Source organism: Macaca mulatta, chromosome 2 (assembly GCF_049350105.2).
Source record: "Macaca mulatta isolate MMU2019108-1 chromosome 2, T2T-MMU8v2.0, whole genome shotgun sequence".
In the NCBI taxonomy this organism is placed as follows: domain Eukaryota; kingdom Metazoa; phylum Chordata; class Mammalia; order Primates; family Cercopithecidae; genus Macaca; species Macaca mulatta.
In genome coordinates, this window is record NC_133407.1 from 122,091,165 (window position 1) to 122,218,910 (window position 127,746).

The following is a 127,746-nucleotide window of genomic DNA, read 5'->3' on the forward strand; positions in this document are numbered from 1 at the left end:
GGGGAGAAAAATCATATTCCTTGTCTAAAATATGCATTGTTTATGTCCCATTGTTTACTGCCTATAGCATATTTGTATTTAATTTGAGAGGACACAGTGGGATCTTAGGTTGCAGTTTATAAGAACTGTTGTGTCATTGAAGCAAGGATGGATGGAATTATTTATTTTGACTAAAAGGGTGCATATTTGAACAGTGAACATACAGTTTTTCATATTTTTCAAAAGAATTTATGTTGAAGATTACAGATTTTTCTTTAATTGCCCACGGTTCTATGACCATTATTTCAGTTTTCTGCTAAGCACAGGAACAAAATGACTCTAGCCCTTTATGCTCATGTTTTATGGTGATCCACAAATGTATTTTGTTAACAAAGTTAAGTTTATTTCTTTTTTTTTTTTTTTTTTTGAGACGGAGTCTCGCTCTGCTGCCCAGGCTGGAGTGCAGTGGCCGGATCTCAGCTCACTGCAGGCTCCGCCTCCCGGGTTCACGCAATTCTCCTGCCTCAGCCTCCCCAGTAGCTGGGACTACAGGCGCCCGCCACCTCGCCCGGCTAGTTTTTTGTATTTTTTAGTAGAGACGGGGTTTCACCGTGTCAGCCAGGATGGTCTCGATCTCCTGACCTCGTGATCCGCCCGCCTCGGCCTCCCAAAGTGCTGGGATTACAGGCTTGAGCCACCGTGCCCGGCCAGTTAAGTTTATTTCTGAAGAGAAGAAACAAACTGCAGTGAATGAAGGACCTAGAACAGTTGGAGAAATACATGTACTTTTATTTATTTCCCTGTAGTCTTATTTTGCGTAGTTCATTTGCTTCTATTTCTTGAAAGTAACTCATAGGAAGGATTATTTTAATTATACTGAGACTTCCTACTTTGTTAGACCACCGTATAAAAGGAAGTCATGTAATTTATTCCCTATTTTCTAAGGGAAGAGTGGAACTCTGAGGCTGTGTGCCCTGGGGCAAGCAGGCCCCTCCTTTTCTCTTTCTCTCTGTGAGAATATTCTAAGGTTCTCTCTCTGCAAAGAAGATGACAGCACTTCCTTATGTCTATTTTTGCCCATGTCTCTGAAAATTTATTTTAAAATTTGACAAATGACCAACATCCAGAAACCTATAATTACCCTATTTTCACCGTCTTCAAACTAAGATCCTTTGATGTTATTGACAGGTTGCTGTGGTTTCAGTAAATCGATATACGAGTACAAATTTATCATTTTGGAAAATTATCTTATATTTAAAATTGATTTGATAGTTACCTTAAAAAAAAAAAAGGCCCAACCAGTTAGTAACGTGTTGTTGAGCTAGCTGAGGTCAATATGAAATAAAATGATTTGGGTTGAAAACAGGTGTGGAAATAGGAATAATGCTAGTTCCCAGTTTTTATTTTTATTTTATTTTTAAATGATTTTTATTTATTTATTTTTGAGACAGAGTCTCACTCTTGTCACCCAGGCTGGAGTGCAATGGCGTGATCTTGGCTCACGGCAACCTCTGCCTCCCAGGTTCAAGCGGTTCTCCTGCCTCAGCCTCCTGAGTAGCTGGGATTACAGGTGTGTGCCATCGTACCCGGCTAATTTTTGTATTTTTAGTAGAGTTGGGGGTTTCACCATGTTGACCAGGCTGGTTTTGAACTCCTGACCTCAGGTGATTCACCTGCCCTGGCCTCCCGAAATGCTGGGATTACAGGTGTGAGCCACTGCGCCCGGCCCAAGTTTTTTAAAGTTAAAAACTTATGAGGCCTCTTCTTTGTCCTGTTTACTGGAGATAAGTTTGCTTTTGGCAAATTTTCTCAAATTTACTAATTATTAACAATGAAATGATTGTTTATATGAGTAAATTAGGAAAAGTAGCCAGCTGAATTTTTTTTTGTTGCCATTTTACTTGTGACATTTAGAGTGTTTTGTCTAATTGGGTAATTGAAAGTGATATGAAAAATGTAGCTTCATTATATTTGGGTAACTTGAGACAGTTATGTCTTTTAATGAAATTTTAAATCATTTTCACTGTGGAAGAGCTGATTTTTAAAAAATGATAGTTGCATTCTTTGAGCTGTATTTTATTTAGATTACAGCAAGTATAAGCACTTAGGAGGATTGTGTGTGTGCGTGTATGTGTGTCCTTTTAAACCCAAGGATAAGTGTGTGCTAAAAACACACTAACTAATGAGCCTATTGGCTTTTGCTAGATCTAAAGCAAAATCCTGGTATTTAACCAAATAGATGCTATAAATGGACAGTGGTGCGGTTTTACTGTGGGAAACTTCTTTTCTTTTTTGAGATAGTTCTTACTCTGTTGCTCAGGCTGAAATGCAGTGGTGTGATCACGGCTCACTGCAGCCTCAACCTTCTGGGCTCAGGCAATAAGCCTCTCAATAGCTGGGACCACAGACATGTACCCCTGGCCAATTTTTTATAGTTATTTTCATAGAGATGGCATCTCTCTATGTTGCTCAGGCTGGTCTTGAACTTCTAGGCTCAAGTGATCCTCTTGTCTTGACCTCCTGATGTGTTGGGATTACAGGCATGATCTACCCTTCCACCGGAAATTTGAAACACATTCAGAAGTAGAGAGAATAGTGTAATGAACACCCATGTACCTGCCCATTGACCAGCTTCAACAACTATTCACTTTGGCTTTTTTCTCCTATGGATTATTTTGAAGTAAATCACAGATATTATTTCACATATATCACTTCAGACTGTATTTAAAAGATAATGACTCTGAAACATAAATATCTAATTTAAAATTTTAATGTTGCATATATGCCATAGTACCAGTATCACATGATGGTGCTGGTTGCTTCTTGAATACTGTTGGTTATTTCATAGCTTGGATCTCCAACTTTGTAATAGTGGTCTTATATATTCCTCATAGGCAGGGTTCTCCTGTTTGTAGAAAGAAACGCATTATTAAGACAGTACATTTCTGCCAGGATTAATGACTTTTACTTTCAAATTAAGTCTTCAGCTTCAAAAAGTAACATTACGTAAGATTCTTAATTTTAAAAATTATTTCTAAAACTCATTTTGTGTGAACATATGGAGAAACATTTTTTCCAAAGGGCATCTTTCCTTTTCTCATGCAGATTTTAAATTGTGGATGCAGGTGGCCAATTAAAAACACAGCTTATCACTTGCTTTTGGAATTTAATACAAATAAAAGGCTTGACTCTTTGAGGCTCTCTGAAACTGAATATTAATCACAAAGCAAGGAACCAGATAGGGATCATATAAGCAGTATTCTAGGTCCGACTAGGTTATCTTTATGCTGTAATTCAGCGTCTTGATTCTTTGTTTCTAGTCTCATCTTTTATAATATTTACTTTGTGTGTATGTGCCTGTCTACACTAAAACTGTAAGCTCCTCGAACATTGGGCTTGACTCTTTTGTTGTTGTTGTTGGAGAGGGTATTGCTCTGTTGCCCAGGCTGGAGTGCAGTGGTGTGATCTTGGCTCACTGCAACATCTGCCTCCTGGGTTCAAGCGATTCTCGTGCCTCAGCCTCCTGAGTACCTCGGATTACAGGTGTGCACCACCACACCTGGCTAATTTTTGTATTTTTAATAGAGACGGGGTTTCGCCATGTTGGCCAGGTTGGTCTTAAACTCCTAACCTCAAGTGATCCACCTGCCTCAGCCTCCCAAAGTGCTGGGATTACAAGCTTGAGCCACTGCACTCAGTCTGGGTTTATGACTCTTGTTCTCCAGTATATCTTCAGTATCTGGAATCGTTTTTGGCACAAAGCATGTACTTAGTAAATATTTGTTGAATTATTGAATGAATGAATCAGTAGATGTATTTAATGCATCTAACTCCTACTTGGACAGATTTTTGCAATAGAATAATTGGGGAAAAACAGGATTTTTGTTTTTAAATTATCCCCAACAATTCCTCCCTTAAACCAAGAAAGCACATCATCCTATCCAGGGATAAAGCTCAACACTGCCCCAGACAGAAGAGAGCTTCTCCTATGATTCTAAGATGTTTACCTTAGCATAGCACTTTTCTTTTGGTAGAAAAATGTCAGTGAAATATATTCTTGTTTGTACTTTCATGTCTACAGGGCATGTTTCAACATAGCTGCTCTTTTATTTAAAATATCTGCCAGGCGTGGTGGCTCACACCTATAATCCCAGCACTTTGGGAGGCTGAGACCAGCCTAGCCAACATGGTGAAACCCTGTCTCTACTAATACAAAATACAAAATTAGCTGGGTGTGGTGGTGTGTGCCTGTAATCCCAGCTACTTGGGAGGCACGAGAATTGCTTGAACCTGGGAGGCGGAGGGTTGCAGTGAGCCGCGATTGTGCCACTGCACTTCAGCCAGGGTGACAGAGCGAGACTCTGTCTCAAAAAATAATAATAATAAATAAAAATACATAAAATATCTGCAGTGTGCCTTTTTCTATTAGTGCAAATGAGGAAAATGTCTCTTATTGCAGCTTCAAAATTATAGCATATTTTAAGAGTAGGATTAAAAAATTATCCACAGCAGATTAAAAAATACACTTTAAAAGTGCTATTTTGGTGATCTCTAAAAGGAGCCAGAAATGTAAGATCATGTACGTTAGCAGGCAGCCTCATGTCATTTTAACTGACTGGAAACAGTTCACAAAGGTCATTTGTAACTTCACATTCCCAAATTATCATACGTGAAAGATCCACAGTGCTATACCTGTCACCTTTTTAGGAAGGTAATATCAGCTAGGATGACAAGAGTCTGTGGCACTGTGTATGCAGCAGATTCCTTCATCTCACTATGTAGGTCGTAAAACCATGTTCATTTATTCCATAAATGTGGAGTGTCTACTCCGTGATAGATCCTGGAGCTGGGAAGGTGAAGACTCCTTTGTTGTTCACAGTCAAGTGGAAGGAGATAGAAGTGAATGGGATGAAGTGCATCAATGTTTTCCCAAATGTGTTGAGCCTCTGGGTCAGTCATTCCTCTTGTTTAGATAAACATGTTCTCGTGTAGTATCCAGATTAAAGTCTTTTAAAATAAATATTAAAACCAAACTAAAACACAAGAAAGCCCCCTCCATTCTCTCCAGAGAAACCATAATGTTTCCTGGGTTGCCAGTAAAACAGGTTTGAGCTATATATGTCAGCATTTCTGACAGGTGTTATAGCAGGGCAGGTTTTTCTCTGGAGCCCCAAAGGGCATACATTTATCTTTAGACCATGGGAGCTAGTGTGGAGTGGGAGGACTGCTGTATTTTTATGCCAAGATTTAAATGTTAGAAAGTAGAGAGATCTAATCATTAGAAAAAACACACTGGAAGTAGGTTAACTGTACTAAAGTAGTGAACGTATATTGTTTATGTTTCCTTGAGTTAAAAGGATTATCTTTCTGGGGACAGGGAGTGACCAAGATGGGTTAGTTGTGTTGTAACTTTAGATAGTCATGTTAAATTAAGCCATGTGGTATGACAGGCTGCAAATTGTTAAGAACAAGTCTAACACCATGCTAGGTGTGAATGAAAGCCTGAGAGTTGCCAATTTGATGTGGTGTTAAGACACCTTTTCTGAAATTGGATCAAAGAGGTAAAAAAAGAAAGCTTCACCACCTGAATAATGTATTGGCACTATAAAATTTAAAATAATCTGTTGTGTACCTATCGACTTTTTGTTTTGATCATTTATGTAAAATCTGCTATTAAATATTGGTTCCTCATATTCTAACTACAGGGTTTATTTCCTCACTCCTGTTAACATATTCACTGACATTTACAACTTTTCTCAAACAGGCTCATAAGCAGAGAGCTGTGAGCATACCCTGGCCCTAGAGTGTTGGGACCTTATGAGTCCTCCCCGTCTTCTCACTGTTAATGATGTAGAGTTCTGGTGTGCTCTCCTAGGATGGCTGGGGATTTTTTTTCATGACCCTTGTAATTGTCACTTATATGGCTTTCCTGGGCTACTGATGGCAGTGCAGCAGCTCTCTTTGCTCCTTGGATTGTATTCCTTAGAGTGAAGAGGAGAGGGTATCATCTCTAGCAGGCAATCAGGTCTGAGAGAGACATCCCTCAAGCTTCCTACCACTTCCGAATACCCACTTTTATCTACACAAAACTGAAAGTTAAAAGGCTGAAAATAAGGTGGTTAAATCACTGCAGTGATTTATCTCCTTCTTTTTGTTACTTAAAAGCCAGTTTACCACTCTGTGTGTATGCCCTTGGGTCTGTCAAGCCATGATTTAGAGCTTGGGCCTTCCTCTTAATTCCCTTTACTAAGTTCCAAGCAGTGCATTTTGCTGATTACAATCCAGACTCAGAGTTCCTGCCACGCCATACTGCCACTCCTGGTTTCTTTTGTGTGTTCTCTAAAAATATTTTATTTTATTTTATTTTATTTTATTTTTTGAGACGGAGTCTTGCTGTGTCACCCAGGCTGGAGTGCAATGGCGCGATCTCAGCTTACTGCAAGCCCTGCCTCCCGGGTTCACGCCATTCTCCTGCCTCAGCCTCCCGAGTAGCTGGACTACAGGCGCTCGTCACCACGCCCGGCTCATTTTTTTGTTTTTTGTATTTTTAGTAGAGACAGGGTTTCACCGTGTTAGCCAGGATGGTCTTGATCTCCTGACCTCGTGATCCGCCCGCCTCGGCCTCCTAAAGTGCTGGGATTACAGGCGTAAGCCACCGCGCCCGGCCTCTAAAAATATTTTAAACAGACATGCTACGCCAAGTGATTGCCAACCTAATGGGAATCGGTTAAAATAGGAGAACATGCAGGTGTATTCACTGCCTGTTCTCTGCTTTCTTACATAATTTATAATGTGTTCCACTCAACTACCTGAGTATTGGTTGGTGACTTCTGAGCCCACTGGAACAGGCGTTCATAAACATTTCCATCATAACAGCCAAGTGCTGAATTTAAACACTCATCGGTGAAGTCAAAAGCATCAGTTAACAGGATGGCATCCTTCCTGGGATAGGAAACAAGAGTTTGTAAGTATTTTAGATTGCTCTTATGAATCAAACTAGTCTTGGATGATGAATAACAATACCTAATTAGAGGTTGCATGATTATTTGCTTTTCAAACAATTCAGCTTTTTTTTTTTTTTTTTTTTTTAGTTTTTAGTTTTTAATCAATTATATATGCATAGTATAATGAATGAGTCAAAGAGTTCCTTAAGGCTTGTTTAAAAAAACAGCATATCCGGCAGTGCGCGGTGGCTCACGCCTGTAATCCCAGCACTATGGGAGGCTGAAGCAGGTGGATCATGAGGTCAGGAGATCGAGACCATCCTGGCTAACATGGTGAAACCCCGTCTCTACTAAAAATACAAAAAATTAGCCAGGTGTAGTGGCACGTGCCTGTAGTCCCAGCTACTCAGGAGGCTGAGGCAGGAGAATCACTTGAACCCAGGAGGCGGAGGTTGCAGTGAGTGGAGATCATGCCACTGCACTCCAGCCTGGGCGACAGAGCGAGACTCCTGTCCCAAAATAAATAAATAAATAAATAACCAGCATATTCCTGCCTGATTTCCACTTCTTTCTCCTCAGAAGCAATTTCAATCTTTTTTTTTTTTTTTTGAGATAGTCTCGCTTAGTCGCCCAGGCTGGACTGCAATGGCGCAATCTCGGCTTACTGCAACCTCCACCACCCAGGCTCGAGCCATTCTCCTGCCTTAGCCTCCTGAGTAGTTGGGATTACAGGCGCCCACCACCATGCCCAGCTAATTTTTGTATTTTTAATAGAGATGGGGTTTTACCATGTTGGCCAGGCTGGTCTCGAACTCCTGACCTCAGGTGATCTGCCCACCTCGACCTCCCAAAGTGCTGAGATTACAAGTGTGAGCCACCATGCCCGGCCGACAATTTCAGTCTTTTAGCTGATATTTTTGTATTTATCCAAATGTCAAAATATCTTGTTTATATTGCTGCTTGTTCATGGTTCAGTTTGAGATATTATCTGTTGATTGTTCATTCAAAAGGTAAAGATTTATATTTATCAACCCTCTCTTCACTCCTACCTCCCCCTGTTCCCATTCTTCCTCCTCCTGGCCATCAGGCCTCCCAATATAGTTATAATTTTGGCCAGACCAGACCAGTATTTAGTATTGACATCACGATGACTGTGCATCATTAAAGCATTGGAGGTAACTGGGATACTGTATCCAGTGTAATCCTTTCTTTTTTTTTTTTTTTTTTGAGACGGAGTCTCGCTCTGTCGCCCAGGCTGGAGTGCAGTGGCCAGATCTCAGCTCACTGCAAGCTCCACCTCCCGGGTTCACGCCATTCTCCTGCCTCAGCCTCCCAAGTAGCTGGGACTACAGGCGCCCGCCACCTTGCCTGGCTAGTTTTTTGTACTTTTTAGTAGAGACGGGGTTTCACCGTATTAACCAGGATGGTCTCGATCTCCTGACCTCGTGATCCGCCCGTCTCGGCCTCCCAAAGTGCTGGGATTACAGGCTTGAGCCACCGCGCCCGGCCTAATCCTTTCTTGATGATCCCCAACATCATATGAGCCCTACCACCAATTTAATGTCCCCCTTGCCACCTTGTGGACTCACTTCATTCCTTATCCACCTGAAATTCCATGCCCTATTACTCTCTCAAAAATATATTCAACAGGCCAGGTGTGATGGCTCACGCCTGTAGTCCCACCATTTTGGGAGACTGAGGCAGATGGATTGGCTGAGGTCAGGACTTCGAGACCAGCTGGCCAACATGGCAGAACCCTGTCTGTACTAAAAATACAAAAATTAGCCAGGCGTGGTGGTGTGTGCCTGTAGTCTCAGCTTCCAGGAAGGCTGAGGTGGGAGAACTGCTTGAACCCGGGAGGCAGAGGTTGCAGTGAGCTGAGATCGTGCCACTGCACTCCAGCTTGGGCAACAGAGCAAGACTCTCTCTAAAAAATATATATATATACACACACACACACTCAACAGTTTTTCTTGCTTTGTCATACCTGTTTAGCAAAATGCATATCTCTTTGTCTTTAATTTTCCACCCACTTTGTGCTACCACCTTTGTAGCTATACATGACTGGAAAAAACAATCATAACTGGTGTAATAATGGCTCAAGTGGGCCCTAATTGCAGCTCAGCAATCGTATTACATTGCTGCATTTACTCATTGTTCATTTACTCTTTCCTTTTCTTAGGTAGTTATTTCATACCATCTCTTTGATCCTCAGATTGACACTATCCACCTTTCCCATCTTTCTTGCCTGGATGGCTTTACATCATATCTCACTGATGAAGTGGAAGCAGTAAGAGAATCCTGTATAATTCCCACCCTTGCATTTATACATACAATGCCTTCTCTCTTCAGGCTGTCAGCTCAGGCCTCAGTCCCTCCTTGTCTACTAGAGGTCTTTTCCTCTTGCCTACTGGAGAAACAAAATTCTCCTGCCTTTCCCCTACAACATCAAAATTCCCCTCTCAGGGGTAAAAGGTTAGTGGAAATGCCCTTCTTTCTTTTTGCTGTAGGCCTGGCTGGTTGCTGTCAAACTGGGCAAGTTCATGAAACCTGGGAATGTGGTGCTGGTCCTGGCTGGATGCTACTCTGGACACAAAGCCATCATCATGAAGAACATTGATGATGGCACCTCAGTCCATTCTTACAATCATGCTTTGGTAGCTGGAATTAATTGCTATCCTCACAAAGTGACAGCTGCCATAGGCAAGAAGATCTCCAAGAGGTCAAGGATTAAGTCTTTTGCAAAAGCTTATAACTACAATCACCTCATGCCCACAAGGTACTCTGTGGATATGCTCTCGGACAAACTATCATCAACAAGGATCTCTTCAAAGAACTTGCTCTTAAACACAAGGCCTAATGGGAAGCCAAGATCAAGTTCAAAGAAAGGTACAAGGAAAAAAAAATCCCCTCTGTACTGGATCATGTCCATCAGTATACAAACAGACAGTCATTTCTCCCATCTTAAACACAAGCTTTTGACTCTATTTCCTTCTCCATCATCTTGGCCCCCCTTTAGGACAAAACTCTCTGAAAGCATTACGTGTGTTTATGCTTATGATTTCCAATTTTCACATTCTCTCCTGAACTGGATCTATTCATATTTTTACTCCCACCATTCCACAGAAATAGCTTTTGCCGCGGTTACTTCCTTACTATCTTTCGAGGGTCTCAAGACTCAGTACTTGGGCCTTTTCTCTTCATGCACTCCTTGTGATATTCTTCTCATGGCTTTAAATATCAACCATATGCCAATGACTTCCAAATTTATTCCTCCAGTGTCCCCTGCTTACCAACATCTGTACTTGGATTTCTGACAGGCTCTTCAAAGGTAATGTGTCTGAACCCAAACTCCTGGGCTGCTAGCTCTTTCCTGTCCACCCTGCCTGCCACCTGGCCCTCCTGTAGTCTTCCCCATTTATGGTAAATAGCAGCTCTGTCCTTCTGACCAAAAACCTTGATTCTTCTTTTCTTTTTTACCGTACATCTAATCTGTCAGCAAATCCTGTTCTGCCTTCAAGATACATTCAAACTTCAACCACTTCCCACCACTTCCAGCACTATCACTGCTCCAATCCACTATCATCCCTCACTTGGATGATTGCATGAGCCATCCAGCTGATCTCCCTGCTTTTCGCTCTTAGTTCTTAATATAGCAGCTGGAGTGAGCCTTTAAAAATATACATCAGATTCTTTCAGGTTGTGTCTATCCAATGCTCAAAACCCTCCCATTCTATCCAGTGCTCAAAACCTTCGCATTCTCTTAAGTCTTTGCAATGATCTACCTTACTCTCTCTTCCCACCCCCTGCTGTACTCCCTTAACTCTCTGACCTCTGCCCTCATTTTCCACTGCAGTCATGCCCTTCCTGCCCCTGTGGCCTCTTCTGTGTGGATGGATATGCCAAGCACACTCTGGTCTCCAACATTTGTACCATCATGCACTGCATAATGATGTTTTGGTCAATGATGGACCATGTATATCATGGTGGTCCCATGACATTATGATAAAGCTGAAAAATTCCTATTGCTTCATGACTTACATTAGAATTGCCTACAGTATTCAGTACAGCACCGTGCTTTGCAGTGTGAGCCTACGAGCAATAGGCTATACCATTTAGGCTTGTGTAAGTACACTCTGTGATGTTCACATGATGACAGACTCACCTGAAGACACATTTCTCAGAACGGATCCTCCCGTCATTAAGTGATGCATGACTGTATTTATGTTCTGCCTGTAATGTTCTTTCCCTAGCAGCTACAACAGCTTCTCCCTACCTTCTCCCAGGTCTTTCCTTAAATGTCACCCTCCCAGGGAGGTTTTCTCTGGCCTACTTAAAATTGTAGCTCCCCATCCTCCCTACTGACCCCCGGCATTCTTTCCCCCACTTCCTACTATCGTTTCCTTCATCGTAGCTATTATCATTTCACATGGTATACAGTGTGACTTATTTTGTGCATGTGTGTGCCTGTCTCCTCTCCTCTAGTGTGTAGGCATCTGTGACCCTTTTTCATTGAAACTCGTATCCTTCACTTGAGGAATGTTTTCTTGAATTATTTTATTAATGATTCGCTTCCTTCTGTTTTCTCTGTCTTCTTTCTAGACCTATTCTTCAGATGATGAACAGCTAAGACTGGTCCTCTTACTTTTTAAAAGTCCTCCTTTTTTTTGTCTTTTTGCTTTCTTGCTGTGAGATTTCTGCAACCTTATCTCCCAGTCCTTACATTGAGTTTTCATTTCCACTATCATTTTTTAATTTCAAGGAGGTCTTTTTTAAGGTTCTCTGAATATTAGTTTTAAATAATGGCATTCAGGTTTTTTTTTTTATTTTGTGATTGCAATACTTTCTCTATCACTGTTTTTTTTTTTTTTTTTTTAAGTTTTCTTCTCCCTGTGGATCCTCTTATGTCCTCTGAATTGCCTTGTTCTTGCTTGTTTTAGTCTCCATCTTTTATGTTAGGGGCATTCTTCAGGTGTTTATTGATCCCTGAGTGTCTGATCATAGCTAAGAGCAAGGCATTAACTAGCTGACTACAAACCTGTGGCTATGCTTGCTAATGTGGGGTTCACTATGGAGTGAAGTGGGTGGACCATTGGGGGACTCTGATGTCAGTGTCTTTAGCTCCTTCTCCTTGGGCTGGCCAGATTCTCCAGAGAAGGATCATCTTATTATCTTCTTGCAGGGTACTAGTCTGGCTGCCAGTTTTTTAGGAACCAGTGGGAAAAAAGGTCTGGGGGAGGGAGGTGTCCACATTTGGCCTATAAAGAACCCTGTTTTCTGAAGGGTAGCCTTATTATCAACTATACCTGATGCTCCCTAGTCCACAGACCCTCTATTTACCCTTCTGCCAGGGCAGAGTCAAGGAAAGTCTTAAAATCACTCACAGAGGCTAGGTGTGTTAGCTCATACATGTAATCCCAGCACTTTGGGAGGCTGAGGTAGGAGGATCCCTTGAGCCCAGGAGTTCAAGACCAGTCTGGACAACATAGAGACAACATCTCTTTCTCTTTGTGGGTTTATGCCTTTAAAAAAATTTCAGTCCATTCACTGATGTTTTAGTAGGGTTTCAGGAAAGAACAAAAGTAAATGCATATGTTTAATCTGTCATCTTTACCTAGAAGTACCCCCAACTGAGGTTTTATGACCGCTTAAACAACTAAAGACTGGGTCAGTTAACATTACAGAGAGCTTGTTCTTGGCATCCTTAGCATACTTTGCCGCCCTTCAGTTTTCGTCTCAGAAATCTTAGGGAGATAGTGACTAATCAAGGCAGGGAACTGTGACACCAAACAGTGATATGCATAGAATCTGTTATGTGCCGAATTACCCTGCAGTAGTAAGGCTACTTAGGAACCATCATGGAAGTAAATCAATTTCTGGGTTTGATGCATGAGTAAGTTGGCAGCTTGCATCAGGGCTGTCTGTCTTGTCTTGAATTGTAAGTTGCTGGAGCCAAGGCAAGCACTTAGAAATGCTGTTTGAAAATTTAAAAAACATGCTTACAGGGTGTTAAGGTGATCTTTTGTATTTTATCATCACCGACAACCGGGGCTAGAACAATTATTTTCAAGTGCTTTTAAATTCTGAGGGTTTCAGACAGATAGACACCCTTGGGCTTGAACTGTGCAGTACTTAATTATGCTCTTAATAGTTTTCACCACTGGATTCCCTGTATTAGGGAAAGTTTAATACCTGGGACATAATTGTGTCAAATGTATTTTTGACAGTTTTTGATGATTTAACTGAACTTTTTTTTTTCCTTGAGACGGAGTCTCACTCTTGTCGCCAAGGCTGTAGTGCAGTGGTGCGATCTTGGCTCACTGCAACCTCTGCCTCCCGGGTTCAAGCGATTCTCCTGCTTCAGCCTCCCGAGTCGTTAGGATTACAGGTGCCCGCCACCACACTGAGCTAATTTTTTGCATTTTTAGTAGAGACAGGGTTTTACCATGTTGGCCAGGCTGGCCTCGAACTCCTGACCTCAGGTGATCCACCCACCTTGGCCTCCCAAAGTGCTGGCATTACAGGTGTTAGCCACCATGCCTAATATATATATATTTATATTTATATTAAATAAATACATATATTTAATTTTAGAGACAGGGTCTTACTATGTTGCCCAAGCTAGTCTTAAACTCTGCCTCAAGTAATCCTCCCACCTTGGCCTCCCAAAGTGCCGGGATTACACGTGTGAGCCGCTGCTCCCAGCCTCTTTTTTTCTTTTTGTCAGTCTTGTTGATATGAGAATTGTTGGAGATTCTAGGAGTCACCTCTAACCCTATGCAATAGGCATCATATTTTCTGCCCAGTGAGGTCTCGAAAAGATTATATTCTCAAATTAGTTCATTTTTTTTAACCTTATGGACAATGGTAAATAATTTGGAATGTTTTCTTTTCTTTGCTTTTTTTGAGACAAGGTCTCACTTTCTTGCCTAGGCTGGAGTGCAGTGATGCAATCATAGCTCACTGCAACCTTAACCTCCTGGGATCAATCAAGCTCACTGCAACCTTAACCTCCTGGGATCAATCAATCCTCCTACCTCAGCCTCCCGAGTAGCTGGGACTACAGGTGTGTGCCCAATTCATTTTTTGTATTTTTTGTAGAGGTGGGGTTTTGCCATGTTGCCCAGCCTTTTTTTTCTTTATTGTTTTTATTTCTATTTTTTCTAGGACTCTGATCAGTTTGGGCTTTGGTTTTGATATGTTTTTAAAGCAATTGTTTAGATTATAGAATAACAGTGTGAAAGCACTGCATTAGTATTTCACTGACCCTGCATTAATGCTGCATTTAAAAACTGTGTGTTATTATTTTATAAATGAATATATGAATTACAGAGTTAAAAAAATTTTCCTCTTGAAGCTGAGGGAGGATTAAGGTAAGTTTACTAAACTTGGTAAGAATTTGCTGAAGCACATTTAACAAAGACAAGGATGTGTTTGAAGTAGATAATACCTCAACCTTCACCTTAACATACAGGTGAAGAGCTCATGCCCAAGGGCCAGACCTGAGATTGTACCTGGCCCCTCCTCTGGCTGGTTGACACTGGGCAACTCCCATCAGCCTGAATTTCCTTTCCAATAAAATAAGGAGATTAATAGTACCCATTTCAAAGGGCTGTAAGGATTAAATGAGATGTATGTAAAAGCCTTTGGTGCAGGGCCTGTCACATAAGTGCTCTTTAAAGGTTAGCTATGCCTGGGCACATTGGATCACACCTGTAATCCCAGCACTTTGGGAGGCTGAGGCACGTGGATCACTTGAGGTCAGGAGTTGGAGACCAGCCTGGTCAACATGATGAAACCCCATCTCTACTAAAAATACAAAAAACCTGGGCATGATGGCAGGCACCTGTAATCCCAGCTACTTGGGAGGCTGAAGCGGGAGAATCACTTGAACCCAGAGGCAGAGGTTGCAGTAAGATGAGATTGTACTACTGCACTTTAGCCTGGGCGACACAGCAAGATCCTGTCTCAAAAAAAAAAAAAAAAGAAAAAAAAGTTAGCTGTGGTTGAAACTATTATTAGCACATTAGCAACATATCATTCATGTGTAGCATGCTTCATTTTATTCATTTTCCTTAGATACTATTCCTATTTCCTTGACAATGTGAAGAGTTCAACTGAGGCATCTCATTTATTCTTAAGTGTTTTTCCCATTTTTTTCTTTCATTAATTCATAATGCTTTGTGCTGATGTAATGATAATAGGGTGTAAACCTCTCCAGGGCTGTTGCTGCTCTGTCCATTAGCAAGGTTTTGGAGTTGGAAGTGACCTGTGAACAAGGGGGTAGGGTTATTCTCTGAAGGCTAACATGGTTTGAAGGCTGTGCCACTCACCGGATCAGGCGGAGCAGGTCCAGGTAGGCTGTTCTTGCCATGTCCACTTGGGCACCAGACAGGAAGGCATCATGGAGAAAGTCACCCGAGTTAGTCAAGATTCCGTGTATGGCATGGAGGTCACAGAGGCGCTTGAGCACCTGCTGAATCGCTGATTCATTTTCTAGTTTCTCCAGAGCTTCTGTAAAACCCTTCACAGTGACATAGTAGCAGTGCGCCTACAAAGCCACAAAGATATGTTCTCCTGGTTTCTGGTTTTCTACTCCAGAAGTCATCCTGGAAGCTTGGCAAGATGGCTGGAATAAACTTGAGGCAGGATGTGCTTCCCAGCAGGCTGACTTTTCTTCTAGCTCACTCTGGGTCTGATCAAGGCTTTTTGATGTCGTGTGTGTGTGTGTGTGTGTGTGTGTGTGTGTGTGTGTTGGGGACTGGTGGGCTTTTGAAACATGGCCCTTGTTTTCTTTTGCTTGGAGCAGTTTCAAGTAGGTTGGAAAGTGGAGAGAAAGAATACAGGCACATTGGAGGCTGGCCTGGGGAAGGTAGAGGACAGCACCACTGTTCTTAAGAAAATAGCTATTTTAAGGCTGGGTGCGGTGGCTCACGCCTGTAATCCCAGCACTTTGGGAGGCCAAGGTGGGTGGATCACCTGAGGTCAGGAGTTTGAGACCAGTCTGACCAACATGGCAAAACCCTGTCTCTACTAAAAATGCAAAAATTAGCCAAGCATGGTGGTGCATGCCTGTAATCCCAGCTACTTGGGAGGCTGAGGCAGGACAATCACTTGAACCCAGGAGGCGGAGGTTGCAGTGAACCAAAATCATGCCATTGTACTCTAGTCTGGGCAATAAGAGCGAAACTCCATCTCAAAAAAAAAAAAAAAAAAAGCTATTTGTTGTCTGCAGTGTTCAAGTCAGTGGTGTGTGTGTGTGTGTGTGTGTGCACGCACACGTGTACACCATGGGGTGAGAAAATAATGGTTCAAGATATATATGAAATTTATCCCAGCTAGAGTATAAACTCCTTAAGGTAAGCAGTGCTGTTATTTAGCTCATATGTAATGGTCTGGCTATGGCAGTTGTCAAAAAAATACTTTAATACCAGCTGGCAAGTGTCCACTGCCATCAACCCTGTGAGAGCCCCTCCTGCCAGATGGACTCCGTCCCGAAGACCCCCTCCTTCTCTCCACAGCCCAGCAACTAAAGGATTAATGCTTGACCCAGCAGGAGGCCTTCAGGACCTTGCTTACCCTAGGGCTGAAGTCCATTTTGATTGGTTAGTGCCTTGTCCTACTGGTTGTAACATATTTTGAACAGACCCCATCTCATCAAGACAAGCACACATAATTATTTTGTCAGGTAGGATATATGAGTTCTATTAGGGAGAGTGAGGAAGACAGAACGTATAAAGCAGTGCTTCTCAATTTTTTTTTTTTTTTTTTTGAGATACAATCTCACTCTGTCACCCAGGCTGAAGTGCAGTGTTGCGATCTTGCCTCACTACAACCTGTGTCCCACTGGGCCCAAGTGATCCTCCTGCCTCAGCCTCCCGAGTAGTTGGGACCACAGGTGCACATCACCATGCCTGGTTTTTTTTTTTTTTTTTTTTTTTGGTATTTTTAGTAGAGATGAGGGTTTTTTAGTAGAGATGAGGGTTTTTTAGTATTTGGTATTTTTAGTAGAGATGAGGGTCTTGCTATGTTGCCCAGTCCCGAGCTCAAGTGATCCTCCTTCCTTGGCTTCCCAAAGTGCTGGGATTACAGGCAGAGCCTCTGGGCCTGTTTTTTATGTGCACACAGATCACCTGGGGATCTTGTAAAAATGCAGATTCCAGGGCAAGGCCTGAGACTGCATTTCTAACAAGGTCCCCTGTGATGCCCATGCTGCTGTAGTGATTTTCAGTAGCAAGATTTAGAGTGTCTTGGGGGTTTGGCTGGGTGCGGTGGCTCACACCTGTAATGCTAGCACCTTGGGAAACTGAGGTGGGCGGATCACTTGAGGTCAGGAGTTTGAGACTAGCCTGGTCAACATGGTGAAACCCTGTCTCTACAAAAAATACAAAAATTAGCCAGGTGTGGTGGTGCACACCTGTAATTCTCGCTACTCAGGAGACTGAGGCACGAGAATCGCTTGAACCTGGGAGGTGGAGTTTGCAGTGAGCTGAGACTGTGCCACTGAACTCTAGCCTGGGTGATGGAGTGAGATTCTATCTTAAAAAAAAAGAATGTCGGCCGGGCGTGGTGGCTCAAGCCTGTAATCCCAGCACTTTGGGAGGCTGAGACGGGTGGATCACGAGGTCAGGAGATCGAGACCATCCTGGCTAACACAGTGAAACCCCGTCTCTACTAAAAAATACAAAAAACTAGCCGGGTGAGATGGCGGGCGCCTGTAGTCTCAGCTACTTGGGAGGCTGAGGCAGGAGAATGGCATGAACCTGGGAGGTGGAGCTTGCAGTGAGCTGAGATCCGGCCATTGCACTCCAGCCTGGGGGACAGAGCGAGACTCCGTCTCAAAAAAAAAAAAAAAAAAAAAAGGCCGGGCGCGGTGGCTCAAGCCTGTAATCCCAGCACTTTGGGAGGCCGAGACGGGCGGATCACGAGGCCAGGAGATCGAGAGACGATCCCGGCTAACACGGTGAAACACCGTCTCTACTAAAAAATACAAAAGAACTAGCCGGGCGAGGTGGCGGGCACCTGTAGTCCCAGCTACTCGGGAGGCTGAGGCAGGAGAACGGCGTAAACCCGGGAGGCGGAGCTTGCAGTGAGCTGAGATCCGGCCACTGCACTCCAGCCTGGGTGACAGAGCAAGACTCCGTCTCAAAAAAAAAAAAAAAAAAAAAAAAAAGAATGTCTTGGGGGTTCAAAAGAATTCACCCAGTGGGACATGAGTTGGGGGAAAGGTCATTCCAGGCAGGGAGAACCTTATGTGCAAAAAGTTGTACATTCAGGAAGCTGCAGGCAATTTAATGAGGCTGAAGTGTGGTGGTATAATGAGGTGATGATGGGGAACCATGGAGGTTAGGGTGGACTCATACCTGGGGCTCAGGTCAGTGAAGGGCTGTGAAGAACATGGTCGGAATTTGTTCTGTGGGACCGGGAGTCTTTAGCTGCGCAGTGACCCGATCCATTTTCTCACTTGGAAAGAACCTGTGTTTCCTAGGGGGCCCTCACACAGGTGCTGACAACTCCACTTTGCCATTCAGACATGGTGTGCTCACAGCCATGCTGGACTTGCAGCATTTGGCTGTGGAAGGTCAGCAGATGTGCTGTGTTGCCTCTGGGGCTCCAGTAGCCTTTGTTGCTCAGACTGGGTACAGCTTGGCAGAACTGCAGACCCACACTCCTTTTCCTGTCCTAATCTGAGAGCTGCATCCTCAAATGCTTAAGGCTCTCAGTTGAGGAGTGGAGTGATGGAGAGCTGCCCAACGGCCTGGGCCTCTGCCTTAAAAAGCAGGATGAGGATCAGAGACAGAGGTGACCTCTACGCTTTGGGGAAGGGCTGAGCCGAACTTTGGTCCCACGCTCTGAGCACAGTGAACATTATTTACATTGTGTGTGTTGGTTTAAATCTTGCCTCCTGTCTAATTTGGGGGTGGGGGTGGGATATATGCACTTATGTGCTAGCTGCCTCTCTTTAAGTTTTACTCATTTAATCTTTATCAGAGTCCTACAAAGTAGGTACTGTTATTAGCTCTATCTTGCAGATGAAGAGACTGAGGCTCTGAAATATTAAGTTTCTTCCCCAAGGTCATGGCTAGGAAGTGGTAGCAGTGAGATCCACACCAGGGCTGTATTCCTAACCCTGTGTGGCCAAAGCCACAGGAGACTGAGGCTGGATTATAATGAGGCCAGCATTTGTTCCAGTGGTCCTGGAGACTGACATCTCTTCTGGTCAGAGTCTGCATTATCGGACCACAGCCTGACAGAGCCTAAAGGGCTCTCCCATGCCCCTTTGTCTACAGACAGGGAAGTTAAAGCCCAGAGAAGGAAGGGGCTGCTTGAGGTCACACAGAGCTGGGGCCAGAATTTAGCCCATGGCTCCCCCTTGTCTACTCTTCTGTCAGTATCATCCCCGCTTCCCCCAAGTTGCAGTTATCTCTACCTGCACATTTATGGTTTCCAGATGGGGCCCAGTTGGGTGCTGAAGCTTTCTGTAGACTAAATAACCCCGCAAAGCACAGAGAGTACAGAAAGCCCTATCCATTATGACCCTGGAGACAGCTGGGGCACCACCTCCCCAGGAAGCTGTCAGGGACTTGTTCTTCCCTCACAGGCTGGCTGGCTATCACCCTCCATCCCCCCAGAGTTTGTTGCTCACCTCAGTCACTCATCACACCCTTGGTGGTGTGGGAAGGGAAAGCATCTGGACTCAGCTATTTTCTACCTCTGGGACCTAACTCCTGAGTTCTCTTTCCTTACTCTTGAAGTGGAGATAATGTCAGTCTCCCTCCCAGGGCTGTGTGGATTAAATGAAGTAACCCTGGCAAGCAGCATCTGGTCCATTTGAAGGCAGGCCATAGGTTTGGAAAATGGATGAGTGGATAATGGGCAGCTGTGGTTCCTGTTTTGGTGATCCAGTGAAAGCAGGAAGCCTTGGCTCACCCTCTGTGTTGACAGGACAGTTAGCACAGCAGGGGGTGCCCCTGCTGTAGGCTGAACAGAACTGAGGGCTGCAGAGGTAATCCCAGAACCGGCGGTGTGGTGGAGGTGGTGGGTCACGTGGTGGTACTCAACGTCCAGCCTGCCCCACCAACCCTGTCCCACGAGGGCCTCTGCAGCCCTTCAGGGCTCTCCTGTTCCAAGGCTGCCATTTTCTGGGTCTGAGGCCTGAGCATTGGTGTGATCACTTTAATTTTCCAGTTATTGGCAGTGCCAGAGTCCCAGCTGCCTAAGCTAGAACTCAGGAGTTGTTCTTACCTCTTTCCCACCCCAGCACTCTGAGGCTTGTCGTCGCTGCCTTCTTCCCCCTTAGTATCTCTGATCTCCCCACTTGTCTCCAGGCCTTCTGCCATGCTCATGGTCAGGACCACCCTCAGTCTTGGCCCAGACTTGCTCCTTTCTTTTTTTTTTTTTTTTTTTTTTTGAGAGGGAGTCTCGCGCTGTCGCCCAGGCTGGAGTGCAGTGGCCGGATCTCAGCTCATTGCAAGCTCCGCCTCCCGGGTTTGCGCCATTCTCCTGCCTCCGCCTCCCAAGTCGCTGGGACTACAGGCGCCCGCCACCTCGCCCGGCTATTTTTTTGTATTTTTTAGTAGAGACGGGGTTTCACTGTGTTAGCCAAGATGGTCTCGATCTCCTGACCTCGTGATCCGCCCGTCTCGGCCTCCCAAAGTGCTGGGATTACAGGCTTGAGCCACCGCGCCCGGCCAGACTTGCTCCTTTCTAACTTGCTCCCTTTCATTCCACCCCGGGCAACCTGCATGATTCTTCTAGAATGAAACTGATCACTTTACTCCACCTCCAAACAAACTCAGCAAAGGCATTGCAATGAAAACAAAACCCCAACTTTTCACAGTGGTGCAAAAGGTCAGAGGCCTTGCCTGTCTCCCCTTCTCCCCTTGTCTCAGTCCTCCTCCTTAGGTACTCCTTGAGAGACTTGCACTTCCTCCCAAGCACACCAGGATTCTTCTTGCTGACTCCTTTTGCACGCGCAGCTCCCTTTGCCTGGAAACTTTTCTCTCCAAAGCTGCCACCCCACCCTTTAGCTGGCTAATTTCAGCTTATCCTTGAAGTTGCCGCTTCTTTTGGGAAGCCTTTCTGACTCCTCCAGGTGGGCAGAAATGTGCCTGCTCTGGGATTCCGTAGCAGCCTGTATTGCCATGTCATGGTGCTTCCTTGATTGTAGCTGTGCATGGGCAGTGGCTTCACTGTTGAGCACCCACCTCAGTGCCCAGTGCAGAGTGGGTGCTCAAATATTTGCCGACTGACTATGAATTATGCACAAACACAAAACAAGTAGAAATTGAATCAGACATCCAAGGATTGCCTGTGGGGCTAAGGGGAGACTTGACCTGCTTTTCTATCTGGGAGGAAATATTTGAACAACCTGAAGCAAATCCAATAACACTGCCTCATTACCTTTTCCCCTAAGAGCTGCCAGCAAGATTGCTTTGGAGTTAAGTCCTTTAATTAAAATACCCTGGACTAAAGCCTTGGAAGTGAAATGAGGGCAGCAGCCGCTGAGGCAGAGTTGGGGAATAGTGGCAGAGCCCGGATTTTCCCAGCAGGGTAGCCTGCCTGGGAAACAAAACGATCCCTTTCAGCTTCAGCTGGCGGGCGCTCACCTTAGCAGCCTGGAGGTGTATGACAGTGGTCTGGTTCCAGGCCTCGTGCTGGTCAGCTCCGGATTGCGTCAGGGTCTGTAAATGGTGCACTGAGTCCTTTATCAGTCTGAAGGCCAAAGCAAAAAAGGTTCAGCTTCCTGACTGAGTGGAAAAGACAACTGATGGGCTTCCTGTGGTCCCTCAGAAGTAGAAGTAATGCCTGTTTATTGACCACTTATGTGCTATAAAGCTAAATGATTGATACTCATTATCTCTTTAACTCTTTTAAGGGCAGGCACCCCCCCAGTTTGCTATGGGGAAAACTGAGGCCCAGAGAGGTTAACTAATTTGTCCAGGGTCACACAGCTAGTAAGGAGTAGAGCCAGGATTTTGACTTGTTGTTAATCGCCATGTTATAAAGCCTCAGGGCCACAGGCCAGGAGCTGTGCCCTATTTCTAATGCAGATTCCAGCCTGACACCAGTATGTTCAGGCCTTTTTGTTGACTCTCGTCCTATGGCCTGAGCAAGGAGAATGGTTTTTCTGTAAAGGCTACAGAGGCCCGTCAGTCACCTAGCCTGCTGCAGGTTCTACCCACGGGACCTAAAAACAAAAACAGAAAACCAACCTTTGTCCTGAAAACCACTAAATTAGTCATTTGCCATTTTATTAACCTTTAATCCCTTCTTATTTTCTGTTTCCTGCCCGTCCATCCATGACCCTTGGAATCTGTGTGTAAAGCAAACTGTTTATTAGGCAATATGTTTTTTGCTTTGTCAGGGAATAGATAAGCAGATGTCACATTGAATTTCAAGCAAGGAGAAATATCATGACACTTTAATTACCTTGAGCAGCCTTATTTTCCCCTCCTCAAATCTCCCAATTGAAATGTTAGCTCTGTGAGGTCTGGGGTGTTTATCAGGCCTATTTACTGATAGGCCCCTAATGCCTGGAACAGTGCCTGCCATATTATAGGCAGTTAATAAATATTTTTGGAATAAATAAATGAATGTTCCAAGTTGCTTATGATCTTGAAATAACTATTAACCATCCCTGGGACCACAGGTTGGGATATAAGGCCTCTTATTATATACTGAAAACATGTTTTTCCAGTTTGTTTTTGGTGTTTCCTTTTTATTTTTTTATTAAATTTTTTCTATGTTTGGTAGAGGTGGAGTTTCACCATGTTGCCCAAGCTGGTCTCAAACTCCTGAGCTCAAGCAATCCTCCCACCTCGACCTCCCAAAGTGCTGGAATTACTGGTGTGAGCCACCATGCCCAGCCTGTTTTTGGTGTTTTAATTTGGGGCAGGGTTCAGAAGTTTCCTTTTTAGGTAATTAAACCTCCATCTTTTCCACGGTGGTATCTGTGTTTGGTCAGGACCTCTCTATTCCCAGCCCCTGGCATATTTAGTCATTCCTAACACAGAGTAGGTACTGAACAGTATTTGTTGAATGACAGAATGGATGAGTCCTTGGCTTTGTCCATGTTCCCTGGAGCCTACTAGACCCTGGAAATAAGTGAATTCTATTCTGTGGTGTTGTCATATTTTCAAAAATTATTTTTAGATTATGGGATATTTCAAACATACAAGTGAGTATTGCTTTATTTATTGATATTTGCATATCAATACATTTGTAGTATTTACATGTGGTACATTCCTTGTATTGCAAATCACCATAGGACCCTAGAGATTCAAAAAATATCTCACAGTAGTAGAAGGACATCACACCTCTGGGCCACCAGAGGTGGCCAGGATGGGGAAGTGATGGGGATCCATGGCTGATGCGGGGGACTTCCCCTCTCTCTCCCATGGTGGCAGGGACTGAGAGGATGGGGGAGGCTAGGCATGGGGTGGCTTTTTAGAACTGAATCCACGAATGTCCACCCAACCAATCCAAAGGCCCTAGTGTGGCATGGAGCCTGTCCCCAGGTGGGATGGCTGCTTTCTCAGCACTGGCTTACCTTGCTGCCACGTGTGCCCAGGCTGTGGTGTAGAGCTCTGGGCAGAGGAAGTCGGCTGCCTTCTGGGCTGGACACCTGGCCAGGTCAGGTGTGGCGAGATACGCGACAGATGGAGGGAGAGATCTCTGTGGCGTGGAGCCAGGGGACATCTGAGTCTGCAGGTAGCTCTTCACCAGAAACCTGGGGCGTGGAAGGGGAGGCAGGTGAGAGGGCAGAGACTCTGCAGGACAGCCCAGCACCCCTCACTCCCAGAGGCAGGCGAGTTCATGCTGGGTTCCAGCCTTCCCGTGGGAGAGCCGGGTCACCGGGCCTCCACCTGGCCTCCCTCCTGAGGATTCCCCCTTGGGCCATCCTGCCTCGAGGCCTGCAGTCAGGCACACCCCGGGAAACTGTAGAGCCGGGCCAGACACTCTCAGATCCTGAACATAAACCCTTCTGTGATCTGAGCAAACAGAATTTTCCATCAGAATACTGCGATTTTGGGATTTATAATGACTTGTACAGTGACTGGGTGGAAATTAAATTTTCTTAGCTGAAAAAAGAAGGATAGAGGCAAGCATGCTAACAGGAGTAGGAGGATTATAGGTGACTCTCAACTGCTGCTTTAGGATAATCCAGTGGTTACAGGTTCTGGGCTTAGACAGCCCTGGATTCCCATACAGCCTCGCTGAGACCTGTATGGTGAACGAAGCATCACCTCCCAAGTCATGGTTTCTCTGGCTCTAGGTGGGAGGACAGTTCTCATCTGATTGAGGGTTTGTGAAACGGAATGAGATGATATTTGTAGAGTGCTTAGCACAGTGCAGAGTACATAATATGTGCTATTGTATTCCTTTTCTAATTTGGAAAAAAATCAAGGGACGTTATATATTTTTAAAAACACAATAAATGTTGTTTTTCATATTTGCCAGTGAACTTCTTTCTCCTTTCATAGGGAAGCATTTGCCCTGTTTGGTCACCTGAGAGTAGGTGAGGATGAGGCTGTCAGCCTCCAGGGTCCACAGACCTAAGAGGGATGAAAAGAAATCACTTGTGTGGAGGAGGCTGACTTGGCCATTGCTTGGAGCCTCTGTGTGCAGGCTCTGCACCAAGCCTAGGCGATGCTAAAGCGAGCAAGATAGGGGTAGTCCCTGCCCTCAGGGAGCTCCTAGTCTAGTTGGCGAGTAGAGCTAAAAAGGTGAACAAAAAAATGAGACAACGATAGATTGTAAAACTGCTCCAAAGGAAACAAGGCCATGTTGGGTGGGAGGGGATCAAATGCAAAGGCCTCCTGGACAGAAAGAGGTGTGTGGCTGGCAGAAGTGAGCAGAGGTGGCTGGGTGTGGTGGCTTGTGCCTGTAATCCCAGCACTTTGGGAGGCTAAGGCAGGTGGATCACCTAAGGTCAGGAGTTGGAGAGCAGCCTGGCCAACATGGAGAAACTCCATCTCTACTAAAAATACAAAAATTAGCTGGGCATGGTGGTGTGTAATCCCAGCTACTGCGGAGTTTGAGACAGGAGAATTGCTTGAACCCGGGAGGCGGAGGTTGCAGTGAGCTGAGATTGCACCACTGCACTCCAGCCTGGGTGACAGAGTGAGACTCCATCACAAAAAAAAAAAAAAAAAGAAAACAGAAAGAAGTGAGCAGAGGCAGGAGGTGGTGAGAGCATCATGGACAGGGAGTCAGGGGTCAGGTCACACAGACCTTGCAGGCCACAGCATAGAATATGTCATTTTCCTATGAGCACTGGGAAGCCATTGAAGAATTTCAAACCAGAGAAAGATGTGATCTTCCCTAGGCTCTGAAAAGATCCCTCCGGCTGCCTGTGGAGAAGCGGGACAGGACAGAAGCAAGAGACCAGGGAGGGGTCTGAGGCTGTGGTGGAGGTGAGAGAAGATGGTGGTCTAGAAGTGGATAGATGAGTCATACTGGGGAATTGGACAGCTCCCAAGTGGCACTTCCCAAAGCCTGCTCCCTTTATGGGCATCAGACGGAACCCTCCACCCAACAAGCTTGGTGGGTCCCCAAGGGCTTGGGCAAAGGCCTGGGTCAGCCTGGACCTTACCTGGCCACCTGCAGGTAGAGCACTGTGTTCTCACCCTCATAGGTGCAGGAGGCCGACAATTTGGTGACCAGTGATGGCAGGCCACTCAGCTTTGAGTAGCCGTGTCCGCCACAGGCCCTGCGGCACATCTCAGCTCCCTGAGTGCAGAATTCCGACATCATGGCCTTCATGCCTGTGCTCAGTGCGTGGAGCTGTGAGAACATGGAGGGGGGGTTGGGGGGTGTAAAGGGGCCTCTACCATGGGGACCAACCCTGTGCACCACTTACTGAGCATCTACTGCATGCCCAGCTCAGCTCCGAGGTAAGAAGTGTTTCTTCTGCTCACAACTTTGTGAATGAGAAGGCGGGTAGTCAGCTTATGTGACTCACCCAGAGGCACACAATTAGGCAGTATAGCTGTAGGGGCATAAGAGCAAAGGAAAACCTGGCCTGGCCAGTGTCTCCAGGATTGGGAAGAGGGTGCTGCCTGGATGGGGCCCACAAGCCTCCAGGAGTTACAGATTTTGCCGGCATGGGTTTTAGAAAGCCCGCCTGTGAGGACGGGTGTCCACTGTAAGCCCACTTACTGGGTTGTTGGAGGGTGACAGGGTCTGAATGTGTCCACCTAAAATTCTTATTTAGAAATCCTAGTCCCCAAGGGTTAGGGCTAGGATTAGGAGGTATTGATGATTAGGAGCTAGGAATAGGAGGTATTATGATGGTAGTAGGAGGTGGGGCCTTCTGGAGGTGACCAGGTCATGAGGGTGTAGCCTTCGTGAATGGGATCAGTACCCTCATGACAGAGGCCGCTTCTGGCTGGGTGTGGTGGCTCACACCTGCAATCCCAGCACTGTGGGAGGCCGAGGCAGGTGGATCACAAGGTGAGGAAATCGAGACCATCCTGGCCAATACAGTGAAACCCCGTCTCTACTAAAAATACAAAAATTAGCCGGGCATGGTGGCGGGCACCTGTAATCCCACCTACTCAGGAGGCTGAGGCAGGAGAATCTCTTGAACCCGGGAGGCGGAGGTTGTGGTGAGCCGAGATTGCACCACTGCACGCCAGCCTGGGTGACAGAGTGAAGCTCTGTCTCAGGAAAAAAATAAAATAAAACAAAAAGAAAGAAAGAGGTTGCTTCTACCATACGAGGGCACAGCAAAAAGACAGCAGTCCATGAACCAGGAAGCAGGCCCTCACCTGACACCAAAGGCACTAGTGCCTTGACCTTGGACTTCCCAGCCTCCAGAACTGTGAGAAATAAATTTGTTTTTCTTTTTTGAGACAGGGTCTCACTCTGCTGCTCAGGCTGGACTGGATGGAGTGCAGTGGCACAATCACAGCTCCTGCATCCTTGAACTCCTGGGCCCAAGGAATCCTCCCACCTCAGCCTCCAAAGTAGTAGTTGGGACTACAGGTGTGTGCTACCACAACTGACTAATTTTTCAATTTTTTTTTTTTTTTTTGTGGAGATGGGGGTTTCACCATCCTGCTCAGGCTGGTCTTAAACTCCTGGGCTCAAGCAATCTTTCTGCCCTGGCCTTCCAAAGTGCTGAGATTACAGGTGTGAGTCACCATGCTGGGCCAGTTTCTGTTGTTTATAAACCACCGCTTTATGGTATTTTGTTACAGCAGCCTCAACAGAGAGAGAGGCTGCCAGGCAGCAGGCCTAGTTTGAGATTTTGGTTCTTGAAGCCCCTGCCTATCTTTGGAGTTTTCAAGTCCTTGGGAGGAAAGTTGTGTCCCCTGATCTCTCTGTGCCTCAATTGCAGCTGAAAGGGTTAATGAGCAGGGCTTATAAAGCATGGTGCCTGGACAGACTGAATCTTACTGTATATGTAAGATTTACTTGAGACCTGTGAGCCAGATGTGTTTAGGAATCAGAGTAACTTTTGAATTGTAGAGAGGCCAAGTGGCATTGAAGGTACATTTTATATAATAGCCCAGTGGGGTTTGGGGCGGCTTTAGGGATTAAACACATTAATAATTTTCCCGCAAAATGTATTCACACTCAGAAGGATAAATCAGGTCAGTTCAGGTCAAACTGTGCCACCAAATGAGTTCCAAACGACTGTTTTTCAGAGCTTTTTGTGTTTCAAATACACATCGGGGTTGTGGACTTGTGTTCTCTACACTAGATGTGATTGTTTTCTCTTAGCATGTTTGTAGCTCTCTGGGGGCCAGTTGTGGGTAAATTTATATATCAGGGTGCCATTCACCCAGACGCCCTGGGATGCTGAAAGCTGGGAGGGGTGGGGGTGGGGAGTGCCCGCGGGGATGGGGCTGTGGCTGTTCCCCAGTGAGTGGAGCAATCTTAGCTGCCCTCCCAGCGCCTGCCCCTCTGCGGACAGCAGGTACCTCAGGCAGCAAGCTGAAGTCTCTGTTCAGAATGGCAGTGTAGGCGTGCTGGAAGAACTCCAAGAGGCTGACTGCCAGGAAATGGAAGGCATAACTGATGGCCAGCTGAGGAAAGAGTTTCTGCTGCTGCGTCTGGTAGTCCAGGACCTTTGCCTCTGGGTCACTGAAGGGAAAAGAACCGGAAGATTTAATCACTACGTGCCATGTCCGCCTTCCCCTATCCCTGACACCATAAAAACCTTAAAAACAGACAGTTCCTTAGAACTCATTGCAGAACTTGAGCTGACACGAGGCTGTTGATAATCCTTTAAAAATCCCATCTAACATGAACATCCATCCACACATTTCACTGCAGGAATATTGACACGTTTGTTGGTGGGTACTGCCTCTTGTTATGGGAGGCTTATAGAATTCCAGCATATACACGGTATTATCCTAAAACCTGAAAAGTTCTGAGATTCCAACGTGCCTGGTCCCAAGATTTCAGGTGAAGAGTTGTGGCCGTGCACCCGTGATGATTTGAACCTGTGACTCCACTGCCCGTGTGCACTTGCTGTGTGCTGAGGAATACATCAAGCCTAAATAATAACTCTTAGAATGTAAACTCGGGTTCGATGGAACCCCAAGGAAGGGACTGTGTCTGCCTTATCCACTGCTATGTCCTCAGTGCCTGAGACTATGTCCAGCACTTACGAGCTCACAGTAACTGGATTGAAAGAGGGTGTGATTACAAGAAGCCTCCTCTCTGGACAGCAGCTGCTCACCTGGCGCATCTTTCTCATGACCACCCTAGGGACACTTCTGCAGCCCAGATAAATGGGCCTCGGGCAGGACAGCAGCAGAAGCCCCTTCTTCCCAGTGGCCCTCTCCTGCGGAGAACTCCCGCAGCCCGGACTCCGAAGCCCAGGCCAGGCGAGGGCGCTGTGAGCTTGCCAGAGGAAAGGATCCTGGGCTGAGGGCCTAATGCACCTTACTGCATTTCACCCTCCACACCACCCTGAAAGGCCGCTTCTGCCACGCCCATTTTGTAGCTGAGGAAGCTGAGGGATGAAGTGAAATGGCCGAGCTGAGTGTTCACAGAGGGTTCAGTCAGCCCTTGCTGTTCTGTGCTGTGGGGTGGAGGGAGTGGTACCAACACAACCAATTACAACAAAAGGGATCCAGACATAGACATACCAGTCGGATGCTGACAGCACAGCTGGACAGAATGAGTTCAGCCACACACAATCGATATGACATTGGATTTTGCTAGGCTCGGCCTGACAGAATCAACTCAGCCAGCCACAGTCTGACGCAGCTTGCAACTGACTGACCCAGACCCGTCCAACCCCTCACAGCCACACAGAACACAGCCGGACTCGGACAGACACAGAGTCAGACAGACCTGGTGCTACAGGGCCAAAGGCACGATCACACAGAGCCCGAGGGGGCAGGCACTGAGGATGCAGTTTAGGCCAACTGGTCAGCCCTGTTAGAGGGAGCCAGAGAGACCTCTCTGACATGCCCAGATGGGGCCAGGCCTGGGTAGATTTTGTGTGTGTGTGTGTGTGTGTGTGTGTGTGTGTGTGTGTGTGTGTGGTGGGTGGCAGTGCCTGCTCCCAGCGCTCTGGCTCTGGCAGAAGAGTGTCGGGGGAGGCACTGTGGGACCAAGAGGCAGCATATCTGTGGTAGTCAGTCACTGGGCACCCCTTGCCTGGGCCGGAGCTGGGATTGGCGGCGGATGACTGAGTAGCGCGTGGCGATGACACAGGCCTTCTGCAGTGTAGGGAGGACCTCCCCTAACAGCAGCTCCACCCGCACCACCACCATGGGAAGGTAGTTGCTCTGTGCTGTCCCGAGTTTGATGTATGTGCCATCTGGCAAGACCTGTGTGGAACAAGGACGGGCACAGTGTCTGAGCCAAGGCTCCCCAGGATGCCCCTGCTTCCCCAGAGCTGTGGGGCTCCACACAGGGAGGGTGCTTCTCCCCTCAACTGGCGCATCTGGGGTTGGAATGTTAAAACACCAGGTCATTTCCCCAAGTGCCCTGCTTCACAGCGCCTCTCCTGGGACACCCCAGACCGCCCCACAACCCATAACTAAAGGGGTGATGCCTGGCAGAGTTGGGACCGCCAGAACTCCTGCTGGCATTCTGGCTGGTATCTGCTGGGCGACTGGCTGTGTCAGGCCTCACCGTGGGTAAATATTACGCAGATCACCTCAGCTCTATCCTCTCCTGGGGCTGCAGCTCCACCCCACAACTGCTCCGTCAGCCTATGTGACGAGCATTTCTGCATGAGAAGTCGGAGGCTCTGTGTCCAAGATCATACTGCTCCTAAGCAGGGTTCACCCCAGTCTGTGGGACATCAGAGCCTCTCTTGGGGGAGGAGGTTATGTGGCCCAAACTCAGCTCTATGGTGGACCCAGACCCAGCCTGCACAAAGTGCAGGTCCCCTCTCTGGGAAGTACAAGTCCCCGTCCTCCCCAGACCTGTAACCTGTGCAAAGCGACTCAGCATGTTCTCCCTGGGGACCCGCACATGGTTCAGTCGCAGGAAGCCGTTGTCCATTTGATCAAAGTCCATCTTGGGCCCGATGTCCCCAACGATGATTCCTTGAAGGAGATGGAGATGAGGACACCTATCAGTTGAGAGACTGCTTGTTATGTGGCAGGTATCACACACACATTCCAGGTCACAGCAGCCTGTGACCCTGGGGTTATTGTACCTATTTTGCAGGTGAACAAGCTGAGGTCAGACAGATGCTAAATCTTGCTCAAGTTCACCTCACCAGTTAGCACCAAGTCTGTCCAACTGGACCTCTCTGCCCAAGGGAGACATGTCTTAGCTACTCCTGTGGCCCTCTGGGGCCCCAGGTCAGGGAGGCCACCTGGGCTCTCCTCCTGGCGGGGTCCTTGAGGGAGCATTATGGGCTCACCTGGCAGTGGGGTATGGTCCCGAAGACTCCGGATTGGCACAATAAAAGCGTGCATGCCCCGCCGGGCTCCTGAGCAGACCAGCTGGGCCTGGACCAGGGCATGGGTGGCTGACCGTCCCACTGAGGGCAGAGAGAGGAGAGGCCCGTCACAGGAAGACCTGCGCATTGCTTTTCCCAACCCAGCCTCCTGGGGCTAGGGTTTTGGATGGGTACCTCTGGGGCCCTGAAAAGTCACTGATCAAAGAGAGGGGGGATTGCCCCCAAAGAACCAAGCAAACTTAGCAGTGACTTGGCAAAGGCACTGTGAAATGATTCAGCTTTTTTTTTGGCCCCCACCCCCCAACTATTAATGAATTACTCTGTCATCAACCTTATAACAATGAATACAGATAATTATCGTTTATCAAAATCCAGGCGGCGCTAGACCCTGTGATAGATGCTTTCCAGTTCTCGCAGGGGAGAGAGGATGATGAGTCCCATTTTCCAGATAAGGAAACAGGCTCAGAGAGTAGAGTGACGCACTGAAGGTCACTGGCCTGGAGGGGCAGAGCTAGGATTTATCTGTACCCTGGTCTATCTGATCTTAAAGGGTGGTTTCTTTTGTCTTCATTTTTGACAGTAGTCATTTATTTTCTATCTCTCTTTCTCTCGTCACTCTCTCATCTCTCTCTCTCTCCTTTTTGAGACAGAGTCTTGCTCTTTCGCCAGGCTGGAGTTCAATGGTGTGAACTCAGCTCACTGCAACCTCCGCCTCCCAGGTTCAAGCAATTCTCCTGTTTCAGCCCCCCGAGTAGGTGGGACTATAGACACCCGCCACCACACACGGCTAATTTTTGTATTTTTAGTAGAGATGAGGTTTCACCATATTGGTCAGGCTGGTCTCAAACTCCTGACCTCAGGTGATCCATTCACCTCGGCCTCCCCAAGCGCTGGGATTACAGGCATGGGCCACCGCACCTGGCTCATGTCTATTATGTCTCTGGTCTCTGCCTCTGTCTTCCTCTGTCTGTGTGTCTCTCATCTCTGTCACTCTCCTGCTTTAGTTGGACTCAGCATATTTGTTTTACTTTTTTCCACACAAGGTGTGGGTCCCCAAGTGCCACAGATGTGTCCTGGGAGGTGAAATTCTCAAGTTTGAGGAAGGGGAAATCCCTCCTTGGGGCTTGGTAAATCACCGAGCCTCAGGGACACTTGATGTGGCCGCCACCTGGTGGCCACAGCGGGAGGTACAGCGTTGGTGGCTTGATGGGGGCTGGTGGTGGGCGTGAGCCTTTCTGGGTGTCTGCAGCAGGGGCAGACAGGCGTGCTCTTTCCACTGTCTCATCACAGGGCCTGTGCTCTGGCTGGTGGCAAGCTCTACCAATAACTCAGGAGATGAGAGGAGATGTGAGGAGTGCCTGGGACTAGACCAAGTGTGTGTGTGTTTGTGTGTGTGTGTGAGTGTGAGGCCTTGTCTCTCATGGATTGTCTCCTCTATTTCAAAGTTCCTTTGGGGACTTTCCAGCCACTCACTAATGAAATGTTTAACATCCCACCTATTTTACAGAGTGAGAACCTGAGGCTCAGGGAGGTGAACTGACTTGCCCAAGGTCAGCAGCCTAGAACAGAAAATCAACCTGAGGTCTGTTGAACCTCAAAGCCAGTGCTACTCTGCCCTCCAATATTTCTATCTGGGGAGAGATAAGGAAGGGGGTTGGATGGATACTCACGGTCTCCAGGCCACCATTTGGTGGCAGTCAGCGTGGGGCTGTGTATCACAAACTCCTGGGTGGCTGCGTCATAGGTGGCTTCAGTCTCCAGGCCCTGAAGATATGTCCCTTAGGATCAAGGAGGGATGTTAGAATTGGCCCAAGGTGGGGATCTTACCTGGGAAGCTGCTTCTAGGTGGGCCTGTACTCTTAGGCATTAGTGCGGTACAGAGTGGGGCTCAGCTCCCAGCTGTACTTGCAGGCAGTTCTCCCCTTTCATCTGTGGGCCGTGTGGGGGTCACACAGTCCCCTATAGCCAGTCTGTGACAAGGGATGGCTGCTGATGTTTCCAGAAGGAATTACTTGCCCCACTGGGAGCTCACACAATATGTGCAAATTAGAAGGCAGCATCCCTTCCTCAAGACCCTTGACTGCCATCTGCTGGAATGTTTTCATATTAAACATATGTCCCTCGAAGCCTATGAACCTGTGACTACCGAGATGTAAATGGGCCCTCTGGAGTTTTGCAGTGCACAACCTAAACACCACATGCAGCAGCCCTGGCTCACCATGTCCCAGCTCTGTCTGTGCATACGTTGCGATGATCTGGATGTTTTTGCAGAGTGGGTCCCATTTGGCAATCTGTTCCTCTGAGCCCAGGCTCCTGAGGGCTTTCAGGAAGACTCTGTGTATATTTAAAGCCACATCTCCAGAAAGGGCTCTGTTGGGGAGAGATGCTGTAGTTGAGTAGCCTATTGGAGACGGGGGCCCAGGTACCCCCTGCCTGAGCAGAGTACAGGAGATAAAGGGCAGCTAGCATCCTGGTTTCCCAACAAGTCTTCCCTTTGTTGGGGGAAATGGCTCATGGGGCTGGGGGGTTTCCAGGTGATCCCAGGTGGATCCCTCTCTAGTGGGGCTGCCCCAGGAGTGAGCACCTGTAAGCATAGCCTAATTCACGACCATCTTCCAACCAACCCAGGCGCTGTGCTATCAACCGGATGTGGAATGCCCTCCGCATGGCAGCCTTATAACGCTCATTCTGGGTCATGAAATAATTGTCCTTACGGCTAAACTCTGGGTAACTGTGGATGATGCTCTCTGCAGAGACAGAGAATAGAGGGCTTAGGGACCTGGGTGAGGTTTCTGGCACCTTCAAATCTTCTTACCCACTTGCTTCATGGATCTGGAAAGGAAGTCAGACATTATTGTTATTTTACAGATGACAAAACTGAGGACCAAAGTGGGAAAGTGAATTGCCCAAGGTTACAAAGCTATGCAGTGGCAGAATTTTAGGACCAGAATCCAGGTCTTCTGCTGCCTAGGACTCTTCTATCCCCCAGGTGGGCTCAGGCAATATTGACATGTGAAGATTGTCTTTACAGTTCAAAGGAATGAATCTCTAACAGTGGAATTTCAAGGCAAAGTTTGTTATTTGAAAGCAGGACTGCTAATGAAGGAGACTCTTCTTACAAGAGAAGCATGGGGCATAAAGCAGATGTCCTATTCCCCAGCTTCCCCTTACCAACTTTCCTCCGGAGAGCAGTGTTCTGGGCACCTCCATCAAGGATGTTGGTGAGCCGTTCCACGTCAAAGGACTGCATATACCTCTCGCTCTCCATGTCGGGGTGCATTTGCCTGCTCCAGGTATCCCCCAGTGACACTCGGTGCACTGGGCTGCCCATCCTATCCTGGATCTGTCTGGTGACTGAGGTGAAACACTTCCGACCCGGCTGCTCCGAGGGTCTGCTCTCAGTGTTGGTCGGTGCAAAGAACCTGTGTGCAAGAGGAACTGCCTAGGGCTGGGTGTCAGCCAGGGCTGGTTGGTAGAAGAAAGACATCCCTAAGTACCTGAATCCCACTCCACCTCCACACTCTCCCTGTGGACGCTGGCTGTGGACCAGGCACTGTGTGCATGGTAGGCATGGTATGCAGTCATTGCTTGGTACATGTCTGTTCAATACTTGTTAAATAAGATTGAACAGGGCCTGACCCCAAAGATTGGGCTCTATCCACTGCAGTTCGCGTTACATGAGTTGCCTAGGGAAATCTTCACAAAAAAGTCAGTGAAGGTTACACCTGAAGAAAATAATCCTGGAGAGGCTGAGTGGCCCCTAGCCACACAGCTGGAGACGGCCAGGAGTTGGATGGGGTCTGACCACAAAGCACATGCCTTGTCCATACTACAGCTCCACTGTGGAGGATTACTGAGGGCACCTTGGTCTCATTCAGCTGCTCATAAGTTCTAGGATCATTCAGCCCCATTTCTATGAGCCCTGCAGGTGTATTGTGGAACTGAAAGGAGGAAACCTGCTCCCTGACTGTGAAGTGTTCCCCTAGAACCCCTGAGTGTCTTTCACACCCAGGTTGGGCCCTGTCTCCTCCATGGCAAATGCTTGGCCTCTGAGAAGCCCCTATTCCTCCACAGTGAGGGAACCATAAGGTGCAGTTCATCCTATTTCACAAGTCTCTTGAGTCCATCTGCTCCTTGCTATCTCTTTGGCTAGCATCCAGGCCACTGTCATCTCTTACTTGGCCTCAGTGTCCCTTTTATCTGTTCTCCCAGCTGCCAGGTGAACTCTTGAACTGCAGATCACATTGTTTTCCTCTCCTGCTTGGAATCTGCTCCTTGGGGCCCACTGTTAGTGGAACGGAGTCCTTGCTGTGTCTACCCACCTCCCACTCCACTCGCCTCTCTCCTATGTCAACTAACTGCCACATCATCCCTGGCCTCCACTCACTCTCTTCCTACCCTTTGCCCCTGCTGTTCTCTCTGAACAAGGTTCAGCTCCCTGGTCCCCGGGGTGCTCTAGAGTTAGGGACAAGTTCTTATTTGCTTACATGTTCCTCCCACAAGGCCTGGGAGGCCAGCTCTGCATTTCCTAGCTTGCAGCAGGCATGCTGTAAATCTTTCCTGCAGGCTGCCATGCTTTTGATTGCCCTTCCTTCCTGACCTCAACCTGACAGATGCACTGCTGTTATTACCATTTTATGGGGAGGATGTGGGCCTTGGAAAGGGAGGAGACTTTATAAGATCATGCAGCCACATGTAGCAAGTGAAATTCATACGCAGGCTTTCAAACCAATACCCCTAGCAGGGCTGTGGGGGTGCTGGCAAGGGCTCCATCCTCTGCCCCCTGGAGTCCTGCAAGCGCACCTAGTGTGGCTCCTCTCTTCCTGCCTCACCTCTTTTCCTTGCTCTGTTGCCACTACCTCCTTGCTGTTCTGAATGCTCCAGGCCTCCCTGCCACTGCCAGCTTTTGCCGGGGTAGCTCCCTCTGCCCAGAACACCCTTTCTTCAAATGTCACCAGGGCTGTTTGCATTGAACCTCATTTAACCTTAAAGAGGCCACCGTCTTTAAAACCAAGCCCCCTCCCCCAGCATTCCCTGTCCTCCTCACTCTGCTCTCCTTTTTCTCTTTTCACTTACCCTCTTCTGACATTTGAGATCATTTACTAATTTCATATGTTTTTGTTTACTTCCATCTCCCTGCTAGTAACACAGAAACTGCAAGAGGGCCAGGATCTTTGTCACTGTCACACTGTGACCCTAACACTTAGTGCAGGGCCTGGTTTGCAGGAGGTGCCCAGTGAAGAAAGCCTTGCTCAGGGTCTCTCGGAGCTGCGGACAGGGTCATCACGGGGGCGACTCTGTCCTCTGGGGTCTCCCAGTCCCTCCCCGCCCGAAAGCCTGGCTCACCTGGCTCCCCTCTGTCCTGTGTCTGCACTGTAGGCCGGGCTGGCCTCTCCCCGGCTGTAGGCCACAGCCTCTCGCAGGCTTGTGGTCCTGCCCTTCTCTCCTCCCACAGAGGGGCTGGAACACATAAGTGGAGAGCCCTGCTTGGCCAGCGCTCCGCCTGTCCCGGCTTGCGGAGCTCCCCTCCCTCCTCTTTCTCTTCCTGCATGGGTGTGACCTCTGTGCTGTTGCTGGGGCTGCTCTGGGAGGACTGCTGGGAGGTTGGAACCCTTCCTTCTCAAAGCCAGGGATTCCTTTGACACTACTTGTACCAAAAAGCTGCGTAGCCCAGCAGTGTTTCCAAAGTGATATCCTGGTCTTCACTGATCTTTCACCGTGTGCCCTTCAGGGACTCAAGCTGTTAATATCACATGAGCTTAATAGGCTCCCCTCAGATGGTCCTCATGTGAAAGGATTGCTCTGTAAGGTGTATGTTTTTCCTCTCTTCCCATGTTTCTGCTCTAAAATATGGCTTGTCTTATGCTTAGCATCCCCTGACATTCCCTGGAAAAATATTTGTGGCGCATCCATCTGTAGTTTGTGGGATCCAGATGGGAGCTGGGTCTTAGTGAGAGGAATGAGAGGCTTAGAGGTTCCCTCCCTGCATAACCACCCTGGAAAGTCAGATGCGGCTCCCCATTTTGCAGGTAAGGAAACAAGCTCAGGGAGGGGATGTCACCTTGTTTAGGTTTGCACAATAAGTAGATTACGTAACACATTTGTGTAAGATTGGGAAAGAAATCAGGGGACCAGTAGGAGATCAAGGCTCCTGTTCTGGCAGGACTTCTGAGCTATTTTGACCCTGAGCAGGTGTACTCCCTTTCTGGGCCTTGGCCCCCCTGTAATGCAAGGTATTTGCTCCGTAAGGAGCCTCACAGCACCCCATCATATCGCCAAGGTAATGTCTAGCTTGTGTCTGCAGGAAGAGGCAGGACCTGTGGCCCAAGCTTTGCAACTTATTACCTAGCAGGTCCTTCTGGAGCTGTGGGGCTCAGAATCCTGGCAGTCCCCATTGCTGTGGGCAGTGGTTTCAGGGAAGGTGGTCTTGGCCCCACTGTTTGGAGGTGAAAGTTCTCACTTCCAACTGGACTCATCTCTGTCAAGGATTTATGCTATGGGAATGACTTAGTTACTCTCTGCCATAGAGAAAGGCTTGGATTGCAGGAAGTGCCCAGTGAAGAAAGCCTTGCTCAGGGGCTCTTGGAGCAAGGCTTTTTAATAAACTCTCCATGTTTAAATTGTTTTCTCATCTACTTTGAAGCTGACCCTGTTCTGTATGTTTTGGATGTGATCATTTTGATTTGTTGCACTGAACTCTTGAATTCTGTAGCTTAAAAAGGCTTTTAAAATTACAAGATATTTCAAACTTGTACAAAAGTGAAGAGAAAAATATAATGAACCCACACGTACCTAACATCCAGCACTAAACATGATCACACTTGTCTCCTTGATCTTTGTTTTTAACTTTTTATTTTGAAATAACTTTAGACTTTCAGAAAGCTGCAAAAAGTTCTTGTATATCCTTCACTCAGCTTCTTCTAAGGTACAATTATGAAACCAAGACATTAACACTGCTGCAATATTGTTAGCTAATCTTCAGAACTTATTTGAGTGCGTCAGAGGTTCTCTAGGATCAACCTCAGGTCCGGTGATTTGCTAGGAAGACTCACAGAACTTAGAAACTGTTATACTGAGCCAGGCGCGGTGGCTCATGCCTATAATTCCAATGCTTTGGGAGGTTGAGGTGTGAGGATCACTTGAGGCCAGGAGTTTGACACCAACCTAGACAACATAGCAAGACCCTGTCTGTACCAAAAAATATGTAAAAATTAGCCCAGTGTGGTGATGTGTGCCTGTAGTGCTAGCTCCTTGGGAGGATGCAGTGGAAGGATTGTTTGGGCCCAGGAGTTCAAGGCTGCAGTGAGCTATGATGGAACCACTGTACTCTAGCCTGGGTGACAGTGAGACTTTGCCTCTAGAACAAACAGGAAGAAACTGTAATACTCATGGTTACAGTTTACTATAGCAAAAGGTTACAGATTAACATCAGTAGAAGAAAAAGGTACATAGTGGGAAGTCTAGGAGAGAATGGACTGAGCTTCTAGGTGTCCTCTCCCAGTGGTGTTGTAGGGACAGCATTTAATTCTTCCGAAAACGATGTTTACAATATGCACGAAGTATTGACAACCAGGGAAGCACACTTTTGAGGTAGGAGAACAGCAGAAGGAATTGGAGGTTGGATAAAGGGCGGAATGATCGAAAGCAGAAGCAAGGTGAAGGGGTGAGTGAGCAAGAAGCAAGATAAGAAGCAGAAGTTAAGCAGCCAAAACAAAAGTAAGATAAAAAACTGAGTAAAGAGACCCCATGGCTGGCAAGATCCTGACCAAGCCAGTAAAGGGCAGCTCCTCAGAGATGGGCATGCGCATTAGAGAGAAAAAGTATCTTTAACGTGACCCCGTATGATAATCAGCTCATTAAAGCTCATGCATATGGACTGCATATCATGCATGTACTTGAGGTCATGGAATGGAGTCGACGTGGAAGTGCACAAGGGCCAAAGTAAGCAACACACCTATCAATCAAAAGGCAGACACTAGCTAGAGATTAGGCAGCCTTGGGAAAAGAAAGGGAAAAAACACATAAGAAGACCACAAGCACAGCAAACTGATGCTGATCTCATCTCGCAGAGGTCAGCCCACTCTGCCCTCTTGGAGAGTATAATGCTGTGCTTAATAAACAATTGCTGCTGGCTTTGCTACTTGTGTGTGTCATGTCCAGTTTTTTGGTTTGTTTGTTTGTTTTTGAGACAGAGCCTTGTTCTGTTGCCCAGGCTGGAGTGCAGTGGTGCAATCCTGGCTCACTGCAACCTCTGCCTCCCGGGTTCAAGCGATTCTCCTGCCTCAGCCTCCTGAGTAGCTGGGATTACAGGCATGTGCCACCATGCCCAGCTAATTTTTGTATTTTTAGTAGAGATGGGGTTTCACCATGTTGGTCAGGCTGGTCTCGAACTCCTGACTTCAAATGATCTGCCTGCCTCGGGCTCCTGAAGTGCTGGGACTATAGGCATGAGCTGTTGCGGGAAGTCAGGGACCTCGAACAGAGGGACTGGCTGAAGCCGCAGCAGAAGAACATAAATTGTGAAGATTTCATGGACATTTATTAGTTCCCCAAATTAATACTTTTATAATTTCTTATGCCTGTATTTACTGCAATCTCTGAACATAAATTGTGAAGATTTCATGGACACTTATCACTTCCCCAATCAATACCCTTGTGATTTCCTATGCCTGTCTTTACTTTAATCTCTTAATCCCGTCATCTTCTTCGTAAGCTAAGGAGGATGAATGTTGCCTCAGGACCCTGTGATGATTGTGTCAACTGCACAAATTGTTTGTAAAGCATGTGTGTTTGAACAATATGAAATCTGGGCATCTTAAAAAAAGAACAGGATAACAGCGATGTTCAGGGAACAAGGGCGGTAACTTTGAACTGGTCACCGGTGAGCCAGATGGAACAGAGCTATATTTCTCATCTTTCAAAAGCAAATAGGAGAAATATTGCTGAATTCTTTTTCTCAGCAAGGAACATCCCTGAGAAAGAGAATGCACCCTGAGGGTAGGCCTATGAACGGCCCCCTCAAGGCGTGCCTTCTTTTATAGTCAAAGCCGAAGGGATGAAATAAGCCCAGTCTCCTGTAGTGCTCCCAGGCTTATTAGGACGAGGAAAATTCCTGCCTAATAAATTTTGGTCAGACAGGTTGTCTGCTGTCACACCCTGTTTCCTGATAAGATGTTATCAATGACAATGCGTGCCCAAGACTTCATTAGCAATTTTAATTTCGCCCCATCCGGTGGTCCTGTGATCTCGGTCCTGTGATCTTGTCCTGCCTCCATTTGCTTTGTGATATTTTATTATCTTGTGAAGTATGTGATCTCTGTGACGCACACCCTGTTCGTGCACTCCCTCCCCTTTTGAAAATCGCTAACAAGGCCGGGCGTGGTGGCTCAAGCCTGTAATCCCAGCACTTTGGGAGGCCGAGGCGGGCGGATCACAAGGTCAGGAGATCGAGACCACAGTGAAACCCCGTCTCTACTAAAAATACAAAAAATTAGCCGGGCGCGGTGGTGGGCGCCTGTAGTCCTAGCTACTCAGGAGGCTGAGGCAGGAGAATGGCGTGAACCCAGGAGGCGGAGCTTGCAGTGAGCCGAGATCGCGCCATGAGACTCCGTCTCAAAAAAAAAAAAAAAAAAAAAGAAAATCGCTAACAAAAACTCGCTGGTTTTTCGACTCGGGGAACATCACGGATCCTGCCGACATGTGATGTCTCCCCCGGACACTCAGCTTTAAATTTCTCTCTTGTGCTCTTTCCCTTTATTTCTCAAACCAGCCGAGACACTCAGGAAATAGAAAAGAACTCACGAAACCATCAGGAGTGGGTTCTCCTGACAGTGAGCCATGGCACCCGGCCCAATCCAGCTTTTTGTTTGGGACACCAAGAGACTGGAACTGCATGGCACCATCTGGCAACATCTTGGTGTCCAGAGTTATTGCAGTCATCACAGAGCCGTGGGATGCTGGTGTGGCTGACCTTAGCTACTCCGTCTCCATCGACTCCAGATGTGAAACTGATAGAGTGTGGCCCAAGGACCCACTCGGAATCACATTATTAGTATAAACTGCCTGGCATGGCCCAAGGCCCCAAGTATACAAAGATACTGTTTTCAGGCAGGATATTCCAAGGGCATAGAGGTTAACTCCCAGGAGCTGTCAAGTGCCAGTCCTTTCTTTGAACTATGCAGGGTTTGAAATATTGCTGAGTTACCATTTTTCTGCATATTGAGTTTTGCTAGTTTTCCCACTAATGTTCTTTTTCTAGTTTAGGATTGAATTCAGGATCTCACATTGCATTTAGTTGTCCTGTCTACATGAAATAGTATATAGTTCCTCAGTCTTTGTCTTTTCTGACCATGATACTTTGAAGAGTACTGGTCAGGTGTCTTGTAAATGTCTTTCCATTTGAATTTGTCTGCTGTTTTCTTGTGATTGGATTGAAATTAAGTTCTTGGTGTTTTTTTTTTAATATTTGGTTTACCACACCCCATGCACACAAAGTTTTTTTTGTCTATTAAGATGCATCCACTTGCCACATGATATTCTGTTTCACTGGTAGTCAGAAATTGGATTCCTCATAGGTGGTATTAATATGCTATTTTGTATTCTTCTTATTTTTATACTTTAAAAATATTTAACTTATTTATTTATAATTGAAAAATTAAGATAGTATATATTTATCATGGACAATCAGGTGTTTAGAAATATGTATATGCACTGTGGAATGGCTAAATCAAGCTAATTAACATGTTCATTACCTCACATACTTATTTTTTGTGGTAAGAGCACTTAAAATCTACTCTTTCAGCAATTTTCAAGTATATAACACATTGCTGTTTATCACAGTCACCATGTGGTACATATCATATTATATTGTTGAAACCACCTTTGCAAAAATTATAACTGAGAAAATTATGATGATGAAATAAATCTGACCTAACTGACTCCATCTTGCTTCTAACCTCCAAACTGTTCTTGTTCATTCCCGGACACAGGTCAAACTGACTTTGGGAGGAACTGAATTTAGAGTTTAACTTTGAACAAAGACGGTAACAACCCTTTCCCAAAATAAACCCCCTTCTTGCATGAGGACTAGACTGCCTTTGCAAGACTAACAAATTAGCTACAAGATTAGAAATTATGGTTTAGGAGTCATGCAGCTGGACTCCTAAGCCTGTGTGTGTGTGTGTGTGTGTGTGTGTGTGTGTGTATTCTGATGTTGGGTGCATATATGATCGTTATATCTTCTTGATGAATTGACTTCTCTATCATTTTATAATGACCTTCTTTGTCTCTTTTTACAGTTTTTGACTTAAAGTCTATTTTACTGGATACAAGTATGGCTTTTCCTGCACTCTTTTGCTTGCCATTAGCAAAGAATGTCTTTTTCCACCCCTTTACTCTCAGTCTGTGTGTATCTTTGTGTGCGTGTGTGTGTGGCAGAGGGTCTCACTCTGCTGCCTAGGTTGGAGTGCAGTGGTGCGATCTCCGCTTGCTGAAACCTCCACCTCCCAGGCTCAAGCGATTCTCCTGCCTCAGCCTCCTGAGTAGCTGGGATTACAGGCACCTGCTACGACGCCCAGCTAATTTTTGTGTTTTTAGTAAAGATGGGGTTTTGCTATGTTGGCCAGACTGGTCTCGAACTCCTGGTCTCAAGTGATTTGCCCACCTCAGACTCCCCAAGTGCTGGGATAGGAGTGTGAGCCATTACACCCAGCCCTCTAGTGACCGTCTTTGTCTCTTTTTACATTCTTTGATTTGAAATCCATTTTATCTGCTATAAGTATAGTGACTCCTGCTCTTTTTTTGTTTTCCCTTTGTGTGGCATATATTTTTCCATTCCTTCACTTTCAGTCTACATGTGTCTTTAATGGTGAAGTGAGTTTCTTGTAAGCAGTATATAGTAGTTGGGTCTTGTTTTCTTAATCCATTTAGCCACTCTATATCTTTTTATATTCATTATTTATTTATTTGGGACGGAGTTTTATTCTTGTTGCCCAGGCTGGATTGCAGTGGCAGAATCTCGGCTCACTGAAACCTCTGCCTCCCAGGTTCAAGCGATTCTCCTGCCTCAGCCTCCCAAGTAGCTGGGGTTACAGGCGCCTGCCACCATGCCCGGCTAATTTTTATATTGTTAGTAGAGACAGAGTTTCACCATGTTGGCCAGATTAGTCTCAAACTCCTGACCTCAGATGATTCACCTGCCTCGGCCTCCCAAAGTGCTGAGATTACAGGTGTGAGCCACTGTGCCAGCAACATTTCATTCTCTTTTATGGATAAGTAGTGTTCTGTTTTTTATATATACATAGAGTAAATATACATGCAAAGAATTTATGATTAAGTCCTCAAAAACAAGCTCAACAAAAACATGTATGTGTTTAAATATATATGTTTTTGTGATAACTAAACAATATATATTTTTGTGATAAATATACAAATATATAATATTTTCTTTCTTTCATAATCTGTAAATGGATGCTTAGTTTGATTCTATAACTTAGCTATTGAGAATAATGCTGCAATAAACATAAAAGTGCAGGTATGTTTTTGGTATAATGACTTATTTTCCTTCGGTTAGATACCTAGTAGTGGGATTGCTGGATTGAATGGTAGTTTTATTGTTAGTTCTTTGAGAAATCTCCATACTGTTTTCTGTAGAGCTTGTACTAATTTACAGTCTGACTAATAGTGTGCAAGTGTTCCCTTTTCTCTGCATCCTTGCCAACATCTGTTGATTTTTGACTTTTAAATAATAGCCATTCTGACTGGTATAAGATGGTGTCTCGTTGTGGCTTTAATTTGTCTTACTCTGATGATTAGTGATGTTGAGCATTGTTTTCATGTTTCTTGGCCACTTACATGTCTTCTTTTGAAAAATGTCTGTTCATGTCCTTTGCCCACTTTTTAATGGGGTTATTTGTTTTTTTCTTGTTGAGTTGATTGAGTTCCTTGTAGATTCTGGCTATTTTTCCTTTGTTGGATGCATCACTTACAAATATTTTTTCCCATTTTGTAGGTTGTCTGTTCAGTCTGTTGTTATTTCTTTTGTTGTGAGGAGCTTTTTAGTTTAATTAAGTCCCATTTGTCTATTTTTGTTTTTGTTGAGTTTGTTTTTGAGGACTTAGTCATAAATTCTTTGCCTAGGACTATGTCCAGAAGAGTTTTTCTCAAATTTTCTTCTAGGATTTTTATAGTTTCAGGTCTTACATTTAAATCTTTAATGTATCTTAAGTTAATTTTTGTATATTGTAAGAGATATGGGCCGAGCTTCATTCTTCTGCATATGGCTATCCAATTTTCCCAGCACCATTTATTGACTAGGGTGTTCTTTCTCTACTGTGTATTTTTGTTGACTTTGCTGAAGATCAGTTGTTTGTAGGTGTGTGGTCTTTTTTCTGGGGTGTCTTGTCTATTTTACTGACCCATGTGTCTGTTTTTGTACGAATACCATGCTGTTTTGATTACTGTAGCCTTGCAATATAATTTGAAGTCAGGTAATGTGATGCCTCCAGCTCTGTCTGTTTGTTTAGGATTGCCTTAGCTTTCAGGCTCTTTTTCTGGTTCCATATAAATTTTAAGATTTAAAAAAATTCTATGAAAAATGACATTGATAACTTGATAGGAATAGTATGAATCTGTAGATTGCTTTGGGCAGTATGGTCATTTTAATGATAATGATTCTTCCATTCCATGAGTATGGGCTGTTTTTCCATTTGTGTCATCTACAATTCCTTTTATCAATATTTTGTAGTTCTCTTTGTAGAGATCTTTTATTTCCTTGGTTGATTTGATTTCCTTGTCATATATATATATGTTTTTTTTTTTTTAGACGGAGTCTCACTCTGTCACCCAGGCTGAAGTGCAGTGGCGTGATCTTGGCTCACTGAAAGCTCCACCTCCCAGGTTCATGCCATTCTCCTGCCTCAGCCTCCCGAGTAGCTGGGACTACAGGTGCCTGCCACCATATCCGGCTAATTTTTTTGTATTTTTAGTAGAGATGGGGTTTCACCGTGTTAACCAGGATGGTCTCGATCTCCTGACCTCATGATCCGCCCGCCTCGGCCTCCCAAAGTGCTAGGATTACAGGCTTGAGCCACCGTGCCCTGCTGATATATTTTTTTGTAACTATTGTAAGTGGGATTGAATTCTTAATTTGGTTCTCAGCTTGATTGTTATTGATGTATATAGAAATGCTAGTGATTTTTTTGTACATTATTTTATATCCCGAAACGCTAGTGATTTTTGTACACTGTTTTGTATCCTGAAACACTAGTGATTTTTGTACATTGTTTTGTATCCTGAAACTTTATGACATCTAGGAGTCTTTTGGAGGAGTCTTTAGGGTTTTCTAGGGATAACATCATGTCAGTGAACAGAGATTATCTGACTTCCTATTTCCAAGTTTGGATGCCTCTTATTTCTTTTTTTTTTTTTTTTTTTTGAGATGGAGTCTCGCTCTGTCGCCCAGGCTGGAGTGCAGTGGCCGGATCTCAGCTCACTGCAAGCTCCGCCTCCCGAGTTCACGCCATTCTCCTGCCTCAGCCTCCCGAGTAGCTGGGACTACAGGCGCCCGCCATCTCGCCCAGCTAGTTTTTTTTTTTTTTTTTTTTTGTATTTTTTTTTAATAGAGACGGGGTTTCACCGGGTTAGCCAGGATGGTCTCGATCTCCTGACCTCGTGATCCGCCCGTCTCGGCCTCCCAAAGTGCTGGGATTACAGGCTTGAGCCACCGCGCCCGGCCGCCTCTTATTTCTTTCTCTTGCCTGATTGCTCTGGCTAGGACTTCCAGTACTATGTTGGGTAGGAGTGGTGCAAGTAGGCATCTTTGCCTTGTTCCAGTTCTTAGCAGGAATGATTTCAACTTTTTCCCATTCAGTATGAGGTTGGCTATGGATTTGTTGTATATGGCTTTTATTATTTTGAAGTATGTTCTTTTGATGCCTAGTTTGTTGAGGTTTTTTTTTTTCCCCTATTTTAAAGAGATGCTGGCTTTTATGGAATGCTTTTTCTGCATCTACTGGGATGATCACACAGTTTTAAATTCTCTTTATGTGGTGAATAACATTTATGTATTTGTGTATGTTGAACCATCTTCGCATCCTTAGAATAAAACTCACTTGATTTTGGTGTATTATCTTTTTGATGTGCTCTTGGATTCAGTTTGCTAGTATTTTGGCAAGGATTTCTGCATCTATGTTAATCAGGGATATTGGCCTGAAGTTTTCTTTTTATGTTGTGTCATTACCTGGCTTTGGTATCAGGGTAATATTGGCATCATATAATGAGTTAGGGAGGATTCCCTCCTCCTTGATTTTTTAGAATAGTTTCAGTAGAATTGGTAGCAGTTCTTTGTACATTGGTAAAATTTGGCTGTGAAGCCATCTAGTCCTGGGTTTTTGTTTTTGTTTGGAGATTTTAAAAATTATTGACTTAACTACTCATTATTGGTCAGTTTAAGATTTCTAATTCTTCCTGGTTCAGTCTTAGGAAGTTGCATATTTCCAGAAATTTGCCCACTTCTTCTAGGTTTTCTAGTTTGTGCACATAGAGATGCTCATAGTAGTCTCTGATGAACTTTTGTATTCCTGTGATATCAGTTGTGACACCACCTTTGTCATTTCGGATTGTGTCTATTTGAATATTCTTTTTTTTCCCTTGGTTAATCTAGCTAGTGGCCTATCAATTTTGTTTATCTTTTCAAAAAACCAGTTTTTTGTTTCATCGATCCTTTGTATTGGTTTTTAGTCTCAATATTACTTAGTACTGCTCTAATCTTTATTTATTTTCTTTTTTTTTTTTTTTTTTTTTTTTTTTTTTTTTTGAGACGGAGTCTCGCTCTGTCACCCGGGCTGGAGTGCAGTGGCCGGATCTCAGCTCACTGCAAGCTCCGCCTCCCGGGTTCACGCCATTCTCCTGCCTCAGCCTCCCGAGTAGCTGGGACTACAGGCGCTCGCCACCTTGCCCGACTAGCTTTTTTTGTATTTTTTAGTAGAGACGGGGTTTCGCCGTGTTAGCCAGGATGGTCTCGATCTCCTGACCTTGTGATCCGCCCGTCTCAGCCTCCCAAAGTGCTGGGATTACAGGCTTGAGCCACCGCGCCCGGCTATCTTTATTTATTTTCTTCTGCTACTTTTGGGTTTGGTTTGTTCTTGCTTTTCTAGTTGTTAGAGGTGAGATGTTAGGTTGTTAATTTAAGATCTATCTTTTTGAGGCAGGTATTTAATGCTTTATATTTTCCTCTTAGTACTGCTTTTGTTGTATCTCAGAGGCTTTGGTATGCTGCATCTCTATTTTATCTCTGTCTCTCTGTCTCTGTCTCTGTCTCTGTCTCTCTCTTTCCCTCTCAGCAGGGTCTCACTCTGGTTTCCTAGGCTGGAGTGCTAGTTGTGCGATCTTGGCTCACTGCAGCCTCAACCTCCTGGGCTCAGGTAATTCTCCCCCTCAGCCTCCTGAATAGCCGAGACTACAGGCATGTGCCACCATGCCCGGCTAATTTTTTGTATTTTTAATAGAGATGGAGTTTTGCTATGTTGCCCAGGCCAGTCTCACTCCTGGGCTCAAGCAATCTGCCCACGTCAGTCTCCCAGAATGCTGGTATTACAGGTGTGAGTCACTGCACATGGCCTCTATTTTCATTCATTAAAACATTTTTAGGCTGGGCGCGTTGGCTCATGCCTGTAATCCCAGAACTTTGGGAGGCCAAGGTGGGTGGATCACCTGAGGTCAGGAGTTGGAGACCAGCTTGGCCAACATGGTGAAACCTTGTCTCTACTAAACATAAAAAATTAGCTGGGCATGGTGGCAGGCACCTGTAATCCCAGCTACTAGGGAGGCTGAGGCATGAGACTCGCTTGAACCCGTGAGGCAGAGGTTGCAGTGAGCCAAGATTGAGCCATTGCACTCTAGCCTGGGCAACAAGAGCAAAAATCCATCTCAAACAAACAAACAAAAATTTAAATTACTGTCTTAATTTCATTATTTACCACCAAATCATTCAGGAGTGGACTTTTTGATTTCTACATATTTGTATAGTTTTGAGAGTTCCTTGGTATTGATTTCTAGTTTTATTCCATTGTGGTCCAAGAATATACTTGATATGATTTTTATTTTTATTTTTTGTATTTGAGACTTGCTTTGTGGCCAAGCTTATGATCTCTTTTGGAGAATCTTCCATGTGCCAATGAGAAAAATGTATATTCTGCAATTTTGGGGTAGAATGTTCTATAAATGTCTATTAGGTCCATTTGGTCTAGAGGCTAGTTTAAATGCAGAGTTTCTTTATTGGTTTTCTGCCTCAGTGATCTGTCTATGTGCTGTCAATGGGGTGTTGAAGTTCCGTGCTATTATCGTGTTGCTGCCTATCTTATTTTCTAGGTCATAATATTTGTTTTATGAATCTGGGTACTCCAGTGTTGGGTGCATATATATTTAGGATTGTTACATCTTCTTGTTGAATTGATTTCTTTATTATTATATAATAACTTTCTTTACCTTTTTTTACTTTTGGTGATCTAAAGTCTGTTTTACTTGATATTAAGTATAGCCACATTTCTTGCCTTTGGCTTCTATTCGTGTGGAGTATCTCTTTCCACCCCTTTATTTTGAGTCTGTGAATGTCTTTACTTGGTAAGTGGGATTCTTTTAAGCAGCATATGGTTAGATCTTGTGTTTTTTTTTTTTTTAAATACATTCTGCCAGTCTATATTTTTTAAGTGGAGCATTTGGATCATTATGTGCAAGGCTAATATTGATATTTGAGGATTTGTTTCTGTGATAATGTTAACTATTATCTAGTTGCCTTGTATTCTCAATTATGTAATTGTTTTATAGGATCCGTGAGTTTTATACTTTTGTGTGCTTTTATAATGGAGAGTATTGCCTTTTCATTTCCACGTTGAGAACTCCTTTGAGCATTTCTTGTAGGGCTGGTCAAGTGGTGGTGAATTTCCTTAGGGTTTGCTTGTCTGGAAAATATTTTATTTTTCCTTCATTTAAAAAGCTCAGATTAGCAGAATACAAAATTTTTGGCTGAAACTTTTGGAAAGACTCTCCCAGGTTGTAATCCTCAGTAAGACTCTGAATAAAACAAACTCTAACTCTTAATAAATAAATAAGTCCCTTTGTTAAATTTCTCTGACAAATTTCTTAATTGCTCTTCTGTGTGATCTTGGAGTTTGTTCAGTCTCCTTAGAATCGTTATTTTGAATTTTTGATCTAAGAATGCACACACTGTTGTCTTGTTAGGGTCAGTCATTGGCTTCTTGCTTTGTCCATTTGGGAAGGTTATGTTTCCTTTTTTCCTATTGTTTCTTGTAGATATATATCTATGGCTTCACATTGAAGGAGTAGTCATTTATTCCTGTCTTCTCATTTATTCTAGTCTTCTCTGTCTGGCTTATTTTGGCCTTTCTAGGGTTTGTTTGTTTAAACGTTCTTTGCAGTTACCATGAGTCCCCATAATCCTAGATTACTGCCTTTTTTGTTTTTTCAGTAGATGGTGCCTTAAGCTAAGGTTTGTCTTGACTATTACAAATGTTCAGAACACTACCCATCTTAAATAGAGGGGTTCTCAAAAGCAATACCTCAGCTGTGGGGGAAGGCTGGCTAGGGGTTCATGCCCGGAAGACCCATGGTGTGTACCTCCTACAGCCTGGTGCTGCTGAACAGCCCCTCTGATTCGCTGTCTCCTTTGGCTGAGATAAAGAGCAGAGTTTCATGGACTGAAGTTTTTAGTCCCATCTCCCCTTTTTGTTACTAGCTTCCCTTGGGGGTTTTTCTTCTTATAGGCACTTGGGATGCTGGTTGAAGCAGGAATGGTTTTTCTCCAAGGGAACCCAAGGTGGTGGGGAAGCTGGCTGTCTGCTTCAATCTTACTTTTTCCAGTGTAGAAACTGTGAGTCAGGGAGAAAATGTCATGGACAAAGAAGTTTGTTTCTCTTACTCTGTCCTCAGAGTTTTTCACTTTTCTGCGGCACCAGGGATTGTCTTAGCCTCTGATTTGAGTTTTGGGATGATGTTGATGACATTCGTGTTGGATTTTTATTTTTTTTTGGTTTTCAGTGATCCAAACTGGGCCAATCATAGACCTTCCTCTCTGACCACCCACCCCCAAATTGCTCCTAGTTGAGACTGACTCTTTCTGTTGTGCTTGCTCAGTTGGAGGATGGGTTAGGGGCTACCAGGAGTCATCTCACTCTGTATATAAGAACACTGCGAGAGATAGAGATAGATAGATAGATAGAGAGAGAGAGAGAGAGAGAGAGAGAGAGAGAATGAGACATGAGATCCTGGATCCAGCCACACCTGAGGCTTAATTTTATGTCTATAAAATTCCTTTTATTAAAAAAATCAGTTTGAGCCGGGCGCGGTGGCTCAAGCCTGTAATCCCAGCACTTTGGGAGGCCGAGACGGGCGGATCACGAGGTCAGGAGATAGAGACCATCCTGGCTAACACGGTGAAACCCCGTCTCTATTAAGAAATACAAAAAACTAGCCGGGCGAGGTGGCGGGCGCCTGTAGTCCCAGCTACTCGGGAGGCTGAGGCCGGAGAATGGCGTGAACCCGGGAGGCGGAGCTTGCAGTGAGCTGAGATCCGGCCACTGCACTCCAGCCTGGGCGACAGAGCGAGACTCCGTCTCAAAAAAAAAAAAAAAAAAAAAAAAATCAGTTTGAATAACATTTCTCTCGTTTGCCACTGAAAGAGTCTTGACTAATACAATTTCACTCTCAAAGTCTACAGGTATCTCCTGTGGTCTTAAAATCTTTTTTTTTTTTTTTCCTTTTTTTTGAGATGGAGTTTCACTCGTTGCCCAGGCTGGAGTGCAGTGGTGTGATCTTGGCTCACTGCAACCTCCGCCTCTCAGGTTCAAGCGATTCTCCTGCCTTAGCCTACCAAGTAGCTGGGATTACAGGTGTCTGCCACCACACCCAGCTAATTTTTTGTATGTTTAGTAGAGACGGGGTTTCACCATGTTGGCCAAGCTGGTCTCTAACTCCTGACCTCAGGTGATCCACCCACCTTGGCCTCCCAAAGTTCTGGGATTACAGGTGTGAGTTACAGTGCCTGGCCTTAAAATCTAATAAAGATTAAAATCTCCGTAGATTAACAGACAGACTTGACACTGTTGATTCATCTTCCGAACCCAGAAAAGCATATTTGTCTTTCACTCTTTCCCTATAGTGTCTTTTATTCCTATTCGTGTTTTATTAATTTTCTTAGAATAAATCACATATTTTGAGTCAAATTAGCATTTATTCCATCTATTTACTTGTTAAAACATCATATCCAATGTTATCCTTTTTTTTTCTAGCTGTGTACTCCAATATAGAAATTCCATAGGCTTCTGGAACTTTAGCTTGTGTTACTTCATTAGGCAGAATGAGCTAGACTGTGCTGCAGTAATACAGCACTCCCAAATCTGAGTGGCTAAACACAAGTTTATTCCTCCCTCATGCCAAGTCCACTGCTGGCATGATAAGCGTCAGGACAGCTGTCCTCTGCGTGTTGAGTTAGTGAGCCAGCCTGCTTGACTTTATGCTCCTCCATCTTAATGCTCAGCCTTCGCGCTTGCCACCAAGGGGAAGAGGGAGACCTGAGGATCCCCAGGGCTTCTCACTGCCTCAGCCCAGAAGTGACCCTCATCACACTCCTGCTCCTATTTCATTGACCAGAACGAGTCACAGGACTCTGCCTAAGGACAAGGGGGCTTAGAGGCAGAGTCTTCTCTGGGGAGGACAACCAGATAGGGGAAGCCATGCCACACCCATGCCCTTGGCTTTTTGGGGTTTGGGATTAGCAGATTCAAGCAGAAGAGAAGTTCCCAGGAGTTGTTTTAAAATAGCAGTGAAAAGATTAGATAATATGGGGGCACTCCGAGTTGGTGTCAGAAGGTGTGAGGTGATACCTCCCCCAAAAAGATAAGGGCTGGGAGAAGGGCAGGGGATCTTGAGGTGGGCCAGCATCAGGGAGGGATGGATGTCAGACAAGTTTAGGGACTGAGAAGAGTGAGTGAATGGACATAGGACCTGGAAGGGTCTGATCAGCAAGAGACATGAGGGAGTGGAACTACCAGGGACAGGAAGAGGATGATAATGAGCTTTTTCTGAGTTCTGGCCCTGTGCTTGGTGCTTGCCAAGTACTCTATTTTATTTATTTATTTATTTATTTATTTATTTATTTATTTATTTATTTATTTTTGAGACGGAGTCTCGCTCTGTCGCCCAGGCTGGAGTGCAGTGGCGCAATCTCTGCTCACTGCAACCTCTGCCTCCTGGGTTCAAGCAATTCTCCTGCCTCAGCCTCCCGAGTACCTGGGATTACAGGCGCCTGCCACCACGCCTGGCTAAGTTTTTATATTTTTAGTAGAGACAGGGTTTCACCGTGTTAGCCAGGATGGTCTCAGTCTCCTGACCTCAGGCGATCCACCTGCCTTGGCCTCCCAAAGTGCTGGGATTATAGGCGAGAGCCACCGCACCTGGCCAGCCACTGTCTTTTCTAAAAGCCATGAGTGAGATGGGGCTGGGATTCTTGTCCCAGGGACCTACTCTGCCAGATTGGTAAAGGCGGAGCCGCCTGCTGGCAGGGAAGGAGGAAGGGGGAAGGCTGTTTGGCCTCAGCATGCTTGCAGAATATTTCTGGTGACAGATGGGAAAGCTTGAATGTGGGTGCTTTGCAAAACATCCTCCTGCAGCCTCCACCAGCGAGTGCTGCCAGGATAACAAAGCCAGGCAGATGTGAGTTCAGATAAAATGGGGGTAATGACAGTCTTGGGGGATTAAATGAGAGAATTCATATAAAGTGCTGAGCACAGTTCCTGGCACAGGCACTAGATGTTCAATGAGCACAGCTCTCATTACCCTTGTCACAGATGTTTAAAATGGAAAATGAGGTTCAGCAAGTTGCCCAGGCTTGTGACAAATAAGTGGCAGAGCTGGGGCTTGAATCCAGGTCTGGGCCACAGAATTAGCTCTTGTCTCCCCACCCCACTACCCCAGCAGGACCAGAGCTAAGCAGTTCACCTGGGATTTTAGCAATATAGACTCACAGGAAGAATGTTCCTGCCTTTCCCGTAAAAATGCTGTTTTGGAAACAGAACATTATGTAATTAATGTCCTTTCTCGGGCAGATTTGAGCTCTGATTCCTCTTGGCGTTTTATGTTAAAAAGAAGTTTTTCTTTTCTGGCAAGCTTGCATGATTGCTAATAACAGTGTAGCAAAATAATTTTTGCTACAGCAAGGAAAAGAATTTTTCCTCAATCATCATGAGTTCTTAGCTGGGACGGACCCCTGTAACAAAAGACAGATTGAGGAGAAAAACAGTTTAGTGACGCGTGCCATGCATATCACATGGCAGCAACTTCAGTGAAAAGTAACTCAAAGCAGTGGCTTAGAACTCTGGCTTATATAACATCTTCAACAAAGAACAATGAATCTGTGGAGAAATGACAGGACAAAGGTAAGCAGTTTTGGGCTTCCAAGGGCTGGAAGCTTGGGAAGGTAAATATATGGGAGGAAACCGCTGGAGTGAGGTTTCCTTGCAGATTCCTCTGGTGCCATCTCTGAGCTGATAAGAGTCTAGAGTTGTCTCCAGTAAAGATGAATTTTTATCCTGCCTTTAGGCAGATAAGGGGGAGGGCGGAGGGAGTTTTCCTGTGTTTGCTGCTTCTTAATTGCCTTCAACTCTAATTTGATGTCAAAGAGGATACTTTGGGGGACATATCCTTTGACAGCTACTATAGGTTGAGTTCTTACTATATTCCAGGCCTAGTACTCATTGCTTTACAAACAAACTCTCATTTAATTAAGAAAACCCTGTGGAGTAAGTACTTTGACACCTATTTTACAGTTTAGGAAACCGAAGCACAGTTTTTCCTAAAATTATTGCTAGTGGGTGGTGGAGACAGGATTTGAAGCTAGGTTTTGGAATTTTTCTGGCTTTTGTCTTTTTTTTTTTTTTTTTTTTTTTGAGACGGAGTCTAGCTCTGTTGCCAGGCTGGGGTGTCGTGGCACGATCTTGGCTTACAGCAAGCTCTGCATTCCGGGTTCAAGCGATTCCCCTGCCTCAGCCTCCTGAGTAGCTGGGACTGCAGGTGCGCGCCACCACGCCTGGCTAATTTTTTGTATTTTAGTAGAGACGGGGTTTCACCATGTTGGCCAGGATGGTCTTGCTCTCCTGACCTTGTGATCCGCCTGCCTCGACCTCCCAAAGTGTTGGGATTACAGGCATGAACCACCGTGCCCAACCTGGTTTTTGTCTTTTTTTGGCCATGGGATCTGTGTTTAAATGGAAATACATGGAAACAAACGTTGAGCTGCTCTAATTAAAGTTGAGAAAAGTGGTGATGAGGGCAAGGAGATTATAAATGGCTTGGTGTCACCCCCTACGTCCACCATGAAGCAAAATTTGAAAATCACTGAATTGTTCTGCTTTCTATGACTCCATGTTTATAGACAAAGATTGGATTTCCTTTTCTGCCTTGCCTTCTGGGAGGCTCAGGGCTTCTTTGTTATACTCAGTCATGCTAATTCTCTTCAAACCTGAGTTCTGGACGAGGAGCAGTGGCTTGTGCCTGTAATCCCAGCACTTTGGGAGGCCCAGGTGGGCAGATCACTTAAGATCAGGAGTTCAAGACCAGCTGGCCAACATGGCAAAACCCCGTCTCTACTGAAAATACAAAAATTAGCTGGGCATGGTGGCACATGCCCGTAATCCCAGCTACTCGTCAGGCTGAGGCACGAGAATCGCTCGAACTTGGGAGGTGGAGGTTGCAGCTGCATTCCAGCCTGGGCAACAGAGTGAGACTCTGTTGCAACAAAACAAAACAAAAGAAAAGCCAAAACAAATTGGAGTTCTGGAATAATTTTCTCTTTCCCATCTCCCCATTACAAAGCCCTTCTTTTACTCTGTGACCACCCTTTAATCAGGAACACTGGGCTGGCATGGTAACTCACGCCTGTAATCCCAGCACTTTGGGAGGCTGAGGTGGGAGGATCGCTTGAGCCCAGGAGTTCAAGACCAGCCTGGGCGACATCATGAGACTCCTGTCTCTAAAAAAAAAAAAAAAGAAAAAAGAAAAAATGTTAGCTGGGTGTGGTGGTGTGCACCTGTAGTTCCAGCTACTTGGGAGGCTGAGGCAGGAGGATTGGTTGAGCCTAGGAGTTGGAGGTTACAGTGAGCCATGATCATTCCACTGCTCTCCAGCCTGGGCAGCAGAGTGAGAACTTGTCTAAAAAAAAAAAAAAAAAAAAAAAAATCAAGAACCCTGAACCAGCACTCATAATTTACAGTTGCTGCAGGCTGTGGTTTAATGGGTTTAATGATTAAGACTAACACAAGTGACTGACTCAGAGGCAGAGGGCTGGCCAGTGTTTGTGTTGGGGAGAGTGCTTTCAGCATCCCTGGATATGCCAGTCTGCCTGTGCCCCAGCAGAGGGCCTGTGCCCCTGCAGCTCTCTCCCTCTACGGGGCATGCCTGAGGTTGGCTTTGCAGGGGGGTGAGCATTTTAGGTTGGACACCAGCCTGGGCAACATGGTGAAATCCCGTCTCTACCAAAAATACAAAAATTATCTGGGCATGGTGGCGGGCACCTGTAATTCCAGCTACTTGGGAGGCTGAGGCAGGAGAATTGCTTGAACCTGGGAGGTGGAGGTTGCAGTGAGCCGAGCTTGTGCCACTGTACTCCAGCCTGGGTGACAGAGCAAGACAGTCTCAAAAAAAAAAAAAAAAAAGGGAAAAAGAAAATAGATTTCTGTTGTTTAAGCCACCCAGTCTATGGGATTCAGTTACGGCAGCCTGAGCTGACTAGGACATCCAGAGAGGAGGATATTAAGGCAGTTAGTTCTGTTCTTCTGAAGTCCAGCAGGCGGGGGCACTGTAAGGCAAGAAACTAGCAGGAGTGAGGTGGTTGTTGGTTTAGTGGGTCTTTGGAGGCACTGAAAAATCAAAGTGTTTAGGTTACTGCTCAGCGATAGGAATGCAAGGAATGCAAGGAATCCCTTCACAATGGTAGATCCTGACCTTTTTTTTTTTTTTTTTTTCAGAAGGAGTCTCTGTCACACAGTGTGGAGTGCAGTGGCATGATCTCTGCAACCTCCACCTCCCGGGCTTAAGCGATTGTCCTGCCTCAGCCACCAAGCAGCTGGGACGACAGGCATGTGCCACCACACCCAGATAATTTTTGTATTTTTAGTAGAGACGGGGTTTCACCATGTTGGCCAGGATGGTCTCTCCTGACCTCAGGTGATCTGCCTGCCCCAGCCTCCCAAAGTGCTGGGATTACAGGCGTGAGCCACTGTGCTCAGCCGAGTCTGTTTTTATAGCGCGGAGGTTAAATATTTCAAGTTCAGACAGACAAATGGCAGATAAAGTAGGTCCCTGAATCCCGTGGCGCATGGTCAGGCTGGTACAGGGGCCTCCCAGGAGCACTTTCCAGGAACAAGGCCTGGCTGTAGTGGAGGGAATGCAGACTCTAGCCGGGTGTGGTGGCAGGCGCCTGTAGTCCCAGCTACTCAGGAGGCTGAGGCAGGAGAATGGCGTGAACCAGGGAGGCGGAGCTTGCAGTGAGCCAAGATCGCGCTACCGCACTCCAGCCTGGGCGACAGAGCGAGACTCCGTCTCAAAAAAAAAAAAAAAAAAAAAAAAAAAAAAAAAAGAAAGCAGGCTCTGCAGACAGGTCGCTCTGGGTGAGAATCGCATCTCTCCCAGGGCATTGCCTTATGTCTTCTGGCAAGGGCCTTCACTTACCTGAGTCCAGGTGTCTTCATCTGCAGAGTGGGGAGGAAGACACCTTATTGTCAAGGGTGCTGACATTGCTGGCCCCCTGTGAATGCAGTGATCATTACTGACATCCATTCCCAACTTTCTGGGGCACCTAACTATTTTCAGGGCCCTGGATAAAGGTGAGCAGAATCAGACAGGGTCCCACCCTCACATGGTTTGGAGTCAGTATAGTCTCAAGTGTGGCGAGGCTGCCCTGCCACAGCTCCCGCGGTCTGAGGACTCCAGTGACACACACACTGCAGGACCAGGGATGGAGGGTCCCTTCACGTCCTAAGGTCAGCCCTCTCTCCCAGATTTTGTGTTTAGTGCTGGTTTGCCATTGACAGGTTTGCATTCTGCAAACCCAAACCAGGACCCGTGGTCTGGTGCGTGTGAGAGAGTGTGGCCCCCACAGGAACAGGGGTTGCTGTCTTGGCTCCCTGTTTAAGGAGAGGTCTGAAGTCAGAGCTGCTGCAGCAGCCTTTTGCTTCTCCATGGTCTCCAGGCTTGGGTGATGGCCTCATTATCAGCCTTCAGGGATGATCTGACTCTCTAGACACTCCTGTGGTGTGCAGGAGCCACGCGGCTCTGATGCAGGTCCTGCCGGTACGATGCCAGTGAGGCCCAGGTGTATTGATGAATGCCCAAGAGGGCAGACGAGGGCTTCCCGCCAAATGGACATCTGTGGGTAGAGTGGAGACCGTGGAGGAAGGAGGCAGGTGGCGCCTTCTCTGGTTGCTATGGGCTGGACCTGGGAGAAGGCTAGGGGTATTGCAGAGGGAGAAGGGGTTTCTCATTCATTCATTCAACAAACACTTCCTGAGCACCCTTCTCTAGGCCCTGTGCACTAGGGATTCAGAGTAAACAAGACAGACAAGAATCTCTGCCCTCATGGAGCTGACATTATCATTAGGAGGGACACACGAGACAAATCAGTAAAATATAAAATATGTTCAATGGTGATAAATGGTAAAGAGGATAAAGAAGGCAAGGCAGGCAGAGGAAGACTGTCGAAGTTGAGATTTTAGATGGGGTGGCTAAAGGGGACCTCATTTAGAAGAAGCATGATGAAAGACATGAAGAAAGTGAGGGAGTGGGCCGTGGGTCTTGGAGGGAAGGATACTCCTGGCTGGGGAAGAGCAGGTGGAAAGGCATGGAGATGAGGCATGCCTGGAGAGGGTAGGAGGCCAGCACAACTGGGGCTGTGTGAGCGAGTGGGAGAGTGCAGGAAGGAGGTCGGAGGCTAAGAGGGAGCTGGACTTATAGGACCACCTGGAATGCAGGAGAGACTCCACTGGGAGCCCAGGGAGGGCTCTGTGCAGAGTCACAAGTTCTGCCTTAGACTGGAAGAAAATCATTTTGGCTCCTCTGTTGAGAACAGGGTGTAGAGACAAGGCCAGTAGGAGAGACCAGTTGGGAGGAGGCCACTGCCGTCATCAGATGAGGGGGAGGCACTGAGCCTTTGTTCTCCACTGTGCCCCAGCCCATGGCATGCTTCCTGGCACAGAGCAGGCACTTAATAAATATTTGGTGAATGATGTGTGCGTTAGTGATGTCCAAGTACCAGTTTTCAGACTCATGCTAGGTAGGCTATATGGGGAAGGTACAGAAAAACAGATCCCAGGCATTGCAGCTGGGGATCCTGATCCAACAGGCTTCTGATGGGAAAGTTGAATCTGGATTTTTAGCACAGCCTGCAGGTAATTTTGGACAGGCAGGGACTGGCTTTCTCTGTCAGTTAGGGATGATTTTGGTTGCAAGTAACAGAGACTGACCAACAATGGTTTAAATAAAGAGGGATTTATTTTATTTACAATAATTATGGAGAAGGATGGTGGCTGGCATTGGCTTGGTGAAATAATGATAGGGTCAATGACTCTGTGATTCTCTTGGCCTTTTTCTCATGGTAGCAAGGTGGCTGCTGTGGCTCCAGGCATCACACCCTCAATCAAAGCGGAAAGAAGAAGGCCAGGGAGATGTTAGCCATGCCTGTGTCTTTTATCAGAAAAGCATAAGCTTTCCCAGAAGCCCCTGTAGACTTCCTCTTCAATTTCATTGGCCACACCGAATCACATAGCCATCCTATGCTGCAAAGGAGACTGGAACAGTGAGAATCTGGGTTTACAGCCTCCACAGTTGGAGTGGCTGGAGATATGGAGTTGGGACGACCCCTGAAGAGTGAACCAAGGTCTTCTGCACGGCTGCCCTGGAGGGCGTGGTGCTTGAGGTCCCTTCTACTTCTGGGGCTTCACGGAAAGACTTGTTGCCTCCATGGAGCACCTCTGGGGACCACTGGGTAAAGCCCCAGGCATTCCCTTGGGGACCCCTCATCTATCTGAGACCCTCTGTCTTGCTTCTCTTCACATGTCTGAACAACACATGGACCCGAGGGCTGCTTCTTTGGGGATGTGGTGATCTTTATTTTAGGGATTGTGCATCTTCAGCGTAACCCTCACCTGACATACATTAAACAGCATAACCACATTCTCAGCACGCCAGTCACATTCAGGAGCCTCTTTGAGCTTGACTTTATATGCACACAGGCGGAATATCTGCATTTACAGCCCTGTGCTGGCCACACACAGGAAAAGCACGACTTCAGTCACCCTCAAACCACCCAGTTACGAGTAAGACCAGGACAATCCCTTTCCTCCGGCAGTCCCACGTTTGCTTCCAGGAATCAGAGAGCATGCCAGTGGCAGCTCTTTGAGGCAGTTTTGGGGGAAGTGAAAGGAGATGCTATTCCAGCACTGCTCTGTCACCTTAGATGATGGGTTTAGGAGCCAGAGGCAGGGATTTCAGGGGAAAAGAACAGGCCTGGTTTATTCTCTAATTCTTTAAAAATGGGATAGGAGCAAAAGGTTAAAATAAGTGGGTCTCACATAGGAAACGCCTTCTGAAGAAGAAAAATGGGTGAATTCATTGGAGTTGGCCCAGTTAGGGGTTGGGTCTCAGGTGACAGAGGCGGGGGATTCAGACTCAAAGGGGCCAGTCCATAAAGGCGGCAGTGGGGTCTTCAAACCACTGTTTCTATTCCAGAAGCCTATTGGAAATCATTGTATATTTGCTTTCCGTAAGACTGTAGGAAAAAGTAAAAAAAAAATTCTTTTCTTTTTGGCTAGATTTGCATCATAACAGTGTGGTCACACTGGTAAGAAATGCAGATTGGCAATCACATACATCTCTGATTAAAACAACACTCACATAACCAACACAATTTGCTAGGCCAAAGTCTTCATGGAGAATTCCTGGGGGTGGGAGTCTGGGGTGGGATGGATAATGAAGAAAACCTGGGGTTGCAGAGGTGGGGTGGGAATCCCTGGGGCATCAGTCCACGGGAGGTGGGGGCCAGCAATGGCTTCAGGCGTGATATTTCTAATACATACCAGCCCTGGGCACTCACGCCCTGCTGCTCACAGCATGGTCCTCACACCAGCAGCCTCCGCCTCACCTGGGAGCTTGTTAGAAATGCAGGATCTCAGCCCCCACCCCAGATCTACTGAGTTAGAAGCTGTATTTTAACAAGATCCCCAGTGATTTGCATGCACAATCAAGTTTGTGAGGCACTGCTGCAGACTTCTGGGCGCAGGAATGTGGCAGCCCTGGCTAGGTGTGGTTAGAAGGCCTGGATGGGGCGGGGGTGGGGTGGCGGTGGGCGCTGTGCGGAGGGGATGATGAAAGCATGGGTGAGGGGAGAACACCCAAAACAGCTGTCTTTGTTAGTGTCCTCCCACCTGGTCAGGATGGCAGCAACAAGGCCACCTGCGGTCTGCCCTGCCCGTCCTCCCCTCAGTGCTTTGGAGGCGGGTGACCTTGAAGCTAAGCTCTGCTGGCTGCAGGTAAAATCGCAGGTGGGGGAGTTCTCTGAGACCTAGGAGCTGGGTGCGCGGAGAAGCGGGGCCCTGGGGAGCCTTGGAGATTCCTGGTGGGAAGGCCCGGGCAGAACAGAAGGCTTGTCAAGCCAGAGGGCTGCCTCTTCCTCCTCAATTCTGCCAGAGAAACCCCCTGTGCTGGGCTCTGAACCCCCTGCAGGGAGGGATGCAAGTTTTCCCTCGTGGAGCAGAAGGTCTGGGTGCTTGGAAGGAAAAGCCTAGGAGCTTAGGGGCCCCAGCCTCCCAGGGAGAGCCAGGCCCTCTGGGGTGACACATTTCTACAGAAGCAGGTGGGAACATCACAGACGTCCCAAGGCCTGGGGCCCAGGGCTGCCAGGTGCAGAAGGGCTGGAGGAGGGTGTCCAGGCCAGGGTGGGTGGTGGCCTGAGCCTGGCAGCTGGCCCTACAGCGCTCTCTCTTCGCTGGTCAGTGTGGCAATTCTCCGCAGGTTTTCCCTGACTTTAATAAACTCCGGGGCGTGGTCCTCTTCCTTCTCCGGTGGTTTTTCCAGCTGAAGGAGGGAGAAGCAGAAGGGTGAAGTGGGTGGAGCTAGGGGGATTGCTACTCCGAAAACCTACGGAGTTTGGACCAAGGGCCCACTCAGTGGGGAAACAGAACCAACCTGAGGATGAGTTTTGCTACTAGCCTGGTAGCTGGGGCACAGAGCATGAGACTGAGTTCTCCTTGTGAAGCCTGGTTCAAATCACTCACCCGCTCTGGGCCTCAGGTTCCCCATCTCTAAAACGGGAATGCCACCTGGTACGCAAGACAGTTGTAAGAATGAAATCAGAACCAGCATGCAGTACACTGGGCCAGTGAGGAAGCTGAGGTTCAGAGACAGGAAACCACTCACCCTAAGGACCTAGCAAAGTGAATGGCAGAGGGAGGACTCAGGCCAGGCGTGGACTCTTAGTCCAGTGCTCTGTCTGCTGATCCTCTTCCCTCTTACTGGCTGTGGTCACAGCAGAGCTCTTCCCTGGAGGACAGCCCTGGAGGATGCGTGATCCTGGCTGGGTGCCCATCACCCACCTGGTTCAGCCTCTGCTGCCGTCTCAACAGCTCCTGCTCAAAGGGGCACTGCAGCCGCTTGGCTTCCAGCTCTTCCTTCTTCTTCTTGATGAGCTGGTTCCGCCGGCGGTGCTCCAGGACGCGCTGCAACTCTGGCTTGCTGTCCACACCAAGGCCCCTGGGGTGGGGAAGGGGGAGCTGTCAGGAGACCATCACCTTCCCGCTTCCCCCAGCCTCAGGGCTGCTTCCTGCGGTGACACCAACCCCCAATATTATCTTGTGCAATCCTCCCTGTAGTCTTGGAGGTGGACCCATTACTGTCCCATTTCACCGAGACAGAAACTGAGGCTGCTAGGGCTGAAGATACACTGAGGCTGCTAGGGCTGAAGATACCAGTCCAGGTCACAGCTACAGATGGGCCAGATGAGGATTTGAACTCAGGCCTGTCTGACTGCAGAGACCAAGTTTTACGTTATTTCTGGTTATTTTCTTAGGATACTTTTCTAAAGGTAGAATTGCCAGGTCAGGCTCTTTGAAAAGATTTGAGGTACATATATCTATTTGTGCCTGAGAAAGTTTATCCAGTGTATCCTCCTGTGAACAGTGTACAAGAGCATCTATTTCTCCCCACCATCACCAGCCAATCTTTTTATATTTGAGAATCTGGTAGGCAAGAAGTAATATCTGTTTTTCATTTGTTTCTTTATTAGTCACATGGAACAACATTTGATATGTTTACCAGCCATTTGCATTTCTTCTTTTGTGAATTAACTGTATTATCACTATTATTTTTACAGACAAGGACTTTCTCTGTTGCCTAGACTGGAGTGCAGTGGTGCAATCATAGCCCACTGCAGCCTTGAACTCCTGGGATCAAGTGATCCTCCTGCCTCGCCCTCCCAAAGTTTTGGGATTACAGGTGTGAGCCACCACGTCTGGCTGTACTGTATTACTTTTTATTCATCTTTTCCTTGTGGATTTTAAGAGATCTGAATATATTAATTTTTTTCTGTATACGTGAGTTTTAAAAATAAAATTTGTTTATATTACAAATACTTTCTCTGATTTGTCTTTAAGCTTTTGTTTTTGATTGTCGTGATGTTTTTTGATATTAAAGGGATGAATCTAAAAGCCACTCAGAGAAAATGCTCATATTATAATACAAATTGAAAACAAAACCAAAAGCGACTCAGTGTACAAAATGATAACTGCTAGGATATTAGTCACATAGCTGAAAACAAGAACAGAAATCACAATCGGCTCTAATACCAGAATCAGCCAGCAGAGGGAGCTCTGAAAGCAACGCTGGGCTGATGCTATTACTGGTGAGCAGGAGTATTTCCCAGTCCTCCCAGAGGACGCTCAGCCTTCCCCTTCTCCAATTCACATCCCATCAATTGCCCCATCCCACCCCTGCCTCCTCCCAGATGCCCCTCTGGCTCGTCTCTGTCATTGCACACCACGGCCTGCCATGAAAGAGCCAGCCACCATCCTGGGCCTCTGCAACACTCCTGCCCCCTTCGGTATTGTGAGCTCCCCCATCCCCCCACCTCACCAGACGGGCCCATCACACCCTGTGCCCCTGCTGTAGACCCTTCCTTAGTCCATCCTTCTGCCCTGGCCTGCACCACACAATTGATGCCCCAGGCACAGTAAGTGACTCCTGTTTCCTGTTCATTCGCATATGAGGTTCCCTCTGCCATCCAACACCCACCTCCAGGCCTGGCTGACTCCAGTCCCCCTTCAGGTCATAGCTGAGGCAGCAGCGCTCCTGTGAAGTCATTTTAGACCCCTCTCGGGTTCCTCTTCTGGGGTCTCAGGCCTATTTACACCCTCATCAATGCACCCATCCTACTGCCTGGCTATGCACCCGTCCCTGTCTGTGAGGACGGGAACTGGGTCCCATTCATTCTTGTATCCCCAGGTCTGGGCTCAGTGCCCAGCACATAGTAGGCACTCAGTAAGTGTATCTGGAGTGTGGGCATGAAGCGGGTGGCTGGGCAAGAGAACAGGGTTTTTTGGGTTCATCTGGTTCCCAGGGGCCCACTGGGGATGGGGTCTTTACAGATTTTGCTGGTGATCATGAGGGGCACCCTCAACCTTCCTCAGTCTCCAGCAGCCCCAGGATGGTAGCCAGCTCTGCTTTCCTCCAGGGGTATCTTCCCCATCCCCCACAGGCCCAGGTGCTTGATGGGCCCAGGCAGCAGGGCTTCATCCCTACCTTCTGTGGTTCATGAGCAGCTCCCGGTGGAGCTCCTGGTGACTCCGAGAGGCCTTCACGGGGTTCAGCAGCTTCTTGGGCTTGATGAGCTCCGGATTCCACTCTCTGTATTCTGGCCGGGCCATCAGGCCCCCGATGTCCGCCCGCTCCCTCTGGATCTCTGAGTACATGGCGGCTGTGGAGATGGGCAGGGGAGTAGCTCAGAGCTGAGCCAATAATCTCACCCTGCCCCATGGGGCACAGTTGAAGGGCAAGGTTTTCATGTCAGATAGACCTTGGCCACCTGCTACTGCGCATACCTGGGCAAGCTACCTGACTTTCTGAGCCTTAGTTTCTTCACTTATAAAGTGGAAATCATAATGGAACGCATGCACAGGGCTGTGAGAATTGGAGATGATGTTTGCGACGTCTCTGGAGTGTAGAAGTAAAGTGATAATGGGTCACAAAATATGGGTTGACACATGCATACTTTTTGGCTTGACTTTGCAAACAACGGTTTTCTCCCACTATAAAAGGAATTATGTTTGAGTTTCTGTTTTTCAATGAGCTCGTAACAGAAAATGAAAATATATTTAAAAAGAGTAATATGTACTTGTTAAAAACAATTTGGATAAATGCAGTGATAAAAAGAAAGTATTACCCTTTATTATCTAACTCTATTCACGGTTCCAAATTCTGTTGTGGAACTGTTCAGCTTTTCATTGTCTTCACATCAAAGAGGAGAGTATGAAATTCAGAGACTGCTGTGTCCCTAATAGCAAAGGGATAGTTGTCAAATGTTTGGCTACTCAATGGCCCTACTTCTACCATAGCAGTTTGAAATCTGTCAATTTACTTAAAAATTAGACACAAGGGCTCCCTCTTCTACAAACTGGCTCCTTATCCTTGAAATGCCAAAAGCAAGTACAACAGAGAGAGAGAGAGAGAGAGAGACTGACTTAAAACGCCTCAAAGGTATAGACACTGCCTGGCCATTAGCTGCTTATAGGAATTTCAATGAAAATTTAGACTTTAGCTCTGCTCTCTTCATGAGTCTAGCTTTGCAGAGGTTGAGCTCCTATTATTTGCCAGGCTCTGACAGTTGGCAGTGTCTGCACATTTGTTGGTAATTGCCAATACAACTTTTGAAGTTTTCTTTGGTCTTGGGGAACCAGTGCCCTGTGGCATGTGGTTTTCATGTGGCAACTGAGGGAGTGTGTCCCCACCTCAAATACCAGGCTTCAGCCCCCGCTTGAGGGCCACCATGTTGCCTGTGGACAGACTTTCATTTCCTCCCCCACACTGGGAAGGGGATGAGAACCATTCTCTGCCCGAATACAGTTTCATGGATGAACAGGGATGTGTGAAAACCTGGAAGTGGCAAACAGCTTGTTGGGGTCAGAAAATACAGAGGAGGAGGTTTGACAGGGTGCACATTGCAAGGTGACATATCGGGAATCTATGCATCAAACCGGAGACTCTACTTTGCAATGGTGGCCACCAGACCCGTGTTTGGCATTTCTATGATGATCCATCACAGACTGCTGTTAGGAGGAGCAAGTAAGACCACATATGTAAAGGTGCTGTGTAATCTGGAAAAAGTGTTAATTATTATAAGGTATTTTGGATGTAGCTAGGTGAAATGTCAGAGCATAGACATGTTAATTTTTTTCTCGAATTCATATTCTCAGAACCATTTCTAAAATGAGAATTCTTCTTAACTTCCCTTTTTTTCCCTCATCTTTTTTGTAAGGCTGTTTGCTTTCAGGTTACATCCTTCCTAATTTTTTGGTCCTTAAAAGGTGATCATAATAGTATTTAGAGTTACTTTAAAATGGGCATTTGACAAAATACAAAGTTGGCTGTATCAGCTCCCCTTTCTGTTTTTAGTGTGGATATTTTCTTGTCTGTGGGATCAAGCTCTCTGGGTGCCAATGCATTAGAACACCTGGATTCAGATTGGAGCTTTGAGATCTTCTCTCTTTTGCTGACTATTCCTATTGTCAAGTGTCACCCATCCTTTGACTGAGTAATTCTCAGCTACGCTCTTTCCTTCCCGTGACCTCAGCTCTCTTCCTGTTCAGCTTATGCCACACTTTAATAACTACTTTGGCTCCCTGGCTATTCACCTGTTCTTAGTCCCTCTGTGCCCCACAAATCTTCCAGAGCTGCTTGCTTTTCATCAGCTGCACCATCCTTAAAAAAACTCACCGTATGTTGCCAAAGTGATAAGGTTGGAAATAGAATAAGTTGGATAACTTTAGGAAAGGAGATGGCAGCCTTAATATTTGCATAGATAAAGCCATATAACCAGAATTCTCACATGGATGAACAGAAACGCATTTGGAACTGAGAGAGTTCAACAATGTGGCCAGATACAAAATAAGTACATAAAATCAAGAGCTCCTGCATAATGGCAATGACCACTGAGAAAGTGAATCATGATAAAAATAGTCATGCATTCCACAAATGTTCATGTTCCTGTGATTTTCCTGGCACTGCAGTAGACACTGGACACACAGAAGAGAACTAAGCAAGTGAGGTCCCGGCACTCACAGAACCCACACTCTGCTAGGGAGGCCAGCAGTCAGCACATACGCAAGCCAATGAAAACGAAAGACCACAGATGGCTCCAGGCTCCCATACAGACTAAGGAGGGACCCACTGTCAGCCAGGTATGGCGAGGGCCTCTCTGAGGAGGCAACGTTAAGATCTGACAGTTGAGAATGAGGAAGGAGGCCATTTGGGGCCTGGGGAACAGCATGTGTGACTCATGTACCTTGAACAAGCTGGGTCTGTTCAGGGAACAAAAAGACATAGTGTGCTGGGAGTGCTGTGAGCTGACTGACTGGGAGAGCGTCTGGAGTGAGGGTGGACGGGTTGGTTCAAGTCAGGGAAAGGCGCGCCTGATTCAGTTTTAAAAAGGTCATTCTCGCTGCTGTGTGGGGAAACTGTCAGAGGCCTTGGGATGTTTTATGACTTTGGTTTCCTTCACTTCCAGTGGGTGGTCTCTGTCTCTTTCTCCCATTAAATTCCAGGGGAAAAAATCTGTGATTGGCCTGGCTGAGACCTTCGCCCCATACATAAGTCGCTGGCCAGCCAGTGGGTTGGCTGCCCCAGGGCCAGTCGGACTCAGTCGCACAGGGTTGCTTTGGAAGAGGGGCCCTGTTTGGTTTGATCTTCTGTTGTTGCTGTCTGAAATGTCAAATGCATTTTGAACAAGTGGCCCTCCTTTTTTATTTTGCACTGGGCCCTGTCAATTACAAAGCCAGTCCTGCACCCCAGGTTCAATCTGTGGTCAGCCTTGGCTCAATGATTTCCTCCAGATGAAGGTGTTTCCCTGAGGCCAGGCTGGTGTGGTGGGTGAGGCAGGAACCCTGAAGGATGTGGCTGGTGCCTTAGCTCAGGGCTGCAGGGGAAAAACCATTGCCTTTGCCGCTCAGGGAGCTGAACCACAGCAAACAACCCCTGTGAGATCCATGTATACATCTACGAGGGGTGGGATGAGGAGGGCTTCTGGGGACCCCCAGGACTTAGAAAGTTGAACCAGCCTTCCTACCTTTTAATTTATTTAACCGGGGTCTCTGGGCAGAAGAACCTCACACAGGTCCTGTTATAAAAGAGACTACTCAATGAAGCACAGGTGCCAGGCCAAGAAAATCCAGGCTGTCTTGGGTGGTCAGCTGGGCCTCCTGAGGCAGAGGACTGGGGTGGCTCCCAAGGCTGCTGAGTGTCCCGAGAGATCCAAGACTCTGGGGTCCATCTGGGGAGTGGCCATGGAGGGGCTAAGAGGGGAAGTGGGCATTAGACAGGTCCTCTCTGGAAAGAAAAGGGTGAACAGCCAGGAGAAGAGCTAGCAGGGAGAGGGAGGAGCAGGCCAATCATGAAGGAGAAAGGTAAGTGGCTTGTCTGGATTCTTCATGGCTGTTAAAGAAATGCAGGAGGAAGCAGAAGGATAAGGAGGCTGAAGTCATTCAGACCTGGATTTGAATGTCAGCTCTGTCTGTGCCTTCCTACCCTCTGGAGCTGGAGCCTGGAAACTACAGCCTTTGGACAAAATCCCACAGCCCTGGGACACACCACGCCCACTTATTGTCTATGGCTGTTTCCCACTGAACAGCAGAGTTGAGATGGGACAGCTGCTTTTGATCTGGTGTTTCCTCATCTGCAAAATGAGCATTATGTTAGAATCCTTCTCCATGAAGTTGTGGTATCGTAAACGAGGTGATACTTGCAAGGTGCTTGGCAAATGCCTAGTATAGAGTTGAGCACTTGGCGCTGGCTACCAGGGCTGCCACATACAACAGGCCGGTTGTGTACCTCACAACAGCAAGTCCTCAACTCCTATAGATTAAACTGTGAATGGTGCCCCTGGAATGGCAGTGTGACCACCCTGTTAGCTGCTATTAACAATCACTATTAATAAATCCCATTCCTAGTCCTAGATGGAGACTTCTCATCCTCAGAAACTGCACTGGTTAAATCAGTGGATCTTAACCTTGGCTACATATTGGCCTCACCACAGGAAGTTTCAAAAATTCCAATGCCGGAGTCCCACCACAGGGATTCTGATTTAATTGGCTTTGGGGGTGGCTTGACCTTGGGGATTTTTAAAAGCTTCCTAGGTGGTTCCTAGAGTCAGCCAACATTGCAAACCATGGAGTTAACCCAAAACACAAACTTATTTGCTTCGGCCCTGAAGGATCTCAGCTGACTGTAGTGGGCCTGGTTATTGTGAGCAAATGTGATTAAGGTCACAGTTCTTAGCAGCTGTGTGACCTTGGGATGCTCTCTAACTTCTGGGATGCTCCTCTGTAGAATTGTGATGCTGTGAAGATTGGATGAGCTAAAGAGCTGGGCATGAGGTGGGGGCCACCAGTAGGCGACAGCTACTAAGTGTCTTGCATGACTATAGGACGGGCAAATAATTCTCAATAGGCAGACTATGGGACTGATGTTGTTTTTCATGGGGTGGGGATAATAAGAGGTCCGAGGAAAGATTGGGAGCCCCTTGCTTGATTCCTCCCTGGTTTTGTTGGTGACTCAAGAGGTCCCAGAGCTCCTCGCCAGAGGCTCCACAGGACGTTGGCCCCACACCAGGCAAGGCTCAGTGGAGATCTCTGCTGCTCCCAGGGAGAGGGCACAGGGCCACTGGGGCATGCATGGCTAATGCAGGGTGGCAGATTTGAAACCAAACACTGGTGCCCCCACCCACAGGAGAGAGTAAGGAGAGACAGAAGGAGAGCTGCACTGATGGAGTCTCAGGGCCCAGTTCATCTTGACAATAGCCATACCCCATTCTGTCTAAGACCTCAGTGACCCTTCCACTTGCCTCTCCACTGTTATGGTAGTCCTATTTCTGTCTTTGATGGCATCAGTTGTAACAAATGACACATGAGCCAGTAAAGCAATGGTTAAAGCAGATGTTTTAGTGGAGACAGACTGGGTTTGATTCATGGTGGCAACCCTTCCCAGCTGTGTTACCTTGGACAAGTAGCTTAACCTCTCTGACCCTCTATACAGCAAGGATAGTAGCCTATTCACGGAGCAGTTTGGAGGATGAAGTGATACAATGGCACAATGTGTTTAGCCCAGCACCTGGCAGAGTGACACTCACCGAAGACAAACCATGGTACTTCTGTCCTGAAGAAATCCTGTGGTCACCTCTCGAATTTGATCTGGATCTCTAAATCACCCTCAGAGGCAGCCAGTGGTACCCCGTTTTATAGATGAGAAAACTAAGGCTCAGAGAGGCCAAGCTACTTGTCTCAAGATACACAGAGAGTAAGCAGCAAAGCCAGGACCTTGGACGCCAAATTCAGTGCTCTTTCTATCTCTCCACTGTCTTCAAGGTGCAAAATGTCTTTTAGTTGACAAAGCAGGGTTATGTCCCTTTTCTCTCTCTAGATAGTCAAGAAACCCCAATGAAGAGGCTGTGTGAGCCCATTTTATAGGTGAGAACATGGAGGCCTGCTAACTTGAGGACTAATAGCCTATGTGAAATACAGACTCTCCCTGGGGAGACCCAGCCTGGCCCCAGCAGCTTTGGGCTTAAGCTAGAATCCACAGGCCTGTCTGGCCTCAGGCTGGTCTCGTTTAGGAGAGGACCAGCTGTTGGCCTTTCCTCCTCTGCCCCCACTTCCTTATTACTGTTCAAGCTGCTGAGTTCAGAACACATTCAGGACCCTCTTGGTTCAGCATTTAATGGGATGGCAGGCAGAGGAGAAGAGAGGCTTTCAAAATAACGACTGGCAAACGAAAAAGAGGCATTCAGTAAAAGTGACAAGCATGGTCACTGGATTTCCTGACCCTTCTGGCTTTTTTCCTCTCCATGGGGAAAGTGCCTAATTGTATTTCACTGGCCAGCAGCCAAAGAACAGTGTATCTGGGAGCCACCTCCAGATCTCTCAGCAGCCTCTGGTCGATGCTCGGAAGCCCCCAGCAGAGCTGCTTGTCCATTTGGATGCAATGACTCAAGGCTGACTTCCTGAACATTTTGCCTTGGGTCCGTTGTAATTTCCTACCTTGGGAGAATGTTGGGTGGGCATTTAGGATTTTGAATCAATTAAATAGCAGAGTCCAGGGCTAGACATGGAGGGTCCTTAGCAAGGTTAGTGGACAGCATTGTGCAGTTGATCTGGAACAAGCATCAGCAGACCTGGAATCCCTGCTGGCTCATTAGTGGCATGATGCCAGCCACTTTACCTGGCAGATGCCTCTGCAGGGAAAATTCCAGCAGGTACTTACCACCAACAGAACTAAGAGGGCCACTTAGGATCTAAGTCACCCAGAGATGCAGGTGTGGGGGCTGCCTTGAAGCTCGAAGTGACTTGAGTTTGGTAGCAGTTTCAAAAAGTGACACACCCAATCCTACAGCTCTTGATTTCTGGCCCAATCTCAGACTTGCCTTGTATTGCAAAGTCCTAAAGCCAAATTCACCAGAAAGGCAGGCCCTTCACACGTTAACCTGCATGCACTATGTGCCATGCACTGTGCTAAGCACCTAGCAGTCGTATCTCATGAAATATGAAATTCTTACGACAGACTGAGAAGGTGGGTACTGTCATTATCCTCTTTTTACAGTCAAGGAAACTGAAGTTCAGGGAAGTCATCTGATTTCTCCAAATCACCCAGCCGGTGAAAGAAAGAGCTCGAATCTGAGCCCAAGTTCTGACGCTGAAACCTGTGTTCTGTCGGTTGTGCCGAGAATTAAACCCCCATACTGTGTGATAGTTGACTTAGGTGAGGCTATATCATGCATTAATTCAGATTCACCTGAGGATGCAGCAGAAAAAGATCAACAAGAATGCAGGGCTATGCCTAGGGGCTCACTTCTTTGTCTCCTACCCTTTTCCGAAACCCAGGGTGCCGGGAGGCATCTCCCGTATCATTTTACAGATGCTGGGACATAGCCCAGGTACCTAAACTCAAAGCACTCAGGTCCACTGACAGCCCACTTCAGTGCACAGGGTCTGCCCTCCTTCCCTTCCACCTCCTCCCGAACAGCACCGCGCTCGACAGCGGGGGAAACAGAACAGAGATGGTCTTACTTCTCAGGTCGAGTCCTTGGGAAGGGAAGTCAGGAGCGTGTTGCTGGGTTCCTCACTCCACTGGGAAGTCCCAGACTAGCAAGGAGGGCTGCCTCTAGAGGGCGGTTCTTAAACCCCTGGGAACGGGAGGCTGCTGAAATGTGCCAACAAGTGAGACAGCCTTTGCATTCCTGTTTATTCTGGTATCAATAAAAAGGAACTGTTACTATAGTAACAGATATTTCACTTGGTACACGGCCACTTCCACGATGCGGAACATCATGTCCAAGCCACACGCTTGAGAGGCACAAATAAATACCCATTTTGTCAGATTGATGAGGAATAAGAAACACGCCAAGCTTTGTTCTGAGCAAGGCAGCTCACGTAAAGGAATTTCCCTTGTTTTTTATGGGAGGGTCAGGCAAGAGTGGATTCCAGCACTTCCCCATGGGAGGGGAAGCCAAGCTTCCTGCGGCAGTGGTGTGGATTCTTCAGGAGAAAATGGCTCTGGGGGGAAAGGGGTGGGGTGTAAAGGGAGGGGAAACTGCTCAGCATTGGGTCAGTTCTTGATTATCCACGAATGGGTCAGAAACTCCGTACACAACATTTTCCTGATACCCCGAACGCCATGGGCACTTCACAGAGGAGCCAACAGGAGAGTGTAGGAGAGGGGAAGCACCGTGTCTGGGTCTCAGCAGGCTCGAGTGTTGGCCCTGGCTCCAGCACCAGCCCCTTCAGCAGCCACTCAGTGTCTCTGTGTCTTGGTTTCTGTGTTTGTCAAACGTGGAGCATACCAGGGTGGTTGGGAGGTGACATGGATGAGATGACATTAGTGAAGCACACAGTCAAAGCTCAGCATATGGGACTTTTCTCCAGCAGAGACCTGGACTCTATGTGAACTGAGGCCAGAGCCCAGCATGGTGCATTTTGCCTGGCAGAATATGTGTTCCATAAGTAGTGGCTCAAAGAATGAACGTGTGAATGTAAAATATAAAAGTAGGCCAGGAATGGTGGCTTACACTTGTAATTCCAGCACTTTGGGAGGCCGAGGCAGGCAGATCACTTGAGGTCAGAAGTTTGAGACCAGCCTAGCCAACATGGTAAAACCCTGTCTCTGCTAAAAATACAAAAATTAGCCAGGCGTGGTGGCACACACCTGTAATCCCAGCTACCCGGGAGGCTGAGGCAGGACAATCGCTTGAACTTGGGAGGCGGAGTTTGCAGTGAGCCAAGATTGGGCCACTGCCCTCCAACCTGGGTGATGGAGCAAGACTGTCTCAAAAGAACCTGAAAAACAAACAAACAAACAAAAAAACCAAGAAAAGTAAAAAATGTATGTAGATCCTTAAGGCCAGCCTTGGGTGCTTATGGATAATGGAGGCATTCTCCTAATTTCAGAATCAACTTTCATTCGAAAAGCTAGAAGTGTCTTCTATTGTATAGTGTCATCCTAGTCCCCCATTGAGGAAGCTGGGGTCTACTAGTTGACCGGGCCTCCACCCCAACTTTACTTTCTCATGGAGTCTTGGTTGGCTGGAAGGCGATGAGGCCTAGGACATGCATCACAGGCGAATGGAGGCATTACCAATGCAACTTTGTGTCTTCTTAGGCCTATATTATTTGTGCATTTAACAAACATTTATTTAGTTCCTACTGTGTTCCTGGCACTGTTCTAAGTGCTGGGGGTACCATGTGAATGACACAGGTAATATCCCTGCCATCAGGGAACCTACCTGCAAGGGGGATACCCAGTAAAGAAGGAGACACTCAGGATGACGTCAGGCAGTGAGGAATGCCGTGATGAACGCAAGGCTGGGTGAGGTGAAAGGGGGTGGTGTTTTAGGGTAGCTGAATCACAAGGAGTCAGTTGTGTGAAGTCTGTATACACGGGAGAGTCTTTGTCAGGTGGGAAGAGCCAGTGGAAAGGCCCAGGCTGGGTGGATCCTGGTATGATGTAAAGGCAGGCTGGGCGCCATCTTGGGAGCGAGGGAGGTGAGAGACGGGTGGAGTGGGAGGGACAGAGCAGGCACGTCCAGGGAGTCTTGGCCACGCTGACCATTCTCGAACCACTTAAACTTAGAGGGTCTCAAATTCTTGGGCAAAAACAACTTTCTGGAAACAATGTGTGGTCCTTTTTGTTTCTTCTTCCCCAGTTCTGCATTTCTTGAGGCACTTTGAATGGTAGCCCCCTCAGCCTCCCACCCTGCTCTGCCTTAACTTCCGCAAACTCTCATGGTAGAAGAGGACAGCTAGATTCTTGTTCAAACCACTCTTTGCTGACCCTGGTTCCTTGCACACATTGTCCTGCTCTGCAAAGAAGTATTTTGAGTATTTCCTAGGGTCTTTGGTGGCTCAGATGAACCAGTCCCAGTGCCTTCTAACAGCTGGAGAGTAAGAAGGATCCTGGAGCGGGGGAACTTCTGACAGCTCCTGCTCATCCCTGAAGAAGACAGAAGCCTGTCACCCGGTACACTCCAGAGGAACACGCACCTGACAGCCAAGGAGAACTGGGCAGTAGTCCTTGGATGTTAGGCATCATTTTCCCTGGGCAGTTAGGAGTCACTGTGCTTCTCCCACAAAAACTCTTTTCACAGCCCAACTTGTACACAAACCCATCAGACTGCTAGCCCCAGGGCAGGGGCCTACTATCTTCCTGTCCCAGTACTGAGGGGCTCAATAACTATTGTTAACCTGAAGACACCGAAAACCTTGACAGTGCTGAGCTTGTTACAGCACCATCTTGCTATGTGTCCATGTGCAGGTGCAACTGTACGTGAGATCAGCGGCCAACAACCACCCCTTCCCAGGCCACATTCCATAAGTAAGAGGCTATGCTACACCCCGAGATGAGATGCAGCCAATAAACCTGTCTATGTATTGACCTGAAAAAGATGTCTTCTACATATTCAATGAAAAATCATATATAATAGGATCTCTTTTCAAGATAAAAAAAAGTTGGTATATACATAAAGAACCAGTGTGGAGGCAAATACACTAATCTGTTAGCAGAGGTCAACTCTAGATCAATGTATCTCAAATATTATTACTAGATGTCATTTGAAATGAGTGCTAAAAATGCTCTTGCCTAAATCCTCAGAACCTCTGAGGGAGGAACCTAGGAATCTGGATTTTTTTTTTTTTTTTTGAGACAGAGTGTTACTCTGTTACCCAGGGTGAGTGCAATGGTGCCATAATGGCTCACTGCAGCCTTGACCTCCTGGGATCAAGCGAGCCTCCCACCTTAGTCTCCCAAGTAGCTGAGACTACAGACACATGCCACCATACCCGGCTAATTTTTTATTTTTCGTAGAAATGAGATCTCACTATATTGCCCAGGCTGGTCTTGAACTCTTGGCCTCAAGTGTTCCTCCTGCTTCAGCCTCCCAAAGTGCTAGGATCACAGGCATGAAGCCACCATGAAATCTGGATTTTTAACATACCCCTCTGGGGGTTCATTTATATTAAAGAGTTTGAGGAGCATTGTTCTACATCGTAAAATTACAGGCCCTTCTCCTTTGTCACTACATTTCTGTAATGTTTGTGGCGTTAAAAAAAAAAAAGGCTCAAGCTTATATTACTTTTGTTATCAGAAAAAGACTCTAAGAATTAAAAATGCAAGAAAGAGCAACCTTTCCCAAACAACTGTAGTTAGTTAGGAATCACATCTGGCTCAGTTATGTCCATCTGAATATGGGAAAACAGAGGCCCTCTGAACAAACAAGCCTTTGAGGCGTTTACTCCAGGTAATTGCATAATTCAAGCCCCAGCCGCTGTCTCCTGCATCCTTCTGTGTGGTTTTCCCTGGAGGTCTTCCTATTCTTCCAAAAGGAAGGACTCAGGGAAGCCAGGGGTCTGGGGATCTGCATACTTGCTCAGCCCCCTGGTGTGCTGGGGCATGGAGGGGAAGCCCAGGGGCTGGGCACACCCCTCCCTGTCTTCCCTCCCATCCCTTTTAACTCTAATTTCTTGGGAACCAGAGGAACCCAAAGGAAGGGGGACAGGGAAGACCAGAGGAGGCAGTCCTGACAGGGAGGTGGAGAATTTTCCTGCATCTATAATGGGCTGGGCTGCAGTATGCAGAAAATAACCTCCCCAAACAGCTTTTCTTTCATTTCGGCCCCTTTCTCCAAGCCCATGGGCGCCTAGAAGAGCTTATCTGGGCCCACAAACATCAAACAAGAAGTTTCCATGGCAACTTAAAACTTCCTCCTCAACCCTGTATTCAGTCTAAATCTCCAAGGCCCCTTTTCAAGGCCTCAATGGGGTTTCTGAGCAGCCACCCACAAAACAGCCCTAGGATTAAACCATGCCCCCTGCCTCTCAAACATGCTCTGCTGAAAGGACTCGGGGTGGGGGAAGAAGAAGCTGTACTGGCAGAAAGAACCTGTCATGGGATCCGTGGAGAGATTATAAAAGCAATGAGAGTCGCTTTTACAACAAGTTTGAACCGGGAAGAATTTACCCAGTCGAGGGATTTCAAGCGTGAAAGCAGGAAAGTGTGAGGGGGTGGGGATGAACTTAGAGTCTTGTTTCTGAAAGCTGGCTCTCCACCCAGCTGCAATTAGACATGGTTAATTTGGTCTCTTAGCTGCAGAAGGACCCTGGGGTACCTCCATCCCCAGTACATTTTAATTCCCGTGTAATCAGACAAGAAGCATAGTGAGTGAATCTATGGATGGTGAGAGGATGTGAGAGGGAGCATGTGTGTGTGTGTGTCTGTTTCTGTGTGTGTGTGTGCGTGCGTGTGCGCAGGAGAACCTGGGCAGACCACAGCTGTCAAACCAAGCAAACTTCATGATTCCTGGCAGCATAGTTGCTAGATGTACCAAATAAAAATGCCACACATCCAAGTTAAATTTGAATTTCTAATGAGCACCAAATAACTTTTTAGTATATTCCATGAAATAGCTGGAACATGCTTACACTAAAACATGATTTGTTGTTTCTCTGAGATTCAGATGGAACTGAGTGCCCTATATTTTATCTGGCAGCCCTACCTGGCAGAGGCAGGGGTGGAGGCTGCGTCCGCCCCTTTGGCTGCAGAGGAGAAGTATAGCTGCTGATGCGCACAGCTGCAGAGAGATGTCCATAGTGCAGAGAGATGATTTCCTCCCTTCCAGGAACATGACCTGAGCTCCAGGTAGGATGCAGGTAACGCCCCTCAGGTGGACTTGAACTACTGGACTGTATTGCCTTCCAGGCATGGCCAAACAGGAATTATTCCACAGAGGTGACCCTTCTAACCCTGTGATTAAGAGCATGGACTCTGGTGCCAGCCCAGACCCCAGTGCATTGCTGGACAACTAGGTGACCTTCAACTCTCTGTTTCCTCCTCCCTAAAATAGGGCAGACATGTTTTTGAGGAACCAAGGAGTTATGTTCTGGAGAGCCCTTCACACTGTGGCTGCCACAGAGTCAGAGTCAGGGCTCTGTAAGTGGCAACTATTATTTTGATAACTCACTTAAGAGCATTCAAGTTCTTTTTTTGTTGTTGTTGTTTTTTGTTTTTTGAGACAGAGTCTTGCTCTGTTGCCAGGCTGGAGGGCAGTGGTGCAATCTCGGCTCACTGCAACCTCTTCCTCCCGGGTTCAAGCAATTCTCCCATCTCAGCCTCCCGAGTAACTGGCATTACAGGCACCTGCCATCACGCCTAGCTAATTTTTGTATTTTTGGTAGAGACAAGGTTTCACTATGTTGGCCAGGCTGGTCTCGAACACCTGACCTCAAGTGATCCACCTGCCTTGGCCTCCCAAAACGTTGGGATTACAGGCGTGAGCATTCAAGATTTTCATCCAACTGAAAAAAGTGGAATTAAAGACTAGAGTCAGAACAATCTCTACAGTGTAAAACACACACACACTATGCATAGCAAGGATTGGAAGGAGACATTTCCAAATGTTACCTGTGGCCGCCTGTGGTTAGTGGGATTATGTGTTAGGCCTCCTCCTCTTTAGTCTCAATTTCTTGAAGTATCTATGGTGAGCATGTCTTACTCTAATATTAAGACATTATTTTAGCTGGGCACGGTGGCTCATGCCTGTAATCCCAGCACTTTGGGAGGCTGAGGTGGGCAGATCACCTCAGGTCAGGAGTTCGAGACCAGCCTGACCAACATGGTGAAACCCTGTCTCTACTAAAAATACAAAATTAGCTGGGCATGGTGGCAGGCGCCTGTAATCCCAGCTACTCAGGAGACTGAGGCAGGAGAGTTGCTTGAACCCAGGAGGCAGAGGTTGCAGTGAGCCGAGATCATGCCATTGCACTCCAACCTGGGCAACAAGAGCAAAACTCTGTCTCAGAAAAAAAAAAGAAAATAAACGAAATTATTTTGAAATACCTTGGGATAAACATTTTTCTTTTTCTTTTTTTTTTTTTTTTTTGAGACAGGGTTTTGATCTGTTGCCCAGGCTGGAGTGCAGTGGAGCGAACACAGCTCATGGCAGCCTCAACTCTCTGGGCTCAAGTGATCCTCCCACCTTAGCCTCCTGAGTAGCTAGGACCACAGGCATGCACCACCATGCTGGGCTAATTTTTAAAAATGTTTATAGAGACGAACTCTCACAATTTTGCCCAGGCTGGTCTCGAACTCCCAGCCTCAAGGCATGAGTTACCCAGTGTTATATTATCTGCTGTATGACTTGAGGCTACCGTTAATGAAAACAGCCTCTATTTTGGGTCTGAATCTGTAATGTCCTCCTTGGGAGCTTCTCAAGGAAAGGAAGCCCACCCCTTCACCACATGGCCAAATTGGCTCCTTACTCCCATTCTCACTTCCTACTGCTCCCTGTGTGGAGCAGCCAGAGAGCGGGTCCAGAGGCACACGGCCCTGGTTTGAATCTCAGCTTCACTCCCGATGAGTTGTATGACCTTAGACAAGTCATGTTACCATCTGAGCCTTGGTTTCCTCATGTTTCCAATAGCGGTTACCATTACTCTGCTCCCTGAGAGGAGGGGCAGATCTGTTTTGTTTATAAATACATCCCTTCACCTTGGAAACAGAGGCCAATAAATATTAGCTGGATGAATAAATGAATGAAGGGAGTTGATGAGATGGCAGATGTACAGCAGAGATGGGGTGACCGTGAGTGACTAACAATTATGAGTCATTACTGTGACTATGATCAGAAGGTGTGCAGACTTTGGCATGGATGGACCATAGTTTGAATGTGTTTTCTACCTCTTTGTGGGGTAGAAAATGTTCCTTAGCGGACCATGGGCAAGGTACTTAAGCTCTCTGGACCTCCGTCTCCTTATCTCTTAAATGGAGATGACAATTGGCAGTGTCCTTGTGAGGCAGGAGAATAGGGTCTAGAGGCAGGGAACATAAGGCCGCTTCACGGTGACTTCTCAGAACAGAACGAAATCAAATGGAAGCACTTCGGCTATGACAGGAAATATCCTCTCCATTTACATAGGGAGTGCACTCAGTAAATGATTATATAACTTCACTTCGTCCTCTTTGTCTACATAGGACGTACACTAAGTAACCAATGGAAACCTCTAGGGGATATTTAAACCCCAGAAAATTCTGTAACGGGGCTCTTGAGGCCCCACGCTCGGCCCCCCTCCCGCCTTGTGGAGTGTACTTTCATTTTCAATACATATTTGCTTTTGTTTATTCTTTCCTTGCTTTGTGCGTTTTGTCCAATTCTTTGTTCAAGACGCCAAGAACCTGGACACCGTCAACGGGTAACACTTGTAGAGTGGTGGAGGGAAGGAGCCAGGGCAGCCTGCGCAGCGGATACTAAGTGCTGGCCAGTGCAGCCACCGTCCCTTTTCCCAGGCACCACTCCCTTCCTGCTCCTTACCCGGTAGGCTGCAGCCCTTGGAACCACTCCTACGTGTTTGCTATTCTGCGTGGGTTGATAGCTAAGAGGTGAGGGGGAACACAAGGCCTTCAGATTAGGGAGACCCCCTCCGCAGCTTTGTGAAACGATCAGAACTGGGTGGGGACACTTAGGGTGGCGTGCTTTGTGGGGAAATCGCCGGAGCAGGGATTTGAAATCAGATTCGTCTGAAGATAAAGCTTCTCCCTCTCTGCCTGCCCCGCCTCAGCCAGATTTGAGACCCTCCTTCAGGAAGGCGCCGCCAATCCTGAAGTTTGGACCACTTCTTGCTTTGGGACTTGGATAACTGTGGTTCCAGTAACTGGGTGGCGGGATCTCCCCGAGGCGGGGCCTAAGCGAGAGGGGCGAGCAGTTCCAGACCTGGACGCGTAGGGCGCGGGGACAGGCACCGCCGCTGCAGACGCGGCAGCTGGTTTGCCTCGCGCTTTTAGCTCCACAGGGGTCGGCGGGCAGGCCCACGGGTAGCGCCAGCTCCTTGCCCAAGGCAGAGGGTAGCTGGCCCGTGAGTCCAAGTCCATTGACGCTTTGTAATCACGGACCCGCACGGTGCAGGATCCCAGCACGAGATAGCGTTTCACCTCCTCCAAACATCTCTCTCCAAGGATACTCCGGAAGGAAATACCACAAATGCTTACTGGGGCTTTGCTTTCTCTTTTTTCCCCCTACATCCCTGTATTCTCCGAATTATTTGGACACTGGTCATACATTACGTTAACTTCATTCTTCTAAATAAAAAGGCCTCCTTTTCCTGAGTAGAAAAGCAACACGTGCTTACTGCAAACAAGCAAACAAAAAGATGGAAGAGGAAAAGCATCTGTCATCCAATCTCCAACCTTAAGAAATAAAACCACCCTGTGTTTCCTTACAAATCGTTGCATGCACACATATAGAAAGGCAGTTGCTCTCGTAGCTCTCTTTCCCTTCTCCTCCCTTCCTATGTCATGCCTCACTGGACAGCAGACCTCCTTCAACCTTGCTGCCAGGCTCCTGCTTCTTTATGCCCCATTGCCTGCTACTCGGTCGTGCCCATTTTCCTCTCTCCTGGCCCAAACCTGCCGCGCCTACAGCCGCCTTCGCGCACTTGTGTGAGTCTCTGTTTAAGAGATCAGCCAGGAGGTGGAACCGCACAGGACTTCTGTAGTCAAGAAACTGTGTGTGCGTGTTCTCACACATAGGAAGAAAACAATGTATGTCATAGATCCCCAAAAGGATGAATGCAGGAAGAGGGAAGGAACAAAGGAAGGAAAGAAAGGCGGAAAGGAGGAAGGAAGAAAAAAAAAAGAAAAGTAATTAAAAAGAATGACGTGAGGATCATTTGAGCCCAGGAGTTAGAGACCAGCCTGGACAGCACTAGAGAGACCCCGTCTCTACAAAAAATTTAAAAAATTAGCCGGGTGTAGTGGTGCGCACCTGTGGTCCCAGCTACTCAGGAGGCTGAGGCGGGAGGATCGCTTGAGCCCAGGAGTTGGAAGCTGCAGTGAGCTACGATTGCGCCACTGCACTCTAGCCTGGGAGAAAGAATGAGACCCTGTCACAAACAAGCAAGCAAGCAAAAAGAATGACGTAAGGTTAGGAAAGAAGCAGAGCAACGAAGCAGAGGCGCCCAGCGGCGGGCTGACCAGGGACTGAGCGCAGTGCACCGCCGAGCCCTCCTCGCGCTCTTCCCGCGGCGAGGGTGGCGTTGCTCCCACTTACCCGACCTGAGCAGCACAGCCCGGTAGAGTCCGGTGGCATCGGAGGGCCCCCGGGCCCACTCGCCCAACCTCTGCGCCATGCCCGCGCACCTCCTACTGCAGAGCCAGCACTGCGGGTCCCGGGAGCGCACAGCAAGAGCGTAGTCCGGAGCCCGAGCGCCTCCGCGACGGTGACGCGGCTCCAAGGCCCAAACCCCGCCGAGGGTCAGGTTACGGCGGCGGGCGAGGAGATGCCGCCGGGGGAAGGAGGGGGGCAGGGGCCAGGGCAGGTGTCCGCGCCCAGGTAGCAGGCAGGGCGCAGGTGAACGTCTGCAGTGAGGACTCCTAGCCCCGAGGTTCCAGGGCCGAGGCGAGAACACAGTGTCCTGACTTCCAGGATCGGTCTCCCGCCTACTCTTCTCCTTTGGCCACCGGCCTCGTTGATGCTACCAGCATGGGGTTCTGAAGCGCCATACCTGGGATTAGGTCCCACCACCACCATTTAATAGCTGTGTGACCCCACGATTTAGTTACCTAGCCTTGCAGAAACTCAGTTTCCTCATCTGTAAAATGGGGATAACCAGAGTACTTTTCTCACATGGTTGTGAGGTTAATCAGCTTAGAGTGTGTGTGTGTGTGTGTGTGTGTGTGTGTGTGTGTAGTCCAGAACAGAGGCTGGTGCAGAACAAACACTATACAGTATATACTGGTACTTTAAAACATGTCCCAACTATCATGGGGTGGGTGGCACTGAGAGGCAGGGTCTTCGCTGGGTGCGAAGGCTGAGGGCGGAGGTCTATGGAATTCCACCAGGTTGCTTTCTCTGGCTTTGTGGAGTGTCTGTAACAATCAGAGATGAGTGGGCCAATCAGGTCTAAAGGTGGGAGGTGCCAAGCTCACCAGGGGGCTTCAGGAGATACAAGAAGCTGGCAATTTTGAGGATCTATTCTGTGTCTGGTGCTGAGTTTCTTCTAAAATAAAAATTCATGTTAATTGTGTGCTTCATGTTCTGTTTCATTTAATCTTCATAATCCTATGAAGCAGGGTCTATTAACATTGCAAATGAGAGAAAACGGAGACTCAGAGGGGTGATGCAACTTCTCTGAAGTCACACAGTGTGGGACTGGGATACCTGAATGCGGGTGGTCGGACTACAGACCTTGGCCACCTGCTCCTTTTCCTTTCTGTTATCTCATTCACTCGTCACAACAGCCCTGAAGGGTGGGATTCCCTCCAGTTTACAGGTGAGGTCTTTAAGACTCAGGGAGGTGAGGTGGCTTGCCCGTGTGTGCCCAACCAAGACCCAATCCAGTTCTCTGCCCACAAAACTTATGCCCCTGAAATCTAGCGACTCCTGGAGCTGTCCAGGGTACTGGATGGCCTCTGTTCAAGACTGTGTCTGAAAGGTTCAGGGAATCTTGAGCTGGCTGTTGGGGTCTCGGGTGCCTGTTACCAGTCTTGGTACCTTCAAGGCCAACTGTTGGCCAAGCTCTCTTTGGTTGGCCCATGGCCACTGCCCAGACCCAGCTTCTGCTCTGACTCAGGGGTCCTGTACCTCTCTGCTCCCCAGACACCATCCAGTGTCCTGAAGGCCCATCTGCCACACCTCAGACACCAGTCAGGGGCCCAAGGTGACACTTGATCTTCGGGGGCCTCACTGATTGGTCAGATTGATTGTGTCTGTCATCAACAACCCGCCTTCAGGAGTGCCAGGCATGATTGCAGATATTTGGCGTTCACTACCTTATATCCTTTCTTCAGAGGATGAAATTATATCCAATTTACAGTTCACCTCATTTAATCCACTCGATAGCTCTTTGATCAAGCTATGGTTCTTTCTTTCTTCTTTCTTTCTTTCTTTCTTTCTTTCGATGGCTCACCACAACCTCCACCTCCTGGGTTCAAGCTATTCTCCTGCTTCAGCCTCCTGAGTAGCTGGGATTACAGGTGCATGCCACCACATCCAGCTAATTTTGTATTTTTAGTAGAGATGGGGTTTCCCCATGTTGGCCAGGCTGGTCTCGAACTCCTGACCTCAGGTGATCCCCCTGCCCTGGCCTCCCAAAGTGCTGGGATTACAGGCATGAGTCACTATGCCTGGCCTCAAGCAATGGTTATGCCCCTTTTACAGTTAAGGAAATAAGGCTCAAGTGACGTGCTCAAGATCACATAATGAGTTGGTAGTGGAGCCAGAATTTGAACCCAGATGGTGCCAGAACTTTTGCTGCAAGGGGGAAACCAAAACAGCTGTGGAGCAAAGTGGGACTCAGGGAAATTGTGGCTATGGGATGTGCTTTTGTGGAGCATGCTGAAGGGATGGACTCTGGCCGCACCTAGGAATTCTAGGTGGGTCTGACTTACCTGAGCCATTTCGTCTTTGCTTCTCATTTTCACTATGAAATCTGGCCTGAGGAGAGTATGTTTTCTGTAAACAGAAAGAAAGTAGGTGGAGGTGAGGACCCTTGGTTCTTTGGCAGAGGGAGGGGTGATGGGATATTCACAATGTATTTGAGTCTTTTGACGACTCAAGGCACTGGTCAGGGTCAAAGTCCTCTCCAGAGAAAGAAATTATCATAGTCTTTGGAATGGATGTATGTGTGTGTATGTGTGTGTGCCCACGTGTGTATTTATGAGACACATGCTCTTTTTTAAAAAATGAACTTTATTATTTTTTAAAATAGTTTTAGATTTAGGGAAAAGTTAAGAAGATAGTACAGACAGTTATCTTATACCCCACACCCAGTTTCCCTGTTATTAACACCTTACATGTATGCAGCTGTACATGTGAGTTGTATGGTGCATTTGTTACAATTAATAAACCATATTGATGCATTATTATTAACTAAAGTTTATACTTTATTCAGATTTCCGGAGTTTTTACCTAATGTCTCTTTTCTGTTCCAGAATCCCTCCAGAATACTACGTAACATTCAGTCATCATGTCCCCTCTGGCTGCTTTGGCTGTGACAGTTTCTCAGACTTTCCTTGTTTTGGATGACTTGCACAGTTTCTAAGAGCCCTGAGGCCCATGTTCTTTTAGGTCAAGCTCATGCCCATGCCGTTCCTTCCGCCTGGACTGCCTTCTTCCTACCTTCCTGGCAAAGTCCTCATTCTTCAGGGATCAAGTCAGAAGGCTCCAGGACTTGGTCCTTAGGCCCAGTTCTCGGACATCTTCTCTTGTCTCTCTACACTCTCAGGGCTTTAAAGAGAACTCTAAGCCAATATTCCCCTAATGTATTATATATTTTCAATCTAGACCATGCTTCTGAGCTTTGACCTTGTCCAATCAACTACTTGACATCTTCACTTGAAAGTCTAATAAACACCTGAAACTCATCATGGCCCAAACAGAACTCTTGACACCCAAGCCTCCAACCTGTGCCTCCCGTCTGCCCCATCTCAGCACATGGCTCTACTCTGACTCTGTTGCTCAGACCAGGAGCCTGGGAGTCTTCCTTGCCCTGTCTTCCTGCAACCTCATAGTCGTCTGATCTCCCAGACCTGGTGAGTCCGCCTTCTAGTGAATTTCTGGAGTCCATCCACTTCTCCCAGGCCTCCATGCCACCACCCTAGCCTGGGTACAACTGAATACAGCAGTAAATTGTTTTCTGTATTAGTCAGTTTTCACACTGCTATAAAGATACTGCCTGAGACTGGGTAATTTATAAACAAAGAGGTTTAACTGGCTCACAGTTCCAAATGGCTGGAGAGGCTCCAGGAAACTTACAATTATGGTGAAAAGCGAAGGGGAAGTAAGGAACATTTTACATGGCAGCAGGAGAGACAGAGAGAGAGCATGTGCAAGGAAGTGCCACACTTTAAAGCCATCAGCTCTTGTGAGAACTCACTCACTGTCACGAGAACAGCATGGGGGAATCTGCCCCCATGACCTAAACACCTCCCACTAGGTCCCTCCCTCGACATGTGGGGATTACAATTTGAGATGAGATTTGGGTGGGGACACAGAGCCAAACCATATAACTCTCCTTCAAGTCATTCTCCACAAAGACTCAAGTGTGAGCTATTAAAGCATAACTCAGATCCTGATTCTGCCTTCCTTGGAACCCTTCTGCGTCATGTCTTCCCTTTGCACTGGGGACTCAAACCCACATGCCTTCCCCAGGCCTACAAGGCTTCTGCAGCCTGGCGCTTCCCTGCCAGCCTCTCAAATTCCATCTGTTTGTTCCTTCCACTGTGCAAGGGCCTGGATGCCTCATTGAATACAACAAAGGTCCCTGTCCTTGCGGCGTTCACATTCACATTCTAGCGTGGGAGAGAGACAATAATCACGATGAATAAGTAAGGTAGACAGTGTGGAAGGAGACCAGAGAGACTTGGGAAAAAAGGAAGTGGAGAGGAGGGAAAGAGGGTGGCTGGTGGCAAGTGGGGACCACCTGTGGTCATAAGTAGATGCTCAAATGGGTCTCAGTGGGAAGATGAAACATGGACACAGACTTGAAAGAAGCTGGGAGTTAGCCAAGTGGACATCCTGGGGCAGAGTCAGCAGTTACTGCAAAGGTTCCGAGCTGGGCTGTGCCTGGCATATTCAGGAGCAGCAAGGAGGTCAGGGTGGTTGAAGTGGAGGGAACACAGGGGCAGTTACATGAGAGAAGATCAGTGAGGAGACAGGGGCCAACTTCCCCCACGCCTCATACTCCAACCACTGAGAACTCTCTGGGTTCCCTGAAAGCCATGGCTTCTCTCACCTGCCAGCTTCTGCAGGAACTATTCCCTTCACCTGGGAAGCTCCCCCATTCTGCCTGGCTCACTCCTTCTCATCCTTTAGGTCTTGGCAGAAATGCTACTTCCTCAGGGAGGTCCCCCTCAACCATGTGCTTCTGTAGCACTCAGACTTCCCCTATGTTAATACTTCCCACTGAATTATGACTCTTTCAGCCCCGCTTCCTTCACCACACTGGACTTGCCTTGAAAAGGAATTGGGTCCTATTCACAGCTGTCTCCCCAGGGCCCAGCCTGGAGCTGTGCTTGGAGTGGACACTCAGCAAAGATTTATTGAGGGAATGAATGAATCAGTGAATGAGGGAATGCAGCCACATAAAGGCCTCTGCGCTGTATGATAAAGTGGGTAATTTCCCAGAGAGTGAGCCAGGGCCAGAACCAGGAGAGGCCTCAGCTGTGGCGTGCTCAGGGATGATCAGGGTGAACAGAATTGCCTGGGGTCCTGTTGTTTCCCCTGGGGGTTCCAATTTTGAACTCCACCACCAAGGAGGGGATGGAAGAGGGAGAGGGAGAGTGTTTGTGGTTTGAAGTATCTTTTGTGCTTTTTTTTTTTTTTTTTTGAGATGGAGTCTCGCTCATCACCCAGGCTGGAATACAGTGGCGCGATCTCGACTCACTGCAGTCTCCACCTCCCAGGTTCAAGTGATTCTCCTGCCTCAGCCTCCCGAGTAGCTGGGACTACAGGCGCCCACCACCACATCTGGCTAATTTTTTGTATTTTTAGTAGAGACGGGGTTTCACCATGTTAGCCAGGATGGTCTTGATCTCTTGACCTCGTGATCCGCCCGCCTTGGCCTCCCAAAGTGCTGAGATTACAGGCGTGAGCCACCGCGCCTGGCCTCTTTTGTGTTTTTTAATGAAAGGATTAAGGGAAGAAGTAACCTCATCTGTGGAAGAAAATTTCAGGACATAGAAAAAGGACCCAGTCTAGAGAGTCCAGAGGGGATCTGAGCTGCTGCTCATCTCTCTCCACACAGACCTGGGAAGGTGGACTGGATCCAAGGGCAACATCAGCATCACAAAGCCAGAATTTCAGAAGGAGCAGTTCCCAGAACTGGAGTTCAAAGAAATGTCACTTGCCTCAGGGATTTGCCCCTGCCCGGAACTGGCAAATTGACTTTACTCACATGCCCTGATCAGGAAACTAAAATACCTCTTGGTCTGGGTAGACACTTTCACTGGATTGGTAGAGGACTTTCCCACTGGGTCTGACAGAAGGTCATTTCTTCCCTTCTGTCAGACATAATTCCTTGGTTTGGCCTTCCCACCTCTATACAGTCTGATAACGGACCGGCCTTTATTAGTCAAATCACCCAAGCAGTTTCTCAGGCTCTTGGTATTCAGTGGAATCTTCGTACCCCTTACCGTCCTCAATCTTCAGGAAGGGTAGAACGGACTAATGGTCTTTTAAGGACATACCTCACCAATCTCAGCCTCCAACTTAAAAAGGACTAGACAGTACTTTTACCTCTTGCCCTTCTCAGAATTAGAGCCTGTCCTCAAGATGCTACAGGGTACAGTCCATTTGAACATTTATATGGATGCACTTTCTTGCTTGGCCCCAACCTTGTCCCAGATATCAGCCTCCAGGCGACTATCTTCCAGTCCTCCAGCAGGCTAGACAGGAAATTCGCCAAGATGCTAATCTTCTATTGCCTACTCCAGATTCCCAGCCATATGAAGACACCCAAGCTGGATGATCAGTTCTTGTTAAGAATCTGACCCCTCAAACTCTACAACCTCGATGGACCGGACCCTACTTAGTCATCTATAGTATCCCAACTGCCATCCGCCTGCTGGACCCTCCCCATTGGGTTCACCATTCTAGAATAAAGCTGTGTCCATTGGACAGCCAGCCTGATCTCTCCTCTTCCTCTTGGAAGTCACAAGTACTCTTTCCTACTTCCCTTAAACTCACTCGCATTTCTGAAGAGCAGTAATAACCTTTATGAGCCTAATATATCCCTTCATTCTATTAGGTCTATTCATTCTTACAGTACTTTTTGCAACAGGCCTTTACGCAGTCACCCCCGCTACTTGGACTGCATCCCAAAAACTTGTCATCCCCACTATCTTCTGTCTAGTCATACTCCTATTCACCATTCTCAACTACTCGTAAATGCCCTGCCCTTGTTTACACTGCCAGTTTACACTTTTCCTCCAAACCATCATAACGGATATATCCTGGTTTTACCTCAAACAGCCACCCTTAACTCTCTCTTGAGGTGGATAAAAGATCGTCAGTGGCAAGGTACACTCCAATTCTTCTATCCTGATGAAGTCTTTTTTTTTTTTTTTTTACTTTTGTACTCACTCTTATCCTTGCCCCCATTCTCCAGTTACTCTCTACCCCTCCCTAATTACCTCCAACATACTATCAATCTCACTGACTCCCTCCCTGCCATTTCTAATCTCTCCTTAGCGAACAATTGCTGGCTTTGCATTTCCCTTTCTTCCTGCTCTTAAACAGCCGTCCCCGCTCTACAGGCTGACCGGACTACCTCTCCCTCTCCCTGTACCTGTGAACCTCCTTTAATAGCCCTCATCTTTACCTACCTGAGGAACTTCTTTACTTTCTAGACTTCCTAGATTTGGTGAGAACTCCCCAGACATTTCGCACCAACAAGCTGCCACATTTCTCTGTGTCTACTTACGGCAACCTTTCTCCTTATGTCAATTCCACCCCCCCGACCCCCATATTTGGACCCTTCACAACACAAACTACTATCCCTGTTGCCGTTCCTTTGTGCATCTCTCAGCAAAGATCCACCGGAATTACCCTGGGTAACCTTTTACCTTCTCTATGCTCCTTCACTCTTCATTACCAAAACCATTACACACATTACCAAAACCATTAGGGCTTTTCAGCTCTGTATTACAGATAAGCCCTCTATCCATACTGACAAACTTAAAAATATTAGCAGTTACTATTGCTTAGGAAGACATTTGCTCTGCATTTCACTCTATCCTTGGCTACCTTCCCCTTGTTCTTTGGACTCTCCTCCCAGCCCCTCTTCTTGTTTACTTATCCCCAACCCCATGAATAACAATGAAAGGTTGCTTGTAGGCACTGTGTGCTTTCTCATACGCCGTGAAAATTGAACTCCCCCAACACAGTTGCTCCATCAATCCCCACTACAACCTCTAACGGCTGCTGCCCTCACTGGATCCCTAGGAGTCTGGGTGCAAGACACCTCTTTTGGTGCTCCTTCTCATCTTTTCACTTTACATTTCCAGTTTTGCCTTACACAAGGTCTCTTCTTCCTCTGTGGCTCCTCCACCTACATGTGTCTACCTGTTAACTGGATAGGCACATGTACACTAGTTTTCCTTACCTCCCAAAATCAATTTGCAAATAGGACAAAACAGCTTCCTGTTCCCCTCATGACACCAACATTTCACTACTGTTTTGTTTTTCTTATTATTAACATAAGAAGACGGGAATAGGTCTTGACTTACTTACTGTTGAAAAAAGAGGACTCTGTATATTTTTAAATGAAGAGTTTTGTTTTTACCTAAATCAATCTGACCGGGTATGACAACATAAAAAACTCAAGGATAGAGCCCAAAAACTTGCCAACCAAACAAATAATTACACTTAACCCCCTTGGACACTCTCTAATTGGATGTTCTGGGTCTTCCCAATTCTTAGTCCTTTAATACCTGTTTTCTTCCTTCTTTTATTTGGATCTTGTGTCTTCTATTTAGTTTCTCAATTCATACAAAACCACATCCAGGCCATCACCAATCATTCTATATGACAGATGCTCCTTCTAACAACCCCACAATATCAACCCTTACTCCAAAATCTTTCTTCAGTTTAATCTCTCCCACTGTAGGTTCCCATGCTGCTCAAAGCAGCCCGAGAAACATCGCCCATCATCTCTCCATACCACCCCCCAAAATTTTCTCCACCCCAACACTTTACCACGATTTTGTTTTGTTTTTCTTATTAATATAAGAAGACAGGAATGTCAGGCCTCTGAGCCCACGCTAAGCCATCATATGCCCTGTGACCTGCACGTATACATCCAGATGACCTGAAGCAACTGAAGATCCACAAAATAAGCGAAAATATCCAGGTCCTGCCTTAACTGATGACATTCCACCATTGTGATTTGTTTCTGCCCCACCTTAATTGATCAACTGTTAGTTGTATTTGTGACAATACACCCTCCCCGCCCTTGTGATAATGTGTATTCCCTGGCCCTTAAGAAGGTACTTTGTAATGTTCTCCCCACCCTTGAGAATGTACTTTGTAAGATCCACCCCCTGCCCGCAAAAAATTGCTCCTAACTCCACCGCCTATCCCAAACCCGTAAGAACTAATGATAATCCCACCACTCTTTGCTGACTCTCTTTTTGGATTCAGCCCACTTGCACCCAAGTGAAATAAACAGCCTTGTTGTGGGCACGCACACACACACACAAAATGTTGCTTGCACACCTGCCAACCCCCTTCCATTCAAGACTTGTTGGAAAATAATGCCAACCTGTATCCAGTGGAACCTCAGTGTCCAAGGCAGAGGCCTCTCTCCCTTCAATGGTTGGCATTTGGTGAGCGAGAGAAACTCCACCTAGATCATTGCTGATGCATTACTGATAACTGATAGTATTTTCCAAGGACTATGCTGAAAAATACGGCCAACTGTCATGTGTTCACACCATTTTCAAATCGGGAGATGCTGGCTTAGTTATAATTTTGGTTAGTGAAAGTTAGCAGACACAAATTCCAGAGGAAATACTGTTGTGTAATGCACAATACATCTCAATACAACTGGGCACAACTCAATCTTCCCTGAGGCAAAGACATCTGCATTTCTCCTGTCCTTCCTGTGGCCTCTGCCTGCTTCTTTTTCATGTCCTGATTGTTGAGAAAAACCTCTTGGCATTGGTCACTGGCAGCCTCAATGATCCTATCCCCACATCCTCCTCTTCCCCAGTTTGTCCCATTGCTTCTCCTAGAGGCTGAAGCCTCAATGTGAAAGTGTCAAGAAGACCAACCATGGGCCCAATCCACATCTGCCATAGTCTTCCCCATGCACCAAGGAGCATTTAAGGGACCTTGCTTTATTTGTTTTTAAACATTTAAAAATTGAGGTGTAGGCTGGGTGCGGTGGCTCACGCCTGTAATCCCAGGACTTTGGGAGGCTGAGGCAGGCAGATGGTGTGAGCTCAGGAGTTCGAGACCAGCCTGGTCAACATGAAGAAACCCTGTTTGTACTAAAAATACAAAAAATTAGCCAGACCTGGTGGTGGGTGCCTGTGATCCCAGCTACTCGGGAGGCTGAGGCAGGAGAATCACTTGAACCTGGGAGGTGGAGGTTGCAGTGAGCCCAGATCGTGCCACTGCACTCCAGCCTGGGTGACGGAGCAAGATACCGCCGTCTCAAAATAAATAAATAAATAAATAAAAATTGAGGTGTAGCATAAAGTCCACTAACCTTACTTGTGCAGCTCAATGAGGTTGTATATATGTGTTCACGCACATAACCACCTCCAAGATCAAGATATAAAACAAGATTGGCTTGCTTTATATCTTGATATATATGGCAAAATATATATCAAGACTGACTGCACCCCAGTCAATACCTACTTTCTCCCAGAGTAAGAGCCATTCTGGCCTCTGTCACTACAGATTCGTTTCTCTTACTCTAGAACTTCACATAAATGGAATAATAAAATGTGCTGGTTTTGGCCTGGCTTCTTTTACTCAGCCGTGTGTTTGAGATTCATCAGTGTGGCCGCCTGTGTCAGTAGTTCATTCCTCTTGATTTCTGACTTAAGTATTCCATTTGGTGGCTATGTCACAGTTTGCTGATACATTCTCCTGAGAACGAACATTTGGATGGTTTCCAGTTTTTGGCTATCACTCATAAAGCTGCTATGAACACCTTTCCATGAATTTTTGGGTCAAAATGATTACTCATTTCTCTTGGGCAGATATCCAGCAGTGGACTTGGGGGGTCATAGGTAGGTGAATGTTTAGCTATAGTGGATACTGCCAACAATGATCATGTCACTTCGTATTATACTTCTGACATGTTTACAACATAGATTTTTGGGGACACATTGAGGTCACTCCCATACACAATGCTTTGGATTGGCAGGGAGGAGGAAGGTGTTAGCAAAATTGCATCGTTGATAAATACACATGGGCCTGAATTCTGAATTTGGAAGAGATGAGGGTTGGACCTTAGGGTATTTGTCCTTGAAATCTGGAGTGAATCAGTTGGAGGTATGTCTCTAGGTATCTTTATTTACACCTCCATTAGACTGTAAACTCTATGAGAATAGGAATTGCAACTTATTCAGGGATATGTCTGCAATGCCTAGCACAGTTCTTGGCACATGGGTGCTTTGTAAATAAAAATTAATAGATTATCAACTTAATAATTGTAGCAAACAGCTATCGAGCCCATTCTACTGCTGGGCACTGTAACATGACTTTACCGATATGGTCTCATTTAAACCACATGAAAGTCCTCTGAGATTAGGGAAGAGTGAAGTTCTCGTGAAGGAAGCTGAGGCCTTCGGCAGGTTAAGATACACAGTTGGATGGAAATTAAAAAATAAAAAAGATACACAGCTGGCAAGTGGCAGCTTTGTAAGTAGACTTGAGGCAGTCTGACTCAGGAGCTTTCGTGTGTGTGTAAGATGGCAAGAGCCTGCACTCATGTTACAGAGGAGGAAACTGAGGCTCAGCGAGGTTAAGGAACGCTTCTCCCTGGAGTCAGCTGGGCCAGCCTCCCCACCTGGCTTCTTCTTAAAGGTTGAATATTTGTAGTGCAGAGCGCTGGCTGCTGCCCTCCTCTATAACCTCCATTCTCTGGAGCACACAGCCACTGGATGTCACAACACTCACCCCGAGCCTCCACCTCAGGGCTTCACTCTCACAAAGCCACCCTATTGTGAGGTGACGCCTGCCACCTCTCTTTTCCATCCCCAGGGATGGAGAGAATCAGACCCGGCAATCCTTCCTTTAAAGTGCTGGGCTCTGTTTGGAGCAGGCGCCCAGCCCTGGGACTTGTTCCTTTGCAGGGGTCCACTTACATCACATGGGTGTTGAGTTCTCAGCCGAGGTGCAGTAATGAGGGCACTGCTTTCCATCAAAGGAGGCCTCCACAATTCTGGTCTCCAGGGCCTTCTCACACCTCCATTCATTCAGCCCCTTAGGTGTCAGAGGCCCAGAAAACTGCTCTCCTGGAACTCAAGCTGAGGCCCTGGGTGGGAGCCACCCACCCCCCGCCAGCAGGCAGAGGGGCAGTCTTTTCTCCACACCTTGGACTTGGTGGGTGGTTGTTTCATTTCCCTTAAATGCTTGCAAAATAATTCACACAAGTAATACATAAATCCACTGCTACTCTAAACATTTGGAACCACTCAGTTGCATACAGATTTTAAAAAGTAACATTTCTCCTTACTGTCCCAGCCATGCCCTAATCTCACCCCCTTCCCTGAGTCATCACTGTTTTTGATGCTGCATGTGTGAGTTTGGTCATTTTTCTGCAGCTTCCTTTTTAAACTCTCTGGTATGTCTTGGAGATATTTCTACATTGGTACATGTAGATCCACCTCATTCTTCTGATCTACTACAGTGTAAACCACAGTGTGGTGCCCTATGGTTTTTTTTTAAACCATTCTGCTTTAGTTGGCCATTTAGGTTGCTTCCAATTTTTCTTTTCTTTTCTTTATTTTGAGACAGAGTTTTGCTCTTGTCACCCTGGCTGGAGTGCAATGCCGGGATCTCGGCTCACTGTGACCTCCGCCTCCCAGGTTCAAACAATTCTCCTTCCTCAGCCTCCTGAGTAGCTGGGATTACAGGCACACACCACCATGCCCGGCTAATTTTTGTGTTTTTAGTAGAGATGGGGTTTCACCATGTTGGCCAGGCTGGTCTCAAACTCCTGACCTCAAAAGATCTGCCTGCCTCGGCCTCCCAAAGTGCTGGGATTATAGGAGTGGGCCACCATACCCAGTCTCAATTTTTCACTATTACAAATAATTCTGCTCCAAACACCCTTGTACTTGTTGCCTTTCTGTCCACGTGGGTGAACGTTTCTCTAGGGCAGACACTGGGAAGTGGAAATGCTAGACCAAGAAGTACATGTATCTTAAGTTTTAGTAGATGCTGCCAAATTATTTTGCAAAATGGCTGTACCATTTTCCAAACCTTTTCCAAACATTTTCCAAATCTCAGGCCTTCCGTGCCTGAGATTATGGGACCGTCCACACCTTCAGCAAGCCTGGATGTTAGGAATCTAGGTTTGTCTACTAAAAACTAAAACTAATCTCTAGTGTTAGAAGTCGGGATAGCGGTTGCCCCTGTGGAGGGCAATAGCGCATGGGAAGGGGCAGGAGGGGCTTCCAGGGTGCTGTTGATGTTCTGATTCTTGATCTGGTTACACAGGTATTTTCAGTTTCTAAAAATGTGTTAAGTAGTATACTTAAAACAAGTGCACTTTTTTTTTTTTTTTTGAGATGGAGTCCCGCTCTGTCGCCTAGGCTGGAATACTGTAGTGTGATCTCGGCTCACTGCAACATTTGCCTCCCGGATTCAAGTGACTCTCCTGCACCTGGCTAACTTTTTGTATTTTTAGTAGAGATGGGATTTCACCATGTTGGTCAGGCTGGCCTCAAACTCCTGAGCTCAAGTGATCCTCTGCCTCAGCCTCCCAAAGTTCTGGGATTACCGACATGAGCCACCATGCCCAGCCAAGGTGCACTATTTAATATGCGTGTTATTCTTTGGTAAAAAGTACAATTTCCCCCCATTCCTGCAATTTAATGGGTGATAGGACAACATCCCATGATTATTTCATTTTGGAGACTGAGCCTTCTTTTGATATTTGGCCTTCTGGATTCCTTCTTCTGGGTCTTGTGAGAGTGCTTTGCCTGCCAGGGGACACCCTTTTTTGTAAAGGGGAAAAGGGACTTGACTGTTTCTGAGCATCTACTATGTAGATGCTCTTGAATCCTCACAGCAACCTTTCAGGGTAGGTACCATTTACCCCATTTTACAGACAAGGAGGTGAGGCCTCAGAGCAGACCTGCCCGAGGCCATAAAATATCAGACTGAAGAGTCCTACCCTCCTCTCTGTCTTTTAAGTGACAGCTGCTTATGTGACAGGCTTTGGGCTACCCATGCAGCAGGCATGATCCTAAACCCCTGCAACAGCTCAGTGTGGTAACTATATCGTCATCCCATTTTACAGATGAGAACAGTGAGGCTCAAAAGAGTTGAGTGACTTTTGCTCAGCTCCTCCAGTGATGGAGCAGGTTTGAGTCCAGGTCGGCCTGGCTCCAAAGCTGGGACAGTGAATTCAATAGAATGTTCTGCGAGGATGGATACATTCGCTGTCTTCCTGATAACATGGTAGGCACTAGCCACATGCGACTACTTAGCACTCAAGATGTGGCTAGTGCAACTGAGCAGCTGAAATTTTAGTCTTATTTAATCATAATTAATTAAGTGGACTGCTTTGGACGGTGCAGCTCTAAGGAGACAGGACAGGGGGAGAAACGCCACAGGGAGCACGCAAAGAGAACAGAGCTGCCACCAGGTGGGAAGCCTCCAGCCTGCCACAAGGGACTCACTGAAGGACCCCCACAGGACCCGACAGAGCCCTCACAGGTCTCCCTTCGGGCACCAGAACCATGCCCTGTGGAAAGAGCCAGCATTTTGTAATCAGATGCAGCCTTACCAAGACTCTTAACCTAAGACTCAGGTTCCTTGTGTATAAAATAAGTATCAAAATAGAGCTTGTTTTAATATTGAATGAGAGAATACACAGTGCCTGGCACATAATTGGTACTCAATAGGCTATTTAATAATCACATTGCTATTACCACAATTCTGTTATTGATCATAGGCTCACTTTTAAACTTTTAAATAAGCTTTTTCATTATATAATAATAAAGCCATTTAAATTGTTATTCACAGTTATTAAACAATGCAGATGGGCGTAAAGCACAACCCCCAAATCTCCAAATACTTCAAGCCCACATCCTCCTCCCAGAAAAAACCGATGTAAGTAATTTCTTATGCATCTCTCCAGGAATTGTCTGTTCTTCTATAAACATCCAGAACGATTCCAATCTATACTTTAGAAAGTGCAGATGGGATCACACTAAATGTACCAGAGGTTACACCTTGCTTTGTCACTTTATGGCACATCGAGGACATGTTTACACACTTGCACATTCAGACTCACCACATTATCTACTGTTTGCACAATGTTTCATAGCAGAGGTCATTGAAAACTTATTTTAGAGGTCCTAACTGATGGATATTTAAGTGGTTGCCATATATTTTGCTGTTATGAGGAAGGTTTCGATGAATACCCCATGTGTATCTTTCTGTACATGGGTAAGTGCACCCACCCAGAGGGTAAATTCTTACCATTAGGATTTCTGGGTCAGTGACTGGGATATTTTCCACTGTGCTAGATCTTGGTATATGTACAATCTCATGTTAAACCTCTTAAGAGTACTGGATTTTAAAGGAATATTCTGGCAAGTTCTTCTGAAAAGGTTATTCAGTTCATGCTAATAATCACCCCTGGAATGTATTTGCTGGGTGGGTTGGAAATTTTGGCAAAAACTGACCTTTTCTTTAAGCAGATCTGGTTTTTAAAGCCTTTGTGGTGTAAATGTGGATGGGGCCCGGAGAGGGGACTTGGCAAGGGGGCTCCTGGACGTCAAGGAACTGGATCCCCACTAATCCCATCTCAGGCAGGCTGGAGCAGAGGGAGAAAATTCTGCCTTCCTGGGAGGCCAATCCTGTATGAGGCAGAGCTTTGAGAGCTTATGAAATAACACACCAGGAAGCTGCTGAGTCTGTGGCTCAGGGCAGGGAAGGGGGAAGAGAGAAGACACCTAGCAGGCTTTGCCAATGACTGGACAAGGGCAGTTCTCAGCAGGTGAAATCTAAACGGTCCACAAACGTAAGAAAGATGCTCTGCCTCCCCAGAAATCAAAGAAAATGCACACTCAAGAAACAATGAGGTATTATTTTTCACCTATCAGATTGGCAAAAATGAAAATATAATGATACCCAGTGTTGGAGAGGGTGTGAGGAAACAGACACTCTGGTGTACTCCTGGAGGGGATGTTGATAGTACAGGCGTCCTGCGGGGAAACGTGCGTCGAAAGCCCTACAAACCAGGCAGATATCTGTGCTGTTCCATTTCTAGGTATTTGTTTTAAGAAAATAATTGAACATATTTCACAAAGATATATGGTCAAGAATGTGCATTAACAAGCATTGTTCAAGATAATAAAAAGATTGGCAATATGGTAAATGTCCAGTGATAGGGGATTGATTAAATTGTACTATTTCTATACAAGGTAACAATCTGTGGCTAAGAAGGATGTTGTAGACCTAGGTTTACTAATATGGAAGATGTCCACTATCTATTTATAAAAATTAAGTGAAAAAAAAAACAGGTTACAGGATTGGTTACATATTTTGTTACATATGTAGTGTTACCTTATGTATTGAGTCTTACATATCTATATTTATCTCTATGTAGTATTACTTATATCAATTATATCAATTAAAGTAATGGCAAAACTACAATGACTTTTGCACCAACCTAATATATACATGTTTGTGGGTGTAGATATGTGTATATATATGTGTGTGCATACATAGGTATGTTATGTGAATTTAAGTGAATAATGTTTGGAAGAATATGACCAAAATGTCCTCAGTGATTATAAACAATGGTGGGGAATTTTATTCTTTAATTAATATATACATCCATTTTCATAGTTCTCTGCATTTCTTGAGTTTCGTTTTTTTTTCACTGAACCTGTGTTATTTTTATAATTGAGAAAAGCTTTGTTATATTGGTTTAGGAAATAAAGGAAGTTGATAACTCTGCCTCAACTGTATTAAGCAGTGTAAATGCAATTATTTCCCCATACCAAGACTGTCCCTAGCTCTTGTGCACGATAGAAGCCTGCTATGATCTCAGGCTTGTCTTTAGTTATGATGAGAATAATGAGAAGGAGGACAATGATGTTCATGTATCGAGCACCTACGATGTGCCAGGCACATGGCTGGGTACTTCATGTGCATTCTATCGATGGATGCTCACCGTGGCCCAAGAGGCAGGTACTATTGTGTCTTTAGATTTTCTAGAAGGAGAGCTTGAAATGGTAACTTGGTGCAAGTGACTTCTTGAGGGACAGCTCTCATGGGAAACCTTTAAAGGTGTAAGGGAGGAAAGCAGGATGGAGCAGAAGAAGTTAAGTCAAGATGTGGGCTCAGCTGAAGTCTAGCCTCAGTGGGATGCCCTGGGAAGTCTGGAGAGTGGATGGCACTGCAGCATCATCCCCCATAGGCAAGGGGGCTGGGCTTTTATACCTCCATATCTGTTGGTCATTGGCTATAGGATAATGGGAAGAGGGTAATCTGCAAGATGGGCTCAACCCCCAAAGTATCTCTGGGTGAGGTGCTTCCCATCATCCATGGGTGATTGTCTGAGAAGGGTGCAGCTGTGAGCAGTCAGCACTCACAGTAACTGACGCGTGGGTGTGCTGGATCAATAAAAGGGATCTAGGTGGAGCACTAACCTCCTGCATATTAGTGTCCCCATTTTACAGATGGGGCTGACAGAGGTTAAGTAACTTCCTTAAGGCTCCCCAACTAGTAACTGGGTTTTGAGCTCCTGTTGGAAGCCCATGCTCAGAGCCTTGAAGCTGGACTACTTCTATTTTCGCCAAAAGGAAAGAGGTTGAGGCTGTGGGTGGAAGCCCTCCCAATAGCCCCTGCCCCACCAGATGTCCCTTCACCTGCTCTCTGAGCTTCACACTAGCATGTCAGCTGATGAGCAGTTTCCACCTGGGCTTTTGAAGGAGGGAGCCACAAAAAGCCTTTGTGTTTCTGCAAAGGTCCCTGAAGGTTGTACTCTCGGCGGAGCTGGTTGCTAGGAGACATTTCTCAAGAAAGGTTCCTTTGGAAAATGAGCTCAGGCTTTGCCCACAATTCAACATTATTATACTTGGGAGAGTGACATCCCAACTCTTGCTCCCTCCAAAGCATTAAAGGCAGATCCAATTCCTTCTCCAACTGGTTCTTCCAGGACCCAGCTCAGAGTGTGTCCTGGGCTGATAACAGTTCCTATGCCAGACAGACTCCGAATCCTGGAAAGAAAGGGCCCTTTGAGACTTTGAGATGATCTGCCTGTACCCTCCATTATATAAATGGAGAAACTGAGGCACAGAGCATTGAGAGACTCACACAGTGAGTTAGTGGCAGGGTCATAACTTACTTCTCTCATTATTGCACGTGACAGCCTCCCCCATTCCCTGGGCCTCATAGGGTCAATCAGCGGGACCTCAGGATGTGTGGACTGAATGCATTTTCCTTTATTAATCCTTGTGTTTCAAAGATTTTGGGGAATAAATTATTACTTTGCTCAAACGGAGATGAGCAGCTGGCATTTGTTGGGCATCTACTATGTGCCAAACACTGAACTAGGTGCTTCAGGGTCTTCAGCCACTAACTCTGACTTCCAGACCATCTTGGAGTTAGTTTCTACTGGCTGCTTTTTTCTTGACTAAAGGTCACATTTTCCTGTTTCTTTGCATGTCTAAACAATTTTGATTGTATACTGTGTCGTGTGTGTGTGTGATGTGTTGTGGAGACTCTGGATTTTGTTATCTTTTTCTGAAGAGTGTTAAGTTTTGTTTTAGCAGGAAGTACAACTATTAGGTGATCCCTTTGAAGTTCCATGGGCTTGTTTTTGCACTCCCGCAAAGTCCAAGCTCTTTCCCAAGTCCCTCTAACTTGGTAGGACTCACCTCCAAACTTTCTCCCCTGAGGGTCTTGAAGGATTTGGTTTTTGGCTTTGTTATGCAGGTCTGGAGTATCCCTTACACCACAGTATAGTCCTCGCACCTAAGGCACAGCCTTCTGGTGTCTCAGCTTGATGTCTGGGATGAAGGTCTCTCCAACGTCTCCCAGCCCCAGCCGACCTATAGTATCTCAGTTCACTCTCAACCCTATAACAGCTGCTTTCTGGTAAGTCTCAGATAGTGTGACCCTGTGCCAGCAAATCCCAGTCCTTGGGCAAGAAGCTGTGGGTCACGGGGGGCCCCCACACAGATTTTGGGGCTCCCTCTCTATGCAGCTCCCTCCTCTCCAGTGCCCTGTCTTGCAGATTCCTTTTGCTTTAGTTGCTCCAAACCTGATCTCTGCCTCCTGAACTCAGATGGACTGTCATGTTCTGTTTGGGCTCCGTTGTCCTGCGTCATAGTTTGGAAATTGTTGCAGGATGAGAGTCCAGGTGATGAGGGGCTCACCTTGTAAGTTTCCCTTCCTTCAGAGATCACGGTACCTATTGTCCACTGCCTGAGAACAGTTGTCTCTTATTTTGTCAAGTGTCAAGTTGTTTTTAGTGGTAGTGCTAGTCTGGTACCAGGTCCTCTATCATGGCTGGAAGTGGAAGTCCAACTCGTAGTGAGGCATCCTTACCCTCTCTCCATAATCTTGGAATGCTTACCAGGACCCTGAGAGAAAATGCTTAAGCCTTCACTGAGCCAACCTTCAGAGGGGTACAGTGACTTGCCCAAAAGGCACAATAGTAGACCCAAGAATCAGGTTTGCTGAACTTCACAGTCCGTGCTTTCTCTTTGTGTTGCCCCGCTTTCACTAGAAAAGCTAAAATCAAAACTAAATTTCACTGTCACTGTCACCAAGGCAGCAGCATTTTCTGAGTTAATCTATGTATTTTCCTACATCCCATCTCCACTGTATACCTTAATTCCTGTTTCTGCCACTGACCGTCTGGTCTGGGAGGTCATCACTCTTTGCATGGACGATTATGCAGTCATCTCTTTTTTTTTTGAGATGGAGTCTCGCTCTGTCACCCAGCCTGGAGTGTAGTGGTATGATCTCGGCTCACTGCAACCTCTTTCTCCCAGGCTTAAGTGATTTTCCTGCCTCAGTATCCCAAGTAGCTGGGATTACAGGTGCATACTATCATGCCTGGCTAATTTTTGTATTTTTAGTAGAGATGGGGTTTCACCATGTTGGCCAGGTTGGTCTTGAACTCCTGACCTCAAGTGATCCACCCGCCTTGGCCTCCCAAAGTGCTGGGATTACAGGTGTGAGCCACTGTGCCTGGCCTATGCAGTCGTCTCTTACAGAGAGTCCATTGTGTTCTTCCCAGAACACTTCTGCTGTCACTCTCTTGCTCCACTGCCTTCAATGGCTCCCTATGACCCACAGTGGCACTTCACAAAGTGTAGAATTGAGAGCTGCACCTTTGAGAATGCTATAGTCTGTAGCTCTCCTTTTGGAGAATCACATCTGGACGTGTGAACACAAGAGGCCCTGCAGGACAGAAACCTCTTTAAGTGGGCTTAATCCAGTCTGTTGGACTTGAAACTCTTGGCTCAACTAACACATATTAAAGTCTTGTGGAACACACTGGAAAACGTTGGACCACAAAGTACAGGCTAAACTTTTCTATCTGAATTCCAGCCCTTCTACATTTCAGTCTACTCTCAATTTACTTTCTCGTGACTTCTTGTCAACAAACCAACCCCCACCCCCAATACCTATTTCTCCCTCCGGCCTTCACACTCTTCTAGTTTAAGAATGAGATAATCTTGCAACTGCTGGGAGTTTCCATGAAGCGGGGCTGGCCCAGAAATGAGGTCAACTAGAGAAAAGTGGAGCCATGGGAGAGGGACTAGGTCCTGAAGACTTCATTTAAGACCCAGGATCCAGCCTTGCTTGATGTCATTACTCCTAGACTTTCATGTATAAGAGCCAAAAAATTGTCTTTTCTTCCCCCTTAACCCAGGGCTCCTGCAACCAAAAGAGCACTTGACTGTGGCACCTTTCCAGACTCCTGGTAAGTTTTCTGAGATTGGGCACTATGTCCTGTCCATTTCTATTCCCTCTCTGGTTTTTACACAGCATGGTACCAAGGGTTGGGGGTCAAATGTCTTGAGCCACTGTTCCATGAGGCTCCCTTTCCTTGGTCCAGTTTATGCTACGATGTTTGTAAGAAGGAGCTAACTTTGCAGTTGCCAACCGAAAGTGGAGTTTTCTCCTGGAGGGTGAGGCTGAGGATGTTGGTGGGTAAAGGGGAACTGGCTGTGGTGGGAAGAGTGTGGGTATGGGAGACAGACCCCTAGGGGGCCTCCATAACTCTTACCCCCTGTGCTGACACTTTGGTGTGGTCCTCTACCTCTCCAGAGTGGAGGGTGGGTGGGAGCTAATTTAACAATAGAATATGGCAAAGGTGAGGGTGTGTCACTCTCATGATCATGCTAGATGGATTTGTATATGTGCATGTATGTGTGTATATGTGTGCATGTACATGTGACTCTGTCCTGCTAGCATGCACTAACAAGAGATTCTCCTTACTGGCTCAGTGAAGTTAGCAGCTAGGTAAGGTGCCCCTATGGCAAGAAGCTGTGGACTGCCTCAAGAAACTGGGTGGCCTCTAAGGACCTGAGGGCAGCCTCCAACAAGCAAGCAGCAAACCTCTGGGGTCTTCTGTTTTACAACTGCAAGGAAATAAATTCTGCCAACAACCTGAATGAGCATGGAAGTGAACTCTTCCTCAGTTGAGCCTCAACTCATGCCTTGACTGCAGCCTGTGAGAGTCTGAGAAGAGGACCTGGGCAATCAGTGCCCAGACTCCTGCCAAGGGAAACTGTGATACATATGTGTGGTTTTCAGTCACTGATTTTGTGGTCACTTGTTATGCAGCAATAGAAAACCAAACCAACAGACTTTGAAGAATGAAAGACTTGGGTTTGATTTCTGCTACACTTACCAGTTATGAGTCACACTGAGCTCCAGTTTTCTCATCTACAAATGGGTGCAGACTTGGGAGAATTACAGATAATAAATAGAAAGCACCTAACATGGGGCCTGGCACAGAGTAGGTGCTCAATAAATAGCAGTTAAGAGTTACCCTGATTTTTAATTTTCTTCATTCATTTTTCTAAATTTTCAATAATGATCATGAATTACCTTGATAAGCATGAAGAACAATTTTGCTTAAAACAAGAAGGAAATAGACTTGTCTAAGGTCCCATAGCTAGTCAGCAATAGAGCCAAATGAGAGAGCCCAAGCCTCCTAGGCTAGATCTTTTCCCAGAACAACTCCTTCCTTATCTATAGAATAACAATAACAGCAACAGCAACAATTATCCTAAGAGCCAGGCAACTCCCCTGGACCAAACCTGTAAGGTGGCATAGTTATCCCTATTTTACAGATAGAGAAGCTGGGGCTCAGAGACGCTAAGTCACTTGCCCAAAGTCCCAAGGCTGGCAAGTGGCAGAGCTGGGATTTGCCTTCTGGAACTGGAAGGAACCACCTAGTCCACAACATCCAAACCTGGCCTGGATTCTCCCTCCCCAGACCCCCTTGGAGGTGGCGTGGGGGACAACCTGGGCTTTCTGGAATGAGGCAAAGGCAAGGAAATCAGCAGTGAGACCTGGCCCAGATCCCATTACACCAGGCGAGATCGCATTTCCCCTGTTCTGGCGCCATGAGCAGGGCAGAGAAGCGGGCAGGCAGCCACTTTCCTGGTTATTCAAGTAGAAAATTACAGGTGCCCAAAATAGCCTGGGCATTCTTTTATTAATGAATAAGCAGTGAGTCGGCGAGCTGGAATGGGGCTTTGCATGCATCCCTTCCCCCTGGTCACCTTCCTGAGATCTGCAGGGACCCGTGGCTCTCAGAGGGGACTCTCTCAGGAGTTGGGGGAGCTGGCAGGATTGGGGTGGGAGCATTTTCAGGGCCTGGTCATGGGAAAGGGACAATGAGGCCCCATGACTCAGGAGCTGGAAATGGCCCCAGTGCTGAGGGACGCAGTTCCCAGCAGATGCAGGTGAAGAATCGGCAGGCATAGGTCCATCCCAGCCACTCTCTTCTGGCTGCGTGGTCTTGGGCAAATGGCATAACGTGTCTGGGCTTTCATTTCTTTTTCTGTAAAATGAGGTAAGTCACAAACTTACAGAAACGTTTGTTTTCTCCTGACCATAAAATTAATACTTGCTCATTGCAGGCAATGTAGAAAGTGGAAAAAAATACAAAAGTGACCATGATATCTCCCCTCCTCACCCCATTGCCCTTTCCTCAATTAAGATAATTAGTATTTATTTTTCTAGTCTTCTTCTTATACATATATGAAAAAATGGCTGGTACAGCTTAGTGCTTGAGCTGCTGTGCTCTAAAAACAGAACCATCACTTACAGTCAACAAATATTAGTCAGTCAGTAAACACTGTGAGCACTGCCCTAGGCCCTGGGGTGGCATGGAGGAAGGTTTCCCCCAACATCTCCCACAGCCTCTTTCTGTTTTTCAAGCCCTCTGGCAATGACTTCACTGAGCCCTTAGAGCCACCTAGGGGGTTGTGGAAGAGGGAAAGTCATTTTTTGGGTTCCCGACATGGATATGGGACCAAAGTTGGGGCCCAGAATCCCCCAGTGAGACCATCTGTGACCTCTTCCTACAGCAGATCTTGTACACATGGGTTGGCCTAGGAATGGCTTCTTGACCCGTCTCCTCCCTAGAGGGTTGGGGCAGGAGGCAGCTGTTCTCTCCTGGGGTTATTTCTTGGCTGGTTAATATGTAAAGTGCTTAGAATGGCACTTGGCATACAGTGTGCAGGAAGTGCACATTACTGACAAGATGGCCAGCACATCATGATCATTACTAGTTGCAGATAGGCCGTGTGAGGCCATTCCCTTCTAGAGGCTGATTTTTAATGGACCTGAGGAGACAGCAGCTGAATCACGTGCAAGATAGAAATGACAACAGCACCAATGACAACCACTTCTGTCTACCAGATATGGCACCACAGGCCAGGCATCACGCTGAGTCATCTCATTACCTGCGTACAACCACCAGACTAAATAGGAGTTACTAGCTGCCTTTCATAGATGAGGAAACTGAAGCTCAGAGATGGTAAGTAACTCTCCCGAGGCCACACAGCTGGCAAGTGGCATCCCAGATTTGTCTCATGCAGGACCACTTACATCCATCCATGAGGCTCAGCCTGTGGGATGACGAAGTCCCTGCCCCTGGGAAGCTCGCTGTCAGTGGTAGAGTCCAAATTTGGAACTTTATCCTTAGTACCCTGAATTTGCTGAGGGATAGAGAGAGAAGGCTGTGGACTCTGCCTTGGCATAGATCTCTACCCTGACACTTCCTAGCTCTTTCACCCCCTTAACTTCTCCATGCCTAAGTTTCGCATCTGAGAAATGGGGATAACAAAAGTGTTGATGAGAAGATAAATGAGATAACTGAAGCTGCTTGCATAGGTGGTGTATAGTAAGTGCTCAATAAATCCATCTGTTAAAAGCTTTATCACTGATATTCCCAGAGGAATTCTCAAATTTCCAGGGGCCACCCTTTTCCACCTGAGTGGATGGGTGAAGCAGCGGCTGGTTAACCTCAAGGAAACTCTGGCCGCTCTTCCGGCATTTGGAGTTGGCTGCTTCATGCCAGATAATGCTGCCTCTGGGCTGCGCTGCTGCAGACATAAGCCCTGATGTGATTTGGCTGTGTCCCCACCCGAATCTCATCTTGAATTGTAGTTCCCGTAATCCACGTGGGAAGGGACCTGGTGGGAGGTGATTGGATCATGCGGGCGGTTACCCCATGCTGTTCTCATGATAGTGAGTGAGTTCTCACGAGATCTGAGGGTTTTATTAGGGACTTTTCTCCCTTTGCTCAGCACTTCTTCCTGTCGCCCTGTGAAGAAAGTGCCTTTCCTTCCCTTCGCCTTCTGCCATGACTGTAAGTTTTCTGAGGCCTCCCCAGCCATATGGAACCGTGAGTCAATTAAACCTCTTTTCTTTATAAATTTCCCAGTCATGGGTATTTCTTCATAGCATCATGAGAATGAACTAATACAAGCCCCAATGTGCAAGGAGGCCCTGCCCAGGGGCCCCCAACATCAGCTCCATCCCCTTCACTCCCCACTCCCAGTCTAAGATCAGCAGAATCTTGACAACTGGCCCTGTATTCCCAGAGAGGGTGTCATTATGAGCAGGTGGGGGTGTCACAGGTGTGGCTTCAGCAGGATGAGCCCAGCCAGTGTGATGTTTGCCCAACCTGGATGGCTCCTCCAATCAGGCAGGTACTGTTGATGTTCTGCAGCATCTGTTTATGGGCAGGTCCCTGATGGAAACTCAGCCCAGAGAGCCTTGACAACTTGGTTGAGAGCAGCTGGGGAAATGCTGCTTCAGGGATTGCTTCCTGGGTTCTGGGAACCCCACCCACTGCACTGGGCATTGATGCCTGCGAAAGTGGGAGGCTCAGAGAGCTCTGAGACAGCTGCTTGGATCTGATTCCTGGGTTCCCCATTGACCTACTGTGTAGCCTTCACAAGGTACCTGACTTCTCTGAGCTGTTTCTCCTCCATAAAACGGGTATAACAATAGTGCCGACTTCATGGGGTTGTTGTAGGATGGTGCACGTAAAGTATTTGGATAGAGCTCTGCACATAGTAATTACTAACTAAATGGTAAATTATTTTTTGAAATGAAATTGTTTGTTGCCAAACTGCTCTGTGTGAGAATGAAGACAGAGAGGAGATGAGTCACAGCCTGCAGATTGCGTGGTTTTTTTTTTTTTTCCTTCGTAGCAGCAGGTTCTTAACTCTGGGAAACCAGCTTCCTTAAGGATCTGACAAGGCCATGTTCTCTCTCTCTTTGGAAAGTCTACATGTCCTCGCATACACATAGCATTTTGCATCCAACTTCATAGAAACTCACCCATGAACCTAAACGCAAAATCTATGCCAAAGAAAGAATAAAGGATGTGCACCAACATATATCTACTAAGATATGAAGGAATGAAAACAACCTAAATATACAAAAATCAGGGATTGGTCTAAAAAACTGTGGCATGTTTTTATCAGTGGAATGCTATGCACCCATGAAAAATGTCTTGGACTGGGCGCAGTGGCTCACACCTCTAATCCTGGCACTTTGGGAGGTTGAGGGGGGCAGATCACTTGAGCCTAGGAGTTAGAGACGAGCCTAGGCAACATCGTGATAACTCATCTCTACAAAAAATACAAAAATTAGCCGGGCCTGGTGGCACATACCTATAGTGCCAGCTACTTGGGAGGCTGAGATGGGAGGCTCACTTGAGCCAGGAAGGTCGAGGCTGAAGTGAGCTGTGGTCACACCACTGCACTCCAGCCTGGGTGACAGAGAGACAGAGAGAGACCTTGTAAAAAAAAAAAAAAGACCCATGTAACCAGGTGGAGGGGTGAAAATCTGCACAGACTCATGCCACAGTGTCACAGTGGTATACTTGCTGATTTTTCTACAATAATAATGTATTGTTTGAGAAATAAAGAAATGAGAAAAGTTCGAAAAATGGCAGCACTAAGTTCACCTCTTAAAATAATAAAAATAAAGTATTGTGGGAAGTATCAGAAAACAAAGAGGAAAAAAATCCAATCACCTATCATCCCCCACCTGCCTGTTATCAGTTATCTTTATGCACAGTTTGGAGTCACATTTATTTTTATTGTACCAGCAGCCCTGTGGGTCTTTTCCCTCCTGGCAAGCAACTGTAGTTGACTCTCCACTCCCATGCTGCAGGAATTGACGGCGCTCAGGGAACAGTTTCTACCGCTGTCCTCCCCATTACCTCCTCCACTGGGGCTTCAGTTACCGCCTCTCTGGAAGGACCTGTACTGCTGATGGTCGGCAGCTCCATATCGCCAGCCGTGACTCTGCCCTGAAATCCAGCCCAAGGGAGCCAACTGCCTGTTTTGTCAGATAAAATAGCAGCCATTTGTTGAGCTCACACTATGTGTCAAGGACTGTGCTCAGTAGATTCTATTACCGATCTATTTTATAGATGAGGAAACTGAGGCTGAGAGATCGAGGAGGTGGCCAAGGTTACAGAGCTAGTGAGATGGGGAGCAGGAGTCAAACTGCGGGTTGTCTGACTTCACTGCCCAGGCTTCTCATGCTGTGCTAGAGCTGACTCCAGCGAGCTGACCTCAGCCCTCCCATGCCAAGGTCCTTGGTCTGGTTTCCCAGACTCCACCAACCTCTGGCCCCTGTGTCCTCTCTCTTACAGCACTCACCCCTCTTCCTGCCCTGCCTAGCCCCTGCCTGCTGTTCTGGCCTGACCAAGTTGCTCTCAGTGCCCTGAGTGCCAGCAAGGCTTCTCTCCTCTGGCCTTTGTACAATCAGATCTTTCTACCGAGAACACTGTTGCCCTCCTCTTTGCCTGGCTCCTTCCTTCAGGACTCTGCTTAGATGGCATCTCCTCCAGGAAGCCTTCCCTCATATTGCCCTCTCTAGGATTGGGTACCCTAGGGCCATATCTCCCTGGGAGAGGTGAGTCTTGGGGAGGCTCAACCCTCCCAAGTGCTCAGCTTCCCATAGCTGCCAAGTCTTTGCCCTGGGATGGTGGAGACTGACAGGCAGGAGGCAGAAGGTGGAAGTCCAACCCTTATGGCCTGTCCAAGGTCTATATGTTACATCTGCCTCAGACAGACTTCTGGCTCTGGCTCCTGCAGGTGCCACAACTGCCTGCAGCCTGCTGTCCCTGGGAAGTGCCAGTGGGCTGGACTGGACCAGCATCAGTCACTAGGGGAAGTCAGTCTCTCTCCAGTGTTCCCCTGGCTGAGCCTGGTTGGGAGATCCCTGGAAAAACTGCCACTGAAACTTTCCACTGACTCTGGCCTGGCTCTGGCTCCAGAGGAAAGAGAGCCCATGGCCATTTCAGGGTGGAGCCCATTAGCTGTGCTGTCCCAGGCCAGACTCACAGAGAGGAGGTGTCAGTGGAATGTGACTAAAAAGAATTTCTGTGCCACCAGGTCCTGGCTGTGGGATTTTGGAGTCCTGCTTAGGGCTTTTTTTTTTTTTTTTTTGCATCTATGTCATGAGTGAATTGGCCTGTAATTTACTTTTCTTTCATTGTCCTTGTTTAATTTCAGTATAAGTTATTTTATTATAAAATGAAGTGGGAATTTTTCCCTCATTTTCTATTATCTAGAAGACTCTGCCTGAAACCAAACTGATGAATTCCTCTAAAGTTTAATAGAACTCACCTATAAAACTGCTGTTCTGATAGTAACTCATGATTCAATTTCTTTTTCTTTTCTTTTTTTTTTTTTTTGAGATGCAGTTTTTCTCTTGTTGCTCAGGCTGGAGTGTAGTGGCGTGATCTCGGCTCACTGCAACCTCTGCTTCCTGGGTTCAAGCGATTCTCTTGCCTCAGCCTCCCAAGTATCTGGGATTACAGGGGCCTGCCACCATGCCTGGCTAATTTTTGTATTTTTAGTAGAGATAGGGTTTTGCCTTGTTGGCCAGGCTGGTCTTGAACTCCTGACCTCAAGTGATCCACCCACCTTGGCCTCCCAAAGTGCTGGGATTAAAGGTGTGAGCCACCATACATGGATGATTCAATTTCTTTAACTGTTACTAACTCACTCTGTTACACAGGCTGGTGGAATGCAGTGGCATGATCTCAGCTCACTGCAACTTCTACCACCCGGGTTCAAGCAATTCTACCACCTCAGCCTCCTGAGTAGCTGGGATTACAGGTGCACACTACCACATCTGGCTAATTTTTGTATTTTCAGTAGAAATGGGGTTTCACTATGTTGGCTAGGCTGGTTTTGAGCTCTTGATCTCAAGTGATCTGCCCACCTCGCCCTCCCAAAGTGCTGGGGTTACAGGCGTGAGCCACCATGTCTGGCCCAAGCCAATTTTGTTCAACAATATTTTCTAGATGTTTCTTAAAGCCAACTACATCATTCTGTAGTACCTTTTTAAAGAAACCAATTTTTGGCCATCTTCAATATCATGTATTTTTTTTTCTTTAATTTTGGTTCTTATTTTAGTTTTTTCATGACTTTTACATTCTTTAGATTGTTTCTGTTGTTCTTTTACCAACTTTGTAACTTTGACATTTATCTCAGTAAGTCTCAGTCTTCTTTTCAATATGCATGTAAAACTATAACCTTCTTCTTAAGGACCATTTTAGCTGCTTCCTCCAAGTTTTAATATATAGTATTTTCATTGTCATTTGAATCTAAAGATTTTCTTGTGCCGTTACAGAGACAACATGCTGATGGGGAAAGTTAGATTTGAAACAGTTAAAGAAATAATCAAAGAAGGAAATTTCAGATGATGGTAAGCTCTGTGAAGCAACTGCAGGACTTGGGACCAAGATGGGGGGAATTTAGCTGGAGGGAAGATGGAGAAGGCTGGTGCAGTGGCTTACGCCTGTAATACCAGAACTTTGGGAGGCTGAGGTGTGTGGATTCCTTGAGCCCAGAAGTTGGAGACCAGCCTGGGCAACATGGTGAGGCACTGTCTCTACAAAAATTACAAAAATTAGCTGGGCATGGTAGTGTGTGCCTGTAATCCCAGCTACTCAGGAGGCTGAGATAGGAGGATCACTTGAGCCCTGAAGGCAGAGGTTGCAATGAGCCAAGGTTTTGCCACTGCACTCCAGCCTCGGTGACAGAGCCAGACCCTGTCTAAAAAAAAAGAAAAAAAAAAAGACTTGTCTCAGAGCTGAAACCAGAAGAAGTCAATCATGAGGAGACCTAGGGAAAGGTGCACAGGTGGAGGGAACAGTGGAGACAAAAGCTCTGAGGTGGGGAAGAGATTGATCTGTCAGAGATACCTGTGGAGCCCAGTGTGTATGGAGTAGGGAGCCCAGAGCACGATCAGCCAGGGCCTGTGGAGTTCCTTGTAACTGCTCTTGAAGAGTTTTACTGGAGAGAAGAGAGGATCAGATTCAGAATTAAAGTAGCTCATTCTGGCTCTGTCATATGGGAACCCACTGCAGCTGGACAAGAGCTACATTGGACTTGAGGCCCCAGGAGAGCAGCTGGCAGAGGATGGATGGGTCTCAGCCAGAGGAATGTAGAACTTCAGGTGCCCGAGAAGAGTGTCCACTAAGTACAGAGGTCCGGGGGTCCAGGCATGACTATTAAGGGTTGAACTATATCTCCCCAAAGGAATGTTGAAGTCCTAGCTCCTACCTGTGAATGTGACTTTATTTGCAAATGTAGATTTGGAAAGCAGACGTAGTCAAGTTAAGATGAGGGCATTAGGGTAGGCCCTAATCGAATCTGACTGGTGTCCTTATAAGAGGAGAACACACACACACACACACACACACACACACACACACACACACCCCGCACCACTACTGTGATGACAAGGGCAGAACACCACGGATTGCAGGCAACACCAAAAGCTGAGAGAAGGGCATGGAACAGATCCTCTGAGAGCCTTCTGAGGAGCTTGCCCCGCCAACACCCTGATTTCCAGCTTCTAGCCTCCAGAACTGTGCGAGAATAAACTGTTGTTTTCAGCTACCCAGTTTCTTTCTTTTCTTTCTTTTTTTTCTTTTCTTTTCTTTCTCTCTCTCTTTCTTTCTTTTTTTCCGAGATGGAGTTTTGCTGTCTCCAGGCTGGAGTGCAGTGGCGCGATCTTAGCTCACTGCAACCCCCACCTCTTGGATTCAAGTGATTCTTCTGCCTCAGCCTCCCAAACAGCTGGGACTATAGGCACGCGCCACCACACCTGGCTAATTTTTTGTATTTTTAGTAGAGATAGGGTTTCACCATGTTGGCCAGGATGGTCTCGATCTCTTGACCTTGTCATCTGCCTGCCTTGGCCTCCCAAAGTGCTGGGATTACAGACATGAACCACCGCGCCTGGCCTCGGCTACCCAGTTTCTGGATCATTTGTTATGGCTGTCCCAGGAAACTCCCATGTCACTTCACAGTGCCTGCTTGTGATGGCAGAGTCAGCATGGGACCTTCACAGGTGATGGCCGTTTCAGGGCCCGCGGGTCTCACTGGCAGGCCTCTTCCTGAGCAGGCACCACATCATACACCCCAGAATGACCCCTACCTATTCCCAGAGCTCAGGTGGGTAGAGAAAAATCCCCGGTGGTCCCTCAAAAAGGACAGACACTGCCCCGTTTCTGGCTGAGTTCCTGCAGGTTCTGGGTGTGACATCCCTATGGGACACCTCAGGCCCCGTCCTGAGCTTCCTGAGGAGTGGGATGTCACCTAGAACAAGCCAGGCTCTTCCAGCTTCCCCGGGGCAGGCTTTGTCATCTTAGATTTTAGATGAAAAAGAAAGTTCCAGCTCCTCCCCTTTCTCTCTGCCCCAGGCCCTGAGATCTGATCTCTGACTTACACAAAGCCTCTTGTTCAAGTTAGTTTGGGAGACACAATGTTCTGAAAGCTGATCCCTGGGGCCCAGGGAGGGAGCTGCGTTTTTGGGTTTCTGCCTGCAAGAAAGCTGGCTTTTGATTTGGCCCCTCCTGCCCCACCTCCAAACCCTTTCAAGATAGAAATTAAATTCTCCTGAACTTTAGGCCCCTCTTCAGTGCTACTCCCAGGGGAGTGGAGCCACTACCTACTATTAACTCTGTCTTGCACAAGGTGAAGATTTATTCTGGCTTGAGATGAACAGCTTCAATCCTGACGCACGAAAAACAAGTCGATGAGAACGTGGGCTGTGGAGCCAGAAGTATCCAAGTTCAAGTCCCAGCGCTGGCACTTGTTGGCTCTGTGATCTTGAGACGTGAACTCAACTGCTTTGAGTCAGGTGTCTGCTTTGGTGAAATGGGGACCTTGATACCTTTGTGGCTGGGTTTGTGGTGAGGATTCCATGGTGGTTCAATTATTAGAAGGCATCCTTATTTACCTTCAGGAAGTGCCATTTTGCAGATGAGAAGGACTGAGTGAGGCTCAAGGGTGTAGGCCCAGGTTGGCTGTGTTGTGCAAGGTTTCCTCAAGGCCTTGGCTTTTGGTGCATGTGGGGGAATCTGAACACCAGCCTGCTTTTGCACAGTGTAATCTTATCTGAGCCCTTTGCGGCTGTGAAATGGGGAAAACTACCCATGCCAGGCTGCTCAGAGAAGCCAGTGATGCTGCTCACATGAGGCCCTCGCTCTGCACCTGGGGTAGAATTGGCCCTCCGAAGAATGACTGTTGCTGCCCTCTCTTCTTCTCCCCCGCCTCACTTTACCCCTAAACCAGTGGGCAGCACAGCTACCTTCTCTGCTTTGACATGGAGCCCAGAGTGGGAGCCCAGAGACGGAGGCCATCTTGCCCAGGGCCCCTCATTCAGGGCCTCTGAAGCGAATATTTTATTTCTTATTAGTAAATGAGGAAGATTGGATTAGGAGGAGGTGGACTAAGATAAAAGTGGATTTAAAAAGAATTAAAATAATTTCCTTCTCTCTACTGTCTTGGAAATGAGATTTGGCCCCAAGGCCCGAGGATGGGGGGAAGGCGGCCATCTTGGCCCCCTGTAACCTCTTCCTCTCTTCAGGTCTTAGAACATCTGGGAGTGAGGAAGGGCCCTGGTGGGCACCTGGAGGGTGATGTTGGGGCAGGGGGAGAAGTCAGGGGGGCAAGTTTGGGGTTTCTTCAATTCTGTTTCTGGGGGACTTTCTCTTTGTGATTTACCTCTTGTGTCTTTGTCTCTATGTCTCTCTTTCTTTCTCTCTGAGCTCTATTTTGAATAATGAGCAAAAGAAAGAAGACAGAAAAAAAAATGCTCTCCTTGATCAAAGAGTCTGAGGCAGAAACATAGTTGCGTTTTTTTTTTTCTTTGAGACGAGATCTTACTCTGTCACCCAGGATGGAGTGCAGTGGTGCTATCACGACTCACTGCAGCCTCGACCTCCTGGACTCAAGCAATCCTCCTGCTTCAGCCTCCTGAGTAGCTGGGACTACAGGTGAACCACCACACCCAACTAATTAGTTTTTCTCTTTTTGTAGAGATGGGCCTCACTATGTTGCCCAGGCTGGTCTTGAATTCCTCGGCTTAAGTGATCCTCCCACCTTGGCCTCCCAAATTGTTGGGATTACAGGCATGAGCCACTGTACCCGGACTTTACATAGTTGTTTTTTGAGAGGAGAGGATGGCATGGCAGGGTAAGTGCAGGGTAGTTGGGAGAAGTTAAGGTGCCACCGAACCAGATCTGTGGCAGTCCCTAACCCCAGAACCTGGAATTTGGGGGCCACTACGAGGCTTCTGAAGAGGAGCTGGAAAGCAAGTTATTTCAGTTCCTGGGACATGCCACAGCCTCTCATACCTCCAGGACTTGGCAGATGCTATTCCCTGCTGGAAACCTCTCCCTGCCTCCTGACCTGATAAACCCCTCTTCATCCTTCACCTCTCGGCCTTGTGGATCCCCCTTCAGTGCCCCAGGTCCTATCTGCTTCCCTCATCATAGCACCCAGCACTTGCTCTGTCACTGGGGGTGGCTTATTTCTCTCCCATGGGGCTGTGCACCCCAAGGGTGAGCCTGAGTCCCATTCACTCATCTATCTCCAGTGCCTGGGTCCCTGGTATCCACTAGGTGCCCAGTCAACATTTGTTGAATAAATGATGAACAAGCCATGAGGGATTTTGCATTTGGCCAGGAAGTTGTGCAGGTGGAAAGTGTGTGTAAATGTGTGTATGTGTGTGTGGTGAGGAGGTGGAGGCAGAGTGAGGAATGTGGGAATTTGGATCAGAGCCTTAGAGCCATTGGAGGGGAAGGAGGGACATGTGGGGGAAACTGAGGGACCCAGTCCATGTCCCTCCCCCCAGCCTGAGGTTCTGCATGGATCCTTCCATGAGATTGGCCTTCAACCCAGGGAGGCTGAGTTACTTCTGGGAAATCAGCGTCCTCTCTCCTGCCCTCCCTACCTTAATTAATTTATGGAGCACCTTCTGTGTCACAATGGTAAGCCAAAAATCAAACGGCCTCCCTTCCCTCATGGGTAAATCACAGGACTAAACATGAAATCACAGAGTGGTCAGCGTGGAGGAGAGACCAGAGAGCTCTGAGTGTGATGGGGTTTGCCCAGTCCGGGGAAGTGGGGAGAGTGCTGGTGTCACGGGGTCCCTGAGGAACTTGACCCCCTTCTAATCTCTCTGGCCTTCCCAGCCACCCCCGATAATCCTACAGGCTTAGCAAAACCTGTAGGCCTGGTTATGCACATGCGGTTCTGAGACAAGCTTGCCCCGCTCTTGCACACTTATCTAAGCCCGTCACCCTGTATAGATATTCGAGATCCACTCAGGGAAAGCTTCCTGGAAAAGTCTCGGCTGAGCCGACATCTTTTTTCCTTTCTTTCTCTTTTGATTCCTCCTCCCTCCCAAGCTGGGCTTCCAGCCATAAGACTGGATGGGGAAGGTTTTAGTCTCGGAAGAGGCGGTTACAGGGCTGTGCGGGATGACGTTGTGGAATGACGAAGCAGCATACTCCTGGGCAGACCCAGCCAGCACCTGGGCACATGGCTCCACTGGCAGAGGGTGGGCCGGACGTCCCACTAACCTGTTCTCTGGTTTGGTTGTCTTTGTGCAGTGCCCAACCTGTACACCTGTTTGAAGCAGCCCTGGGCATTCAAACCTTGAACCCAGTTTGGGGAAGACCAAGGACAGAAGGAAATAAAAGCCCCATTGGGAGGTCTTGGGGAGCAGGAAAACCGCCCTTTCCTGCCTCCAAAGGTCACCCTGCCTGTCTTCAAATGCCCCTTTTGGCTGCAGCCAGTCCAGTCCCCACTCCTCCTCTATACCCACCTTCTGCCCCTGGGCTTCCCCAGGGGAGAAATGTCAACTCTAACTTTTTCAGGAGTTTCAGCCCAGGCCATTCTGAAGGTGGGAGTGAAGGAGGTGGCAGCATGGTTCCCAGGGAAGGGGAGGACAGTGTATTTACCAGTTTGCTCAGGCTGAGGAGGAAATCATTCAGAGACTTTCAAATCTAGTGGGTAAACAGATGGAGTAAAAGGGGAGCCTGAAACTAAATGACGAAGTTCAGTGCTTGGGAAACCATGCTCACAACCCCAGCACGCGTGCTTGCGCCTGACTCTCAGGAATGTGGCCTTCCATGCACAGACATCCCCTTGGCTGGCACTAAAGACTAGGGCCAGCTTTCCGGGGGGTGTGACCTGTGCAGCTGCACAGGGCTCTGAGCTCAGAAGGGCCCTGTGCTTGGTTTAATGCTCTGCTATTGCTGTCTTGAGATTCTTAATGATTTTTGAGCAAGGGATCCCACATTTTCATTTTGCACTGAGACTTGCTATGGACAAAGTGACAAGCTCATTTTTACCATGGTTGGGGAGGGCACTGGGAATAATTGAATGCAAACATCTCCATTCCCAGATGGGGACACTGAGACCCAAGGGCCAGAATGCATCCAGGCACTTCGAGAGCTTTCTCATTTAGTTCTCACACTAATAATACTAAAGTGGGTACTATTTTAATCCCCATTTTACAGATGAGGAAAAGCAAAGCTTAAACATCACCCAGAGAGTGGGTGCCAGAGGCTTCACTTGACCCCAGACCTCTTCTCCCTGAGTCTGCATGCTTTCCAAACATCTGCATAACGGGGGTTGCAGGGTGGTGGGGAGAACTTGAGCTCAGGATGCAATGTGCCTGGCCTGCCCAGGAGAGTGCTGCCTGGCTAGGCACAGCTCAGTGCGACACTAGCCCTGCCACTTCTTACTGGTGACCTCTGAGCCTCAGTGTCTTAACCTGCGAAATGGGCGTGAGAATGTTAGCCCTTTCCTGGGGCATTTGTGAGGATTAAATGCCTAGCTCAGTGTCAGGTGGGGCAGAAGTCTTGGGAATTGCACTGAGGCCCAGGCAAGTAATGACTGGAATTGGCATGAAGGGCAGAGCAGCTTTGAGTGGTGCCCATCCATGAAGTGGGTACAGCAGCCTCTACTTTGCTGGGCTGTGGACGTGTTGGCCAGATAGCATGAAAAAGCATTTAGGGCTGGGCTCACGCCTGTAATCCCAGCACTTTGGGAGGCCAAGGTGGGTGGATCACTTGAGGTCAGGAGTTCGAGACCAGCCTGGCCAACATGACAAAACCCCATCTCTCCTAAAAATAAAAAAATTAGCTGGGCATGGTGATGTACACCTGTAATCTCAGTTACTCAGGAGACTGAGGCAGGAGAATCGCTTGAATCCGGGAGGTGGAGGTTGCAGTGAGCTGAGATTGTGCCACTGCACTCCAACCTGGGTGACAGGGTGAGACTCTGTACCCCCCACCCCCCCCAAAAAAAAGCATTTAGCATAGTGGCTGCTGGTGGGGTTGGAGCTTGACAATTGACATTCCTCTTCTTCCTTTCTGACATATTCCCTCACACCTTGGGATGGAACATCTGTCAGTGCAATTGGAATTCAATTCACATGCAGTCAGAGACTTAGAAGAGCAGGTGGGGCAAGCCCTGGGGCTGGAATGCACAGAAGTGTTGGCTGTGGATAGAAATTAGGAGGGAGTTCCAGGCAGGCAAATGGAATGAGCAAAGGTGGAGAGGCTGGAATGATCCCGGAGACCAGGGCCCAGTGAGGAGGCTGCTGGGCAGCACGGGGGCTCTGCCTTTGCTGGGGGGGGGGTACTTTTTCCTCACCCCCATGAGCTCCTGACACATTTCTCCTCTTGTCCTCGAGCCTCCCATTGTGGGCCCAGAAGTCCTATGGGAACCCAGCTGTGGAGTCTCCATAGCACCCAGGAGTGAGGTGCGAGGCCCCATTCCCCTCAGAGAAGCCGTCTGAGGCAGTGGGCAGAGTCGGGGTGATAGGATGGCATGGGCTGTCCTGATGAGGTCCTCACGCGTCACTGAGCTGGGTGCAACGAGCTGGCATCCTCTGCTGGGCTGGGCAGCCCTGAGCACCAGGCAGGCCCATCCATCATCGGTGGGGAAAATTGTTCAGGGAGCCAGCAGGGCCCAGCCAGATGTATGCCGTCTGGGCTCCATGAGAATGAACACGCCCTTTCAGGCCATTCATCAAATTTAGCCATAGTGCTTCTATTTTTTTCCCCTTTTGTTTCAGTCAAGGCAACTTTCTCGTAATGAAGACGAATGCAAAGCAATGAGTGGCTTGGTAAATAACAGGGTCAGAGGACAGGACTCCTTCAGGGCCACAAAAAACCTGGGTGGTGTTGGGTTTGGAGAAATGTTTTAGAGAATGAAAGCCAAATGTACGAACCTCCAGGGGCCTCTGCTGCTGCCTCCCGCCCTGCGGAAGCTCCACCTGCCGCCTCTAGAGCAGCAGCAACAGGACCATGTGCCATTCCCTGAGCACCCACTGAGTGCCGGGCACCTCACCCAAGCCTACTGTGGAAGGTAAATCATCATGCTGCTTGACAGCTGAGGAAACTGAGGCTCAGAGGGGTTAAATGAGATACCCCGAGAGGGGCTCCGGGTGGGATGTGAGCACTGTTGTGTTTCTACCTTCAGAAGCGCTGGCAGTGGGGTTTGCTGTTTGAGAGGCCAGGCTCTTAGGGTGGCCTGGGTCAAATGTTAACTCCACCCTTACCAGCTGGGTGACCCTGAGCCTCTTGCTTAACCTCTCCATGTCTCTAGATTTCTGGGGGATAAAACTCTCCATGTCCAAGAACTGTTTGAAGATTGAATGAGCGAATTGGTGCAGAAGTGGCAGTGCATGGGAGCTGTGCTCAGGAACATTTTCCTTTTAGTAGCCCCTTTAAGGGCGTCATTACGGTCGCAGCCTGGGGCACTGGACTTGTGCAGGGGCAGCCTCTGGAAGCTTTTGGTTGTGTCCTTTATCCTGGGCGAGGGCACTGACCGCTGCTGATTGGGGTGGAGGATGGCACGCCCACATTCTGTTGGTGTCTGTGAACTGGCTGGTGTCTGAGGCCCATGGAGGGTGCTTTTTTTGAACCCATTGCTGCCCCAGGACCTGTGGCCTTGCTGTGCAATGCAAGGGCTTAAAATGTGGCTCCTGTCCAGACATCTGGGTTGCACTCACCTCTTTAGTATCAATGCATGCCCAACGGGTCAAATGTTGAAACTTCTGGAATGTTCCAAACAGTGTTAGAGGGATTGCTTCTGTGCGTTAAAATACCTTCTTGCAAAAACCCTGATAGAGGAAAGGGAACTTTGGTGCCCTTGATAGGGGCAGATTTAAAAAAATGCCAAGTCCAAGGGAAGTTCAGGCCCTGCCTAAGAAGAACAGAAGCAACAATGTCTGTGTTTTGACTCCTGGCCCCGTGGTCTATCTGTCACACCCTCGACCCTTTCAGCGTTCTTCCGCTCTCTCTGCCCACCCCGCAGCTGGAGAGAACACTGTCTCTCCTCCTGGAGGTCCATTACAATGAAATGTCCAGCACCCACCCTCCCTTCCATTGAGTAGCAGTCATGCCATTGGGAGACAGATCTCCGGCTCCAAGGGTGGGCTCTGGTTGGTCTTAACCAACCACGTGATCCCTTCCATCCCCTGCCAGTGTGGGTTTAGGATTCTAGGCAAAGCCTATGCCCCTGACATTCCCCAAGGGACAAAGGTGACTTCACCTAAAAGTGAAGTCCAGACCTTGCCTAAGAGGAATAGAAGCAACGATGTTGTGTTTTGACTCCTGGCCCAGGGGTCATGTGCCCAGTCACCTCTGCTTCAACTGTCACACACACTCCCAACTATTTTTTACCTGCCTATCAGTCTCCACAACTGACAGGGATGGCCTCAAGGGCAGGGGCTGTGTCTCCTCACCCTTGGCTCCAGCTCCACATAGGCCCTGGCACAGGGCAGCAGGTGCCTGACCAACAGCCTTCTGTGGGAGGTTGGGGTGGGGCTGAGGAAGATGCCGTGGACAGAGCTATGGACCAGGAAGGGTGGGATGGGCTGAGTTGTTTGGAGTCAAGCAGAACGGGGTCAAAATCCTACCCAATAAAAATAAGAAATAAAAATAAAACTTTAAACACCCCCCTACCCGGCAAGTGACTGAACAGACCCCCTCTTGGCCAAGGAGACCCCAGAGAAATCTTGAAAACCAAGTTTCTGGCCATGACGGGATGGGAGGTTGCACGCGCCCCGTAGTGCCCCATCCCTTGATAACCTCCATTAGACTTTCTTCCCTAAGAGCTAAACAGAAACCGGCCTTTTCAAAAGACTCCATACTGATTTCAACCAACTGCGCCTCCCTTTTGTGGTTTTAACACAAAAACCAACCAGCATTTTTTCTTGATAAGAGACCACGGATCATGGAGCGGTTCTAACCAGTCTGCAGAGGATGCACAGTGAGGGTTTTTGTGCCCCCTGCTTCACCTTTGACATCAGAGGGCTGAAAACTCCACCCTCTGATCACACTAAGGCCAACATTTTTTTGTATCTGGGGCCCATAAGAGGCATGGAGCTCAACTGTGCATGCAGATGTTTCTCCTTTCATAAATATGCATGACTCCTCCCACAGCTTATTGAATATGTATATTTGGCCATGCTGCTCAGCATAAATTTCTATTCCCTTTGCCTCTTCCTCAAAGTGTCAGTTTCTGGATTCTGGCCAGAGGCCATGCTTCCCAGCCTGTCAGAATGGCCACCCTGCAGGCTGCAACTCTTTATGAGAAATAAAGCTCCTCTTTCCAAATTAACAACAGCAACAACAACAGCACCCTGCTCTTTCCCCCACTAGCTGCATGACCCTGGCTAAGAAATTACTTCTTCCTTGAGTTTCTCAACCTTGATGGAACAGGTCATCACTGGTTGCCTGAGGATCAGAGTCCCCTGTTTATTGGGGAGCCTCTGGGGGTGGGGTAGCACACAAAGCACTTCAAAGGCATCATCTTGTTGAACCTCCCACGAAGCAGGTACCAGCCCCCTTTTACAAACAAGAAGCTGAGGTCCAGAGGGGTTCAGGTCATCGCCACAGTAGGTGGGTGGTGGAGCTGGGACCCGGCAGCCTGGCTATGCCACTGGGACGGCAGTGCTGGGTCGCTGTGGGCGGAGAGCAGTGAGCATGTAGGACAATCCTGAGAGCTAGTGAGTAAGTGCAGGCCCCTCCCCTCTTTGCCCCTAAGAGGCTGACCCAGGAGGTCTGACTGGCCCTGAGAAAGTGACTGTTTCACAAGCTCCCTCCTATTCCCCACACCACAACGCTGATGCAGGGGTCCACAGAGCACATTTCCAGAAACACTGCTGAGGCAGTGCTGTCTACAAACCTCTAGCTGAGAGCTCAGGCTTAGAAGGCGAGGGATAATAACATGAACAGAATTCTAATAATAACGGAGCAAAGCCTCTACACAGTGCCAGGCAGTGTTCTAAACACTTTCACTCACTTAATTTTCACAATGATTTTCCAAGGTAGTGATTATTAGTGGCCCTATTTTACAGGTGAGGAAATAAGGTACAGAAAGCTTAAATAACTTGCCCATTGCCCTACAACTGGTAACAGCTGGTTAGTCAACTTTATAATAATAATAATAATAATAACAATTTTAAGATCTTTCCCCTGTATCCACCTGTGTCAGACAGTCTCCTGAGGTATGGGGAAGGGGTACCCAGGGAGCTTTTACTCAGGGAAGTAGAGATGTGTGTGGTTAAGACCAGGGAGCCAGAGAGATTTGGCTGTCCCCAAGTCTGTCCTAGAGATGGAGAGATAGGGCACTGGTTTTTCCTTGAGCCCCAGCCTGCCTTCTAGATGCAAGTCTTGGCTGTGAGTTCCAGGAGGAGGGCTGGTGGGCAGTGCCAAATGAAGCTTCAGGGTAGGTGGGTTGGGGCTCCCACTTGCTAGGTCTAGTCTCCCTTCCCATGTCCAGGGCCCCAACAGGACACTTGGGGGTTCCTACCTTCTTCCCCTGGGCTGCTCCCATGGCACGAAGTGGGCACCAGGCCTGGGTGGGCTGCAGGGGCCAGGCTGGGGTCTTCCCTGATGGCGTTGATCTCAGGAGCCAGGACCCAAGGGGCTCCCGGGGCCAGGGCCCCCTGTCCTCTTGCGGCTCATTCTCCCAGGCACAAAGGCGGCTTTCACAGCTGCTCCTAAGCCTGGAGCGCCTCAGACAGGCTTAGGGCGATTGATCCTGACAGACGGGCCAGTGTCCCCAGGCGGCTTCCATGCCCTTCGTGGGTCCCTGCAGCTCCTCACCTCCCAGAACCCCGCCTTTCTCAGGAAGGGAAACTGAGGCAGCTGGGAGCCGAGGGAAGACGCAGGGCAGTCCTCTCACCGCACACCGGTAGCTCAGGCGCGGCAGGTGACCTCTGGCTGGCCCAGCGGGCAGGACTTGGCCTTCTCGTCTTGCTGGGCACCGCTCAGCAGACAGGGCCAGAGAGTGGAGGCCATGGGCTGGCTGAGGTGCAGAGCTCTGGGAGGGCTGCTGGGGATGTCAGCTTCAGCTGGATGTCCCCATTAATAATAGACCTTTGAAGACGCTTGAGGTCCGGGGCTCTCCCACGGCAGAAACTCTGAGAGCGGACTCCTTCATTCAACTGGGCAGCAGGCTGCCTGGGAGGGCTGGAGGGTGGCTGGTCTGGGCTCAGGCCAAGAAAATATCTGGAGGCCGGATTTCAGGCCTGGGGCCAAGTTCTCAAAGTGCCCCCGGCAGTCACCCTCCTCCTCATTTGCCAGCCTCTTCCTTCTCCGTGATGCCAGCTTGTGGCCGAGGTTAAGGCTGAAGAGACCTTGGGCTTGAACTGTAGCTCTGTCCCCGAGAGTTGTGTGGCCTTGGAGGCACGATGTCGTGCGTGTGTGTGTGTGTGTGTGTGTGTGTGTGTGTGTGAAGCACACTGCACAGAGCTATATGGGGTAAGGTGTGTGTGTACAGCTCAAGCCATCGTTTTGTGAAAGCATAAATCAGAGTGTGTCGCTCCGTCTTATCTGTCACTTCACCAAAGGTGGGGTAACAGTTGCCCCCACTGCATGGGGCTGTGGGGATGCACAGAGCATCTGGCAAACAACAGTTCCTCAGAGAAGTTAGGCACTGCTGCTATCACGCTGCTAAGAACACAAATGATAAGTCCACTGCCCACTGGAAAGTCCCGAATAACCAGTTCACTAAGCACAACACCCATTCCCAAGAGGCGGGTGGGTTGGGGAGAACTTGCCACCCTTTCCTTTCCTCTAGCACGGTGCCTGGCACACAGTAGGTGCCTGCAGCACATACACAGATGACTCACAGAATGGCAGCTGGTGGAGAGTCAAGAATTAGGCATTCTAGATCCAGCCTTGCCAACAGAGCGAGATCCCCCATGGTCCACAAGGTCTGATCAACGGTCTTGCTAGGACCCCGTTTCCCTCTCCTCCCTCTCCCTGGCAGTTTCTGGGTCACAGCACCTCTCCCCCCGTCTCAGGGCCTTTGCACTTGCTATTCTTTCTGCGTGGGATGTTCCCTCCCCTGCTTCCCCTCCATTCCCCATATGTTGAGCGTTGCATGATTCCATCCTTTTTGTCCTTCAGGCTCCTCAGAGCAGCTTTCTCCGATGCCTTCTGCAAAGCAGGTCCCAGGCTCTCTGTTTATTACTTTGTCGTAGCACTCATCAGCAACTGAAATGATAGGACTTCTGTGTTTATTGTCTGTCTCCTCTGCCTGGAATGGCAGTTCCACAAAGGCCAGGGCCTGGTCTGTCCTGCTCCTCAGTTTACCCCGAGTCTAGAGCAATATTAGTAGAAGAATCCATGATGGAGGATTAAATGAAATAGTCTAAGTAGGTCGAGTGCTTAAGGCAGTCCTGGCTCATCGAAAGTGCTCACTGCATGGCACTGCTTAATACTGTTGTTGTTGTTATTACTGTATTTCCTCCAATATCCGTGACCCCTCCAGCCAAGCAAACATGTGGCTTCTTCCTTCTGCCCCTTCCCTTGGGGTTCAGCCCCTGCCTTCCTCGGCTGCTCCCCACTCCTTTTCTCCCTGTTCCAGTCATGGCCTGATTACAGTTTCGGGTTTCCTGCAGAAAGGAGAGAGTCCACAAAATTGTAAAGGGAAATGACTAAATTGGCTGTCAGATGGAGCAGTAAAAATGCTGTAAGTCAGCGCTGAAGATCCAATTCCTCTGGCAGCCATCCCATAATTATCCACCAGTTTGACTCTTGGTGGGGTGGGAGGAGAGAAAATGAATTTTACGCATTTATTAATTTTTTCCATCTGCTTGGAGCCCTTCTGAAATGTGGCTTAGTGCTGCAGTGAAAGCCTGGTTGACGGAGCCTGTGATTGTGCTCTGAAGTCCAGCCCCTGGCAGGATAATGACCCAAAATGCAACATTCAGGCCACATGGCACGGGCAGGAGGAATGGGGGTGGAGGCCCCAGAGTCCAGGCACAGAGGATGTACTTGGAATACGTGAACAGATAATTTATGAAGTGATAGCTGGTGGTGGAGGACCAACGAGCAGGTGTTCTAGATCCATTTTTGCCCTATCTCAATGCGTGTGCTGGGCACATCCCTTAGACTCTGTTTCTTCGTCTAAAAAATGAGCGTAAACATCTGCTCCTTCTGGACCCACAACCTTATAGAAGGAAGTAAGGCTTACAAAGTGTGAGGGGAGCTTTGGGCTTTAAAAAGAGGAGCTCTAAATCCCTTGAACCCACTTCCTCTCCATCTCTGCCAAAACAGTGAAGGCAGAGGTCGAGAATTCTAACTCCGAGGTTCTGTGCAATCTTCAAAAGTCTTCAGAGGCATTCAGGAGCAGGGGAAGAGGGGGAGGAGAAAAAGGGGAAGGGAGGAAGAGAGGAGGAGAACGAGGATGGGAGAAACACTGTTTACCTGAGAGTAAACAGTATGTTTAGGGCAAACATATCTGTTTCATGTAATGTTGGAGACAGACTGGAATTCCAGCCCTTATTCTGAGACTCCTTACCTATGTGACTTTGGACAAGTCACTTGACCTCTCTGAGCCTCATCTTCCTCCTGTGTAAAACAGGATAACAATGGTTCCCACCCCGTGGACGAGGGGGCTATGAGGATGAAATGAGGTAATTCATGCAAAGCTCTGAGCAGAACATCTGGAAAACTGCAATTCTCTGTAGAAGTGAGGAGCTGCAGTTGTTACACTATCAGCAAGGCTGAAGATAAGTTCACTGCCCCTTGGGAAGTCCCAGATAACGAGTTCATTAGGCACAACAGCCTTTCCCAAGGGTTGGGTGTGTGGGGAGACCTTGCCAACCTTCCCTTTCTAGCTTGTGCTGCCACCTACTGGTGAGGACCAGAATTACAGCTTCTGGAAAGCTCTCCCTATGACCCCACCCCTCACAGCTCCATCCTCACCCCTGGGGTGGGTGGGAGGCACATTGGCAGGGAGCGGGGAGGCAAATCCAAGCCCCCAGTTCTGAGGTCACGATTAGCTTGCAGAGATTCCTTAAGGCTTGCCGACCCCAGTGAGAAAGTGTCCCAAGTCTTATCCATTTCACTTTCTGATGATCCCCGGGACAGGCCCCTGGTCCAGGCCACCACCCTCTCTTCCCGGATGACACGACATCCTCACTGGCCTCCCTTCCTCTACCCTTCTCACAGCAGCAAGGAATTTTCAAAATATGCAGATCCGGTCACCTTGCCCCCAGCTTAAATCTCCCAGTGTGTCCCTGCCCTGGGACAAAGTCCAAGCCCTCTGCCCAGCTCACAAGTCCCCTTGGGCTCCTACCTCCCACTCAGCCCTGTCACCCACCCTCTGCCCCTTCCAGGCCTTGTTTGTGCTGTTCCCTGGCCTGATATGCTCTTCCCTCCCTTCTTTGCCTGGCGAGCTCCTACACACTCCTGAGGGCTCAGCGTGGGTGCTGCTTCCTCCAGGATGCCTTCCTAGATCCCCAAGGCTGGGGCAGGGGTCCTGTAGTCTTCCCCCTTACCAAGCCATGTTGTCTCTGGATTTGTATCACGCGCTAGACTGAGTGGGATTTTCTTCACCGACTGCTGGGTTTTCTTCACTGCAGCAGCCGCAAGCCTACCGGACTCTTGATGCATAGCAGGTGAGTCTTAACTGCTTGCTGAGTGATGAGAGTGACTCTTTATGGCGATAAAGATCCAACTCTCTACAGCTCGAGCTGACCTGGGGGTCCCTGTAGTGGCCACAATGTCCTGAAAATGACGTTGAGAGTCTGACGGGTGTTTGCCACTTTTGTGACACCCAGCCCAGGGGGGCCTAGTGTGACTGGCTTGAGAATGCAGTCTCCTTGGTGGGTTATGGGGGTATAACGATGGCCACTTGGGCTTATCTTCTGGCTTATTCTGGGCATCTGAGGATGTGTCCCCTGAGGCCTACACCTTGTCAAGGAGTGGGAGGCTGGAGGAGGGCATGATCCCTAATCTCTCCCTTGTGTTTCCTGGTGTGGAACAGCACGTTGCCTCTTCCACGGGCTCCACATGGCAGTGGCAAGTGCAGCTCCCCCACTCTGAGCTCTTTCTCCTTGAGAACTGACCCCTTTTATGACAACAATTCCTGCAGACCTGGAGGTCTTATCTCCCAGGCCAGGCTGGGGCTCAGTCCCATCCAGCTGGCCATGCCCACCGCCTCTCTTAGGATGGGTCCCCCAGGACCCCACTTGGGATAGGGATCGTCATGTAGGTGATTGATTTGTTAAGGACTGGCCCCTGGGGACACTGGTAAGGCAGTGGAGGAGCAGGATGGGAAAGGGGAAGGAGGTAAGCAAAGGGACACTTGCAGGCAAAGTCCCAGTTCCCGCCTGATCCCTCTGGGAATCCTGGAGTATAAATCGCACCTCGTGGTCATCATGCCCCAGGATTAGGAGCTGGCCTTTCACATTCCCACACCTGCCTGTCATTAGCTAAGGAGCTTCCTGGTCTGTCTTCTTTGCACTTGTGCTCAAAGAAGGTATGAGTAGCCAAAGGCAGTTCTTCAAAGAAGAGTTCAGACTGACCATTAGCAATAAAATGTGGGAAAGGGGAACTGGGACTCTTCCCTGCATTCTCTGATTGAGCCAGTTGACATAGTCTCTGTCTTCTTTGAAGTGTTGCGCGGTGCACTTTCTGGAAAAGTCCATGTGTCTTCTCTTCAACCACGCAGCTACCCCATGTCTTAAAATGGTGGCCACTGCCAAGAGCCCTCTGCCTAGCCCTGTCCCTGCTCATAAGCTCACTTTAGAGGTCTTTATACGTTCTTTAAAAATTTTATAAGGTACTCTTGCTTGTTGTAAAGTGAAATTTCCAAGCTCTCAAAGGTGTTTATGGTCATGATGAAAATTTCCTGCCAGCTTCATTCCCAGAGCAGGTTTCTGGGAAGATGTTTTCCAGGTAGTCCACTGATGTGGTTGGAAGTGGTTATTCAGGCCTGCCAGCATGCTCCCCCTTTCATCCCTGAGGGTGAGCTGAGGTGAGTTGGGCAGGGAGTGATGGAATTGACAGGATGTCTGGATGGGCACCTTCTGGCTTCCTCAGCCAACCCTGAGCATGGCTCTCCCCAGGGCTCTTTGAATTTTTTTTTTTTTTTGAGATGGGGTCTCACTCTGTCACCCAGGCTGGAGTGCAGTGGTGCAATCTCAGCTCACTGCAACCCCCACCTCCCGGGTTCAAATGATTCTCCTGCCTCAGCCTCCCAAGTAGCTGGGATTACAGGCGAGTGCCACCATGCCTGGCTAACTTTTATATGTTGGCCAGGCTGGTCTTAAACTCCTGGCCTCAGGTGATCTGCCCATCTTGGTCTCCCAAAGTGCTGGGATTATAGGCATGAGCCACTGCACCTGGCCTGGACCTTGATTTTGATATCACTGCAACTGTAGCCCATGTCCCACCTGCTGTGGCCCCTGGTGGAAGGTTCACACACACTGTTGTCTCTACCCCAGGCTATCTTGGCACATCTGATGTGCTCCCAGGCCCCAGGTCTTGGGAGCTGTGAGTCCCAGGCCACTGGTGGGCATCTGTGCTTGGGCAGAGGGCTTCTTCTTCATTGAAGGGTGGTGTCCCCAGCACATACTCCGGGAGGCTGAGTAGCAACGCTTTCTGCCCCCACAACCCCCTTTCAAGACTTAGTCTAGAGCCTGGGAACTGGGCCCTTCTCAGAAACCTCAGGCAGGTCTTGGCACCGTATCCCTTGGGCCTTCCCATTTCAATGTTCTCCTGTGGCCTGCCAGCAGCTGGCATTGCCCTCTCTTGGCTGGGGGCTTGCTGTGAAGCCACAGAAGGCCACTCTTCCCTAGGCAGGGCAGGCAAGAAGCACCTAGGAATTCATATCATCCCCAACACTAGAAGCCCTCAACAAACCACTGATGGGAGTCGGTGTGTAAATACCCCAGCTCCCTCACTCCCCGGTGGAGTATCTCCAAGGTGCGTGTTTTACCCTGATTCCTAGAGCTTTGGGTGGGAGTTAGCTCCAGTCCCCACAGGGGTAGATGGGTTGAAACCACACCCTTTACTGGCTGCCTTCCCCTCCTTTCCCTCGCCATCTCACTTCCCTACTTCTCTTTTTTTTTTTTTTTTTTTTTTTGAGACGGAGTCTCGCTGTGTCTCCCAGGCTGGAGTGCAGTGGCGTGATCTCGGCTCACTGCAAGCTCCGCCTCCCGGGTTCACGCCATTCTCCCGCCTCAGCCTCCCAAGTAGCTGAGACTACAGGCGCCCGCCACCACGCCCGGCTAGTTTTTTTTTGTAT

At 47.5% G+C, this 127,746-nt stretch overlaps 2 protein-coding genes and 1 long non-coding RNA gene across 14 annotated transcripts; 1 reads left to right on the forward strand and 2 right to left on the reverse strand.

Annotated features, from left to right (window-relative positions):
• Nucleotides 1–2,733: 2,733 nt before the first annotated feature.
• Nucleotides 2,734–36,376, reverse strand: ACOX2 (acyl-CoA oxidase 2). Of its 6 annotated transcripts, none has more exons than XR_013414086.1 (15): nucleotides 36,157–36,365; nucleotides 33,982–34,232; nucleotides 33,395–33,557; nucleotides 33,029–33,180; nucleotides 32,481–32,588; nucleotides 30,772–30,891; nucleotides 30,333–30,448; nucleotides 29,550–29,722; nucleotides 27,857–28,019; nucleotides 25,522–25,712; nucleotides 23,476–23,655; nucleotides 21,533–22,239; nucleotides 15,257–15,474; nucleotides 6,789–6,921; nucleotides 2,734–2,884 (listed from the first exon to the last, which is right to left on the reverse strand). XR_013414086.1 is itself a non-coding variant. In XM_077993257.1 (15 exons), exons 1-15 carry the CDS (start codon nucleotides 36,359–36,361, stop codon nucleotides 2,822–2,824), a joined length of 2,196 nt encoding a protein of 731 aa, XP_077849383.1. In that variant the 5' UTR covers nucleotides 36,362–36,376; the 3' UTR covers nucleotides 2,734–2,821. The 6 variants fall into 6 exon arrangements, 5 of the variants coding, with proteins under 5 accessions (XP_077849383.1, XP_014986015.3, XP_077849386.1 ...); XM_077993257.1 differs by lacking the exon at nucleotides 33,395–33,557 and adding an exon at nucleotides 33,626–33,642 and having other exon boundaries at nucleotides 21,533–21,638; nucleotides 36,157–36,376; XM_015130529.3 differs by having other exon boundaries at nucleotides 21,533–21,638.
• Nucleotides 36,377–58,346: 21,970 nt separating this feature from the next.
• FAM107A (family with sequence similarity 107 member A) lies at nucleotides 58,347–121,650 on the reverse strand. 7 transcript variants are annotated; one of them, XM_077990358.1, is made up of 6 exons: nucleotides 121,012–121,650; nucleotides 83,053–83,116; nucleotides 63,664–63,838; nucleotides 61,464–61,620; nucleotides 60,842–60,945; nucleotides 58,347–58,505 (listed from the first exon to the last, which is right to left on the reverse strand). In XM_077990358.1, the coding sequence occupies exons 1-6, from the start codon at nucleotides 121,033–121,035 to the stop codon at nucleotides 58,499–58,501; spliced, it is 531 nt and encodes a 176-aa protein (XP_077846484.1). In that variant the 5' UTR covers nucleotides 121,036–121,650; the 3' UTR covers nucleotides 58,347–58,498.
• LOC144339260 (uncharacterized) lies at nucleotides 88,137–106,549 on the forward strand. The gene is made up of 2 exons (XR_013414096.1): nucleotides 88,137–104,378; nucleotides 105,151–106,549. It is a non-coding gene; the product is annotated as an uncharacterized LOC144339260 (long non-coding RNA).
• Nucleotides 121,651–127,746: the final 6,096 nt, after the last annotated feature.

Excerpts from the sequence above, each read along its gene's own strand:
- ACOX2 (XM_015130529.3), bottom strand. The coding sequence starts at position 36,281 with ATGTGTTCCAGCCCCTCTGTGGGAGGAGAGAAGGGCAGGACCACAAGC. Across the intron at positions 30,449-30,771 it reads GGACCATACCCCACTGCCAG|GAATCATCGTTGGGGACATC; the intron begins GTGAGCCCATAA and ends ATCTCCTTCAAG. Across the intron at positions 29,723-30,332 it reads TGCTGAGTCGCTTTGCACAG|GTCTTGCCAGATGGCACATA; the intron begins GTTACAGGTCTG and ends TGTTCCACACAG.
- FAM107A (XM_077990358.1), bottom strand. The coding sequence starts at position 121,035 with ATGGGAGCAGCCCAGGGGAAGAAG. Across the intron at positions 61,621-63,663 it reads CTGCTCATGAACCACAGAAG|GGGCCTTGGTGTGGACAGCA; the intron begins GTAGGGATGAAG and ends TCCCCACCCCAG. Across the intron at positions 60,946-61,463 it reads GGCAGCAGAGGCTGAACCAG|CTGGAAAAACCACCGGAGAA; the intron begins GTGGGTGATGGG and ends TCCCTCCTTCAG.